This window comes from Eimeria acervulina, genomic scaffold (assembly GCF_000499425.1).
Source record: "Eimeria acervulina Houghton genomic scaffold, Eah_scaff2, whole genome shotgun sequence".
In the NCBI taxonomy this organism is placed as follows: Eukaryota; Apicomplexa; class Conoidasida; order Eucoccidiorida; family Eimeriidae; genus Eimeria; species Eimeria acervulina.
Window position 1 is genome coordinate 10,784 of NW_013550064.1, and position 137,328 is coordinate 148,111.

The 137,328-nt window shown below is 50.3% G+C and overlaps 23 protein-coding genes across 23 annotated transcripts; 10 read left to right on the forward strand and 13 right to left on the reverse strand.

The window, feature by feature from the left end:
• Positions 1-6,429: 6,429 nt before the first annotated feature.
• EAH_00000450 (phosphoserine phosphatase, putative) lies at positions 6,430-12,384 on the forward strand (the record flags this gene model as incomplete). The annotated part of the gene is made up of 13 exons (XM_013396689.1): positions 6,430-6,656; positions 6,869-6,953; positions 7,230-7,352; positions 7,557-8,053; positions 8,254-8,273; positions 8,480-8,552; positions 8,738-9,057; positions 9,697-9,770; positions 10,184-10,235; positions 10,647-10,752; positions 11,175-11,254; positions 11,628-12,100; positions 12,346-12,384. 13 exons carry the CDS (start codon positions 6,430-6,432, stop codon positions 12,382-12,384), a joined length of 2,169 nt encoding a protein of 722 aa, XP_013252143.1.
• Positions 12,385-13,790: 1,406 nt separating this feature from the next.
• Positions 13,791-20,613, reverse strand: EAH_00000460 (hypothetical protein, conserved; the record flags this gene model as incomplete). The annotated part of the gene is made up of 8 exons (XM_013396690.1): positions 13,791-15,008; positions 15,257-15,342; positions 15,581-15,725; positions 16,069-16,149; positions 16,431-16,556; positions 16,731-16,793; positions 16,969-18,019; positions 18,578-20,613. The coding sequence occupies 8 exons, from the start codon at positions 20,611-20,613 to the stop codon at positions 13,791-13,793; spliced, it is 4,806 nt and encodes a 1,601-aa protein (XP_013252144.1).
• Positions 20,614-20,838: 225 nt separating this feature from the next.
• Positions 20,839-21,441, reverse strand: EAH_00000470 (hypothetical protein; the record flags this gene model as incomplete). The annotated part of the gene is made up of 1 exon (XM_013396691.1): positions 20,839-21,441. The coding sequence occupies one exon, from the start codon at positions 21,439-21,441 to the stop codon at positions 20,839-20,841; it is 603 nt and encodes a 200-aa protein (XP_013252145.1).
• A 685-nt stretch (positions 21,442-22,126) lies between these two features.
• EAH_00000480 (hypothetical protein, conserved) lies at positions 22,127-23,755 on the forward strand (the record flags this gene model as incomplete). The annotated part of the gene is made up of 1 exon (XM_013396692.1): positions 22,127-23,755. The coding sequence occupies one exon, from the start codon at positions 22,127-22,129 to the stop codon at positions 23,753-23,755; it is 1,629 nt and encodes a 542-aa protein (XP_013252146.1).
• An 855-nt stretch (positions 23,756-24,610) lies between these two features.
• On the reverse strand, positions 24,611-27,694 carry EAH_00000490 (ARF1-directed GTPase-activating protein, putative; the record flags this gene model as incomplete). Its single annotated transcript, XM_013396693.1, has 7 exons — positions 24,611-24,663; positions 25,089-25,146; positions 25,386-25,633; positions 26,030-26,621; positions 26,950-27,070; positions 27,410-27,425; positions 27,619-27,694. 7 exons carry the CDS (start codon positions 27,692-27,694, stop codon positions 24,611-24,613), a joined length of 1,164 nt encoding a protein of 387 aa, XP_013252147.1.
• Positions 27,695-28,910: 1,216 nt separating this feature from the next.
• On the reverse strand, positions 28,911-37,150 carry EAH_00000500 (copper-transporting ATPase 1, putative; the record flags this gene model as incomplete). Its single annotated transcript, XM_013396694.1, has 11 exons — positions 28,911-29,391; positions 29,600-30,210; positions 30,670-30,743; positions 30,889-31,873; positions 32,252-32,917; positions 33,136-33,270; positions 34,074-34,689; positions 34,796-34,842; positions 35,095-35,379; positions 35,519-35,607; positions 36,349-37,150. 11 exons carry the CDS (start codon positions 37,148-37,150, stop codon positions 28,911-28,913), a joined length of 4,791 nt encoding a protein of 1,596 aa, XP_013252148.1.
• Positions 37,151-40,326: 3,176 nt separating this feature from the next.
• On the forward strand, positions 40,327-44,505 carry EAH_00000510 (hypothetical protein, conserved; the record flags this gene model as incomplete). The annotated part of the gene is made up of 9 exons (XM_013396695.1): positions 40,327-40,734; positions 41,023-42,403; positions 42,539-42,633; positions 42,832-43,032; positions 43,217-43,370; positions 43,495-43,539; positions 43,654-43,796; positions 43,980-44,208; positions 44,354-44,505. 9 exons carry the CDS (start codon positions 40,327-40,329, stop codon positions 44,503-44,505), a joined length of 2,808 nt encoding a protein of 935 aa, XP_013252149.1.
• Positions 44,506-46,484: 1,979 nt separating this feature from the next.
• Positions 46,485-50,004, forward strand: EAH_00000520 (RNA helicase, putative; the record flags this gene model as incomplete). Its single annotated transcript, XM_013396696.1, has 8 exons — positions 46,485-47,355; positions 47,647-47,763; positions 48,178-48,233; positions 48,511-48,620; positions 48,725-48,894; positions 49,019-49,118; positions 49,292-49,369; positions 49,875-50,004. 8 exons carry the CDS (start codon positions 46,485-46,487, stop codon positions 50,002-50,004), a joined length of 1,632 nt encoding a protein of 543 aa, XP_013252150.1.
• Positions 50,005-51,829: 1,825 nt separating this feature from the next.
• On the reverse strand, positions 51,830-54,573 carry EAH_00000530 (protein phosphatase methylesterase 1, putative; the record flags this gene model as incomplete). The annotated part of the gene is made up of 9 exons (XM_013396697.1): positions 51,830-51,931; positions 52,116-52,163; positions 52,291-52,400; positions 52,497-52,540; positions 52,667-52,877; positions 53,088-53,173; positions 53,283-53,775; positions 53,993-54,084; positions 54,179-54,573. 9 exons carry the CDS (start codon positions 54,571-54,573, stop codon positions 51,830-51,832), a joined length of 1,581 nt encoding a protein of 526 aa, XP_013252151.1.
• A 1,830-nt stretch (positions 54,574-56,403) lies between these two features.
• On the reverse strand, positions 56,404-62,993 carry EAH_00000540 (hypothetical protein; the record flags this gene model as incomplete). Its single annotated transcript, XM_013396698.1, has 14 exons — positions 56,404-56,476; positions 56,640-57,007; positions 57,167-57,290; positions 57,415-57,530; positions 57,925-58,089; positions 58,493-58,733; positions 59,629-59,771; positions 60,039-60,333; positions 60,587-60,798; positions 61,112-61,315; positions 61,468-61,644; positions 61,786-62,049; positions 62,348-62,500; positions 62,643-62,993. 14 exons carry the CDS (start codon positions 62,991-62,993, stop codon positions 56,404-56,406), a joined length of 2,886 nt encoding a protein of 961 aa, XP_013252152.1.
• A 545-nt stretch (positions 62,994-63,538) lies between these two features.
• EAH_00000550 (hypothetical protein) lies at positions 63,539-69,725 on the reverse strand (the record flags this gene model as incomplete). The annotated part of the gene is made up of 14 exons (XM_013396699.1): positions 63,539-63,730; positions 63,962-64,129; positions 64,310-64,681; positions 64,914-65,084; positions 65,350-65,674; positions 65,805-66,023; positions 66,184-66,476; positions 66,861-67,027; positions 67,162-67,372; positions 67,777-68,149; positions 68,433-68,596; positions 68,791-68,988; positions 69,124-69,308; positions 69,410-69,725. 14 exons carry the CDS (start codon positions 69,723-69,725, stop codon positions 63,539-63,541), a joined length of 3,354 nt encoding a protein of 1,117 aa, XP_013252153.1.
• Positions 69,726-69,975: 250 nt separating this feature from the next.
• Positions 69,976-72,154, reverse strand: EAH_00000560 (hypothetical protein; the record flags this gene model as incomplete). The annotated part of the gene is made up of 6 exons (XM_013396700.1): positions 69,976-70,280; positions 70,420-70,780; positions 70,909-71,169; positions 71,251-71,526; positions 71,680-71,910; positions 72,017-72,154. The coding sequence occupies 6 exons, from the start codon at positions 72,152-72,154 to the stop codon at positions 69,976-69,978; spliced, it is 1,572 nt and encodes a 523-aa protein (XP_013252154.1).
• An 893-nt stretch (positions 72,155-73,047) lies between these two features.
• Positions 73,048-76,089, reverse strand: EAH_00000570 (hypothetical protein, conserved; the record flags this gene model as incomplete). Its single annotated transcript, XM_013396701.1, has 7 exons — positions 73,048-73,155; positions 73,424-73,578; positions 73,858-74,032; positions 74,195-74,403; positions 74,539-74,927; positions 75,334-75,637; positions 75,930-76,089. The coding sequence occupies 7 exons, from the start codon at positions 76,087-76,089 to the stop codon at positions 73,048-73,050; spliced, it is 1,500 nt and encodes a 499-aa protein (XP_013252155.1).
• An 8,485-nt stretch (positions 76,090-84,574) lies between these two features.
• On the forward strand, positions 84,575-88,183 carry EAH_00000580 (hypothetical protein, conserved; the record flags this gene model as incomplete). Its single annotated transcript, XM_013396702.1, has 6 exons — positions 84,575-85,220; positions 85,829-85,881; positions 85,972-86,143; positions 86,857-87,196; positions 87,326-87,401; positions 87,839-88,183. The coding sequence occupies 6 exons, from the start codon at positions 84,575-84,577 to the stop codon at positions 88,181-88,183; spliced, it is 1,632 nt and encodes a 543-aa protein (XP_013252156.1).
• A 1,343-nt stretch (positions 88,184-89,526) lies between these two features.
• On the forward strand, positions 89,527-90,285 carry EAH_00000590 (hypothetical protein, conserved; the record flags this gene model as incomplete). Its single annotated transcript, XM_013396703.1, has 2 exons — positions 89,527-89,587; positions 89,798-90,285. The coding sequence occupies 2 exons, from the start codon at positions 89,527-89,529 to the stop codon at positions 90,283-90,285; spliced, it is 549 nt and encodes a 182-aa protein (XP_013252157.1).
• Positions 90,286-91,286: 1,001 nt separating this feature from the next.
• EAH_00000600 (hypothetical protein, conserved) lies at positions 91,287-93,393 on the reverse strand (the record flags this gene model as incomplete). Its single annotated transcript, XM_013396704.1, has 6 exons — positions 91,287-91,333; positions 91,698-91,756; positions 91,989-92,060; positions 92,536-92,657; positions 92,754-92,825; positions 93,007-93,393. The coding sequence occupies 6 exons, from the start codon at positions 93,391-93,393 to the stop codon at positions 91,287-91,289; spliced, it is 759 nt and encodes a 252-aa protein (XP_013252158.1).
• Positions 93,394-94,170: 777 nt separating this feature from the next.
• On the forward strand, positions 94,171-94,984 carry EAH_00000610 (hypothetical protein, conserved; the record flags this gene model as incomplete). Its single annotated transcript, XM_013396705.1, has 3 exons — positions 94,171-94,275; positions 94,375-94,602; positions 94,826-94,984. 3 exons carry the CDS (start codon positions 94,171-94,173, stop codon positions 94,982-94,984), a joined length of 492 nt encoding a protein of 163 aa, XP_013252159.1.
• A 1,048-nt stretch (positions 94,985-96,032) lies between these two features.
• EAH_00000620 (GTP-binding conserved hypothetical domain-containing protein, putative) lies at positions 96,033-98,776 on the reverse strand (the record flags this gene model as incomplete). The annotated part of the gene is made up of 6 exons (XM_013396706.1): positions 96,033-96,602; positions 96,743-97,185; positions 97,338-97,455; positions 97,849-97,921; positions 98,054-98,426; positions 98,761-98,776. The coding sequence occupies 6 exons, from the start codon at positions 98,774-98,776 to the stop codon at positions 96,033-96,035; spliced, it is 1,593 nt and encodes a 530-aa protein (XP_013252160.1).
• A 1,550-nt stretch (positions 98,777-100,326) lies between these two features.
• On the reverse strand, positions 100,327-101,010 carry EAH_00000630 (hypothetical protein, conserved; the record flags this gene model as incomplete). Its single annotated transcript, XM_013396707.1, has 2 exons — positions 100,327-100,842; positions 100,969-101,010. The coding sequence occupies 2 exons, from the start codon at positions 101,008-101,010 to the stop codon at positions 100,327-100,329; spliced, it is 558 nt and encodes a 185-aa protein (XP_013252161.1).
• Positions 101,011-104,618: 3,608 nt separating this feature from the next.
• On the forward strand, positions 104,619-107,135 carry EAH_00000640 (Tyrosine kinase-like (TKL) protein, putative; the record flags this gene model as incomplete). Its single annotated transcript, XM_013396708.1, has 3 exons — positions 104,619-106,388; positions 106,612-106,831; positions 106,930-107,135. 3 exons carry the CDS (start codon positions 104,619-104,621, stop codon positions 107,133-107,135), a joined length of 2,196 nt encoding a protein of 731 aa, XP_013252162.1.
• Positions 107,136-108,375: 1,240 nt separating this feature from the next.
• On the reverse strand, positions 108,376-109,622 carry EAH_00000650 (actin, putative; the record flags this gene model as incomplete). Its single annotated transcript, XM_013396709.1, has 2 exons — positions 108,376-108,819; positions 108,936-109,622. 2 exons carry the CDS (start codon positions 109,620-109,622, stop codon positions 108,376-108,378), a joined length of 1,131 nt encoding a protein of 376 aa, XP_013252163.1.
• A 6,520-nt stretch (positions 109,623-116,142) lies between these two features.
• On the forward strand, positions 116,143-122,022 carry EAH_00000660 (hypothetical protein, conserved; the record flags this gene model as incomplete). Its single annotated transcript, XM_013396710.1, has 7 exons — positions 116,143-117,072; positions 117,239-118,324; positions 118,688-119,111; positions 119,705-119,811; positions 120,191-120,583; positions 120,709-120,792; positions 121,804-122,022. The coding sequence occupies 7 exons, from the start codon at positions 116,143-116,145 to the stop codon at positions 122,020-122,022; spliced, it is 3,243 nt and encodes a 1,080-aa protein (XP_013252164.1).
• Positions 122,023-125,547: 3,525 nt separating this feature from the next.
• EAH_00000670 (hypothetical protein, conserved) lies at positions 125,548-130,374 on the forward strand (the record flags this gene model as incomplete). The annotated part of the gene is made up of 5 exons (XM_013396711.1): positions 125,548-127,585; positions 127,674-128,594; positions 128,754-128,986; positions 129,240-129,474; positions 129,728-130,374. The coding sequence occupies 5 exons, from the start codon at positions 125,548-125,550 to the stop codon at positions 130,372-130,374; spliced, it is 4,074 nt and encodes a 1,357-aa protein (XP_013252165.1).
• Between the last annotated feature and the right edge of the window lie 6,954 nt (positions 130,375-137,328).

Below are 137,328 nucleotides of genomic sequence, written 5' to 3' on the forward strand. Positions count from 1 at the left end.
TGGTATTTTTTGCTGTCACACAGCGCATGCAACAAAATTAAACTAATAAATAAATGAAAATAAACAAATAAATATATAAATATATAAATATATAAACAAATAAATTAATGTAAATAAAGAAATGAGCAATTAAATAAACAATTATATAATTAAATAAACAATTAAATAAACAACTAATTAAACAAACAATTAAATAAACGACTAACTAAATAAACAAGGAGTCAAATAAACAAACAATTAAATAAACGAACAATTAAATAAGCAAACAAATAAATAAACAACTAATTAAATAAACAAACAATTAAATAAACAACTAATTAAATAAACAAACAATTAAACAAACAAACCTGATTGCGAAGTTCAAAGAGTCTGCACAACTTAGCGAGATATCGCTCCCAGTAACTGCAGTCTGCAGCACCCCCTGCCATTGTTCCTGAAGAAAGAAAATATAATATTAATTTGTTTATTTGTTTAATTCAAACAAATAAGAAATAAATAAATATATAATGCATTTAAACAAATACACACATAGACGGGGTAGCATATCTGCGCTTGCATGCAAATTAAAAACAAAAAAAAAACATTAAATAACAACAGCAAAACAAAACAAATACAAAAAAAGAGAATATATATATATATATATATATATATATTCATGTATATGTATATAATATATATATAATATATATCAATACCCAGAGAGAACAGACTAAGACAAAAAAAGAAACAAATAAATAAATGAGCAAGCAAATAAACCCACATAGAATTAATAAATTACTAAATTAATTAACAAACAAATTACTGAATTTGATTAGTAAACAGATTAAGCAGTTAATAAACAACTTATTGAGTTGATTAATAAACAAACTCATCAATTAATTAATAAACTAATTAATTAATTAATTAATTAATTAACTAGTGCATGCAACACACCTAAGATGACGTCTGATATCTCCAGCACTTTCCTCACAGTCTGGCTGCTGATGATCGTCCCCATTGAAGCTCTGCTGTCCACTGCTATTATTATTCCCCCCTAAACAACAACAATAAACAATAATAATTGTAATAAGGTAATAATACGAATAATACGGATAATAATAATAGTAATTATAATAAATATAATAGTAATAAAATAATAAGATAATTATAATAATGACGATAATAATAATAAAAGGAACAATAATAATAACATGATAATAAAAATAAGATAATAATAGGAAAGGCATAATAAGAATTTAAAATGTTCAAGCTGTCTTCAAAATATTTCCTTGTCTTCTTCAGTGCAACAAAGTTGAGGCGAGATGGAGATCCAACACGTAATAAGAATAAAAAAGAATTAAGATAAACAAAGAGAAATAAACAAAAAAGAGACGGACATTAGCATATATCCTGCAAACATATTGCAGCATAAGAGATATCATACAGCAGAGAGACGTCAAGCAGCAGCATCCATTATCCTGTATAAAAAAGCACTTCTTAATTGTTCATATAATGCAAACCTACTTTGTATATAAACCCTAAAGTTGTCGTTCCCTTCTTCATTGCAAGCGCAGTGCTGCCGCGATTGGGAGGAGCCGGCGGCCCCATATGCAGAGAGAAAGGAGAAGGAAGAGTTTTATGGTTGCATGCAAACAGTTGAGACGCAAAGCGAGCCGGCTGCATGCACAGTAGACAGTGCATACATGCATAGATACATAGATACATACATACATACATGCATGCATACATACATTCATACATGCGTATTCATCTATGCAGACATGCAGAAGATACTGCGAAGAGAAGAAATGTATAGGAAACAGTGTGTATACAAACAAGCACACTGAACGAAGTCACTGTCTGTGCCTCTCACGTGCGGAATCGGAGCGAGCGCGAAGCTTCCGGGTGTCAATTCAAAATTAATTTCTTCTTGCATTTCTTTTTCTGCAAAATTTGCAGTGCTTGCGGTGTCCCAGCAGCTTAAATCCGCGACGTACGCCATTTTCAGAGGAGATAGGAGAAATTAGATGTGAAAATGCAAGAAAAGGTAAGGAGAATAAACTCTAAAAAAGAGGAAACCGCAGGAAAGATGAACTGAGGTGTACGTACACCTCAGAAAGAAAAGAGAGTTGCAAGTTGTACAACCCGTGCTGATCTTCCCAGCAGCGGAAAGAAGGGTAATTTGAAGAACTGACAGCCCCTTGTTATTTGAATTCTTCGAAAATAACTCCTTTAATGCAAAAGGAAACAAACCATAGAAAATAATACCAAGTTTCCTCCTCTGTTTGAAACACCGAAGAGGGAGGGGGGGCAGCGGTGCTGATTTATACAGCGGAAAGCAGCTTCACATGAAGCTCTTGAGGTATTTCAGACATTTCTAAATTGAATTTCAACAGTTATACACCAGAAAATGGAAGATTTCCCGCTTTTTTCGGTCTTTTTCCCTGCATGCAAGGCGGTAAGCAGAAGCTGCAGCCAACTCCTGCGCTGCAGCCCAGAGCTTACAGATTGCAGCCGACCAGTTGTATGAGTTTTCCTCTCTATATTTATTTTTAGTTTCTTGAATGTGTTTCCTTTAACATGCTTTATTATTACTTATTTCCTTCCATCCATGAATACAATATTCAACTCCGGCCTCGTTGTTCGGGTGTATCTCCAGCAGTGTTGGTCAGCTGCAGCTTTGCAGTCGTTTGCTGATCTTCTATTTATTTTTTTGTTTTCCTGCTGTATACTGCATGCAACACACTCTTCCATCCGTTTTACTTTAGCTAACTCCCTTCGCTTCTATCCAGGCTATCTGAAACCCCTAGCAACTACACTCTGTAGAACGAACAAACATAGAAAGAAGAAATACCAGCAAATATGACTGCTCTTGTGAGACAACAAACTCTGTTGAGTGCTCCTTTAACAATAAACCCTAAACCCTAAAAGATAAACCCCCGCGAGAAGGAGCATCCCTTTCTCCCGGGTTTTTGCAATCACTTTTGTTTGTTTTTGTTTTTCTTGTCTTTTTTGCCTTTGATTGTTTTTGTTTTTGCTTGTATTTCTCCTTCATTTGGGTGTTTCTGAGTTGCTTAGTTTGTTTGTTTATTTTCCACTTTGTGTATTTGTTTGTTTGCTTGTTTGTCTGTCTCTTCATTTATTTATTTATCTATTTGCGTATTTATTTAATTATGTTTATTTATTTGTTTGTTTGCTCTGTTTGTTTGTCTCTTTATATCCGGTTTGGGTTATCTGTTCAGGTTTTTTGTTTGTTTGTTTTTTGTTTGCTTTGCCTTCTTCTTTTTTTTGCTTAGTTCATTCTTCTTTTATGCTGTCTGGTGGCTGTATATTTATTGTCTTTGTTTCTCTTTGTTTTATTTACTTCTTTCCCTTTGTTTGTATCTTTATATAATGCATATTTTTAATGTTTTGTTTGTGTTTGTTTAAGTTGTTTTGTCTTTGTTTCTTCTCGCTTCGATTTGTTTGTTTTATATATTTTTTTAATTTATTTTACTTTGTTTTTGTTTGTCTGCCGCAGAAGAAATATATTCTTCACGCTGAGGCTCCTTTCTTTTCTTTTTCTTTTTCTTCTTTTCTTAAGTACGTATTTTCTGTCTGTCTTTTTTCTACTGCATATTGACTTTTCTGCTTTTGTTTGTTTTCTTCTTTCAATGTTATTTTATATATAATCGCTGACTCATTTTCTTCTTTCTTGCCACTTCTCCTTCTCTCTCTCTGTTCTTTCTCTTTAAATCCAGCTAGCAAGCTAGCTAGCTAGCTAGTTTGCTAGCTAGCTAGCTAGCTAGCTGGGTAACCAGCTGGTTAGCTGCCTGGCTAGCTGGGTGGCTAGCTGGCTAGCCATGCTTTACAACTAGGGAACTAGCTAGCTATCTGCATGTTGTGCGGCTTGACAGCTAGCTGTGTAGCAGCGCGGTCTAGCTAGCTAGCACGCTAGCTGCTTATTGAGTTAGCTAGCTAGCTAGATAGCTAGCTAACGCAATATGCAGCTAGCTAGCTAGCTGCGATTTGGTTTATCTGACTACGTATCTAGGAGATTATCAGTTCTTTTATTTATTGCTTTATTTCTTAATCTTTTCAATTTACCTTCTCTTTATCTGCATGCAGCTTCTTCTCTCTCTCCAACTGTACAGCCATAGACTTCCGCTTAACCCGCTTTGCTGATAAAATTATCCTCGCCGCCGTTCTTCTACTGCCAGAGGTCAGCTTCTCCCCCACTGCTGCATCGCTAGCTAGCTAGCTAGCTAGCTCGCTTTCTACATGGATAGCTAGCTATTTACGTGGTTTTTTAGCTAGCTAGCTATCTACATGCCTAGCTAGCTAGCTAGCTGCATGGCCAGCTAACTAGCCATCTACGCTGCTAGCTAGCTTGCTATGTACGTCGCTAGCTAGCTAGCTATCTACTTGGCTAGCTATCTAACTAGCCAGGTAGCTGGCCTGGCTGGCAAGCTAGTAGCCTACGTAGCTAGCTAGCTAGCTAGTTAGTTAGCTAGCAACAGGCCTTGCCAGCCAGCTACAGATCCCATCAGCTAGCCGCAAACCTAGCTAGCTAGCTAGCACTACAGGCGCACCTGCTCAGCTAGCTATACAGACGTACCTAGCCGCCCAGCTAGCCAGCTAGCTGCCTTTGTGTAGGACCTCCAGGTTGCTGTTTGAGTTGCATGCAAACAGCAACATCTACACCTCCCTCTTGAAGTAGTTTGCTGCTGTTTCCTTCTTCTTTTCTGCTGCTGCTGCAGAACACCCTGGGGTCGCTGCAGCAGCTGCTGCAGCAGAAGCCTGACTGGCAAGTGCTTCTCAGCGCCTGCCCCGACGAAACCAGCAGCAGCAGCAACAGCAGCAGCAGCAGCACCATTATCAACAGCAGCAGCTTTTTAGACGACGATGAGGGCTTTATTCTCTCCGTTTTGCTGCCTGGCAGTTTGCTGCACTCTTCTCTGCTGCAGCAAATACTCCACCTCCTTGATATGCACAAATGCTGCGTACAGAGGTCCGTCGCAGCAGCAACAGCAGCAGCGGCAGTAACAGCAGCAACAGCAGCAACAGCTGCTGCTGCTGCTGCTGTGTTTGCTGCTTCTAATCGGTCTCTGCTGGGGCTCCTGCCGCAGCTTGTTTGAGGTTGCAGCTGCTCTTCAGTAGCTGTGTCTGTTGCTGCTGCTGCTCCCATAGATTGTCTCTGCTGCTGCTGCTGCTGCTGCTGGCGTTGCTGCTGGTACATGGTGTTTGCTGCGGCGTGCCCTTTGCAGCAGCTTAAAATTCACATTCGACGTCTGTGTCTCCTACTGATGCTGCTGCTGCTGCTGCTGTTGCTGCTGCTGCTGTTATTGCTGCTGCTGCTGCTGCTGCTGCAGCGTAGAGACAGAGCTGCAGTTTCCTCTGCTTGAGGGCAGCCGCAGCCCCCGTTTGCTGCTGAATATAATTTTTGCTGCCTCTTCTGCTGCTCCCCCTCCGAGGTGTGTAATCTTTTTAATGCATTTCTTTTTTTATTTTGTTTGTTTTTTATCTTTTAAAGGGCTGTGGTTGGCTGTGTTTGCATGCGGGCTCGCTTATCTCCTTTATTTATTTTTTAATTTGCTTGCTTGCTTGTTTATTTATTTGTTCGTCTGTTTGCTAGTTTATTTATTTATTTATTTATTTATATTTATTTATTTATTTATTTAATTGTTTATTTATTTGTTATTTTTCTGTCTTTGTTTGGTCGTTTCTGTGTTTGTCGATTGTTCATTTGTTTTGTTTGTTTGCTAATTTATTTGTTAATTAATTAATTAATTAATTAATTAATTAATTAATTAATTAATTAATTAATTTATTTATTTATTTATTTGTACATTTGTTTATTCCTCTGCTTGTTTGTTTATTTGTTTCTTTCTTCAAGAATTATTTATTTATTATTTTACCACTAATTAATTAATTAATTTATTTATTATTTATTTATTTATTTATTATTTATTAATTTATTTATATTTTTGTTGTTTGTTTGCTGCAGATCAAAGCTGCCTCAGGGCCTTCTGCGGTCTTTAAAATTTTCTCTGTCTCCTCGCTATCTTTTCAGTCTCCGCATGCATTCATTTGTGCGTCTTATTATTTTTATGTTATTTTATGTTATGTTATTTTATTTTATTTGCTTTGATTTTTTTTGTTTTGTTTTGTTTGCCTTTGTTGTTTTATTGTCTTATTTTATTTAATTTATCATTTACACTCAGTCTCTCTCTTCCTCTTTTTATTTATTATTTTATTATTTTGTTTGTCTTTATATTTTTATTTACTTAATTATTTTATTATTCGACTTGGGTGTGAGATTGTTTGAAGGATACAAACAGCAAACTCAAGACGTCGTTGCTGCTGCACTTGCTGCAACCTGCAGCAGCAGCAGCAGGAGAAGAAGAAGAGAAGACAGAATCTGCAGCACCTGCAGCAGCAGCAGCAACGGTGAGACGTTCTCCTAGAATCATGAGCAAACTAGGTGCTATCAGCAGCAGCAGCAGCAACAGCAACAGCAGTAGCAGCAGCAGCAGCACCAACAGCAGCAACACCAATAGCAGCAGCAGCAACAGCAGCAGCAGCAGCAGCAGCAGTAGCAGTTGCGGTTGCATGCGTTTGCATGTACAGGACGGCGAGCCTAAAGAAAATTTCTGCGCGCCCCTCGCCTTCCTCCTCTACTGCCTGCAGCGCCAGGGGTATGCAGCAGCAGCAGCAGCAACAGCAGCAACAGCAGCAGCAGCAGCAGCAGCAGCAACAAGTTCGAACAGAAGCATTTGAGAAAATAAACAAATGGAGGTGCACCCTGTGGAAGAGCCTGCTGGGAGACAGTCTCCTCATGGTGCTGCTGCCGTTGCTGCTGCTGCTGTTTCTGCTGCTTCTGCTGCTGCTGCTGCTGCTTGTGCTGCAGCTATCGGGTGTCTCTCCAGACAGAGACAGCGGTGACGGCAGCAGCAGCAAGCGAAGCAGGCGAATGCATTGCCGTAGTTTCCCCTGTGAGACAACTGCCACATCGTTGTTGTTGTTGCTGCTGCTGCTTCTGCTGCTGCTGCTGCTGCTTCTGCTGCTGCTCCTTCTAGCGTTGCTTCTCCGTCTGCTGCTGTTGTTGCTGTTGTTGCTAGTACTGAAGCAGCAGTACAGACCGCACGCAAAACAGTTAGGGTGCACCGAAGACCCGCTGCTGCTGCTGCTGCTACTGCTGCTGCTGCTGCTGCTGCTGCTGTCCCTACGGCTGCTGCTGCTGATGCTGTTGCTGATGCTGCTGCTGTTAGGTGCTGCCGGAGTTGCAGTGCGCTTTGTACGCTGTCTCCCCTCCTCTGGATGAAGCTGACGCTCTGCTGCCTCTCTTGGGTTTGTCTCAACGACTTGCTGCTGCTGCTGCTGCGGCTGCGGCTGTCCGTGCTGCTGTCAAGGCTGCTGGCGCTTCTGCTGCTCTGCTGCTGCTGTTGCTGCTTGTCAATCCCTTCTGATTAACAGCTGCATTATAAAATATGCAGCAGCAGCAGCTCCTGCTGCTACTACCGCTGCTGATGCTGGTGATGATGCTGCAGCTGAGGGTTTGCTGCTGCTTTGCACACGCAGGGCTTCGGCGTTGGCAGGTCAGGGGTTTTGCTTCCGCTTGCCCGTTTCATTCTTTTAAGAAACGAAATGCAGATAGAAGTGCTGAAGGAAGCAGCAGCAGCAGCAGCAGCAGCAGCAGCAGCAGCGACGAAGAAGCAGCAGCAAGCTGCACGCGCAGAACCGCTTTGAAGGAGACATTTATGTCTGTGCCTCTTGCTGTTGCCTGCTGCAGCAGCAGCAACGGAAGCAGTGAGAGCAGCAGCAACGGCAGCAGCAACAGCAGCAGCAACGGTAGGAGCCACAGAAACGGCAGCAACAGAAATGGCAGCACCAGCACCAACGGCAGCAGCAGCAGCAGCAACAGCAGCAGCAGCAACGGCAGCAGCAGCAACGGCAGCAGCAGCAACGGCAACAGCAGCAACAGCAGCAGCAGCAACGGCAGCAGCAGCAACGGCAGCAGCAGCAACGGCAGTAGCGACGGAAGCAACAACAGCCTTGAAGGAGATAAAAGCAGCATGATAAACCCTTTCCACTTGTACGGATTTCTGCTTTCAAATTAGGGTTTAGGGTTTGGGGTTAAAAAGGGTTTAGGGTTTAGGGTTTGGGGTTAACAAAGGTCTAGGGTTTAGGGTTTACGGTTTCGGTGAACGGTTTGGGGTTTAAAAGGGTTTAGGGTTTGGAGTTTATGAGGGTTTAGGGTTTAGGGGTAGATTGATGTGGTGGTTTGTGAATTAGGGTCCTGAAGTCTGCAGCAGGTGAGAATTTGGCTGAGGGTTTAGGGTTTAGGGTTTAGGATGTAGGGTTTAGGGTTTACGGTTTTGAGCCGAGAAGGAAAGGCTTACAGCCAGTAGGGCCTCGTCGTTAGGGTTTAGGGTTTGAGGAGTTAGGGTTTAGGGCCCATTCGTCAGGGTTTGTGGTTTAGGGTTTAGGGTTTAGGGTTTAGGGTTTAGGGTTTCTTCAGGCGACTGCTATGCAAGCTTAAAAGCAGAGGCCTTCCGGGCGCGCTTTTGTGCTGCCTTTCGTCTTGCTGGCAGGTGACCCTAAACCCTAAACCCTAAACCCTAAACCCTAAGCCCTAAACCCTAACCAGTTAGCGCTATGCATCTAGACATGGAGAGTGGTTGACGACAGGCAGCTGACGGAGGGTTTTAGGGTTTGGCTTCAAGGGTTTAGGGTTTAGGGTTTAGGGTTTAGGGTTTGCTTCTGGGCTCCCCTTCAGGAGACCCACAGCCTCACAGATGGAAGGAGCTGCAGCAGCACCAGCAGCTGCTGCTGCAGCAGCACCAGCACCAGCAGAACTACGAGCAGCAGCACCGGCAACAGGAGAAGCAGCAGCCGCAGCAGAAGCTGCTGCAGCAGCAGAGAGAGCCGCAGATGATGAAGCTGTCGGAGGAATAGATGCCAGCAGCAGCAGCCGCAGCAGCAGACGCAGCAGGAGAAGCACTTTCGAGCTCTTGCTGGTGCAGCAGCCTCGGCTGACGCTGCAGTTTCTTGCTGCAGCTGCTGCAGCAGCAGAAGCAGCAGGGGGTTTATTTTGCGGTCCGACCCCCCCCACTATGAGGCTGCTGCTGCTGTTGCTGCTGCTACTATTGTGGCTGCTGTTGCTATTGCTGCTGCTGCTATTGTTGTTGCCGCTGGCATTGGTGCCGCTATTGCTGCTGCTGCTGCTGCTGTTGCTGTTGCTGCCGCTGCTGTTGCTGCTGCTGATATTGCTGCCACTGCTGTTGCTGCTGTAGCTCCTGTTGGTATTGCTGCTGCTTCCATGGGTGGCGTTGGTGCTGATACTACTATTGCTGCTGCTGCTGCAATTAGTGTTGCTGCAGCTATAGATGCTGCTACTTCTATGGCTGCTGCTGCTGCTGCTGCCGCCGCTGCAGATATGCTGCTACGATTGTTGCTGTTGCTGCTGCTGCTGCTGCTGCTGCTGCTGCAGAGGGGCAGCGTGTGTCTCCTTTAGGGGAATTTGTTGCAATGCGATTATATCTGCTGCTGCCGAGCGAATCTTCTGCTGCAGCACGCAGCACGCTGCAGCGGGTAGCAGCAGGTGAGACGTACGCTGCTACTGCTGGCTTTGCTGCTGCTGCAGGTGCCTCTGTTGCTGCTGCTGCGTCTATTGCTGCTGCTGCTGCTGTAGGTGATGTCTGTGCTGCTTGCTGCTGCTGCTGCTGCTGCTGTCAGAGGCTGGAGGAGATTTTATGCTGCGCCCGCGGAGCTTGGCGCCTTTGTGTCTTCAGTTGGTTTGTTTCGACATGGTACTGCTGCTGTTGCTGCTGCTGCTGCTGCTGCTGTTGCTGCTGCTGTTGCTGTTGGTAGTGCTGCTGCTGCTGCTGTCACTGCTGCTGCTGCTGTTGCTCCTGCTGTTCCTGTTGGTGCTGCTGTTGCTTCTTCAATTGGTTTGCTTCGATACGGTACTGCTGCTGTCGCTGCTGTTGCTGATGCTGTTGCTGCTGCTGTTACCGCTGCTGTTGCTGTTGCTGGCGCTGTTGCCGTTGCTGTTGCTGTTGGTGTTGCTTTTGCTGCTGGTGCTGCTGTTTCTGAAGCAGAAAAGCAGCAGTTGTAGCAGCAACAAGAGCAGCAGCAAGAGCAGCAGAAAGAGCAGCAGCAAGAGCAGCAGCAGCAACAAATCATTGTGCTACTGCTGCTGCTGCTGCTGCTGCTATTTCAGGACTCGACTTTAATAGAAGAAGAGGTTATTGATGAACTCGCCGCTCAGATAGGTGGGCGTCTTCAAACCCTAAACCCTAAACCCTAGGCTGTAAACCCTAAACCCTAGGCTCTAAACCTCAAGCCCTGACCCTGTCAATATAAACCCTAACCCCTAAATCTAAACCCTACACTCTAAACCCTAGAGTCTAAACCCTAAACCCTCAGCACTTTCTTGCGCCGTTGCTCCCTTGCAGCGTAGCTTTGAGGGTGTAGTACTAAGGGTATAGGGTTTAGGGTTTAGGGTTTAGGGTTTAGGGCTAAGGGTTTAGGGTGTAGGGTTCAGGATTTGGGTTTTAGTGTTGAGCTTTAAAGGCTTAGGGAAGATGTCTAAGTGTTTAGGGTTTAGGGTGTAGGCTGTATGGGCTAGGCTTTAGGGTTTAGGGCTTAGGGTTTAGGGTTTAGGGTTTAGGGTTTGTTGGCAGGCAAAGAAGAAGAAGTATCTGCAATTACGCTGGCAGCAATGCGAGGAAGCATACCTTTTGCTGAGAGTCTCGCCCTGCGTCTTAAACTCTTAAAGGGTTTAGACAGGTCACCCTTGCTGCTGCTGCTGCTGCTGCTGCTGCTGCTGCTGCTGCTGCTGCGACAGATGATGCTGCTGCTAGTGCAGCGAGAGATACTGCCGCAGTTGCAGTTGCAATTGTTGTTGCTGCTGCTGCTGCATTTACTGCTGCTGCACCTGTCGTTCTAGCTGCAACAGCGGTTGCGGTTGCTGTGCTTTCTGCTGCTGCTACTGTTGCTACAACTGTTTCTGCTGCTCATGCTGCTTCTCTTGCTGCCATTGCTGCTCCTGCTGCTGCTGCTGCTGCTGCTACTGTTCTTTCTGAATCTTACTGCTGCTGTTGCTACTGCTGCTGCTTCTCTTGCTGCCATTGCTGCTCCTATTGCTGCTCCTACTGCTGCTCCTATTGCTGGTTCTGCTGCTGCTATTGCTGCTGCTGCTGCTGCTGCAGGTCTTGCTTAGCAGAAGTCTTTAAGCGTTTGCATTTAAGCGAAGGGGCGACGGCGTTGTCGCGTCTGCTGAATTTTCGGGGTTTGTTCATGGCAGTGTTGAGCGGAGGGTTTGATGAGTTATCTAAAAGGATTAAAAATATACTTTGCATGCAGTTTGCTGCAGCAAATAAACTTCTCTTCGAGCAAAACGGTAAACACCATACCCTGCTACTGCTGCTGCTGTTGCTGCTGCTGCTGCTGCAGCTGCTGCTGCTCCAGAAACAGCAAAAGCAACAGTGGAAAGAGCAGGGGAAGCAGCAGCAGCAGCAGCAGTTGAAGCAGTAGCAACAGCAGCAACAACCGCAGCGACAGTAGCAGCAGCAGCAGCAGCCCTAGTAGAAACTGCAGCAGCAACAGCGGTGGTATGCAGTAGCAGCAGCAGCAGCAGCCCACACTTTGCTGCATGCGTTCAGGCAGACTAACGGGAGCAGCAGCAGAACCGATTATGACCCCACAACTGAAGGCCTCCACTCTTAAACAGCTTGCCCAGCAGCAGCAGCAGCAGGTGGTGCAGCAGCAGCAGCAGCAGCAACAGCGACATGACCAGCAGCAGCAGGAAGAACAAGAGCAGCAGCAGCAACAAGAACAACAGCAGCAGCAACAGCAGCAGCAGCGAATGGCAGCTACTCCCTGTACTACCGCGGCGGCCTTGAGGTCTTCCTTTGCAGCAGCAGAAGCAGCAGCAGCAGCTGCTGCTGCTGCTGCAGCAGCAGCAGGTTTAAATGCAGCAGCTGTCGGAGACGGCAGCAACGATATTCCAATGCTGCGAGCAGCAGCAACAGGAATTGCGTTTTGTGCGAAAGACAAAGTGAAGGCTGAGGTGCCTGTACACCTCAACCACAGGGATCTCTTTCTTATCGCTTACTTCCTAGGGATCAACTACCCTGTACTTCTGCTGCTACTGCTGCTGCTGTTGCTGCTGCTGCTGCTCCTGCTCCTGCTGCTCTGTTGCTGCTGTTGTTGCTCTGTTGCTGCTGCTGTTGCTCTGTTGTTGCTGCTGCTGCCTTTGTGCCTTGCGGATAGTCGTACTGTTCTTGCTGGTGTTGCTGCTAGTTGTGCTGCTGCTGCTCTTCGTCTTGCTGCTGCTACGCTGAGGGGTTGCACCGACAAGTGCTGCTGCTACGCATGCAGGAAAGGAAAGGTATGAATGAGGCCTTACACTCTGCCTAAGGCCCTGCAGGAGCTGCAGCAGTGACAGCAGCAGCAGCAGTTGCAGCAGCTCCAGCACCTGCAGTTATAGCAGCAGCTGGAGTTACAGCAGCAGGAGTAGTAGCAGCAGCAGCAGCAGGAGTTGTAGCAGCCGCATTTGCAACAGCAGGAGTTGTTGCAGCAGCCTCATTTGCAGCAGCTGCTGCAGCTGCTGCAGCTGCTGCACAAGTTTTTTTGTGTCTTCCTCCCGTATAATATAACCGCAGCAAACAAACCTAAACAAACGACTGGCTGCTAACTCGCATGCTGCTATCACTGTCTCCGCTGCTGCTGTCTCTGCTGCTGCTTGTGTCTGCCTATGTCTTTGCTGCCGCAGCAGCCAAAGCAACTGCAGTTGCTGCGTGTGGGGTGCTGCAGCAAGGGCTTTTGCAGCTGCTGCTTTTGTTGCTGTGCTTTCTGCTGCTACTGCTGCTGTTTCTGCTGCTGCTGCTGCTGCTGCTGCTCCTGCTTGAGACTGGCTGCTAAGCTGTATGCTCCTATGCCATAGATGCATACGGTAAAGGGTTTAGGGTTTGGGGTTTCAGTGTCTGCTGCTGCTGTGTGCTGCTGCTGCTTGTGTCTGCCTGTGTCTCTGCTGCTCATCAGCAGCAGCAGCAGCAGCAGCAGCAGGTATACCACTGCAGCGCCACGCATGAAGAGACAAACAGCGAAAACAAACAAACCCTAAACGGCTGCGGGCTTGCAATTGCTGCAGCAGCATCTGCTGCATCTCTGTTCGTATATAAGCATCAAGCACCAGCAAAAGCTGCTGTTGCTGCTGCTTCTGCTGCTGCCGCTGCTGCTGCTGCTAAGCCTGCTGCTGCAGCAAAGCCTACTGCTGCTGCTGCTATAGTAGTTCTGCTGCTCCTGCAGCAAATGCTCCTGCTGTTGAAACTGCTGCTGGTACTGCTACTGCTGCTGCTGCTGCTCTCTCATTGCAGCAGCTCTCCCTCTCGCCTGCTCAGGGGCAGTGCTGCTCACACTGCTGCTGCTGCTGCTGCTGCCATTCCTGCTGCAGACAGAGGCTGCTTCTGCAGCAGCAGCAGCGGTTGCTGTTCTTGTTGCTGCTGCTGCTGCTGAGTGCCAGCAGCTACGGAGCTGTGGCTAAGAATGGTGTCAATACTTCATAGGCTATTATTAGCAACTCATTACCTTTGCTGCTGCTGTTGCAGCAAACGCTGCAGCAACTGCTGCAGCAAGTCCTCTAACAGAACGGCAGCAAAGGCAGCTGCTGCTGTTGCTGCAGCAACTGCTGCAGCAACTCTTGCAGCTGCCTCGACACCACCGAGAATCCAACAGCTGCTGCTGCTGCTGCACCAGCAGCAGCTGCTACTGCAGCAGCTGCTGCTGATGCTTCAAACCGTACTAGGGACCCGCCCCTAGCAGAGTCATCTATCTTCACTAATCACAAGCCCCTGCTGCTGCTGGTGCTGCAATTCATGCTGCTGCAGCTGCTGCTGCTGCTGCTGCCGACCCTCCTGCTGCTTCAGTTCGTCGAGGTGTGCAACTGCAGCCTGCTGCAGCAGCTGCTGTTGCTGTTGCAGCAGCAGATGCTGCTGCTGCTGCTGCTGCTGTTCCAGACTCAGCTGCGCCTGCTGCGGTTTCCCGTTGAAGGCCACGCCGCCAATCGATGCAGCCTCCTGCTGCTGCTGCTGCTGCTTCTCCTGATGCTGCTGCAGCATGCTTGCTGCTGTAGCGCTAAAATGAAGCTGCTGCGACTCTGTTGTGGCGGCAGCAGCAGCAGCTGCTGCTGCTGCTGCTGCTGCTTCCGGTTCTGTTGCAGCGGCTGGTTGCGGAGAGAGCTGGTGTAACGCATGTGCTGGTGCATGCAGCTGCTGCTGCGCTGCAGCATCACCCCAAAGCATGTCGCTGCTTTGGTTGTAGTTAATGCTGCTGCTGTTGCTCTTCCTGCTGCTCTCTTCCGGCGTGAGGTGCTGCTGCTGCTTCTGCTGCTGCTGAACTGCAGCTTTGATTGTCGCCTTCTTTGTCGCAGCGCCACGGGTAGCGCCAGCAGGAGCAGCAGCAGTAGCAGCAGCAGCAGCAGCAGCAAGAGCGTCGGCTAGCTCTCTGGCACGGAGCTGCAGCTCAGTAAAGTCCCGTTCAATTGCCTGCTGCTGCTGCTGCTCATTTCGCATTTGCTGCTGCAGTGTTGCTGTCTGGGCCTCCACTTCTTGTGGGGTGAGATGCAGCTGCTGCTGCAGCGTCGACAGCTGCCGCTGCGTCAGGAGCATTCTTCTCTCTACGTTCTCTCGCTGCTGCTGCAGCAGCAGCAGCTGCTGCTGGTAATTCTCCAGTCGCAGCCTCTGGCCCTCAAGTGCTGCTGCAGCTGTGCTGCTGTCTACTGCTGCTAGCTGCAGATCACCGCTGCCCAGTTGCTGCTGCTGTTGCTGCTGCTGCTGCTGCTGCTGCTGGCGCGTTCTGCTGCGGCTGCTGCCGTCGGTTCTCTTTTCTGACCTTCTTGAACGAGAAGCACTTGCTGCAGCAGGAGAATGCTGCTGCTTCTGCTGCTGCTGCTGCTGCTGCTGCAGTTGCTGCTGCTGCGTCTCGTCCTCTTCAGGCAGCTGCTGCTGCAGCGCCTCCTGCTGCTCCGCTTCCGCCTCCGAGACCTGCATCAGCAGCAGCAGCGAAACAGGAAACGCAGCAGCAAACACCCATTGTAAGCACGAGATGCAGCACCAGCTTCTGCAGCAGCGGTAGCAGAGCAGCAGATCGCTGCTTCATTGCCTCAACACGAACTGGCTGTCTAGCTAGCTAGCTGTCTGGCTAGCTAGCTAGCTTAGCTGCTGCTGCAGAGGCTTGCCTTCCGCTCCAGTCTTGCTCGCCAGCGCTCCTCCCGGGTGGCTGCAGTGTTGACGGGTTTGCTGCTGCTGCTGCTGCTGCTGCTTTCGATTTCTCCCTCAATCACCTCCAAGTAGTTCACAGGCTTCCGCTCACGACGCCCTGCAGCAGCAGCAACAGAAACAGCAGCAGCATAGTATCAGCAGCGAATGCAGCAGCAGCGGCTGCAATGGCAGCGCATATACGCGCCAGCAAGACCTACAGAAAGTAAGTTCACTGCAGCAGCAGCAACAGAAGCAGCAGCAGCAGTAAGAGATATAGCTACAACAGCAGCAACAGCCGCAGCACCAACAGCAGCAGGAGCAACAGCAGCAGCAACAACAACAGCAGCGCGACGGACCTGTAGTGACTCCCCACTGGGCTGTCTCCAGTTGTCTCTCAACAGCCTTTCGTCTCCTCTCTTCTCTACTGCGTTGCCGCTGCTGCTGCAGCAGCTGTTGGTACTGCTGCAGCAGCTGCTCCGACAAGTCTGCCATACCCTCCTCCTGAGGGAGCAGCAGCAGCAGCAGAAGCAGCAAAAACAGAAACAGCAGCAACAAACTGTAGCAGCAGCAACAACAGATACCAGCAGCAACAGCAGCAGCAAGCCAGCAACAGCAGCAGCCTGCTGCTGCAGCTTCTACAGCAGCCTGAGCAACAAACGCGTCAGCAGCATCTGCAACAACAGAGCTGCCAAAATTCACAGCAGCAGTATCAGCAGCAGCAGCTGCTACAGCAACAATAATTACAGGAGCAGCAGCAGCTACAGCAACAGCAGCAGCTACAGCAGCAGCAGCTACAGCAACAGCAGCGGCTACAGCAGCAGCAGCAGCAGCAGCAGCAGCTCACAGCCTCTAGGCTAGTGGCAATGGTCTCCAGAGAGGGGAGATCTTCGCTAAGGAGTTCAAAGCGCCGCCGCACCCGATCCTCCTACAAACACAAACAACCATCAAACACCCACAGCTAGCTAACTAGCTAGCTAGCTAGCTAGCTAGATGGCTAGCTAGCTAGCTAGCTAGCTAGATGGCTAGCTAGCCTGCTAGCTAGCTAGCTACTAGAAAGAGCAGGCCAAGCAGAAACAACACTTACAGAAACAGAAACAAACGCAGCAGCAGCTGCAGGAGAACATGCGCGCCCAGGAGCAAATGCAGCAGCAGCAAATGCAACAGCAGCAGCAGCTACAGCAACAGCAGCAACAGCAGCAGCATTACCCTGTATAGTTTGAAGGCCGTTGGGTCTCCCTGTTGCGTCAGCAGCCAATAGAGATGACCCGCAGCATCTTCCCCAACCAGCTGCTCGCTGTCAAAGGAAGTATCTGCTGGAGCGTCTCCTAAGTGCTGCAGCAGTAGCAGCAGCAGCAGCAGCAGCACAAACAGCAGCAGCAGAGCAATGAGATTCAGCACGCGAGGCACCGGCGGGCTAGCTAGCCAGCAGATTACTACCTTCGTAGCTAGCTAGCTAGCTATATAGCTAGCTAGCTAGCCAGACAGCTGCCTGTGGAGTCGCCTTACTCGCGCAACTTGCGGACTCTCCGATAAAACGAGAGATATCATCGCCCGCAGCAAACGAAGACGCTGCAGCAGCATCAGCACAAACAGCAGCAGCAGCGCTTACGAGTTGTACTAGACCCATGAAGACAGCTGCAGCTGCAGCGGCACCGAGCTCAACAAACCGCAGAAATAGCAGCAGTAGCAGCAGCACTAGCAGAAGCAGCAGCACTAGCATCAGCAGCAGCAGCAGCAGCTTTACCTGGAGGGGTTTAAGATGAGCCCAGTCTGTGGCTGCGTCCGAGAGGGATGAGAAGGGTTTAAGTGGCAGCAGCAAATCTGCTTCTCCTCTGTCTTGCAGCAGACGCCTGACTGCTCTTGCTGCTTTAAACGGAGGCCCTGCCTTGCGCCCTAGCAGCACCAGCAGCCGCTGCAGCAAACGCTGCATCGGGTCTGCTGCTGCTGCTGCTGCTGCTGATCCTGCTGCTCCGCCAGCAGAATAATCTTCCTCGCCGCCGATCTCCTCCCACTCCCAAAACGCAGCAGTACCGCATGCCTCAGCTGCAGCAGCAGCAGCAGCAGCTGCTGCTGCTGCTGCTGCGGCCGTGGAGGGGGCGTTGCCGCTGCTGCTGCAGGCAGGCAAGGAGCTTGCTGCAGCAGCAGCTGCTGCAGTGTGCGACAGGTCCGCACAAAACTGAAGAAAGCCTTGGCTACGGCGAATCGTACCCGAACCAGAACCAGCCCCTTGCTGCTGCTGCTGCTGCTGCTGCTGCTGCTGCTGTGAGTCGAGCGCCGTCTGGGTCTCTTCTTCCTGGTGCTGCTGCTGCGAATCAAATGTTGCAGTTGGAGTCTGAGGGTTGCTTTGATCAGGGGTTCCTGGGGGGTCTTGTGCTGCATCCTGCTGCTGTTGCTGCTGTTGCTGCTGCTGCTGCTGCTGGCGCTGCTGCTGCGCCCTCTTTTTCGGGCGCCTGCCTCCCTGCTGGCCTGCAGCAGCACGTTGCTGCTGCTGCTGCTGCTGCTGCTGATAGATTCGTCTTGCAGTGTTTGGTGGGTTGGGCTCTGGGGGTGTTGTAAAGGCTTGCGCAGCAGCAGCAGCAGCATCAGCTAGGATCTGTTGCTGCTGCTGCTCGTCGGCAGCAAGATCAGCATCAATCTGCTGCAGCACCGGGAGAAAGTCAAAAGAAAATGAAGCTAAAGACAGCAAATGTGCGCACAGCAGCACATCAGCAGGAGGAGACACTGCAGCAAGAGACTGCAGCAAACCCTCAAACCTCCATGAAATATTCACCACCGTGCTGCAGCGGTTTAAAAACCTGCAGCAGCAGCAACAGCAACAGCAGCAGCAGCAGCAAGTGCCATGACGCAACCTCCCCCCAGCAGCAAAACAAACAATACGAAGAAAAACAAACAGCAAGCACAAAGCAAACAAACAAATAAATAAGTAAACAAACAAGCATCAAACATAAACGAACAAAGAGATAAAGATAACGCAGCAAACAAAAACACCAGGAGAAAAGAAGAAGCACTTGCATGCAAATAAACAAACAAAACAAAAATAAGTACATCCGGGGTAAATGAATAAATAATAAATGTTCAATAAAAAACAAATAAATCTATTAATTATATTGTTATTAATTAATTAACTATATTATACTGTTATTAATTAAGTATATTATATTATATTGTTATTAATTAATTTACTATATTATACTGTTATTAATTAAGTATATTATATTATATTGTTATTAATTAATTAACTATATTATATTGTTATTAATTAATTAATTGATTATATTATATTGTTGTTAATTAATTATATCACACTGTTATTAATTAATTAATTAATATTAATTAATTGTTTTATGCATTACCTTATTAAATAAACGAAGTGAGGAGACTCAAGAACTTCTCTCTCGACTTCCTGCTGCTGCAGCTCAAAGCCGCGTAAAAACAAACATAAATCATCGCCCCACAGCTGCTGCTGCTGCTGCTCCTCCTCCTGGTCCTCTTCCTCATCCTGCTGCTGCTGCTGCTGCTGCCGCTGCTGCGGTTGCTGCTGCTGTTGCTGCTGCTGCTGCCGCGGTTGCTGCGGTGGTTGCTGCTGCGCTTGCTGCTGCTGCTGCGCTTGCTGCTCCTGCTGCTGGGGTTGTTGTTGCTCCTGCTGCTGCGGTTGCTGTTGCTGCTGCTGCTGCGGCTGCTTGTCGTCTGCCTGCCGCAGCTCTTCAGGAACTTCTCCGCCCTGTTGTTGCTGCTGTTGTTCCTGTTGCTGCTGCTGATCTGCTACATCATTTTCTGTCTTGGTGTCTGGGGTCTGCTGCACTTGTTGCTCGCCCGTCCCGCTGCTGTTGCTGCTGCTGTTGCTGCTGCTGCTGCTGCTGGGGTCATCGGCCTCATTTTTTGTGGTCTTATCATCTGTTGCTGATGTTTGCTGCTGCTTGTCGTTTTCTTCCTTTTCCTGTTTCTCCTTCTGCTGCTGGTCTTGGAGCTTCTGTTGCTGCTGCTGTCTGTGCTGCTGCAGCAGCAGCAGTAGCGCCTCTACATCGTAGTGACCGTGCTGCAGCATACCTGGCAGCAGCAGCAGCTTCTTGAGTGCTGTTATAAGCGTTGGATCCTTCCTGAGCATCTCTTCTATCTTTTTTTGCTGCTGCATCAGAGAGACTTGCTGCTGCTGCTGCTGCTTCTTTTTCTTCTGCTGCTCCTTCTTTCGCTGCTGCTGCTGCGGCAGCAACAGCAGCGTCACCAGCGGTCGCAGCTCCCGAGTTGCTGCAGCAGCATGCCGCAGCGCAGCAGCAGATAGATCTGTAGGGGGCCCTCCAAAGGGCCCTCCAGCAGCAGCGCCTGTAAAGCCTTGAGAGTAAAGCAGCAGCTCAAGCACCTCTTCATAGACAAATAAGAAGAAGCGCCGCAGCCACAAGCTAACAGAAAGCTGCTGCAAATCGTACAAACCCTTTAGCCGCTGCCCTGCTGCTGCTGCTGCTGCTGCTGCTGCAGGAGACGGGGGCAGCAAATGCAAAAGGGAACATGCCAGCTGCAGCACATCCTGCTGCTGCTCCTGTTGATGCTGCGGCTGCTGCACTTGTTGATGCTGCTGGTCGTCTTCCTTCTTGAGTGCATCTGCTGCTGCTGCATCAGCAGGAACAGCAGCAGCAGCAGCGGGAGCAGGAGACGCAGCCGCACCAGCAGCAGGAGAATTAGCAGCAGCAGCGGCAAGTCTGTCTCGTAGTTGCTGCAGCGCAGCAATGGCGCTGCTGCAGAAAGCCTCAAACAATGCCTCTAGCCTTCGGTCAGCTGCGTCCCTGTGCTGCTGCTGCTGCCACAGACACCGCAGTTTGCTGCTGCTCTCTTCTCTTAGGTCGCCTGCTGTTGGCGGCCAAGGCTGCAGCTGCAGCAGCTCCTCTGCACTGTCTTCATCCTGCTGCTCCTCGTGCTGGCTGCTGCTTCTGCTGCTACTGCTGCTCACGCTCTTGCTGCGCTCCGCCCTGCGTGAATCAGCACGGGCCTTGGCTGCTGCTGCTGAGCTGCTGCTGCTGCTGCTACTGCTGCTGCTGCTGCTTGATGATGCAACCCTGCGCCTCTTTTTGGTGCTCAGGTGTGTCAGCCGCTTTCTCTTCTTCTTTGCCGACACATTGGCGCCGCTGCTGCTGCTGCTGCTGCTGCTGCTGCTGTTGCTGCTGCTGCTGCTGCTGCTGCTGCTGCGGCCGCTGCTGCCATTCGACGAGGCTTCAGCTTTTGTTTGACTGCTTTTGTGGGTTTCTTGTTGTGCTGCTGTTTCTGCAGGAGTCTCTTTGCGGGAGTTGTTGCTGTTCTTCTTTTTGCTGCTGCTGCTGCTGCTGTTGCTGCTGCTGCTAGCGTCATTGGTGCCGCTGCTGCCCTTAGATGAGGGCCGCTGCGGGGTTTCCCTCTGCATGGATTTACGCTGAACCATTCCTTCACTGCTGCTGCAGTTGCTGTCGCCGCCGACTGTCTAGCAGCGGCTGCTGCTGCCGCTGCTGCTGCTATTGCTACTGCTGCTGCTGCTGCTGCTGCAGCTTCTGCTGGTGTGGGGTCCCTCAATGACTGCCAAGGGAAAAAACAAAATGCGCAGCAACATAAAACTGGAGGAGAAGAGGATCCCCCCTTGCTGTTGCGGTTGCTACTGCTGCTTGCTGCTGCTGTTGCTGCTGCTAGTGCTGCTGCTGCGGGAAATACTGCAGGCGAACCACAGTAAGACCCACACCAAAGCCAAAATTGGTGCTGCTTCTGTTGCTGCTAGTGCTGCTGCTGCTGCTGCAGCTGCAGCTGAAGATGCTCTCGAGTCCGAGGAAGTGACAATAGGGCTGAAGGCAGCTGCTGCTGCAGTTTGCTGCTCCTGCTTGTTTTGTTGCCCCTGCTGCTGCTCCGCTGTAGGCAGCAGCAGGGGTTTCCAGCTATTGCTGCTGCTTGGTCTCTGGTTTTCTTCTGCAGCAGCTGCAGCACTTGCTGGTGCTTCTCCTTCGTCCGCGCACAGCGCCCTGCTGCTGCTGCTGCTGCTGCTGCTGCTACTGCTACTGCTGCTGCTGCAGACAGGCGCAGAAAGAGGCAGAAGACTCACTAGAAAGAGCAACGGATGCAAACGGCCAACAACAACAGCTGCTGCTGCTACATCTCCCTGGGGGTCGGTGGGGCTGGCTCTGCTGCGAGTGCTGCTGCTGCTGCTGCTGCTGCGGCTGCGGCTGCTGCTGCAGACGCTGCTGCCGCCGCCGCTGCAGCAGCGCATTGCCTCTACAAAGTGACAGGTGGTAATAAAGGTGAAATTAACTTGAGAAGCATTAGATAACACTCAACTGTGCTTCACTTGCTGCAGCTGTTGCTGCTGCTTCAGTGATTGCTCCTTGCTGCTGCTGCTGCCGCTGCTGTTGCTGCCTACATTGCTAGCGTCGGCAGGGCGCAAGACGCAGCAGGCAGGCTTTCTGCTGCAGCAATTTCGAATATGAGTCCCGGGAGTCTCTGCGTATTTTAGTGTTCTGGCGCTTAACAACCAAAGCAGCAGCGGCAGCAGGAGCAGCAGCAGCAGCTGCTGCTGCTGCTGCAGCCACAGCTGCAGCAAACACTCCTACCATTCCTCCCTTGAAGGCAACGCATGCCTGTCTGATGTGTGTGGCGGGCTGTCTTGCCGCTAGGTGTGGAGCAGCATCGCTCAGCGCTCTGCAGCAGCAGCAGCAGCAGCCGCTGCAGCAGCCGCTGCTGCTGCTGCTGCTGCTACTCTTGAGTTGGCAGCCGACAACAGCCGCTGCTGCTGTCACAACGGCAGCAAGGGGCACAGGAGGTGCTGCTCATGAATCAGCAGCTGCATCAGCAGCAGCAACAAGGCCGCTGCAGCAGCAGAGGACGCTGCTGCTGGCGCTCCAGTCAGCAGCACGCGAGGCAACTTGCAGCAGCAGCAGCAGCAGCAGCAGCACGAAATGGATGGCGGCAGCAGCACAGGCTGCAGCAGCAGCATTAGCAGCGGCTACGACTCGTCCAGTGATACGGATGAGGGTGATTTCAGCAGCAGGGGCTTGGCAACTGCAGCAGCAGCAGCAGCTTTCCCTCAGCAGCAGCAGTTAGCGCAACAGGAGGATTTACAGCAGCGAAATTTGGAACATCACCAGCAGCAGAATCTGGAGAGGCAGCCGCAGCAACAGCAGCAGCAGCAACAGCAGCCTAGGCAAGGTTTCTGGGCCGGTCTTGTGAGTAGCGGCAGCCTTCCTTTTAGCTTATCAACTGCTGCTGTTTCTGCTGCTGCACGCTCTGCACCACCGCCCGCAACAGCAGCAGCAGAAGCAGTTCCTGGAGCAGGTGCAGCAGCAACAGCAGCACCCGCAGCAGCGCCTGCAGCAGGAGCAGCATCACCCGCAGCAGCAGCAGCAACAGCAGAGGCAGCAAGCCGAGCATCCAGAACAGCAGCAAAGACTGTCCCCACCTCCACGGTTGAGATGCTCTCAACTTTGCTGCGGCGATCGCAGCTGCTGCAGCAAAAGCAGCAGCAGCTGAAGAAGCTGCAGCAGCAGCGTTTAGAATTAGAGAAGCAGCTGGAGTTACAGCTGAGCGCTGCTGCTGCCTCACGCGCCAGCTGCAGGACCCCGACAGCAGCAGCAGCAGCTGCTGCTGCCACGCAGTACATTACTGTCCAAGCCGACAAAACAGCAGCAGCAGCAACAGCAGCAGCTGCTGCTGCTGTTGCTGCTGCTGCTGCTGCTTCGCCCGAGCGAGAAGGCTGTGAGGGCGACGAGAAGAGGAATCAGACAATCAGCAGCAGCAGCAGCACTAGCAGCAGCAGCAGCACTATCAGCTGCAGCAGCCCTACCAACAGCAGCGGCCATGCCATCACCAGCAGCAGCAGCAGCAGCAGCAGCAGCAGTAAGGTGGGGAGTATGAACGAGAACGGGGCGCCCTGCAGCGTGGAGTTGTTGCTGCTGGATGGTTTGAGTTGTGTATGCAGCATGTGGCGGCAGCAGCTGCAGCATCTGAGCAAGAAGGTGCAGAGTTTGCTGCTGCGGTACCGCAGCAGCAAAGGCCGTCTGGTGGGTGCAGCAGCAGAGCTGCAGCAGCAGCAGCAGGGAGTATATTGTTTGCGTGTGCGGAAGCTGCAGGAGGTGGCGCGTCTGCTGCCCATAGAAAACACAGCAGCAGGGCGTACAATTCTTTCGCTTTCTTTACCTCCTGTCTCTTCTTTAATGGAGGAGCTTCAAGAGAAATCCTTTAAAGCCGAAGTGCTGCGCTCCATCTCTGCTGCTGCGGGGTTTGCTGCGCTGCTGCTGCTGCTCATCTCGCGGCTAACAGCAACTCCGCTGCTGCACCGCGTCGTTGCAAGGGGTGCGCGTTCAACTGTATGTACACCTCAAGGAGAACTGCCCCTGTATATACGCGAAGGAGACCCGCAGGCGGCGCTGCAGCAGCTGCAGCAGGGGCTGCTGTTGCTGCTGCATGCCATAGACGGTGTTGCTGCAGAAAGGGAGCACCCCCTCAAACATTTCCCAGACAAGGATGTCTTGCAGAGGCTGGAGGCGCTCCTCTACAACGAACTATGGGGATTTCAAGCTGCCCTCTGATATCTCGCTAGCTAGCTAGCTGGATAGCTAGCCAACGAGCTAGCTAGCTAGCTAGCTAGCCACCTGTCGCCCCACAGCCCAGCTGCCCACCAGAACAGCTATTCAGCTAGCCTCCGGCACAACTAGAAAGAGCAGAATGTGTGTCGCTAGCTAGCTAGCGAGCTTATATAGCCCAGCCAGCTAGCCAGCCAGCTAGCTAGCTAACCAGCTAGCCAGATTTCCAGCTAGCTAGCCAGACAGCCGGCTAGCTAACCAACCAGCCAGCTAGCCAGCCCTAGCGCGTGTATAGCCGGATGTTTTGTTTTTTTTAAGCGGAAGAACCCTCAGGTTGCAGAGGGGTAGGGAAACCTTCACAGTGCAGAACGCCACCCCCAACGCGTCAACCCAATTTCAATATTACCTTCTCTTGAAACTCTAATGAGGCTCTCTAATGCGAGCAAATTTCCTATATACATGCAGGCGGAGTTGTATGGATATGCTTTATATATATATATATATATATAATATCTGCGCATATGTGTACGTATTATAAAATAAATATATTTCCGAAAAAATATAGATTTTATATGCATGTTTGCATCCAGTTGAAGCGCATGCGGAGTATCGCAGCATTTGTTGAGGTGTACGTTGAGTTTTCCGGAGTGTTCGTGAAAATATAAATTCCCCTCGTTAGCACTGAAAGCGCAGTGGGCAGCCAATAGGCAGCTGGCTAGTTGGTGGCTAGCTACAGCTAGCTGGCGGCTTGGAGCAGCTAGCCAGCGGCTAGCCACTGGACGCTCCTCAGGGGTAGGGCCTAGGGTTTAGAGCAAGGGATTTGTGTTTGAGCTTTCCAGAGAAGAAGACAAATGCCATACACTACAAGAACTTATCAGCACCCGCATCAGCTGATCCCTCGCCGTTCGGCGCATCTGCACATACACCCAGAAGAAGCAGCAGTAGCTACCTAAGAAGCAGCAGCAGCACGAACGGCAGCAACGCCAGCAGAAGCAACAGTAGTACCAGCAGCAGCCGCAACAGCAGCAACAGTAACGACGCCAGAATGCGCTGACACCTGCGTTGTTGAATGCTGCAGCAGCAGCAGAAGCAACAGCAACAGCAGTGGAAGAAGCGACAGCCACAGTAGCAGCAGCAGAAAAGGCAGCAGCCACAGAAGCAGCTTAACTAATTTGATTCGTGTGCGTCTTGCTGCATGCAACGCGATGGGCATGCGATGTGTATGCCATACCACATTAGAACAGCACAATTAATTAAATATATTTCTGCATATTTATAACGTATTCATCTTTATATATTTGTATGTAGCTGTATCTACAACAGTACTTGATATGCTCACCGCATGCAGGAGGCGGAACCTCTGCTGGCTGCAGCCAACCAGCAGCAACAGCCGTTAACTGAAAACATTGCAGAAGCAACAGCAGCAGCAGCAGGAGCAACAGCATCAACAGCAGCAGCAGATGTAATGCACTTCTTTACAACGAAGCGTAGCAACGTGCTGTTCCAGCGGCCTCGCCATCAGCAGCAGCAGCTTGCGCAACAGCACCAACAGGAGAAGCACGGACTGCGTCGCCAGCAGCAGCAGCAGCAACAACAGCAGCAGCACCAACAGCAAGAGCAGCGCAAAGCATCTCACTGAGCTGAGGCTCTCTCTGGCCTTGTCAAGTACGCTACCCCCTTCTGCTGCGCCGGGGCTGTTGCTGTTGCTGCTGCCGCTACGAACAACTTGAGTAACATTTGAGATGGAGCGGCGCGTCAGCTCGCGCACAGACTGCAGCACTCCGCTGCTGCCGCGCTGTGGGTCTTCTTGCTGCTGCTGCTGCTGCTGCTCTGCAGAGGGAGAGGAAGAAGGGCTGCTGCTGCTGCTGTTCGCGTCGCCGCCCGCTGCAAACAGAAGAAAGAGAAAACGCCCAGACGCGATGCGCACCGGCAACCACACAGCAGCACGCACAGCACCAGCAGCAGCAGCAACAACAACAACAGCAGTAACAGCAACAACAATGGCCAAAGGCGGCCGCACTGAAAGTTGTGGAGATTTTCCTCGATTGCTGCGCAATCCACTCGCTGCCCTGCAGGTCAAGCGCAAGCACAATCACAAGCTCCAATCTAAATATGCATATATATAATATGCATATATATAATTCATATAAATTTGTGTATGTATGCAGTAGCAGTAATACGAGGAGCAGCAGCAGCAGTAGTTGCACCAGAAGCAGCAGCAGTTGCAGCACTAGCAGCAGTTGCAGCACTAGCAGCGCCATCTGGCACAGCAGAGTCTACGCGGAAGCGCCCGCTCATTGCCAAACATGCCAGCAAACTGCTTTCTCTTCTGATGCTGCTGTTGCTGCTGCTGCTGCTGTTGCTGTTGCTGCTGTTGTTGCTGCTGCTGGTGCTGAGGGTTACGTACAGTCTGGAATCCGCCTTTAGCCTTTTCAATAATGCCGGATTCCCCTGCAGCTTCAATGGTTTTCGTAGTGTATTCTTTTGCGCCTGATACGAAGGAAGAGACACTCTGGAGAGCCGTATCTATAGCTGCTCCCCCTGTGCTGCTGACTGTTGCAGCAGCAGCTGCTGCTGCAGCAGAAGCAGCGGCTGCCTGCTGCTGCAGGGAAGCAATGAAGCCGTCCTCCTCCCTGGCGGCATCCTGCTGCTGCTGCTGCTGATCTAGAGGACGAGACCCCAGAGAACGGATAGAAGACAGGGAGGAGTAAGGAGGAGAAGCAGCTGCTGCTGCATCGGGTTCTGCTGCTGCTTCGCGGTCCAATGGCGGCGGCGCAGGAACAGACGGCTCTGCAGCGGAGCGCAGCAGAGCCCTGTAATAAGCCGCTGCCTTCGTTGCATATCGCTCTTTAAGAGGCATATCCCAAACTCCCTGCAACAAAAAAGGAGTGTCTTCCGTTCCATATTAGCAGCAACAGCAGCAGCAGCGGAAACGGCAACAGAAGCAGCAACAGAAGCAGCAGCACAGCAGAGCGAGCACGACCCGCAAACGAAACAGCAGCAAAACAATAGCGGAGCCGAAAGGAGCAGACATTGAACTGGAGGCAAAGGGGAGACGGGAGAGTCTTAAACACGCAAAGCACCGGAAACAACAATGATAGTGACTCGGGAGGCAGCAGCAGCAGGTAGAGCAGTGCAGCAAGCTGTACAGTATCCAGTGTGCAGCAAAGAAGGTACTGTGAGGATCTGAGGAGCCGTACATATTCAATAAAGAAGTTCTTGCATTTAGCATTGCCGCCGCACTCCATCAGCTTTAGCTGCTGCGGCTGCCACGCGTCCATTGTGCTACTCCGCACAAAACTCAAATGAACGCCCAGGCCTCTGCAACAGCCGCAAAAGTAGTACAAGCAACAGCAGCAGTGCATGCAGCAGCAGCAGCAGCAATACAAGCAGAAACAGCAGCAATACAACAAACGCAACAGGAGGAACCGCCGCTCCCCTCAGAGCAACCCTCCCATATATATTGCAAGTAGAGGCCTGTGCGGCCCTAGTTGTGTGTAGCATTCGGGTGTCTGCCTTTGTGTTAAGCCTATTGTGTCAATCAAAAGTCAAAAACGAGATAGTAAGCTACATATAGAAGTGAAACGAGCACGTGCTACTCGCCTGTGCAGGCCGGAACAGTGGAGGCAGACGAAAGCGCCATAGGAAAGTGCGCACCACTGGGGCTCTGGTGAATCTGCAGCAGAGGAAATACAGCAAAAACAGCGGAAAGAAGTCAAAAGTCTACTTTCCTAAGGAACCGTTAGTTCGACGTCGGCAGCGGCGGCAGCCGCTAGAGCGAGAAAAAGAGTAAAGAAAAAGGGAAACATAGCTACAGTAGATAACAGAGCCGCGCAGAGAAATATATTCAAACAAAGTCAACGACTCACCGCACTCCAGGCAGCGCCTATTACTCGGATCCTCTTCTTTCAAACGCTGAAACACGGCGGCAGTGTCGGGGTCCATTGTGGGCAGAACAGGGGCTCTTTATGAACAAAAAGTAGTTTTCTCCTTTATTAAGTACAGCTTAATCAATTTAAAGTACTTTATTTCAGAGGAAATATCCGCGCTGCCTTCGCATTCGGAGTTACCAGGCAGCCAGTGCTCGGGAACCACTCGAAATGCAAAAACGCCGCCGTGCGCGATCTCTGCTTCTAGGAGCAGCCAGAGTCCTCAAACAGCGGCTAAATATATGAAAATGAAGCACTAAGGGCGAAAATGCTGCAAACAAGGATGCAATGCACGCCTCAGTGTGTTTGCATGCAGCAGAGCAGTCCGTCGTCGCTGCTGGCTCGGCAGGTGAGCAGTGAACCGTTCTACGACTCCTCCAAGGGGTAACAAAATAGAGAACTTCTATTTCAGAACAAACAAAGAGCAAACAAGAAAGCACAAGCAAGCTGCATGTGCCTTTGTTGCTTAGAAGAAAATCTGTGCAGATCAGCTAAGGTTACACTCTGATGCAGAGCGTGACTGGATTCGTGTGCCGCCGCGTGGGAGAGCCTATGGGCGTTAAGGAACTGCGGCGAAGACGAAGCATAGTGGAAGCAGCACTATATTTGAGGCCGGTTCAGCAACAACGCGCTCGGAACGCCAGTACCTGTTGCGCAGCCAAAGCACGTTCCTCATCTCTCTCCTACGTATTCACTAGGACACCTGTGCCCTAAGCGCTAGTTACGCCCCTGGAACGGAAAGCTCGCATTTATCTACTGACTATTGTTTGCAGTTTCTGCGTTTTGTGAGCAAAACACGAAAACTGGCGCAACCCGTTTAGGGGTGTTCAGCCCCTAGACGGCCGAGGCGAGAAGAGGAAGGTTCGAGCTTGAGGGGAGGCTCAGCGAATTCTGTCTTTACCGAGTGTAACTGCAAGAGATCCGCTTAGCTTCCTAATGAGGAGCAAGCAGAACGCATCGGAGGGCGCCACTATAGCGGAGAGACCTTAGAACGACAAACTAGAAAGCATTCGCAAGCCGTTGTTATGTTCCCCTGCAATATTTGGCTTTGTAAGGAGCACAGAAACACTATCTAAAAAGTAGTGCAGTAGAGGATTTGTTAGTTTTGCTTGGACGGATGCAGTTATTGCAAGTTGAGCACTTTCAAACTTAGGCATTTTGCTCAGTAAAGACCGGTTGAGAGGTGCCAAGGATGGGCACGTGTTAATAATGCGTTTGCCGCTGCCTATATTTTAATTTTCAAAGTCCGAGAACTCGAAGAAGGTCCCGTCTGGTTTTCTCAAGGGCAGATCAAGAGGTCTGATGCAGTGCGACTGAGCTGTTTCTTGCTGGCAGCAGCTCGCCGCAGCAAGAGTATCAGCAGAAGAAAGCGATAGGAGGTCTTCTCCGAAGGCGTGAGCAAAAGGAGGACAGGTTTCTTCTTCATCTTGCAGCTGCAGTGAGGTGGCGCTTTGAGGGGACTTTTCTGCGTGTTCTTCTCTTTCTTTTTCAGTCTCTGTCTCAGTAGTAGCTGCCTTGGCAAGCTCGCGTGCCATATCCTCCGCAGTTGTCTCCTTGAATCGAGTCAGGCGCTGTGCATTCAGCAGCACCAGCAAGCAGCTGCAGGCCATGGCTGCCGCTGCTGCAGCAGGATGTAGAGACACCGTAGGGTACGCCACTCCAGCAGCAAGCGGCACCGAAACCAGGTTAAAAACACAGGCCCACAGAAGATTCCTGTAAAGAAGGACACAAGCACAAGGGGCGTCTTCTGCTGCATGCAGCAACGGCAGCAAAGGAGAGTCCTTTGCTGAAGTTTGCTTCAATTCCCATACCCCAAACGCCGTAAGGTTGCCTAACTTGGTGGCTGCACTATGAGGGAGTCCTTTTACAGCTCACGAAGCAGCCCTCCAGCACTAAACCCTAAACCCTGAAGCCTTCTTACCACCAAATGATGTTGCGTGTCTGCCGCGCTATGCGGAAAAGATCAACGAGCTCCGTCCAGCTGCGTCCCCCTACCGCCACTGCAGCAGCTGCCAGCGGCAGCGCATTGCCCACTCCAAAGGCCACCCCTAAGGCAGCCTCGGCTAAAGCGGGAGAATCATTCAACCCGTCCCCCACCATGCAGCAGACTGGTGGTTCCTCCCTCTCCCTCCTAAGCAGCGCAGTCGTGCTGCTGCTGTTGCCGCTGGTGACGGTAGGGCTGGTGGCAATCTGTGGGGTGTCTGTCTTCGCTAGAGAACGGAGAAAGCGCACTTTGTCCTCTGGTGTCTGCTGAGACACGACGCACTCCTCGGGGATGTTGAGCGCAGCCCCCACGCGGGAGGCTGTCCTTGGGTTGTCGCCAGTGCACATGAAGATAGAGAAACCGAGGCATTTACGCAGGTACTGTACTGCAAGTTTTGTCTCCTCTTTAATTTCATCCTGGAGAGCCACCGACCCCAACCACACCCATCCCGTCCCCAAAGAAACCCCGCAACTCTCGCCATCAGCAGCCACATACGCATGCAAGTGGACCACTGGTCCGCAGTGAAGCTCGTGCCAAGTGGTCCACTCCTGGCGCACACAACACAGTGCAGCAGTCCTTGCACGCATGCTTCCGATAACAGACTTGCTAAAGAGGGTGTTACGCTGTCTGTGTCTCTCTGTGCTGTGAGTCGCTTCTCCTCATTGAAGATAGACACAGGCGTAAAGCCGCTACGAAATAAGAACACAAATAAACCTTCCAACCAAGAAGGAACCAGAGCCAAGCGGCAAGCATTGTCCACACAGGCAATAGGATAGAGAGAGGGCGTAAAACACGAGACGCCTTTCAAATGTCTGTAGGTATATGTATATATATATATATATATATATAGGCAGGAGCGCGCATACTCCAACACGCATTCAGAAAGTGTGTATGCATTTACATTTATGCATAAGCGTTGCAAGAATGTTGTGGCATATGTACTGCCTAAGCAATTGATTTGAAGCATATGCAGCTGCCGGAAGCTGTAGCTCGTTGCTCGGGTGTACCTGCAGCTGTAGTGTTTCTTCTGCCCCAAGTTTTTCTTTTTGTGGAGAGGTATCATCGTTGTTGTTTCGTTTCTCTGCAGCACGTGCGCAACAAAGACAGACACCAAAAGGCAGCCTCTGCCTGGTGGAGGCCTCGACTGGACACTCCTCTCCCTTTGCCTGCACTCCAGGCGGATTCAGGCAGCAGCAAGAAAAAACAAAAATTTAAACACAACACACCGTCTTCTGGTGAAGTTGCAGAGACGCGCAGACGCAGGCGGAGGTTATCTCTTGTTTGGATATACCCCTCAATACCCCGAGACAGCAGCTGAGGCTGTTCACAAGACTGAGGCGGCGGCAGGCACCGCACAGCAGCAGTTGCTGCCCAGACACCCAAACCCTCGCGGCTCTCAGAGGCATTCACAACAGCCCGCTGCTGATGCAGCCGCCGCCACCTGTCGTACGCTTGCACCAGGGCCTCCCCTACCGAGTGGCTGCTTCCCTGCTCCAGAGAGCTCAAAGCCCAAAGGAAGCAGCCCGTTGCAGCAGACGCCACAGACTCCCCTCGCAAGTCCTCAGCTTCGTACACACCCGCACTGCTGCTGCTGTTGCTGCTGTTGTTGTGCCAGGTGGAACACTTGGGAGAGCTCTCACGCTCCAAATTCGCATGCGCAGACCCGTTGCTGCTGCAGGAGGTGCTGCTGCTGCAGGGGATGGTGCTACTGCTGGAGGTGCTGCTGCAGCAGCTGCTACTGCTGTTTTCTTCTGGCGCCTCCCAAAGTGCATCGAGTCTGCAAAAGGCAAGGGGAGCACCACAGTTCCTCTCAAGACTGCCGCTACTGCCTTGAGGTTGCCTTCTGCAGCAAGGAGGGGGGGAGAATCTGTCTTCTCCAGCTGCAACGGTGTCGGCTGAAGGAGGAGCGGCGACTTCAAGACTGATGATGGACTCGGAGGCCACAGAGCCGCTGATGCTGTCGGAAGGTGATGGTAAGCTTTCGCTGGTCCTTGTGTTGCTGCTGCGGGGAGTGCTTGTGCTGCTGCTGCTTCTGCAGCACACGGCTCTCTTGATATCGTTAGTGGCCCCACTGGCGCTACTCGCGCTCCCGCAGGTGTCGCTGTTTGTCTTGCAATGGGGTACGAAAGCCTTGAGGGCGTTGGTGCTCCTCTCCATTGCCGGCAGCAGAAGCTGCTCCAGATGTTTAATGTGCAACACGCATGCAGCCGCCTGCTCGCAGACGCATAAGCAACAAGGCGAGGTGACAGTAAGGCGATGAGGGTTCATCTGCAATGTTTAGGGGAGCCCTCAAGGTAGCTGCAGCCTCGGCCGCAGCGGGGCCACAGCAGCGGTGACTACGACTTGGCTTGGTAGCTAGCTCGCTTGGTGGCTAGCTGGTGCGGCAGGTAGCTGGCTTGGTAGATAGGTAGATTTGCAGTCATCTAGCTGCCTGCTAGCTGGATAGAAAGTGCGCTAGTTGCTGGCTAGCTATGCTGGTACTCAGTTAGTTGTTGGCTAGCTAGATTGCTTGTCAGCTGGTTGCTGGCTAGCCGTAGCTAGCCAGTCCAGTTGGCCGCCCCTGCCGCGGGCCTTGCCAGTCGCACTCACTCGCAGGTCGCCGGTGGTGAGGGTTCCTGTCTTATCAACGACGAGACAGTTCACGTTTGCTGCGGCTTCGAGGGCTTTTCCGGTTTTAAAGAAGACTCCTCGTGCTGCTGCTGCCGCAGTGGCGGCCGCCACAGCAGCAGGAGCAGCGAGCCCGATAGCGCACGGGCAGGCAGCACAGCAGACGGCCACACCGAAACGCAAAGCAAACAACAGGCTGTCCCAAGTCAACACCCAATTGGAGAGGCGGCATGCAGCAGCAGCTGCAGCTGCTGCGTGCGAAGAGACAGGAGGGGCCTCTACAGGTGAGGAGGTGGGGGCGGAGCGCAGTGGACCAGCTGCTGTTAAGAAATTCCCGTGGGATTCGAAATGCTGCTGCTGCTGCAGCTGTTGCTGCAACTGCTGCTGCACCTGGCTGCCTGATAAGCCCTCCCTGAGTTCCAGTTCCAGCAAGCGCTGCCGTATCTGCTGCAGGGGAGACAGCGGAAGCGTGTCTGCTGTAGCGAAGACTCTCACGGCCCAAACAATTGCTGCTGTAGCAGTGATGCACAACACGATAGGGATGAAGTAAGCAGCAAACTTCTCGGCAGCCTTCTGCAGCGGCTGTTGCTGCTGCTGCCCCGTCTGCACTAGTCGCAGCAACGTCTGCAGTACGGAAGCATCGCCGACCTGCATCCACGGCAGCACCAGAAGAAGCAGCAGCAACAGAAGGTATTTTCCTGCGTGCTCCCTCTTTGAGTCTCGTCCTAAGGTCATTTGGAAACTCCGCATGAACCTCTGAGGGCCCTGTTGAGATGGAGGGGCCCCTCATTTGCCGTACTGCTGCTGTGTTTGTTAAGGCCTTGGGTTAAAGTGGTTTGTTTCGCGGATTTGAACTGAAGACGAACCACCTGCACTTGAATGAAGGCATCTGCATGCGAGGCGTTCCTGCTGCCCCCAATGACTCGCTGTCCTGCCAGCTTGCAGATCCCTCGTCCCTCTCCTGAAACTAGGCGTTCGTCAACGTGGAGTACCTGGGGAGCCTGCATGCAGCAGCTGATAGAGAAACACCTTTGTGCCTCCCTCCTGTTGTCTGTCTTCGTGTATACATGAGCCTACTCTGTCTCTGTCTCCCACTCTGTCTTCGTTTATGCACTTCTCTCCTCTGTCTGTCTGTCTCTGGCTGTCTGTCTTCGTGAAGATAAGTGTCTCTACGGTCTCTCTGTCTCTTGTCGTCTGTCTTCGTGTTGTCACGCATCTCCTCTGTCTATCTGTGTCCTGCTATCTCTCCCTTTGTGCATATGTCTCCCATGATGGAGAGAAAAACAACAAGCAGAATCCTGAAGATTCAAACTGTCAGTACAGAGAAAAACCAACAAAAAAACTTGAGACGCACGAAGGGCAGGCAGGATCTATAAGGGCCAAATGAAAAATACGCAGTATTTATAAGAGGCAAACGAACAGTAAGTGACAGGCAAGCGGGTTTGATGAGGGACACAAAAGGCTAGCGCGAGAGGCAGAAGACAAGCAAAAGACACACCCCACAAATACATCGCAACGGAAACTGTGACTGTACAGTGCAAGCGAAGGGCAAACACGGTGCCACAGGAGACAAAAAGCAGCAGCACACGTGCAGGTGCTGCCTTTTAGCTGGGCTTTAAGCTGTCTTCATATTCATTGAAAGCAACGGAGGGCAGCGCGACTGCAAGCCTTCAGCACCTACTGGCATTTAAACCAGCTTAGGGTCTAGGGTTTACGGTCTTCGGTCTATGGCTTCCCGATTTCTGCCTTAAAGTTTCTGCCTTAGGGTCTTTAGTTTAGGGTTTAGGGTTTGGAGGTGTATTACCAGTAGAATTCCGTCAGCTGGCAACACTTCCTGGGGCGGGACCCTCACCACGTCCCCCGCTTGCAGCAACTCTGCGCTGATGATGACTTCATCCGCAGTCTTCCTCGCTGCGTCTTCTGCTTTTGATGCTTCTGCTATTTTCTTTCGTTGTAAGAGATCTGCCCTTTTGCTGCAGCAGGAGGAGGGCTTCCGGCCGTCTGCGGTCTCGTCTCCTTCGTCTCCAAGACTGCAAGAAGCGGGTTGAGTGAGCGGGTTGTAAGCATTTAAATATCTTCCTGCCTGCATTCCACAGGCAGCTGCCACCTTCTGCCACCACCGCAAAGGTGGGGGGGGAGGGCTCAGAACATCGTCCGACGAGTCGGCGGCAAAAAGGGTTGCTAGTTCCAGCAAGCCACTGGGCCCCGAGCAGTGGTTGTTGTTCCTGTTGTTATTGCTGTTGTTCTTGTTCGTGTTCTTGTTCTTGTTGCTATTGTTGTTGCAGCTGGTGCTTCTGCCCCCCTCTTCCTCTCTTTTTGCACAAGAAGACTGCGGAGAAGACTGTTGCAGGCAACGCGCAACTGCAGCGTCTGGAGAGCGCAGCACCAAATGCACCGTGCGGGCCTGCAGGCGGTGGAGGCTGCACAGTCAAGAAACAGCAGAGCCGGTGCATAAACGCCTTGCAATAAATGCAAGTAACAACTTCTCATTTCATCAGTTCCCACCAAATCACGCAATACACCTACCTGTGGAGCTGCTCCAGAATCCGCTCCTTTGCTCGCAGCTGCAGCAACTGCAGCGTAAATACCGCACGAGTGCATACGCATGCATGCACATGCGTGGATAACCCCGAACCGATTCGAAATACCTCCAGGTAGAATGAACAAACATGCTGGCAAGCTTCCTCTGCATCAGAAAGTACGTCGTTTAGGTTTTCTTCACAACACGCGAGACTGAAGGGAGCTACCACTTGAAGTGCGTTGCTCCTGCATAACCAGATGCCCTCCAGAAACATGGAGGGGCTGCTTCGCTTCACGGAGCCTACCTTGCCGAGGAGGACGACGCAGATAAGCATTACACAGGTATCTAAGAAAACCTGAGGCTCTGCCCTCTCAAAGAGTTCATAAAATTGGCTTGTTTTGTGGCTGGCGGGGCCATGGGCTCCAGCGCTTGCTGCTGCTGCTGCTGCAACGTCCACTGCAGACAGCAGGGGCCGGCACCACACGCTCGTTGCTGCTGACTGCATGCACGAGAGGGCGGAGTAGAAAAAGGCCAAGTTGCTCCCGAGAGACACGAGGAATTCCATGCTGAACTGTCGATGCCGCAGGCCCTGCAGCGAGCAGCCCGCACCTTTTGCGCCCGCATGTTCTGCCTGCTGCAGTGGGTAGCTGCAAACCTCCACAAGTGTTTGTATATGCGTGCTTGCACCTCCAAGGGAGGAAAAGTAGTTGAACTACAGGAATCTTTACCTTCAAAGCCGCTCTGTGGAAGCTGCGACCCCCGTAGAACTGGACAGGGGTCGCCAGCAGCAGCAGCAGGAGGGTCGACAAGCGCATCCCTGGGAAGCATTCGCGTCTTTAGCAGCAGCAGAGAGAAGCAAAGACAGTAAGCAGTTTGTATTCTAGCGCATGCGCATGTGCAAACAGCAACCCCAACGATGGAACAGCACGGTGGCCACTGCGTTGTTTGCCCTGGAAGCAGCTTCTTTCTCTCTGTCTGTGTCTGTGTCTGTGTCCGTGTCTGTATATGTGTCTGTGTCTGTGTCTCTGTCTGTGTCTGTGTCTGTGTCTCTGTCTCTCTCTCTCTCTCTCTCTCTCTCTCTCTCTCTCTCTCTCTCTCTCTTTCTCTCTCTCTGTCTGTCTGTCTCCCTCTCTCTCTCTCCCCCATATGTGTGCGTTTGTGTGTGTGTGTGTGTGTGTGTGTGTGTGTGTGTGTGTGTGTGTGTGCCGGCGTGTCTGTGTATGTGCGTGTTCGCAGCTTGTCGAGTAGCTGAAGTCCTTCTTCAGAAAAAATAGTTCATTGATATGGAACGAAATCCATTTGTGGGAAATCGCTAGTGTCGCCCGTATCTGCATGCTTTTCAAACTGCGCACAGTTCAAGTTGGCTGGGCAGAGACCTGTAATCAGAGCTTACACAAGAGGAGGCGGGAGATGGTGACTCCTGGCCATTACAGAGAGGCACACAACAGCGAGGGCCGGCAAAAGGGAGAGCAACAGCGATCTGAGGATATCCCTTCGGTTCCCTAGAACAGCTTCCTTCTGCAGCACAAAGAAACTGAAGCAGAGCCACTTCCATCACCGCACGGATGCATGACTGCTGTCATCGTTTCTTCGAGAACGTCTGCAGTTTGCAAGTCGAACGAGAGGGAATACCGAGCGGCGGTGGGCATTCTCGCCTGCTTCTCAAGGGGGTCTTCAGAGAGGATGAACGGACTAAAGCCTTGAGCAACTAACATAAGGAGCAGCTCGCGAGCCCCCACCACTTGGGGTTTATAAGTCAGCATCAGCTGCTTTGCACAATGCGCTTCGACACCTCTGAACGAGGTGACTGCACAGCCCAGCACTCCCTTGATGGTTCTCAATGTGCTACAGGCGGACTCGGCAGATAGACCTTGACGATCTGCTATTGCAAGGCGGAGAGTGGCTTTTGACATGGCCCAAAGCTCACTGAAATCCTGTGCTTGCTTCGCTGGCTCTTGGCACTGTGGGAGCCGCAGCTCCGCCTTCTCCTCTTGGCATGCATCTGCTTGCGGTCCCTTAGAGAGTTGCCTTTTCAAAGTCTCCCTCCGCTCATCGTTGGGAGTGGTAGGCTCTGCAGTGCGTGCTGTGGTTTCCTCGCTGCTTTCATCTGACGGGTTGGCGTTGCTAGCCACGAATATCTGTAGGACTTGTGATTGGAAACCCAGGTTCTCGACTGCCTGGCAGAGTTCAGCGGGGGTGATCATCTCGCTATTGTAGGCAACGCGTGCAGTTTCCCTTAAAAGGTCCACTTGGACTTGGAAGACTCCGGGGCATTTGATCAAACTGCCTTGAACTGCTCCCGTGCAAGCAGCACAGGTCATGCCGCCCACCAGCAACTCGCATACAGCCACAGGGGGCATTCTCGTACTTACCGGCTGGGGAAAACAAACAGAATTTAACCGTTCACGCCTTGGGGGCACGTACAGGCAAAAGGAATGGTGTTCTAAACGAGCGATTTGCGAGCACCTCAAGATGGCAGCGCAGTCCAGAAAAACGCCGGATTCGCCGAAATCGTCTAATTAAATACATAGATCAACTTCAGAAATTTTTATTTCAGCTGAAGGGTAACAGATTATTGAAGAATAGGCTTCGAACATGACCGACGGTGAGTGACCCAGGCATGTTGGGGAGCACGTGGCGAAGGAGCGCCCCCGTGGGCCTATTGCCTTTCCTACCCCCCCGTGTAATAAATTTTATTACATTATAAAAACTAAAATGCGCATTTTCGCTTACTTCCTGGAGAGAGAAGCAGTGCATGCGGTGTTCCTGGTACCTAGCTAACTGGGAGGCGTGGGGGGACCGACCACTCGTCGAAGCCGCTGCAGCCTAACCAGTCCTACGGACCGTGGTTTTGCAGGTAATGAAGCACTCAGAATCTTATTATATTGGTTTCCGGGAATGCGAGATGATAAACAGATGCTATCTACCCACGTATGCGAGCGCTTTGTCCTGCCAGTTACACTCTGCCAGAGGGGCCAGCGGGAGTCCGCGCAATGCGAATGAATGCCAAATTGGGAGAAGAGCTTAATTTTATAAATCTTTCGGCTCTTTTTTGCAGTGCCGGCAAAACTCTGCGAAGGGGAACAGATAGATGGAAAGGCCGCATCCACAATTGGGATTACTCTGCTTGCGGCAACCTTGGACAATACCCAGTCGGATGCCCCCAAAAGATTCAGTGGGAAAAGGAAACCTCAAAGCACTGAGACGGTCAAAAACAAATTATTCCACGGTTTCAAAGTACACGTAAGAGCTAGTGCAACACTCCACTTTTCGACAAGAGCAATGGATGGATGTACTTCACTACCGCAAATATGGATGTGCCTTGCCCATTACTGACTACAGCGCAGCTTCCTGAAGCACGCAGTAAAGGATGTTGCCGCCCACTACCCCATCCATCCATGGAAGAAGGTTAATGGCATCAGCCTTTGCTATCGCTCCCACGAAGCTCAATCTTCTTTGTTATGGGAAGCCCTTGTTCTAGAACCATGTCCACAGTGAATAAGTAATTCCAAGTATTAATTTTGATTTAGAAAACAAATTGAAAAGGTGTAAGAAGAACAAGATTGAAAAACCTGCACTCTATGGCGCTCAGTCAAATCAAACGCAGTCAGGTGGAAACTGGGTCAGAGCAGAAATAAAGCGCGTGCCGTGCACCTCATTTTTCCCTGTAACACTGTACGAACTATCTTTAATATAATAATAATACTTAATGATACCTGCACTTAAGAACCACGCGTATATAACGGTCAAGGTCATGGTAAGTTTGGAGATGCAAGCGAGGCTAACACTGGTGAATAGGTGGCAAAAATGAAGAACTACACGGGATGCGGCTCAAATGAGTTACGTGAGGTAAAACGAACAATGGACGAGAAGTAATTTTAGACAGATTTCATTTAATTTTGCTTGTTCGGCACGTAGACGCAAGCTGAATTCTCCCAGAACTGCGTTGGGGCCTCCCGTTAGAACATTGGGAGGACTAAGCTGTTGAAAATTTACCCCCTTAAGGAATTCGTTTGTTTACATAATTATATGGTTGCGAACGCAGCTGTTGCCAAACATAATCTAAAATTTACTGACTAGGCTCCGGTCCAGTGCGTTTTGACGCGCACAGTCCTGCAATTTTGAAGGGAGTGTTTGCATGCTCGAGCAGCGAACCCCCACCCCGAGTATGTCTATTAACAAACTAAGGCATACCTCATGTTCCCCTCGTGTACGAATGCGCCCAAGGATGCTCGCCAGATATGGTGGATGCGAAACAGAGGGAAGGCCCGCCCGTACGTTCTGTGGCGAGAAGATGGGTGGTGAAAGACAGAAAAGTTAAAATAGTTGAGTTTAGCTTAATATAAATCTAAGGAAGGGCAGAGTAAAGTGGCTAGAACTGCTTGAGAAACTGTACCAGCAATTGAATCTATTTCCTTCCGACTCTTTCCACGTGTCTGTTCGGCAGTTCCAGCAGCAGGAACAAGTGCGTACTCCTTTCGAAAAGGAAATAAGGAACCAGAACTAGATAAGCTGCTTTCCGCCTCAATGCTGACTGGATTGCGTGCTTAGTTGGCGGATAAGTCTGCAACTCGTTGGCGCGTTGCGTCGTGTACACTATCAACGTCAGCCTGCCGGTTTGCTCTAGCGTTTTCCTTCGAAGGGTATTAAAATGTAGTGAAGCGGATTCTTCTGCGTCCAAGAAGGAAAATTGGGCAGGCGCTAGTATTCATTAACATCAATAGAGCAAGGCCAGGGCCATACCAGTGGAGCGATCACGCAGTTGACACAAGACGGGGTCTGTAACGAAGTCCTGCAAGGGCGAAGCTTTCTCTAAGATGAATTCAGTGTTTTTTGGCTTTTTAAATAATATGTGAACATTGTTTAAACGGTAGAAGATCGCAACGTGAACATCTGCAGCAACTCGTAGCTTCTTAGATCCAAGACCTGCAACCACCGGTCCTGCGGCCCTGTTCGGCCCGTACCCATGAGTCGTTCCGCGTTTTGTGACGATGGGGTGTTCAACTGCTGAAGGGAATCCTGCACGAAGATAACAACTGCATGTCTTTCGCCCTTTACTTCGGGATGGGAAAGCTGGGGCAGGCATGATCTGCCGGTAGCCAGTGGGACTTGCTCCCTGTCCTGTTCACTGCTGGACTAACCGAGTCCGGCTCTAAAACGTCTGTTGGTCAATTCCTCCGTCTTCTGCTCTTGTTTGCATTCTACGGAATATTCCAGTCCTTGAGTTAGTCGTGCTCGTGTTGCTTCAGCTCGCCGCCACTCTCATTGTGACTGCCCTGGGCTCCTCTCGGCCGTTTTGGGTTTGCAGCGAGGTTTCCTGTAACTTACAAGCGCACGTTCCTTTTTGCCGCATTCCAGCCTTTGCACTGGTCACGGAGTATTCCTACTGAAACGAAGCCTACGAACCATGGGCTAGGCTTCCTCTGTTGCCCTTTCGATGGCCGTTCTCTCATACCGTCGAAAGGATTTCGTGTTCGTTTTCACGCCCTCAACAAGACAGCGATGGAATTTTGGACTTCAATCTGCATATACGAATATGCCGAGTAGAGATTCAAGGCCGCTCCTGTGGCGGGGAGCTGTGCAGTGCGCCTTTTTCTTTTTCTTAACATTGGTTGTCTTCCAGGCAACGGAGCCCTCAGCTACTGTATTGGGATACATAGATACACCAAAATCGCATCAGCTGCCCGATGCGCATCTTCTTCAAGGGAGGCTTGCAGATGGCTCGCTTCGCTTACCTACCACAGTTGCTGCGCAGTTCCAGTCGCAACAATCTGCTCCTCCTTCTGGAACCCTTCAAGGCAGAATCGGTTCAGCAAGCGCTGCAGGCACGAATCCTACTGTGCTGCAATCTGCTGAGCAGGAGAAGCAAACTTCAACAGAAGATGTGGAGACCGTCTGCTTCTCGCGAAATCTTTATGGAATCTTAGACCCGAAAACGGGAGTGGTGAGCCATACGCAGTTTCACTTCAAGTAACTTAGGGCATTCACTATTTGATGGGGCATTATTCACAGGCAGGTAGTTCATTGCCAACTTGCCAGTGCCAGCGGTAGCTCGTTGGGCATTACTTGTCTTTCTTTCTCGTAGGGCCAACTTTTGCTGCTGTGCTGGATACAATGCGTTTTATTTGAACACTTTTGGCCACTAAGTGTGACTGACGGAAGACAATGTCGGTGACGTGCGTTCTTAAGATGGAGAGCCTTTTGTGTTTTCCGGTGGCTGTATGCTCTGCAGTTCATAGATCAGGGGCGAACGGCTGAGGAGGTTTTGGCAGAGATGAAGGCGAAGAGCTCTGGAGCTGAACGTGAAGCAGCTATGGATGCTTTTGCATCAATGGTAGAAGACGGAGAATTCAACTCTTCGCTGATTGCCAAGCTCTTCCCCACCTCGGCCTTGGTGTTTCTGGTTATTGCTGCTCTCATCTTCTTGCTCTTACTCTTCTTTATGGGACCTTTGATTTGCTGTAGGTGTTGCCGTTTATGCTGCTGCTGTGTTCGCCGGAGGGCCCACAGCAAGACCGGCCGAATTCCATGTTACTTAATGTTCGGCCTGACATTGGCGGCATTCGCTGTAGCAATGGCAATCGCAGCATATCGAGTTGACAGGAAAGCCCTGGATGAAGCAACTGCAGTGGTCTGTGCAGGAGGGCGGTCTGTAGATGCTGTCTTGTACGGAACACGCACTGAAATGGAAGGAACAGTAGAGGGAAGGGGCGTGAGCTTTGCGGGTATTAAAAATCTACTGGCCGGCTCCCGCAAGTTGGCAGACGCTGCAGATGGAAGTAATCCAAACAACTTTGTTGACCAAGTGAAGGAGGAGATATTGGAGGCTGTAAACTTAGATCGTGAGAAGAACTATTTCAAGAATGCAAAGGCTGCTACATCGGGAAACCTAAAAGTAGCCCACGATATTACAGACAAGGCGTCTCACACCAACATCTTTGTGATTGAGAATTCTGTGTCCCTTACTCAAGCGTTGGACTTAATTGAAAGGCAGCTAGGCGCCATCAATATCACTCAACCGATGCTTGACATTTTCCGTGATATTTCCCTTCCTCCAATAGATCTCAGCGGATTTGATGCTGCCGACGAGGTGATGGATATGCTGTCAAACACGGTGGATCACGTTGGCAGTGCTTCACTTTCAGCTGAGCAAGTGGTAGATACTTTAGATTTCGCTCTTTTTTTCGTCAGCGCGATCTCGGGGGCGCTGGCGATTATGACTGTGCTTTTCCTTATCTGGCAGTTACTCAGGCCGAATAAATGCGCCAGAAGAACTTTGGGAGTTCTGGCAATCCTGATGGCCATCCTTTCAGTGATCGTTTGTATCACTGTGGCGGTGGTATCTCTTCTACACAAAATTGCAATTCCCGTTTGCGACTATGCCGCTGTACGCTTTATGGATGTAAACAGCGATCACCCACTTGCAAAAATGTATGGGAAAGATAGTGCAGTATTCCAAGCTTTCAGCGTCTGTTTTTCGGAAACAGGCAGCGGAGACTTCCTGGAGGCAGAGGACGGCACGAGTCGAATCGATGGTGCTTTGGAAGCAATAGACGACGCAACAAAGTCTATATGCGACCAAATTCCTTCCCCACCCTCGGTTGATTTCCTCGGTACGGTTGCGCCTTTCCTTCGTTTGCCGAAGGGACACTGCGGTTTGGGGCATTTATGGGATAATGCGTCGCAACGCCCCAGGGGAGTGATACACAGTGATTTTCGTTCTGCCTTTTTCCGTCTGCGGCGTTCAGATATGCAGGATTTTGACAATGATGCAAGATTGCAAAGTTGGGCCGTAGTTCTGAAAGACCCCTTGAGTTTTCAAACGTTCCCAAAAGTGCAATACGTACGCCTTCGCGTTCTTTTCATACACAGAAACAGTACAGCTCAGGGAATCACGTGGTTCTGGAGTGACCAGAGACATGCTTGTGTTAGTGTAAATTCGGCCCAAGCATGCCTGCAGGCGACTGCCATATTAGAAGCGTAGTTAGTAGGGATGATTTTCTTCTCTCTGCAGTTTAGGTGGAACTGCTTGTGCGTACAGAGCGGTATTCAACAGGTGGATTCTCATGTGCCGGTACGCCAAAGAACCATGACAGTCTATGGTATGAAAACTGTCAAGGAGTTGGTCCAGCCATGGAAAGTTGTCATTAGCGACGTGGCCAGTCCTGGAGACCTGATGGTCACGAGCAAAGCGCCATCACAAGAAAGCCTTGACCAGTGGTTCCAACAATGCCTGCAGAACGTACGACGGGTATTTGCGCTCCATCAAAAGTAGACGACCCAATAAAAAAGCCCAAATCCCTTTACTTAAAATAATAGAAACACTTTAGCGAAAGCAGACACGCCGGTAACTCCTTTTTCATGTGCCACAGAAAGTGACAAACTGTCTAGAAATAAAGAACGCGGTCTTGGCTTTAAAAATGAAGATTGCGCTGATGGTATCTAAAGCGACATGCTACCGGAGTGATTCTGGCTCCGAAGGGAGGCCTTGTTCGGTTACAGAGCTGATGGGAGGTTCTGGTGGATCGCCCGTGCCGCAGAATGCTCTTGACAGATCAGTTAGCGATGTTGTTGACGCAGGTTAGGTGGAAAGGTTCTTCCCTTTGTGTCATAGGACGACCACTCGACATTGCAGCGTTGGGACTGAACAAATCGATCGTTTGCTCCTGCATTGCTGAGCGATTGTGCTGTGTGTTGACTTCAGTGAAGCAGTTGAAAGCGAAGGTCGAAGGCAGCCGCGATGTAGCGTGTGAGTATCTGCTGTCTTCCTCTGTCCCTTTCTACCTCTACGCCTTCGCTATTGTTCAAGGGGCTAGCTTTCTGTAAAGATTCGCTTGACTGCAAACTCTGTGCTGCGAAACAGGCAATCTTGCACAGAATAAGATCTCTTATATCAAGGACCAAGTTCTGAAGCTCAAAGAGGGTAGCAACTGTAAATTTGCGCGGGATCGGGTTATCCGACTAACAAGCCACCTCTGTTACGGTGCCATCGATGGCTTGGGTACTGTAGGTTCAATGTTCTCTTATGCACTCCAGTAGACCATCTTGGCTCTCCACTTGCCAAACAAACTCCAGCTGTAGGCGTCCGGTAGCTGATACCATTGCAGCTGCCTACGGTACTACTTTAGTTAGATTAGCCCTAAGCCGAACTGAACTCATATACGAAATCTGTATTGACTGTGTCCTCAGGGCTTCTCTTTGTACTTTCTATTGGCCATTGCGATGTTATTGTTCTCGCTGCTCTTGCTCATCCTTATTATTGAAGACCGCGACAACGATCGCTATCGAGACACGCAATATACAGCTGCAGCAGGGGACGCAGCTGAACCTGCTGACGGAGCACCTGACGCTGTTGTTGTCGCTTCACCAGAGGAGGGGAAGGGAGTGGAAAACAGCAGCAGCCTACCATCTCCCGATGGTAAGTCAACCGGGTGCTCCAGCGTGCCCAAGACGTGTGTTGCAGCGCATTTTTGAACTCGCCCTCCCACTTTCGGTGCGCAGTCTGTGGCGAAACCTGTTGGCGAAGGTGCCTATGGCGCGCCACGTTATGTTTCACCCTGCAGGAAACGGCGGTATCCAGGGGAAAGCTCCAGAGATACCACAGGAAGATGCATCAGTTGACGGTGTAGATATAAAGCCTTCATCGCATAGCGATGGTGGGCTTCGAGTGGCGGCATCTCATGGAATTGCTCCCCGTATGGCCTCGATTCCTTGAGGAATATGACGGTGGGTCTACAATCTCTTGCAGACAACTAGAAACTGCAACGAAGTGTTTGACCAACTGCGCACTAGAAAATACAGAGACGGAAGACCGTAGGCGAGTCTTGGCTGAAGTGGAATGAAAATTCAAATGTTTGGTCCATCAATGCATTTCTTGCATCCTAGACAGCGCAACATATCAATGATTTAGCATATTTCTGTCATCGCTGGATATTCAGTGCACCACGCCTCCTTAGGCAACCTTGGTGCTGCCCCCACCTTCATTTTACTTGTGCCTGGTGGATTGTGGGGCTTCGTTGTGAATGCATACAATGACTTTTCTGTAGTTTTTAATCTAGCATGAGCCTGTGGCTGTTGCATCACGTGAACCTAGAGTGCCTTTCTCGCAAATTCTGGTCCTAGCCGATTTACTGGCTGTTGCCATTGGGGTTATGCAGACGCAGGGGCTTGAATGGCCATTACGTTGTTTTGAGAGTGTGTCAGCATTATTGCTTGCACTGTTGAAGAGCCTTGAGCTACACGGTCTCCTCGACTGAAAGCTCATTTGTGTTGTACACTTTCTTCACCAGCTATTATGTTTAAATGGAGCTAGTCATTGACAGGTAGTCCTACGGAATGGTAAAATGCCCAGTGCAAACTTCGAGAGAATAGTTACAGACCCGCCTGGCTTTGTCTGGAAGTACGGCCTAAAGTAGCACGCTTTAGTGAGCTGACCCTCTGCAGGGTCTACTTGATACAGATGCATCACTCTTCACACCATACAGAGAGTTGTTTCACGTAGCCTCAATAGTCATCTTGTCAACGCAGTAGCCTCTGCTGCTCTTCAACAATGGAATCCCAATTTTGAAGAATGGGCAGCACGAGGAGGTGTTGGACTACGTGATAATTGCCAGCAGTAACATGCGAGACGAGTAAGACTTTTCACCTTAACGTCTTTTTCCGCCAGCGTAAATATGTCGTCACTTGCTGCTAGAACCGATAGGTAGAACCGAGCATGGTACGGAAGGCCAGCCAGCAGTTATTAGCCGTTGCTTCCAGCCCTGTCGAATGATAGAGACGGATGGGTGTGCAAAGCATATTTAATTTCCAGAGTAGCTTCAATGATATAAATATAAAGGGACTGAACAACTGCATGGCAGGTTGAGGATCTACTGTTCACCCGAACACAAACCTTAGCGCCGCCTACGTTTCGTAGAATTCCCACGAATGCAGCTGAATCGAAGGTGTCCTTCGTAGCCATCGGCGCACATTTCACAAACAATGCGTTAAAACATTATCGGCATCAATGCAAAAACTACACCGCTTCTTACTGGTCACGTGGGGGCCCTCTTGGGGGCCCCCACGCCGAGCCCGCCATGACTGAATTGCAAGGTCTCGACTGTGCATAGCGGGGAAACCCCATTCCGTGCACCTTTCCCTAATGCTGTCTTTGTAATGAGGCAGCATAATTGGGTTTTGAACTCTTCGTACAAAGGCTGGTCTTGAAGTCGTGGGTGTAGCGCCTGGCAACTTCAGTAGCGCCTGTATCGATTTGAAGAGGTTCCGCCCTACACTATCGCCCGCCAACACGAAACTCAATGGAGGAGTATCTACTTGCTTGAAAATACTGTTGTCGCAGGTTTGGAAGGCAGTCGGCAGCCAACTCCACCATCATATTACTTGTACTGTCCCCATTTCACTGCTTTCCCCTGGAGGAAATTTGAGTAGATGGCGCTCGTGTAAGCAGCATAGCCTTTGAATTGCTTATCGATCGATGATGATAGCTGGAACCACCCCGTACAACGAAAATGCAGATGAAAAGCGATGGGGCTCGCTACCGGCTGGAAAAAATAATTGCTGCTTGTAATGCGGTTCCCGGCTAATGAGGGCATGAATTTCTATTAGGAGTTGCCTGCGTTCTGTCGATATGGTATTTTTGGAGCCATGCAGCACCTTTTGCGACAGTTTCAACGGGCCGTCTTCCATAGGCGCCCCATGTCCTGCGAGGGCTGCCTGCATCCTTTCCCACAGTACCCAATACCGTGCAGCTGGTGGTGGTTCGCAGGTTCCCCTCCGATTTCAGAAGCTGTAGGGAGGGTTTCCTCCACAACCCAGTGTGTCCTTGGAAGCTGCCAACCTGCAGCGCTCTCAACCTGTGCAAGCTTAGCTTCTTCGGTATTTGTTAAAAGTGGTGGAAGATGTTCGATTACTGGCCTCTCAGCTGCTAAAGTGTCTGCTCTCCCCATATCCCCGGACTTGCAAGACGGGCTGCAGCGCTTGGGTATTCGGAGACTTGCGGAGGTCCAGCGAATATGTCTCCTGCGTGCATTGGGGGGGACAAGTCTCGTTGTTGCTGCAAATCCAGGGTCTGGGAAGACGCTGGCCTACCTCCTTCCTGTCCTGCAGCGCTTCGTGGCTGAAGACGGGCGGCAGACGTTGGATATCTCAGACGGGTCGCCCCCATCTCCTTTTGCTCTTATTCTAGTTCCTTCTCGTGAGCTAGCAAGGCAAGTGGCGAAAGTTGCAATGGCCTTGCTGCCTCACGCGCCCGTGCTGCTGTTAGACCCTGCATCTTCCTTACGGCACCATCAACAACTGCTGAGCCATTTGCCCGTCAAGATTGTCGTATCCACTCCTGATAGGGTCCGGTCACTAATGTGGAGAAGGCGTGTGCAAGCTGCTGGAAGGGCGGAACACGGTGAACCTCTCCATCTCAGCTTGAAAAACCTTCATGTCTTAGTAATCGATGAGGCAGACTGTATGTTGCGTCGGGACTACCACTCTAAGGTGCAGTTCATTTATCGGACTGCCATAGGCTGCAACTCTGGCGAGGAGAAAGCTGGAACTGGAGAAGGCCTCCGGGAATGTAGGAAGTCTCTCCAGCTTCTCTGCTTCAGCGCCGTATTGCCCCCAGACTTACTCGAAACCGTCGAGGTAGATTTTCCACACGCCGAAGTTCTAAACCTACTGAACGGTGCTAAGCATGGGGTACTTGGAGGGATTGATGGAAAGCGCCAAGCTCCAGCCGGGACGCTCCAAAACAAAAACGGTTCTCCAGGTTTGTGCAACTCGAAGGGTTGCATGCTTGTTCGGCGCGCCATCGTGCGTGTATGTCCTAATTATGATTGCGTATTCCTTGTGTCTCCCATGTGGACAGGCAGTGCAGTCGTAGGAGCTGGTGTAAGGCACCACATTTGCTACATACCCTCGTGGAGTGGCTCAAATGCTTCACAAGATACTATCTGCGACGGATCTAAGGCACTGGCAAAAAATGGTGGGCGACGGAGCGGCCAGATAGCGGAAGAAGTGCATATAGAGAAGGAGCGGAAGATGCTGGCCTTAGCCGAATCTTTAAGGGCATTCATTCCTCGTTGCATGCATGGCAGCCGCCGTTCCAACACATGCAATATGCACACCGGGAGCTTGGAGAATGAAGCGCGCCTCCCTGTAAATCGTGATGCGCCACACGAAAATGCATCTCAAAACACTCTAGAAAAGCATTCGGTCGGTACTGAAGGCGAAGAGCCGAACTCCGCAGCCAGTGTTCAGCCTCCAGCTGAAGGGAAATTTTCTAGGGAGGCAGAAAGCCATTCGGAAGAAGGGCCCCCACAGTGCATTGTCTTTGCCGACTCTCAAGAAGAGGTAAGGCCTCTCAGCTGGTTGACATGTTTCAGCGTTCTTTGCTTAGGTGAGTATCTGACATGCGCCTCTTGCTATCGAAGATCGGCATCTGTGATGCTTTGGGTAGGTGCGCTACATAAAGGCTCATCCGTTGCTAGACTCCTGGCGCATTGCTTCAGTTCATTCGCGCATGGACTCGCAGGATCGAGAGCGTTCAATACAAAGTTTTTTGGAAGGAGATGTAAGTCTTCTACGAGGCGGGGGGCCACTCGACCTTGTGTATGGAAGCTTCATTCCCACGTTGTCATGTGGTGGGACCTCAATCTCGAGTGCTTGTTGTTATTTTGTAGAGGATCCAGGGGAAGCAAAATGCGTGTCCATCGATATTGCGGCTTTTCAGGCATCCGTGCTTGTCAGCACCGATATAGCCGCTAGAGGATTCGACATCCCGTCTGTCATCCTTGTTGTCCATATGCACCCACCAAGTACTCCCGAAAACTACACGCACAGGTAGGAGACACAGGGAGCACCAGTCACAAGTGACACGGCTATATTCTTGCGTATTGAGGTGTTTCCCTAAGAGAGATTTTTTTCTGGTTTTCCTTGTGCTGCAGAGCAGGCCGCGCAGGGAGGGGCAGCACTCCAGGGGCATCAGTTGTGCTCTGTAGCAACCAGGAGTTGCATAAACTTCGGGATATCGCGCGTTTAGGGCATGTAAACTTTGAGCGTCGAGCACTTCCAGAAGCTGCCGACTGTCAGGAGCTCATGCTAAGGCAATTGACAGGTATGCCGGTAGCAGGGGCACGGTGCATTGGCTAGCGATACAAAGCTCATGCGATTTGTGCCTAATTTCTTATTTTGTGGCTTGGGTTTCTCCAGCGGATATGTTGAATGTCCCCTACTCACAGTATGCCCCGCTTTTAGACGTGGCGCAGCGCCTCCAGGAAAAGATGGGGGCTCAGGCGCTTGCGACGGTCTTGCTCAAACTGGGAGGGGCCGCTGCACATAGTACGCAGGGTTTGCCAAGCTCCGTGTCCCGATCAGTCCTCTCCGGAAGACAAGGTTTTGTGCCTCTTCTTCTGTACGACCCAACTCACGCGGTAAGCAGCGCAGGTCTAGAAATGCCCTAGTAATGGCCCTCCCTCCTCCATTGTTTTCATTTTGTGTGTGCACGCCATGAGCGAACGCAGCGCCTTCACGGTCTACTGGCTGCACGCCGACTTCTTCAAGGCATGTTGCCCGGAGGCGCAACTCCAGAGGTCAGCCAGAATAGCGCGTAGCACTCCACGTTTTCACTAACAAGCAGCGAAATTTTTTGCGCAGGAGCAAGATAACTCTCACTCATCCGTGCGCCAGCTCGTGACTTAATGCAGGCGGTGGGAAGGATTGTTAAGAGTGTCAATGGTTTCGTAGCCGACGTCTCCACGACTTACGCAGATCATATCTTGCAGAAAGGGAAGTGCAAAGAAATACATTCCAGCGAATCGTTGAGCAGAGAATGCTATACGTCCGCTAGTGACAATGGTTTTAAAGAATCGTGGGTTCCAATATTTCACTTGGATCAACTTCCTCGCCTTCTCAGTGGTGGGACTGCGAGGCGCAGACGCGGACGCCTGCCTTGGACGCGGATGAAGTAAGGGCATTTATTCACTGTTCATCAGGGGTGCGAAGTATAACTCTGCAGGCATTACATCGTTATCGCCAAATTCCTCACATGGTACGCTTGTTTGTGTGTGCTGGGCTGTTCGTTCACACGCTGTTCAGATTGTCTCTTGCACAGTCGAGGAAAGAGACGCGTCGGCAAGCTGTGCAGAAAGATCGAGTATTCAAGAGCGATTCTTTGCATATTCAAGCTCTCAAAAATATGAATCTTGGCAGCGCAAAGCGTCCCTGAGCGTTTGAGTATCCTTGGCGGCTCCACTGCTTCGTTGAATACGGGCAGCAAATGCAGAGCAAGCCAGTTTCAGTGGGCTTCGAGCTCCTATGCGATCAGTAGCCAAGGTGTAGGCATATGGGAATTAAGACTGGCGTAGAATCTTGTGAACAGATACATCCATGCCAATGTATGCAGTCACCGGGCGAGCGCAGATTGGTGCGGATTGCACGGATTTCAGCAACGTATGGGGGGGGATCAAGAACTCATTGCATCCCTGACAAAACACAAAACCATGTCTATGCCACCAGCAACCGGGCACTGCATATGATGAGTAGAGTGGTGGCATCTCAGGACGGGCGTCACGAGAAAACTTCCAGCTCGCAAATGAAATGGGCTCGAGGGCCATGATGGGTGTTGCAGCGTCTGTGGTAGTCGGCGCGTGAAAGGGAGACTCATCTTTTTGAAGAGCCATTTTACTATGTTTCCGGCGTTATTGCAACTCGCCACTGTGAAGATCATGAATGAAGTGCTCATGGCTGCTTTTCGGCCGTGTTCCAAACAGCTTCTAGTGGCATCACGTCATATGGCTTGTTGCATCCACCGCATTCGAAAACCTCTGTGAAGTGACGCCAAAATGCAGGCGTTCTCACTGACGCGCAGCCATACTGTGGAGCAGCTGCCCAATGTTATACTGCAAAGCGCTGGCAAGGAGATAAGCGCAATGATTATCTCCTGCACTAGTGTTTCTTTTGACCTTTCGATAACTCTCCCTCCAGCACCAATTAGTGGTATGGATTCCTGAGCTACACTGACACTTTCCCCGGGCCGTTGACTGTAACAATTCCGTGCGCAGATGGCTGCCTCTCTCCAAATTTGCTAGTCCCAGCGTGCTCGCTGTAGGTGGGTGAAGGTGGCGAGACGCTGCCTCCGGGTTCATTGCTTATCTAGGCTGATACTTACGCAGCAGTTGGCAGCTCTAGAACGCACTACGTGGGGACGTGTGGAGATTGCATTCACATGTAGCAGTTCCCTCCAGTACGCAATTTGCAGGCGCCGTCCTGAGAAAGAAGATCCCTGTTCCTCAAGTGCTTGCTACAACACAACATAAGAAGTCTTCTCTCTGCCGGCCATGCCATACTCGCATCGTGTAAGATATATTTTTACGGCTCAAATTGTATAGAAACCCTATTCCACATTGCTATAAAGGCATGCTAACTAAAATGACACTGCGTCATCTCCCTCCAAAGTGCAACCAACTACCTACCTCTACCTCCACCCACAATGCCACTGTGGCCATGAACGCATTGTGTTCATGGCCGAACTACTCTAACGACACAAGTCAGTCAGCAAGTGCAAACCTCCTGACTGAGGTGTGTTAAACAATCACGTTGAGAGCTGCCCGAGTATCGACTAGTGCATAAGCCGTTGCCTAGTACATACATACTCAGCCTTCAAGAACATTATAAAGTTGCTTTGGTAGGGGCTGTTGGCCACATCACCACACCCTAAAGTGCCTCTGGGAAGAAAAGAGGTGCATATTGTCCTGAAGAGCAGCGCCTTCCTGCCGAAAGGCTCTCAAAAACTACTGGGGATCCTTTTGGCCATATTCAGCGGCTGTATTGCCTCAACAATAAACGCCGCAACAAAACACGAGCGAAGATCAGAATGTCTGAATGAAATTTATGATATCGGACGTCTGTGCTAGATTTTTGAGAGCTGCTTGCAGGACGTGAAAATCCCCGTCGTTGTCCTGCGATGGAAGTATCAGTACTTACCCAACAAGGCTGTGAAGACCGGCAAATTACGTAAGCGTGACGGTACCTGCAGGTGGCCATAATGATTTTCAACCCCGCACCAGTCCCGCGCGCTGGCTCGGAGGTAGGTGGAGACGATAACGGGTGATGAACGTCTGGACAACCCGGCAGAGCTCGGCAGGCTGGTCCTCCTGCGGAAATGCGAGGCAAACAATACCATGCCAGAATTCGGCTCATGATCGCACAGCCTTGCCAACACACCTCTCTGTAAAGCAAAATGGTTGCACTTTATACCGTTGTTCCCGTTATACTGCTACACAGCTCTAGCAGGTACAGCTTCACGGGGCAAAACCCAAACATTCTCAAGGGGCTCACCTCAATAACATGGCCTGAGCCGCTGACAATCTGCACCTGAAACTTCCCCTGCGCAAAAAGGCGAACACACACTACAACCATATAACGTCTGCTTCCAACGCAAGTTTGGCAGAAGGCGCGATTGACAAAGTGCTTGTTGCAGGCAATGCAACCATTAGAGGGAATGCTGGGTTACCTGCATATGGGCTATCATCAACTCTTTGTCCAAGCGGTCGCTGCTAGAGCATATCAAAATTTTGACACAGCGGCTCGACAGAAACGCCTGCGACATCCCCCTAAACCATCCTGGAGAATCACACGAAAAATGGAGGCAGTTGTTACCGGATGAAACTCCAGTCACTAGATATTCGCAAAGGCGGCGAGCAAGGGGTTTAAACGCACCTTCCCAATATGGCTCAGTGGCCATCACGTCAACGCGCCATGTCCTACAGAGCCAAGTTACCACACTGACATGGCAGTTTTGCTTCCATCTGAAGCGTATACCACAAAGCCTTGCGCGTCAACCAAATACGGCAGAAAGTAGCAACAACGCATATCATCAGCACTCTCACCACACTTCTTCGTCAGGTGGTCCTTTCTCGGCGCCCTTATGGCTTGCGGGAAGTGCCCCCCGGGTGGTCTTCACCAGCTGGGAAGGAATCGAGATTGCAGCGCTGCTCTTGTTGCACAGCAGCCCAGCAAAAATGCTCCAATTCACGGCCTCTTTACAGCTCGTGAATAGGCTGGGGAATCGACTGACGAAAGCGGCCATCTGTGGCAAGGCTGCCAAAGCAGTCCCTGTAAAAACAGCATACCCCTGGATACTCAGCTAAAGTACACTGCACAAGCTTAAAAGTCGATGAAGAGCAGGAACTGTCCACACATAGCTGCACGCCTGCGTTGATTAAGGTTGCTGTGAAGATGCCAAAAAGTGTAGCAGCCGGAAGCTTGGCACTTTAACAGGGGCGTGATCTTCCGGGCAGCCTTACATACCTTCAACCACATCCAACACCATTAAACCATGAAGCTGCGGAACACGCCCTGATGCCGCCATCCTCGTGGCAATTGCTCCACCCATGCTGCATTAGCGAACCCTCGCAAACAAGACCGGCGCAAAAATGCATCGACGGTCCTCTAGGGTAGTCAACGAGCCTGCCAGAACACAGGGTTGCAGGGTGAGGCACGAACCTGTGGCCCACTAGAATTACAGATGGGAGTGAATCTGGGTCTCGCTGTGATCTGGAGTCTGCATCCGCTGCTCCATCCGTCCCGACGCTTTCCTTAGCTGGTTCGCCCTGTCGGGTACCGCCTGACGGCAGTTCTTCTTCCACCACACGGTTGAAAATGTACTGCACGATTGCAATACCGTCTTCCGTTAAGACTTCTGCTGACAAAGTCTTACTGTCGGCGCACGTGGTCGCACCGTGGCCTCTTGCATCATAAGCAAATACGCGCAGTGGCAATGAGCCCTCCCGTAATAGACGCTGAACGACAGTAGCCACAAGATCAATGGCGTAGTCCCCATCCAGCAAGAGGCGAGAGAGGTTTACATAAATGAGAAACAGCTCCCAGGCATTTATCTGCTCACCGTGAAGCATGCCCAGCTCAACGACGTATGGCCGGCTCCGTGAAGTAGGAAAAGAAGCGGCCCAGAGGATCCACTCGAATACACACGAAATGTCTACATACAAACATAAGACGTAACGCATCCCACATCAGACAATCGTTTGCACGGATGCAGCCAGAGCACGCCAGAATGAGATGAATACTGAGATGCACTAGCTCGAAGATGTGCGCCTCTCAAGTCTCCCGGTTGCTTGTGGATGAATAGCCTCGCGTGCGTGCCATCTAATTTCAAGCCGCCTCTCAGTACTCTTCATGCGGGCCAAAAAGCTTACTAAGGGGAAGGCTTACGTCACTGCTATCTGAAGGTCTAACATCCTCGCATTTCTCGAAGAATTCATCCCATGTGGGCAATGGTCCGCACGACCTGCGAACGAACCAACAAGGAAAAGTGTGCATACGAAAAGCCCAAACAAAGGCAGTCTCATAAGTTTCTCCAGACACTGGCGGTGAGAACCCACGCATTGCAGCTTGAGCGCCTGCTACTGCTGCCACTGTGTGGCGCCTGGAGATCTTGGTTTCGACCAGTGCGGTGTCGTGCAGATGAAGCTGGACGAGGCTGCCGCGAATTTTCCCTATGGCCGTCGGCTGCATCCCTCTCTGAATCCAGGTTAATGCGGCATGCAATTCCTTCCTCTCTGAGCCCTGCATCGGCTTGTTGTCGTTCCTCCTTCACTGTTCTCATGGAACAACCAGCTGATTTGCGGCGAGATTGATGTGGGCTGACTGATGGACTACCAACTCGGTCTGGATAGTTGCTGCTCCGGCCCCGAGTAATGGGGGGTAGTTCCTTGATATCTGGAGGCATTCGGGCAGGCTGCCTCGAGGAAATGGAGAACAACTCCGACGCGTCCATTGTCCGAACGCGGACAGCGCGCGGTTTTCTAGCGAGGTTCGCTTTGAAACAAATCCGAGCCAAAAAACTCCGCCGATGGTTTGTGAATCTACACCCAATCCGCAAAACAATTCAAAAGATTATCTGTGGCATGGCTGGCTGTGGAAAGCCTCATGTGCGTGACTGTTAGACAAGTAGGACTTGTCGGCCTGAGCGTGAATCGAATGCTTTACGATTCTCCCACGCTGAATATTCTGTGGAGATGCGTCCAGGAAGCAATGCGCAGACTCGCGTCTTAAATGCAGTGTGGGTGTGCACCGATCTCTAGCCACAGCGTTTTGATTAGAGCCTGTCCTCGATAGGGAAAGCCACTCTGTACGCAAAAATGCCCTGTGAGTCGGCTCCTTTAGCGCTTCTTTTGGAAAAAAACAGGACACTAGGGAAGCCACGAAGTGCGTGACATCCAGTTACAGGAGTCTGATGGCCGAATTGACAATACAAAATATCAGATCGTTAGCGAGTGAGTCCAGAAGAACTTAAAGAACTTTAGTGAAAGTTTCACTACAAATCAATGCCGAAGAAGAAGTGTGAACTCTACGCGGTTGTTAAGGCGCTGCACAGCAGCGGCACATGCAAGCACCGGCCGCCACGATCGGAACTGTAAAGGGCACCCACCTGATTACAGTTAACGTTTCTAGTACTCAATTGTATTTGCGGTTGTAAAGATTTTACGGATAAGTGCCACTGCTATGAGTAGCAGAAGCTTGGGAAACTGCACCGTTACATTGCTGAACTGACGCGCCTTCTCGTGCGACACCAACAGCCCTTGCCATACTGTGTGGTGATCTACCGGTGAAGGCGTAGAGCATGAAGTGAGTTATACATGCAGAGCATATGGGGCTGAAAATTGAAAATTAAGTGCCAGAAACGTGGGAGAATGAGACATTTTCCACAGCGTGGAGGCTTGCTTCACGCATTAGCCAAATGCAGGGAGTTTCGCAAAAACTATGCATTCTCCAACGTGTAGATTTCCTCTTACATTGGGCGGAACTCCGTTGCCAGCATTTCCAGGCCGTTTCCAGGCGTGAGAAAAAGCCGCTCTTAGCATAAAACCAGCAATGTAGGAATGAATATTGAGTGAGCTGCTGCAGCTCTCTGGTCACTGCGTTTGCCTTGCATACAGCTGCCAGCTGTAATGTTTCCCTATTCTTAAGTGAGTGGGCAGGCGAAACAGGTCACCACCCCTCCACTCCACCTCGTCCTTTAGTTGTTCCCCACTAGATCTGCTTCGCTATTTGCAAAGACAGATGTGTTTGCTGACTACAGCACGTTAAACCTCCACTGCAATTATAATGTTGAAAATATATTGTATCTTGGGGACTAAATCTGTAGTTCGATAAATATTTTGTCGCATCACGAAACGTGACACGCCTACGCAGCATCTCATGTGTTGTCATCTGGTGGGCAAGCTTTGGACTTTTTTGAAGCGCGACAGTCTCTTCCACGCTTCCACGTACAGCCCGCTTACTAGTCCCCAGGGAGGGCTTTGTTGTAACGCAAGAATGGACCTATGTTTTGCGTTTTGGGCTTGTGTATTGGACGGCTCAGCACCCGACAGGTAGACGTGGTAATGAGAGGGCTTACAACGCCTCAGGTAGAGGCAGTAGAGATGCTGATCTACCGCATCTAGCCAACGACCATGGACGCATCAAAAAAGCAGAGCCCGAGACGAAAGGAATTTAGACGTTGCTGTAAAAATGGTACTAAAGCATGTTGCTGTGGGCTTCCTACTCTGAGTAAAGCGGTTCTATAAACTTTTTTTCTGCAAACGTAGAGGAGTGGTTTCCTTATTCATGCATCAGTCGCCATTGTGAGCGCCACTCCCGCAAGAATCCAACGACGCTCCGAATCGTCGCCACTCATTCTGATCCAACAACAGCGTAAGGTGCCCATAGCCCCGCACAGCAACAGGCAATGCTCACCCAAGCAGCTGACTCTCATTCATGGCTAAAGGAAAGCACGCTTGACGGGCCTGCTGTGCCACTATATGCGAGGAGGCCTCCTACCAGTCAGACGACGCTGCTCACCTCAGATTTGCAGTGGTCACATATGTGGGCCCCCTTGCTGATGTGAGATAAACAGGGCAGCTGTACATTGCAGTGTTGTCGATTTCAGCAGTTGGTATGGCTTCCACTAAGAATACTGGCATCGGATACTGCAAGACTTTTGGCTGCGCTTGTGTCAGATTGCCTTCAACATCTCCCTTGCCCTCTTCCCAAGCTGCACCTTCTAAGAAAAGCCCATGGATGAGCACCCCAGTTTCCGGGGAAGACAGAGGCTGCTGCTGGCTTGCTCCTCCCTGCGCTCCTGCTACTGCAGCTCCATACCTTATGTTTGTCACTGTCCACCGCAAGCACATGCGGTCCAGAGCAAGAGATTCTGCTCGGGCACGCACCTAGTACCACAGGAGAAATGCACACGCCCAACAAACAGTATGTTACCGTTGGCAGACGACATTGGTCCTTGCAGGCGTGTTTCTATCAAGTTTCCTGAATGGTCGGGCTATTTTCATTTTGCATTTGTCACGTGTCTGCAACTTACTGGTGAGACCCACCTGCATGACAGCCGTTAGGAAGGACATCGGGTTAAAGAGACCGGAAATCCACAATGGGCAGGGAAGAGTAAAGTCTGTGCTCCACTCCTCCAATTGCTTCACTCGATGCAGCAAGTCGTTTACCCTAAGCTCGTAACCCCAAGTTTAGTGAGTGGATTTTCATGCAACCTCGTCTTCAACGCAGCAGTAAGCACAGGGAGCCTTAGGGAAGCGTAACTGTTGGACGTCTCCAATTTGACCGAACTCACCAAGGCCCTAGCTGCTTGCGCGATTCATAAGCGTAAGGCTTCCAAGCTTCAGGGACCCTGCTCATGTTAAGAGAAGCTTCCAGTTGCTCCATTGCGTCTGTCACGTTTAATGCACCCTGCCAACACACACGGTAAGGAATGTTCCTGCTCACTAGATACCTTGTAAGCTGTACACCCTCTTCCTTTTTATTGCTGTCAAAGCTTGTGATGATCAGCGCCAAGTGTGTGTGCTTGGCATTGCCAACATAAAGGGAACATGCCGCAGCATGGGTGCATCAGCGACCTCCAGGCCCTTCTTGAGTTGTTCCAGAGTTCGCCGTGCTTCGGCCAAAAGAACATTCATTCGCTCCACCTCCTGATTGAGCGCAGCACTTACCATTACAATCATGTGAGCCACCGGAAAATACATGAGAGCTGTTTGTAGAGTATTCCCTTTTTTCGTCAAACAGATGGTGCATAAATGTCAGAGATGTTCCCACGTTGCAGCTTTCTGAACTAACGGTAGCTCACTTGCAGACACACGACAGTTGCAGGATGAAATTCCCTAACTTTCGATCGGATGGCAGCTACATCAAATGGAATGGGCACTGTCCCCAGCAAAGAATCTACCATAGTCAACACAGTATCCTCCTTCCGACCTGTAGAACTTCCACTTCCAGCAACTCCAGAGACCTCCTGAGGGCAGATAACACGGGACTTTGGTTAGCATTTAGAGACAGATGTTGGCGTGAGAATGTCGAGTTCCGCGTTTCCTCCGTAGTAGGCAGGCCTTTATCCCAGTAACTACGGATGGAGCACCCTTGCTGCCAAACCGTTCTCTAGCCATACTTGTAGAGTAGTGAAGAGTTCGTCGCTTTGCGAGCTTAGGCAACCCAATTCAGCATTTGGATGCAGCCCAAAAACCTTCACAACAGCCACAAGTGCCCACAGTCATTACAAGTGATGCGCCCCCTTTTACAACAAGCAGCATATTATCTGCTTTGAGATGGATTGGTGGGGTGGCGGTGCAAAACCCAGCGGATATAGGACTCGCTTCTGCACAGGTGACAACTCATCGCGTTACGCAGATGCACCACACCTGAGGGTTCTCTGGCGGCGTCTTCTCCTCGACAAACTTTTGGTATGCAGCGAATTCAGTCTTGGCTGGGTCAGGCGTTCTGAAAGAAGGCCCGAGCTGAAAACTTTGGAGCACTTCAGGCAGAATCAAGTTTGCCAGGTAGGTGTTATTCAAACGCCGATCAAACCCATCCGTTATATGGCCTCCGTACATGATCTCTCCCAAAATGTACCGAATATCTTCGAAGGGAATTGTAGCGTACCTGAACAGCCACCAGCATGCACCAGGGATAGATGGTGCCTGATTTGCTCGGGGCAGTATATCTTGTGCCGGGCAATTAGAGCTGCGTCGTGATATGTGAACTCGCACTTATCCAAGTAGTTCTTTATGACGTTTCCGCATATTGTCAAATCGCCCTCGTTAAATGAGTAAGACCGGCTCCAACCCAGGAAACCAAACTTTTTGCGGCCAATAATAAGCGCGTGGAAGTAGCACAAGGAGAACAGAAGGGCCTTAAATTCCCGAGGGCGTGAACAGGAATCAACAACCTCCTGCAGCATCAGTCACATTTACTTGCTGTGGTATGCTTGGCCAGGTTGTGGAGGTCATGATCTTGGCATGCGCTTCGAAGAACGCAGCTGTGCTCCAGGTAAGACCGGCAGGTGCGATGCAGTCTTTTCTGCAATAGTCAGCCATGTTTTGCTCTCCAATAAAATCCCTAGCAGCGCTTTATTGCTTATTAGCCAATTGCCTATGTACTAACTTGAGAGAAGCAGTTGAGGGCTCTCCGGAGATTTGCTTTGAGATCTTGAGGAGCTTCGTCTGCTACCTTGATGCTCCGTTGTAGCAATGCCTCCGGAATTATTTGCATGTCTCGAAGAGGTGGGGGCTCAGAAGTCACGACGCACCTAAACTCGCGATGCGCAGTCGCGCTAACTTCTTCCAGAGTTCTCTGAAGGCGCTGAAGGTATTGCAGGTGAAAGGAAAATTCTGCCTTTTGAATGATCGACAGTGGCCACTGCGTATTGGCAAAATATAGTCGTGGCAACTTGAAAAAACAAAACAACTGTCGGTGCCCACATGCGACGTAACTTGGTTGTCAGGAATCGTCTACAACCAGATGCAACGACCTTATGTTTGCGCAGGAAATCAAATACTTGCTTGCCTTGAGCCACTCCTGCATGAGGTGCACGTTTTGCAGGACAACCCAACCACCCGACTGTGCTGCTTCCTGGACAGCGGCGAGCGCACGCTCTTCTTGGCCCTGGCCCATGGAGATATTAACAAATTTGCCATTGTCCTGATGAACACAGACCAGGGAAGAAAATCATCCCCCATGCAACAATTTTACGCCAGTCCTGCCGTACAGTATGGATTCGTTATCTCTACTTCACTGGCGCCTTGGAATGCGCCGAAATGCGGAGCACAGCATGATTAGACGCAGCTGCACTCCAACAGGCACAGTGAGTGGTAAACCGCATTTGGACGTTGCACGGTAGAGTTGTGCGCAATATATCCCCACATAGCGGAGGTTTAGCCCTCTAGTGAGCAACTGTGAACAACTAACAGCTGTGCATCCTTTGGATCTTGCGGTTATTTCTAGTACGGGTGTGGGGTCAACACCAGGAAACAGGACAATGAACAACGGAGTGAATTTGTCTGCCTCTTTTTCGATCTCTTGCAAGTCTGTGGTAGGAGGCTCCACAAAAAAGTGCCCCAGTTGCCCAGAGACAAACTGCTGCAGTGCAGAAATCATCCTATCTGGCCTAAGGTATCGCAAAAGAAGGAGCTTTTCAAATTCGCTGATTCCTTTGAATAGCCGTGGCAGATCAGCGTTTTCTGGAGTATCCTCAGCCATCCACCTGCGCAGCATACTCACACAGCATAGAGGTTACCCCTTACTGGCTGCAAATACGTGGTGAGCGAGCAGTGACGTTGACATTCAACGAACAGGCCTATGGAGGGAAACCATGAGCATCTGGGACCTGTTGCAGAGGAGCTGTAGTGGGTGAGACAGTGTTGAGCTGCTGCTTCCACACTGTCAGAGGTGACAAATCGACTCTTCCCTCCGTGTTGGCAGCTAGCGCGGCGTGCAACAAGCTAGGCGATGCTCACCTAGCCCATCCGAGAGAGTCTTGATCGAAGTTTTGTAACAAGGATATTTGGTTATTTTTGAATGACTTCAGTTGCTCCAAGGATCGACAGCAGGCCCACTGCGAACTGGAAAGCCATCCACGAGCAGCCTCTGGCATAGGAGGCGCCGTTGGGTCAGGGCGAACCTGAGACAGCAGACGAACCTCTTCCTCTGTGACCGAATTTTGCTCCTCCTGAAAAAGAAGCAAACGCACTTTGGGTTGTGCTATTGGCGGAGTTTTCTTCGGCGTACGCGGGTAAGGCATATCGTAAACCATCATTCAAGAAGACTAGAAGTGGAATGCTGCCCCGGGCCTGAGAGAATGGTTGCGCAAATTCAAGTGGGAGGCTTCAATGAGTATGCTAGCAACTTGCCATGATACGCAATGTAAGGAAAACAGCAACGGTTAGCTTGTGCTTGTCAAACAATCCCCTGTTGCACGATAAAAAGGTAAACTTCGTTATGACGTCCTTGAGCAGAGCTACACGCGACGCATCAGGGCTAACGTCCTTCTCGTCTTCTTCCTCAGCCTCTTCAGTTTTTCCATATTCGTCTGCAGCGCTTCGATCGGGAGATTCCAGCAGTTGATCTGCAGGCTGTACCTCTCCCTTGGGCCCTTCGGTTTCTTCGCCGTGTGCTTTGCCAGCGTCTGATGAGCTGGACTGACCATCCGACGGTGCATCTTGGCCTTCTGTCTCCCGAGTCGTAGTCTTTAAAATAAACTCAAACTCAAACAGATCCAGACTCCAGAATTCAAGACCATGAAAAAAGCAGCACTCTTTGTTCAACGGGGTGCTGTTCCCGCAAGGATACGTGGGACTGTTATCTCTGCACGCAGCTATGGATAAAATCTATGGCATACTTTTTCGTGATTCTCTTCTGTTGAATCATCTGTAGCAGCAGGGTCAGCACGGTCACAGGTTTGTTCTGCCGCAGGGTGGTTGGCACTCAGTTTGCTGTCGTCTGGTCCTGCTTCTGCGAGTACCGCTCCGTCCTTTGCGTCGGACTCGTCTTCGTCCTCCCCTCCCGTCTGGGGTTTCTGAAGATAGCACGAGTGCGCAACGATTATCTGTGATTCTAGTTATGTTACAGCCCGTAATGTGTCCTTCCACCAGTACTGTAAGCGATTCTTGGCGAGTACTTGCTGGCCAAGCAATTCTCGACCGAAGTTGCTCCGCACCTCTGAAATGGAGTCGATTGCCCTGTTTATCACTGCCACGAACGACTCCATAGAAAACAAGTAAAAACTGTGGATTTTGAAAAGCTGAGCTAACAAAAAGAATAGCCTGGCTCCTCGGCGCGCTACAGGCCTATACATTTCGGAAATCGCATTCAGTTTCTCTTCAGTTATTTTTGCGAGGGCAACCTTCTCAGAAACTTCTGTGGTGACTCGCTTCGTTTTCTCTAGGTTTTGAATTAGCTCAATGTTTTCCAAAACGTCCCCCTAAAGCACAGTAATGGACGTACACACGTTCGGCTCCCTAGATTTTCATATGTTTCCTGCACTGCTCTACCCACCGAAAGAATAATTCGCAGGAAGTAAGGGCCGGTGAGAATACGATACAAATGTAGTTATTGACACCTAGCGTACTTGCTACGCCATGAGAGCTCTAAGGAAGCACGCAAATGTCAACGAAGAGGTACTGTCCTTCCCACACCCCATTACCTATGCTGCTAAGATAATCAGGGTAAAATTGCATTGGCTGGGCAGATGTAAAGCTGCGGTAGGAACGGCCTCTTACTTCGGCAGATGATATATCCCTCAAAAGAGTATTTTCGAGCTCCGCGAGGAGAATAGTAAATTCATTTTGCTGCTGCACAAGGTGAATCCTCCTTTGGAAGAGCCTCGGCTGTTCCTTCTGCATCGTCAAGTCCAGAAGCTGGTCTTCCAGACCCTTCATGAGCAAACGCATGTGCAGCAGTCATATATATTGAGCAGAGCTTTCACTCCTTCTCCTTCCGTCGGAGCTGCAGTACCTCAGAGACCTGGTGCTCCGCAGTCTTCTGCAACTGGAGAGGGATTGGCAAACACCTTACTTTCTCAGTAACTGTAAAATTTATAAGCGTGCATTCAGCCTGAAGTTCAGGAGGATAGTGTGGATTAGACAGCCGTGTCTGCAGAATGAGCCTGAAATTGGCATTGTAAGAAACTTCCTTGTCCCCCAGTTTGAGATATTGAGACCGGCCTCTCCGGATGGTTTGGCGTCCTACAACAGGAGCCAGAACGGGGTCGACGGATGTCTCCAAGTTTTCAATCAGCACGCTGGTGCCTTGCTGAATTGCCATTTCTATCAAAGCTACCATTCGAGGAGTACTAAGGCGCAGCACCTGCAGTTGCACTTCATACACTGACAAAGTTGCTTTGGACACCTCCTTCACAGCGTTCATAATCTGCCTGCAACTTCACTGGGATACGTCTCCTCAGAAACAGCCTTCTCTGCTCATGTGGTAAAGGACACCCTCGCTGGTGCCTCCCTAATGTTGCATGCTTTGCAGGGCAGCTTGCTATTTTTGACACGCCTGCACCTTTTTCTACAACTGAAGGGGAACTCTGCCATGACTACAATGAAAAGATAGAGGGGAAAAACTACGTGCCTGGAGGCGGTTTCCCCTTTCTTTTTCTACTATCCATTTTCTCCCTTGCAGTTGAGGATCTATCATTAGGGGCCACCGCTCCGTCGAAGAGGCAATTGCGCCATTTTCTATGGACGTTGCATCAGATGGTAGCCCTTGGTTGTTCCAGCTGAGCGACAGTGCCACCCATTCGCTTCTGCCAGTTGGGATGTGCGCTAACCTCCCGGGTATTGCAATTGCTGGGGGGAGACTAGCAAACTTTTGTGCCTCCTTGGGAATTACCAAGGATCGTGCCTTATCTCGATAATTGGGCTTTGCAATTGAATGTGAGTAGCCACAAAACATTTGCGGCGGGGCACTCACAGAGCCATTTCAGCTTCATCTGTAAGCTGGGCAAGCACATCTGCCGGCTGGCGCAAGGGCACTCCACGATCGAATAAGAACGGCACCGCTTTTTCGTACATCAGCCAATCACGGTACTTCTTGCTAAAGACTCCAGCATATGCTACGAATGACGACGATAACAGCACATCGCCCACGGAAACCCGTCGCTGCGCACAATCATTCACAGCCAAAAAGGCGATTTCCAAGTTTCCATAGCCTCTAAATGTTTTTCCCTAAGGGTCATAGCCTCTAAATGTTTTTCCCTAAGGGTCATAGCCTCCATACACAATGTATGAATTCTCTCTTTCACAGAACCTGCAAGAAGCACATAGCGGTCGGGTACACTGTAACCTGATGCGAAAGCCGAGCTCGATGGCAAAAGTGACCCGTGGACTGACTTGTTCTTTTAGGTCGTCAATCGTCTGTCCCCAGCGAGCGCCTTCTGATCCCAAAGACCGCATCAGCCTCTGTGCGAGGTCCAATTTCCTCTGGCACTTCTCAGCCTCGGCTTCCACCGCATTTTTCTCGGCAATGGCAGAGTCGAATTCGGCAACAAGTTGACCTAGCTGAAGTAAAACAAGCCCATTCTTGGCCCCTCTCAGTTTCAAAAATCGTGCACTGCACACTGTTTGACGAGTTCTTCAAACGCAGTCTCTATGGTACTTTTCATTATAAATCCGAAAGCAACTGATTTCTGAGCGGTCACCCAGTGAGAGCCAAGCAAACGAGAGGCAGTGGATCATTACCTTTTCTTCAAGCTCCGCAACTAGTTTCTGCACCTCGACGAGCTTCTTGTTTGCGTCCTCGAGCTGTTGAGTGGCTTCGGCCAACGCTCGCCGTTTGGGCTCGACAGATACAACCACAGTATAGTATTGGTAAATGTTGACTACCCACTCTGCAAGGCCTGCCGCAGCTGTACTCTTCTTCTGAATAGCCTCGCGATTAAAATGTGGAAGAGCAAGCAACGGCTCCACGGCTTTGAAGTTCTGTTCGGGAACGCGCCCATCGTCAATGACACTCTTAAACTCCTTGAGCGTCTGCAAGAACTTTTCTGGATTGTTCATCATCTTCTGTGCACCCTTCCAGCTCTTGTCCTTCAGCTTCCCCTGCTTGTCTACCTGCATTCAGACTATCTCCGCACCTACACCCTTTTTCGGAGTCTAGAGGCAAGCTATGTGCACCTGCTGTTCAGCACGATAAATTTTTGAAAATTGTAAACGGAAGCATAGCTGTCGCCACAAATGATGCCGAAACGGTGCCATTTTCACTCAAGTGCTTGGAAATAAAACTTGGCAGCTCTTTTCTTATCGCCAAAGACGCATGTGGCAACTGGGTTTTCATTGGCCATACCTCAATGATTGGATCAACGGTTGCAAGCAAGTGCATGACGGCAGCGGTAATATCTTCAACGCCTGGCGGAGGCTTGTTGAGAGCTTTTGCCTCCTGAAAGTCCTTCTTGTTGAGTGTATTCAGCGCGGCTTCTGCCTGCTCCACGAGGGGGATGGCTTTTTCCAAATCAGCCTCGCAAGATGCCTAAAGAGCCATTTTAAACCTATATAATCCTGTCTTTGCAGTTCACGCTACACAAACGTTTCCATGTTCTCATTCAATGCTTGCAGTGGGCTTCCAAAACAGTCATTCAAGAGCAACCTCATCATGTGAGGAGCAGTCAAACACTGAAAAGCAAGCAGAGCCCTGATGTCGTTATCGAAGTCAGCGCCTCAGCTAAAGTATTGACTGCACGTAAGGCTACTTGCTACTTGCCTTGTACGAATGGCTGGCTCACCCGCTGTTCAGAAACGGACTTCTGTATTTCTGCGCACTTGAGGGCCTCAACATTGGCGTTTTCAGACTCAGCAGTGACCTTCGCCTTCTCTTCTCCCACCTTCTGCGCGAATTCCTCAGCGGCTGCCTTCTTCTCTTCAACTGCAACAGTTTTCTCCCTTAGGTCGTCCTCTAGTGCCGATACCTTTTCCTGAGTATCTAGAAGCTTCGAAAGGCCACTGCTCAATCGTTCGCTGTGCTCTTCTATAGAAGATATGCGTTTCAGTAGCATGGTTCGATAGAGCTTCATGGCCTCAATGAACGTCTTTGGTGTCACGTAAGCAAATCTGCGACCAATTGTAAGCACGCTCGTGTCTCTGCCGACTTGTCAAATTATTGCACCTTAGCTGATCCTTTTCAGACAGTGGCTTCCTGTAGTGGAACCACTGAGACTGAGCTGGCACTGTTTGTGATTACCTGCGTTCTAGTTCTAGGTATGTTTGTGCCGCATCGCTGACGGCATAAAACATGTAAGGCAGAAAATCCACAACTGAAGCACGAATGGAATCTGCATCCCCTGTCGGCAAGTCCGCGCAAAATTTGCTTGCCACCGAGTGTAACGCCTCATAAGGCCACGGCTGGAACCAATCTATAACAGTTGAGTTGACGAGGGCGGGGAACTTGCGAGCCCGAGTTCTGAGCCAAGAAGAAAAGCATTCGCATGGGTGTAGCCTTCGCGACCAATACACCCTTGCTCTGATGACCACTGCCGGAAGGTAATGGGGCGCTCGGTGAGCGCAGGTTTGAAAGTTGAATGTTGCCAGTTGCTTTGAACCAGGTGATTTCCCATCCTCACCTCAGGCCATCACCGACTGGAGACAAGCACAAAACAGCATGCAGGTTTCGCCTAATTTTGTCAATGAAGAAGGCCCAGCAACCTTCTCGCGAATCCGAAACTCCAGCAGCCTTCGCTAGTGGCCGAATGGAGTTCATCAGTTGCTCTTTGTCGTCTCCTTCGTATAAATCAGCAATATCCCCGGACGCTAGTAAGTCATTCACATAAACCAGAAATCTTTCATTTGCAATTTGTGCATCACTTAGCAAAAACACCACTCCCTCATCTTTTAGAGCTGCCCTGGAGTACATGCTCTGAGAAAAACAGGAAGCTCCAAACCACAACTACTTCCAATCTATATTCTAGACGGCCAGACGCATTAACATTCTTGGAAAACGCTACCATCACCAATATTGCCTACTAAGCAAAGGCATGAACAATGCATTGGGATGCTGACGATGCGCCGTTTACTTCGACATGCACGTCCATAGAAAACTTTAAAAAGTGCAAGAAAGTAATGCTCTGTCTGAGAGCTTGCTCGCCAGCGAGGGGTCATCGGGTCGCCCTACTCTAATATCATTTTTGAGATCCCGGATATCATATGTGGACGATATGCACAACTGATGAGTAGCAAAGCCACTAATGAATGACGATAGCCTGGTCAATGACTGTTTCCCCGATCCTCCGACTCCAACAACCAGAGCATGGCCAGCTCGATTGTTGATGACCCTACAGATTTTGCAGACATGCAGCATAGCGTCGTCGAACAACACCAGGTCCATTGCAGGGTTCAACTCATTGTAGTCATTCAGAGCTCCTCGAAGAATCGTTGCAAGTTCGTCCATTGAACCAACCCGGTCGTAGGCTGGGGCGCAAAACATAAAACCGATTAGTGTTCAAAATTCTCTAGCGCATCCAGCGCAACAATAGAGTGCTTATTTCTGTTTAAGGGTATGGGTCAATGCTTGGAGTCTCTAGTCAATGCTGCATGCGTTTGACCTCCCATCCCGTCTTTCCCAAAGCGAGCAAAAATGATCGCCTCCGGATTCTTCGCTTGTATGACCTTCCCGATGTTGAACTTCCCAAAGTTTCTTTTTGCACACTCAGCTGCAATTGCTCTGTATTTTTTCCCGTCTTCTGGAGTGACAAGGCGGTCACAAAACGTTCTCTCACACTCATGGAGCCAAAGAAGTACCAGCTTTTCTGGATCCTGCAAAGGCCGCCAATTCCACATATGCGCTGACAACACACTTCTGCGCAATGCTGTGAAAAAAAACCTCCCTCACTGTAAACTTGGGACTGTAATGAGTGTGCCCAGTTGTAAAAGCACGACCGGTGAGTCAAAGTGAGGCGTTTTGCTCTACAGCCAAGGAAACCCATCACCTGCATGTTTTGAGGAGGCATGGACAAAATTCCTTGAAAGACATTCGTCAGGTGCCGCATGTTGAACTCGTAGTGGAAGTTGACGGCGGTTTTCCGAAATGCTTGCACCACCTGAGCGTCAGTTGCTGAAGCAATAACCCTAGTTGCTGGGCAACAGGCCATGATGTGTACAAATTGGAAGCAAGTGGCCCACCACTCTCTAAATGCAGATACAAACGGTAAAAATCTCACCTCCGTATATATCCCCATGGTGGCTTTGATCACTGGCATTACTTGCTCCTTAACAGCCTTCCGGAAGTTTCCCACTTCGAAAAAGCCGTTCATGATCGAAGCGTAGATTGTGAAGAGGGACGTCAATTCAGGCATTGGTACGTTTAGTACCCAGAAGTGGCGGCTCAGGCGGGGGTTCACCACAAATGATCCTGCTGTAGGATTCATAGCGGCCAGGACTTGCGTGTTACTGATATCTTTCATTTGCATCTTGCTCCTGTCGAGCCAATGCTGATAGTCCATATGTTGCCTCAGCAGTGCTATAGCGCTTTGGGTGTTATAGGGGTCAAGCTGAGGCATGTTCAAGTCGTCGAGAAAGTAGACCAGGTGTACCCTGGGAAGCATGCAAGCATTCATTAAATGTCGGAAATACAATTAGTCTCGTGGAATGAACAGTCTCAACAGTATCTGAACGTCGAGTCCAATCAAAGCAAAACTTCAAAACTTACTTTCCCGGGGGGCCATATTGCCTGCCGGCCTTTTTTTCAAGGGGCTGCTCGAGAAGTGTTTGCAAGAGCGTGGAATCTGTGTAAAAGTTAAAGTTGATGGAAAAGGAAGAAAAGGTCTCGGAATCCAGAGCCGCCAGAGCTGTTTTACACAACTGGGTTTTGCCGCACCCCGCAGAACCAATGCACATAACCGGGGCATGAATCTTCAAGATAGTCTTGCAGAAGTGGAGCATTGAGACTGTTTCGGCCGTTGGAACTGATATGCTGTCAATGGCTTCCGTTCCTGTGAACTGCAAAGTGGGGACCTGTGATTCCCAGCTCTCAAATTTTGCCTGAATAAAACATCATTCTCTTGACTGCCCAGACCCTCTATGGCCTGCTCTAGTGATTATGATAATTTTGTATAGGATGCTACCAGCCAATTACCATAGCGGCGGAAACGGTTTGCACTGTGGTGAGCTCAAAGCTGTGGCCTTCTACTGCTAGCAATGAATGCGCAGCTTGAGCACTGTGATTGGCAACTCACGGTGTCAACGAAGTATTCAAAGATTGATCCCTTGCTCGGGAATTTGATGACCTTCCACTCTGATCTCCACCAGTTATTGAATTGCCTTCTATAATCGATTCCATCCTTCTCCTGTAGGCTACCGCCTGCAGCCCAGACAAGGCAAAAGACGAAAGCGAACTCAGGCGCCTGTGGCTCTTCTGGATAAAGCCCTTCAAGCTGAGAGCAGTCACAACCACATTTGTGCGCATACCAAGATGTTTCTTTGAAGCCCCCCGGCTAGTTTTCGGCTGCCTTCCGCAATTAACACTACCTGTCTCGTGGCATTGTAGGCCCCAGCTCCCAAACGCTCACCATGTTGCAGAGGGCAGCTATAATCTGCAGACTGTAAACTTGTACGCTAAGTTTGCATTGCCTTTCAACAAATTCAAGCGTAGCAGGGCAGTATTTATCAAATAGTTTAGCAACGTCTGCCTTGGTTGCCTCCGACCATCCTTGACGCTGCAACCAGCTCTGCACATAGCTCCTCCATTGCTCCCCTACACAGACAAACCAATTTTTATTCATAATGCGTACTGCATGTGCATATTCAAGCCTTCGGAGGTTGATAAGCTTGAGTCGGCCCCCAAGGTACAGTTACTAATGCTTAAGAGTAGCTCAGATGCACCTGACGAGTCACTGACGAAAATGATCCCTGCTCTGGAAACAGTAGCTGGCGAGGCGAAATTCAGATCTCGTATTTCAAAGATCATCCGCATATGAGGCTTCAGCGGAATACGTTCATTAGAAGCCAGAGTGAGGATTCGATTGTCGTCCATCACAGAGTTCATGGACTCGATCCAGTTGGCATCCAAATCGCCGTCCAACACTATCCACTTCGGCAGCGTATCAGGAATTTGCCCTAGTGAACGCATTGTTTTTGATAATATGCCGTCTTGCCACTCCCGAGTTGACATTTTTACATACCTGAAAGGGTGGGGGCAGCGCCTTCCTCCCAGCTTCATGCATATTCCCGGATATCAATCATGCTTGCATATTACCTGCAGCTTCAGTGCTTAATCTGGGCACTTATCAAGTTCCGCTCCTTTAAATGTGCAAAACGCAAGTTGGGCTCATGTGGTTCGAGCACAAACCCACACAGGATTCGTGCCCTACGTTATGGAAACTTTCGGCTGCATCAGGGGAAGGACATGTTGGCAGTTCTGCTTACCCATAAAGCTCATCTGTGTTCACAGACTTGGGATTGATGTCCACAATAGTTGTTTTGCTTCCAAGAGCATCTTGAGTCTTTGCGAGCACTTTCCAAACTGTGCTCTTCCCGGACGCTGGCCGCCCCATGACGAAGACACACATGCGAATGGCTAGAAGGTCTCTCATTTGCAGGGCTTTCAGCGCCAGGCCGTCGTTGACGGTCAACCCCATCTCGTTGCAGACTTTTACAACAGCCTCCGAGAAAACTGCGTCAGTCTGTGGAGGTGGCTCAACTCCAGGGAATAAGTCGCTCAAAAGTCCTGAAAGCGCCGCCATTGCAGGAACGATCCTGGTATTGCAGTGTGCATCACTGGCATAGCAGTGCATCCCCCTACTACCCTTGCTGGTGGAACCTAAATAAGTAGAATTTTCAAAGGATGAAAAGGTTCCTCGCTGTACCCTGGAAAATTTTTGCGTCATCCGCTACAATTTTGGCCAGGTTGGAATCTCTCAGTGCCTTCATGAGGATTGCCTGCTCAGATAGTTCAGGCATTTGTCTCTTGAAAGTCCCGGCTACAACCAATACGGATTTGATCGCTCGCAACCCCCAGTCATAGTGTGCTGCTCTTGATAGCAAGTCTTTACACAGGGCATACAGCCGAGTGAATTTTCTGGCTAGCTCCTTTGCCTCTACGAAGCCCTCAGCCATGAGCATGTTTTCGCAAATCAGCTCCAAATCGGGGACGACCACTGTGATTGGCCTGAACAAGGCTTTCAGCCCTTCAGGAAGTTCAGACCGACCCAAGTACCCGGGATTCATCTGGCGCATGGACGTTCCACAGAACAAGTACCCCGTGCTTTCTTTGTAAGGAGCAAACTGCAGAAGGCTGCTGTTGTACTAACAGGGTTTCTGAAGCCGGGTTTCTGAAGACTAGACTGCCTACTTACGGTGATAAACACTCCGCAGGTGCGGTCTAAAACCGTTTCATCTCCCTGGATAAAAAATTTTTCTGCATTTGCCTTGACAGCATCAACCACCGACTTAAACTGAACTGAGCACACGCTAAGGACTGCCGGCACGAGACGGTTGAATTCGTCAAAGCAACCCCAGGAACCAGAAGCAGCAAGCCCCTGAAGCCCGCATGCAGAACAAATGAGGCTTTCGGAATGGTGAAATTCGGATCTTTCATTAGCGCCAGCTGGCCCAATCTAACGAAAAAAGCAAATCCCTACCATCACTGTCCAGCCTTTGGTAAGCGTCACTGTTCCTTGCCACTTGCACGAACTCACCTTAAAAATATTTGCCATGGATTGGTAGTCCATTTGGTCCGAGCAGTTGAAAACATAGCACGCCTTGCCAAGAGCTGAAGCAAGGTCTTTCGTTGTCTCCGTTTTACCTGTCCCTGCTGGACCTGCTGGTGCGCATCCCATGGAGAGATGGAGCGCCTGGGTTGCAGTCACGTAAATTCTATCAGTCAAAGGAGTGACTACAAGACGAGGCCCGTTACCGAGGTACTCATACCCGTAGGCAAATGCTGCATCTGTAATCCGAATGGAAACCTCTTCCTGCGCGAGCGCTCAACTGAACGAACGAAGGAGACGACTTGCCTTTATTTGATTGGTACCACTGTGCATAGTGGAAGCTCTGTAAAATGATTAAAAGTTGGGGGAAAAGTGCATCACTGCTCAGAACAGCAGAAGCAGATAACCTGCACTAACCGTTTCTGCATCCCAGAAGTACTTAAGCTGGGACTGCCACTGGAAGCAGTCAACGGAGTTGGCGCGTTCATCCAGAAGACGCTGGATGATGTCTCGTCCGTGCGTGTCAATTGTGATTATGCACATTATCTTTTGTCTGAGTGCTGGAGTTAGAGAGCCTTGGACAAGCTTAATTGTTGATTTGAGCTCTTCTACATGCTTCTCCATGCACTCTTCCATTGCCGTAGGAGTCTAAATGAAAATACACAGTACAGCCAATGTCACCGTGCATGCGTGTGCGTGTGGAAGAAAATTAGTTGCACAATCTGCGTTCCGCTTTTGGGGATGTTTGACCTACCCCTTGCATTTTCGAAAATGCTTCTTCAACCTGCACAACCCACGAAGCCATGTTGACCAAAAGCGTAGCCTGAGCAGCTGGGTCAGCCTTTATCCAGTCGTCCTTTGATTCTGCTGTCCATCGACCAGTGAATGACATCTTGATGTAATGCCGGACTGTTTTTCGCATCACTGTTATGCAATCTTGGAGGTAGGACTCGACCTGCAATGCACGCCTTCAGCTCTATCGCTTCGATTATGAAGGGGCGGAAGCCGTTAAAATGAACTGGGCGAGTTTAACTTTAGATTTGAAGCGCAACTGACTTTTCCGACAAAGGCCATTTCTTCAGGAAGTACTAGTTGCTCGGTGCCGACACATGAGGTGATTCCCGTAGCAACAGGTCTACTTTGGTCTTTGTCAGTTGGCAAGGCAGCCCTCCAATCGAACTGTTGTATAGCTTGGAAGATTTTCGGCATGTGCACCATGACCGCTGGAGGGTCATTACCGTGAGAAAGAATGTCCAGCAGGTCAACGGATGATACAAAAAAGAATCGCGGGAAAGTTTTGCGCTTGGAATCCATAAATTCATTGAGTGCTTTTTCGCACAAAGAAAGCTGTTTCTGGAGCTCATCAATCTGAGTTGCTATGTCAGGCAGGACGCAAAAGTCCTTGATTTTTAAATGGGTTTCTCCTTTCCTTAAAACCTCCTTCATGTTCTCGTCGATAGTCACAAAACGTTCGGCTTCGTGTGGGAGCTCCCGTTTCACTTCTTCTGAACAGAGAAAGAGATTTTCTAGAAAGGTCCAAGACCGTTGAACGTCTCGCATCATCTGCGTAACATCCCCTATTGTGGCGAGAAGCTTCTGCCACTTTGTCACTTCAGTCTCAAACGTTGCGAAAAACCTGAGCTCCACACATTCATATGGCGTGCCGCAATCGCCGGATATACCATGAATGAGCGTCAGTTGCACTTTCCTTCAGCTGCAGTTGCCTTTGAGACCGCACATGTGGGAAGTCTACCAACGCATTGAGTCCAAAGATTTTTGCATAGACTAAAGCCCTCCGACATACTTGGAAACCATCATGTTTTGAACCAGCATCTGTTGTTCTTCTAGTAGCTCGCTGCTTTCCTCCGACAGCGATAACAAATTAACCTCAGGCTGCCTCGCGGGGGTCAGCACGAACAGGGCAGCGTCCCACGTTGTTGTAAGGAGAACCAGATTTTTTTCGATTGCTTCTTCTTGCTTTGCCTGTAACGCGCATGGATATATTGCGGTGCTGGTGATGAGCCCGTAGAGTACTCGTACTTGGCACCACCGTGGCTCTACAGGCCAACTAGCAGAATTGGCTCCAAGCTCTGCGGTGGCAAAGGTTGAAGCCCCCCTCACGTAGTTGTAGTAGAAATCACGCGGTATTTGGTCGCCCTACCTTGTCAGTAATCTCTTCAACAGCTCCTTGAAGCGCCAACAGATTAAGATCCTCGATTTGATGGAGCTTGGTTTGATCAGATATTTCAAGGGACTTTTGGGCAAGGCTGAGTAGCTCATTCCAGTGACGCTCCCGCATGTAGGGCCCACGGAGCTCTGTAATTAGTGGTGCAATTTGCACCCATGTTCTCAGCATGGCCAGCAATCCTTGATATGCGTCGCTCTTCTTGTCCATCTGCACAGAGGGTCACCCGCTATGCATCAAGGTCCATTGGTAGTCCTTTGTCAAAGTGCTGTGTGGCTGCCCGTTCCCTGACATGCATTGGAACTTGAATGGCTACGTATTAGGGATTCTCTGCAGATAGCTCGGCCTGACCTTTATATCTCTTTGCAAGCGTTTCTGCATCGCTTTTACAGCGATTTCAATTTGCACACCATCGACGTCATGCCACAGAAGATCCCGGAATTCTTCCACCTGGTGCAGCATCGACTCTGCAACATCCCAGAATTGCGTCACGTTCCGCAGCTCGTCTTCCATTGTAACAAGAATCTGGCGCGATGTACTTAGAAGCCCCGGAAAGTCAAAAGAGGCCGCTGGTACTTGTAATGCCTGAAGCACTTTCACATGGCTGAAGTTTTGGAAAAGCTAGTCAAGGATTCAGCAATAGAGCGCGTGTTCGTGGTGCAAAGACATAGTTTCAATCTGGGCCTCAATACTGTAGCTTTTGAGCCAACATGACCCACTTTTCTTCTTAATGGAACTCGTCCTTACCTCCATGGTGCGGAGCAATTCGCTGGTACGCTCTGAGGTCTCCTTTATTCTTGCCCTTGCTTCCGTTGGAGAAGTGCTGAAGGAGTAGAAGCACTCTGCCACCAGCGCCTGTTGGAGGGTATTAACTGCAGTGTCTAGCTCTTCTATTGCCCTTCGTGTCCTCGTTGCCTCTGCCTCGAACGCATCGGCCATTTCGTGACAGCGTTTCTCTGCAGAGGCCCTGTGTACATTCACAGAGAAATGTTGTGTATGATTGCGCACTAGCAACTAGGTTACTACTATATTTGCCTATAACAGAATGTGGATAGCTATACTAATACGCTGAAATGAACTTCGTAAGATACCGCTTGATGGATCTTTGACGCACTCGAGCGCTGCTCGCTTTTCTCCTATTTTTTTAAGTGCCCTATTGCTCGAATCGACGTTGGCTCCTAACTCCTGCAGCTTCTGCAAGGCAACCTGCAAGACTTCTATGTGCAGTTCGTGTTCAGTCCTCAGCGTCTCTACATTCTTGATGTGCTGTCGGACGTCTAGCAGGCTGCGACGGTCGTCATGCTTTACTTTCGCCTGAATGATTTCACGCTCACTCTGCAGGTGTAGAATAATTTGATCTTTTGTATGGCAGTCCTTCATTTCATGCCATCTGGGGATGCTCAAAGAGTGCACTGCGCGTTTTTTTACGACGTTCAAGATATTTTGAACCGCGTCGCACAACTTGCCTGCAGTCCCGCTTCTGTACGAAGGCAGAATTTCTCCAGCATATTCATTGTGTTTGCAATAAAGGTAGTAACTGTAGGTCCAGCAAAGTCATTTGCTCTTGGTCGTGGCTTTTCAACGAATGTGGCAGTGAAAGGCGAACCCCGGATTTCTTGAGGAGAAGTGCCGTCTTGCGCATCCAGTAGAACTGACACAGAGATTCTCGCTGGACGAGGAGCCGTGTATGTAGCCAAATACGTGCCATTCCCGTAGTCTTTCATGGATACTGGCAGGTACACGGGCGGCTCCACAGGTTTGGCCTCAACCTCCTCCACTTCGTCCCCCTCCCGTGGCGACTGTGACTGCTGGAACCGCATCAAATCAAACTTTACAGACTCAAAAGTTCCATTATTCGCTTCAGCCAAGCTCCGTTCTGTACGCACTGGGCATTTATTGCTGAAGTTAGAGTAGTGAGCAAGTGAGTACGCGATGCGGTGCGGCTTTCCTCGGGGAGTATAAAGGCCTTCACCAAAAACGTATCCCCTCCCGTTGTTCTCTTTCCATTTTGCGCGTTCCTTGCCTCAATAAAAAATGAAGTAGGCACGCCAGGTGCTCCATCCGAAAGCAAGCCAGGCCCCACAGCCAGACAGCATGACGCGCAAGAGTTCGCATAGAACTGAAATGAACAGAGAGAAGAAGTCAGGTCTTTGGCTCCAATTTTGACGCGAACGTCGCATGTCCTTGGGCCTGCACGCATATGACGAAATATGCTCAGTTCGGCTGAGTGTGAGCCTTGTCCAGCTCTATCGCGGGTCTGCTCTTCCGGCACCCTGAGGTAATCTACCTACTAGCGCATAAACAAAAGTGCTATTAACTCTGAACTATTTAGCCAAAACGTTTTTATTAGGAGCTGCCTTTTCGCCGCAAACTTGCCAAAAAACACTTCTTTGGAGTGTTTCGCTGTGGTTGTGAACAGTTGACCGGAACGAATGTTCGTAGGACATGGCGTTGTGGCGCTCAATGCTCTTTGGCAACTCACCCAGGGCAACCTTGACATTTGGTGTTACAGCATGAATTTCCGTTGAGGAAACAAAAGTGCCGGGGACGTCGGCGAAGAAATCTCCGACAGAGAATCGAACACTAATTGACCCTGTAGTAAATCCGGCACCTTTAAGGGTGATTGGTGTGCCTCCCGTCATTGGACCACACGGTGGGAACAGGTCCAGGACAGCATATGGAGGGCCGACGACAGAGGAGACGCAACATGTCCAGAGATCCCCAAGCCATTTTCCGCTCCTGAGAAGCATCGCATGGCTGCCTCATTACTACAGCCTAGGTGGAAACGGAAAAGAGGCACTATGGACAAGGAAGCGCTAACGGTGTGATGTAACCCACCAGCCGCCAAAAACAACCAAAGTCGAGTCCTCGGCAAAATAGGCCATCGTCGCACCCTCTCGAGGCACGGGAAGGTCTGCCGTCGCTGCTGGTGCCTGTGGCGAGGCGTTCGCAATGCTCCCTTGCCCCCTGCGTTTAAGTGGGCCAGGCCTTTCCACGGTCTCTCGTTGTTCGGCTACCGCTGCAGCAGCAGAGATTGTCGTGATGAAATCCCAGTGGCATTCTTCAGCAAGCGTTAGAACGCCAATATCCGAGCAAAGCTGTGTCTGAAACCTCCTGGGATTTTCAGACGCTTCACTTGACGCCCCTCCAAAAACGAAAAATTTTGTACTCGGTCTAGCGTGGACAAGCAACCCACACATGTTCCAGCGCGCACCACCACCGGGCCAAGGCGCGTCTACCTCACACCTGAAGTTGCAAACAGACGCTAGCATCCTGTATGCTTTTCGACTCAAATCGGTGGAGAGACTTCCTGGTTATCAATTCTCAAAAGAAAACGCAAGAAGAGCGTCTTGCACATTAACAGCTAGTGACACACGCTTCCACTATGTGCCAATCTGGATAATTGTGGCTAAGCATCCGCAGGTTTTTGTCTCAGACTCTTCAGGATATTGGTGTGTTTAATCAGAAGAAGGTAGTAGGTACACTACATCAAGTGCTGCCAAACCAATCGCGGTTTTCCAAGTCGTAGGCAAATAGGTCGTTGTAGTTCCCTTCATTGCTCCAACCTAGAAACAAAAGCACTTCCCAGGGCTAGTCTAGCCCTTCTTCAATTGCACCTCCTCGGTGCACATGTGGTTGCACACCTTTTCACTGGCTCATTTGTCGGGCTTATGATGGTTTGGAGTCTTACCGCCGAAGACAAACATCATGTTCCCTTTCACGACTGCGGAGTGTCCTTGCCTGCAAACGCACAAGGGCTCCGTCCAAACGTCCGCTATCCGCTTCCACCAGCCCCAAATAACAAATCAATTTACATTGCGTGAAGCTGGTAATGGCCCCAGCCACTCAAGCAGCCCCACCGAGGGGCAGGCGATGTGCCTGTAAACGTGTGTTGCTTCCAGGCCCAACTCTCGCAGTCCAAGGACCAAACATCAGCTAGCGCAGTTCTTTCGTATTTGAGTCCGCCACATCCTCCAAATACGACAACCTGTAGTCCAGTAGTTGATGCAACTTCATTATCGTGAAAATCGGCCTCTCCTTGTGAAAAAGAGGACTCCCACAGGCATGCAGAGTGGCCGCAACGTGCAACTGGTATTCCTTGACCTGCGCAGTTGGTGAAACCATTAGGAATATCTTACTTCCAGGAAAAGGTAATACAGCAAGATATGAAGGCTTGCCCCCATTAAGTGATTTATAGGGTAAGTAGCTACGCAAGAACACCGTCTGGCGCTGTGTCTTCACGTTGATAATTAGCCTTTAAATTACTTAGAGACAACATTTTTGCGTAGCTTATTCGGATGGTTTGGATTTACCACACGGTTTGCTGTCGACCTGCTCAAGAAGGAGAAGTTGCTGCAGCGCTACCTGAAACCCTGAGCGCTCGACCTGGACCAGTGAAGCACATCAATATGCGACAGTTCCTTGGTATGCAGCTAAATAAGCTGAAACTGGATTTGCTATAGGAGCTTTCGGGAGAAAGCTCCGCCTTAACAAATACAGTCAAAGAACCCAGCCATTACTTAACGTGCTTTTGATATGGCTTCGCTGTATAAGTCCTAAGGGAGAAAAAGTGTTGTCTTCGAGCATCGTTCACCTTATCGAGCGTATCAGCGATAGCCGCCACAGCGGTATCGCTGCAGGGGCATCAGCGCGTCAAACACATAAATGAGAAACGGCTCCGAGTTCCGCATGATGGTTGCATTTGCATACGTTCTACAAGGCTTACGCTGTTCTTTGGGAATTCCACCCCCTGCGAGAGGCGCACAGTAAAAAGGAAAATTGTGCGGATAAGCATGTCCATGCCTGTTTCCCAAGAGTTCCCAAAGGGAGCGGAGGTAGCCCGACTCATCCGGCTTGTTCTTAGTGCACTACGTGCGTACATCCCCAATCGCACTACACCACCACCTTTCGAGCGGCTCGTTGGTAAAAGCGTAGTTTTCGCCTCTTTATTGGTGGTAATGCTGGCGAAAAGGCCAGGAGAGGAATATTTTGAACTGAGATAGATGAGGGACTCAACTAGCATGTGCCAATGGGTGCCTACGTCTGAATTGCAGCATCTTCACTGTCCTGAGGAAACAAGGAACAATTGCGGATGTATTTGTGTACCTTCCAACGAGTTCTTTGGACTTGTGCTAGCCTGCAAAGCACGAGCTTCTATCTGGAGGTGGATGGAAGGCGAATTGGGGATGTGAATGAAATATGAGATCAGGCTTGCCTCTCTTTTTTCAGTGGCGTCTGCACCCGTCCTAGAAAATGCAACTTTCGAAAACCTTTGGTTTCCTGCAGATAGTGGTGAACGGCGAGCATGACTGCGTATGACCTATTCTTCTTTCCCGATGCGGCAATTTGCACCTTGGACAGGTACTGCTATCCGCTTTACACGTAGCTTAGCATTCCCCTTAAGCTCTGTCAGTATACAGAACGCTCACTCATATCCAATATCCAGGCTTCATTGGAGCAGACAAAAGGCCGATGGCTCAGGCATCCACCCCAAATTAAAATCCGAGAACCGCCGATAGAAGTTGCAGAGTGGAAACAACGGCCGGGTGGTTTCGCATTATCTGTCGGTTGTAGCTTGCACCAAGAGGCTCTAGCTGCAAGCGTGCAAGACATAGATTGAAAACAGCATACTGTGGGTGCGTGCACTTCACAACATGCGTTTTTGTTCTCTAAAAACATATGGCGTTACCCATGTGAGCCAGCGTGTGTTTCCGAAAGCTCTTCGTTGGAGACTGAATGTGATCCGGAACGTTGGCTTTTAGGGTTGTGTACAGGAGCTGACGGGGATTTGGGGCTTCGGAGGAAAGGGTCAAAATATAAGCATCATCTTTTGGCGCGGAGCTTGCATCGTCAACTTCCCCAGGCCCAATCCCTCCGTAAACAACGAACGACCCGTTGCATGCTGTAAGTGAATGCCCCCACCGGGGACTGGGTGCTCCTTCTGCAGTTAAGCGGTGCCATGCGCACCCGCGCGGCTGCGCACAAATTAGTACAAGCAGCATGCGTGACTTCAACGGGGGTGTCCAGCAGAATAATAACCTTGGCACATCCATAATATTCACGAAAAAATGATGTACCCCAGTGAAATGCAGCCATATCGGGAACCGTAGAGCAATGATTCCTGTACAAATTCCGCTGAGAAGGCGCTCAGCGCACAGATCTACTGCCATAACGAGTATGGAGAGAGTTGGAAAGCGGCCTAGCTTGGCAAGAAGAGTTATGCCCAGATGACTAGAGGGTACTCCGGTTACGCCGGTTCTTTTGCGTAGCTAACGTTCAGGCCTTCTACTTGTGATGATAAATTTTCCCACCATTTCTGCAAGACGTGCAATGGATGACAGGTAGGTCAGGTCCGCAGGCTTCCCGTCTCACTTCACTGATGGTAGACTCTAGGCTCTATTTTACGTGTGAAGTTGTCCCGAGTGTTGCCGGCGGCTTCCAGGCATTGTTCAGGCGGGGCAGCCTAAGTCACACAACTAGACCTGCGGTGGTGACCCGGGGTCACCAAGAGTTCCGTTTTGGGTTTCTGCCTGGCGCTAGAGGGAAACGGGGGCTTAGTTACCAGAATAGTCTTATATGTAATGAGTGCGACATACGCTACTTATTTTGGTGCAGTAGTAAATCTACCTCTAGCAGATCGAGCTGTAGTCAGCCCCGAACAGCGAGAGGTAGGCCCTCAGCAGGCCTTAGCAGCCACATGGTTTACAGCAACAGAAATGCTAAAAATTTTGTAGATGCAAAATACAATGCTACGCCTTGTTGCCGGCGTAATCCGCCTTTGGGAAGATATGGGGCTAGCGTCTGCCTGAACTTCAAGCCCAAGGCACTGGGATTATGGAGCCCTGCTCTCGCTCAGGGAGAGAAAAATAAACTGCATCTAACAACGTTTGTTCAAGTTTCTTCCGCATGCAAAGAATATACACATATCATGTTTCAACAAGTCGCAGTGGAGTCACAAGCAGATATATCTGCCACCAGAACAGCCAAGGGTACACATGTGTCTCCATAGTTGAGCCAGATTCAATGGCGAATTTGGCTGTTGCTTTGTCCATATATCCGGCGATAAGCTATCAAAATGACGTTTTCACGACGGCATCTCTTCCTTGCAAGGTTTTTTTGGCGCGCAGCCTTGCTCACGCTAGGCTCAGAGTCTATTTTTTCTGAACAAGTGTATGCTCCACTGGAAGGAGGAACTCCTTCCTGCCCTCAGCATCAGGTGGCGTCGGGTAGAACAGGTACACCAATGCTCTCTGAATTATTGCTTACACGCTTTTGGAGGATGCAAGCAAACGTGCTGGTTGTATGTAATGGAACAAAATAACTGATGCCCAACGGCTTGTGTTGCCATGAGGGGAAGGAAGGCTTGGGCCCATCTGAGTAACGACTACTCCAGGAGAACCGACGAATGATGGGCTGCATATGCCCTACCATTATGTCCACGCATACAACCCCAAATTACTCATTCTCAATCTCAACCATGATGCCGAAGTTGCTTTCACGACTCTGTATGCATCGACCCTTATGCGAGCCACTCAAGCAGTACATCGCATGCTGCTGTTTGTGCTCACCGGAAAGCCGAGCTCAGAAAGGTGCAGCGCACTGGCACTAGCGATGTATTGTACGAACGTGGGTTTGTATCCCTGCAGTCCTGTTAATAAGCTTATGCATGTAAGCTTGAATGTGCGTGTGTGTGTGTGTGTGTGTGTGTGTGTGTGTGTGTGTGTGTGTGTGTGTGAGCTAGTAGCATCGTTTCCAGTAGTGCGTCACCCCACTCGATCCCCTCGCCTTGTTCAACCTCCCATAGAATCCCGCCCCCTCTATACGTACTGCTGGTGCAGCAGAACACACACACGAATACCTGCACTTGCATGAGCCCGTCCTGGATGTGTGCTAAGGTTCTAGTGTGGAATGACATAGGCACATGCACGTGTGTCGTATTGCATGCCCCGTGCTTAGAAGCGGGTGGGTTGTAACTGTTAAGTCTTGCATCGACACTGCACCAAGACATTGTTGACACGCATCAGCAGACGCCAGAACAGGCAAGCCATGTACATGGGTTTGCCCATGTGCTGCCTTTCCTGAAGAAAATAGTCACTGCGCTGACACTGACGAGCATCCAGGGATAAAAAGGTACACCAGGTTTAGGGGAGGAAACAAATCCACTTAATGGAGATACCAGGGAGCAACGACCACTGGATCCCGGAGGCTCAATGCCTCTACAGCCTCGTAGCATTGCCACATTGTCACATTGTGGAAAGAGGATTCCTCCTGAGGGTCACCACTCTTTGGCAGGAACCCTCCCAGAGTGCATACACGCCAAGAAATCGTAATGGCGAGCGGTGCGACCAACAGTGGTTGCCCAGGAGAAATATGAACGAAACGTGCCGTGCAGAGAAATGGGATACTGCAGCATGCAGTTGAAGTGATAGCTTGCACGTGCCTGTGCTGAATGAGGAAAACATGCTTGTCCGCTGGGAAGTGAGGATTGTGAATAGCGACACCAAGATCTGCCTTCGAAATTTTGTACAATCCGAGCACCCAAGTACTTTACTGTAACAACAGCGCTTTTTCTGAATACTTCTCGTTATCAGCTTAGGTGGGATATAGCCAACTGAAGTGGGCAGAAGGCTGCGCGCTGTGCACTGCGCTCACGACAGTGGCGATTACCTGTAGCGTCCTTACCAAAAGATTTCGCTCTGGCGTAGTTACTCTGCCTGCGAACTCCTGCGTTTCGAGTGCATGCACTTGTTTTCGCTGGCCTTCTCCGTAGACGATTCGACAGCATTCATGTACGATGCGACCTCAAGCGCCTCCCTGTTGCTCCTGGTGTTTGCACAGGCAGAATGCAGCCCACAACAGTCAGACCAATATCGTCAACAAAATGTTCATTCCAAGAGCGAAAGCGCTCGAATAGACCCAAGCGCTTAAAGATCTGACGGTGCAAATATTTCATCCTTTGACTCAGCCTCATGGGTTAGTAGTATGCACATAAAAGGTAATGCATAGTCTGGAGCAGGCTTCAACTGTGCAATTCCGTGCAAGGTACGTCGCTCCATATACCTTGCCCTAGTGGTTCTTTTCAAACTAGCTAGTGAAACTTAAGGAATAATAGACTTAAAATAGTTGTGGGGTTTATCTCATCTCTGATATTCGCATTGATGTGGAAACTTTTACATCATGTTAAGTGACAATCATGGCAATGCAGATAGCTCTTGGAAGTGTTATGTTCTTCTTCGACCCGCTATATGATACAGAGAGCCAGTTAGCATCGCGTGTACAGTCCTTCTTTGCCGGCATCCTTAACCGGGAGTGCGGAATTCGGCATGTTGCCGAGTGAGAATATATCAATGTGCAAGTTGCTCACAGTCTAATAGCATAGGATATGGTCTACTATGAGGTGATGTAGCTGCCTTTCCTCTAGAGTACTGTGTACCTATGCTGACAGCTGGGATCAACTGCTCAAAAGACCAGCTCCTAGTTTTTGGGGTCGTCTCCCTCATGCCTGCCTCCAGTTTCAATCCTTCGAAAAAAAGGGGGTCTTTGCTGCATTACAGATCCATTGCAACCTGGCATTCGGAGCTTAAGGCGTTTAACTGTTGGACTGCTTCTCTCCAGTTCGCCAATCTGATCCTTGCACTCATTAGCGTTCTCTGGCAGTAGTCGCATTTGTTTTAATGCATGTTTTTGCCTTTGTATGGCGAGCACTGCAGCTTGATGCTGCAGCTACTCGCGATAAATTTATGTATTTCTCGCCTTTTAGCAACGCCACCAGTTGCTCCTTAAGAGGGCACTTCTCTACCACTACCCCGTCAGCGCAGCCTTTGTTCGTGGAGGCCAGCGCCTACCTTCTTCAGGTCTCGTATTTCTTTGTTGATGTGCGAAAACCTTAATTCAGAAGGGCAATCTGCTGCATTTGGGATTATCAGCCGCATAAATTCTGAAAGGGTCCCTAAGCTTAGTTGTGCCTAGCGTGGATCATCCTTGATGGCCAAGCAAAGCCCCACTGTCCTTCTCTACGTAAGCGTTCATCTCGTATCTCGTTAGCCGAAGCAAATGATGCTTTGGATGGCTTTAACGAGTCCTTTTGTCGTGCCTGTTCGGACGCTGAGCTCACTCGGCACAATACGGCGGGATATTGAACTAAGCTGAAACTGTTCCAGGCGAGTATGTGTAAAGGCATATCTAACTGGCTCTTAATTGCCTTTCTGATACCTCTACAGGAGAAAAAGTCTCTCCAGTCACCATTACTCAGCATTTCCCACTTTACACTGAATCCTGGGCGACTCCCCGGCAAGCGTGAGGCGCCGTAGCTGACCATCAGGATTTAATGTGGTCTACTGCCTAGTGTTTAAACAAATCTGTGGACGTTTCTAGCAAAATTCATTCTTTTACCTCCGCTCCTGAATAAACAGCGTAATCGATCCGTCACTCTCTCTCTCAGTGCTCGTGCTTTCATGTCGCCTCGCTCTTCCCGTCGCCCCAATCAATAGTTTACTTTCCAGATAAACACTAAAATATTATTCGATGTTACGTAAATCACCTGGTTTAATTACTTCATCAGTTCTCTCCGGCCGTTCAGGCAGGAACACTCAACACACGCAAGGAGCGATACGGCGCGACAGGCTCCGGAGATCTTACCCCTTGCTGAAGGACGCCGCAGGCGGTATGTACACTCTTGTTTGTGGTCGCATTTTGCCTGTATGTTAAGGAGTTGATTCGCAATATTCGTTTTGGGGAGAATACGCCCTCGTTTTTTACGCAAGAAGGTCGCCATTTGCCATGTGCATGCAGACGCAAGCCCTGGTCTTGCAAGGAACGGGGAAATTGAAGTTCATTCACTCGCAACAGAAGCCCCGCAGCATTGAATGACATCGGCTTCAATTTCTTCGCTTTCCGTACAGGGGTTCACTGTTTACGTTTCTGGGTTGCCAGGCGCTTCGCCCTGAGACATCCTGGACGGGACCCCAGGCGTGTGTGGAAAGTCTGGCAATTGTTTTCTGTTACAGACGAAGTATTAGTACGATAGAAGGGTAGGTGCGCGGGTTTGGCCTTTAACTTCAGGTCAAGGCATCCACCAGGAGACGCAGGACCATGCTCATCAAGTGAACTTGTGTGAGGACATCAAAAATGGGGCTAGCGGACTTCCCCTACCTAGTGCAACGGCGGATTCGTGCCGTTATCGAATGTTACAGGTCTACTAGCCTTTACTACAGGAATATAGGCTTCTTTGGTGTCGGCATTTTGTGGGGGAGTGTTTGGGGGTCATACAAAAGGAAGGCGAAGGATGCAACAAACGCAGACTGTTCGGCGGTTCACCTGACGTTCTATGACATCCCAACTGCACTGTCGCTGCAGCAGCAAGATTCTCAGCCTTCATGTGGGGAGCGCACTGACCGTCATTTGCCCCCTCAAAGGAAACGTGCATTTGAAAACCTTTGGGAAGAAGCAGCAAGGCTACTTCAGAGACAGCCTGGGTACACCTATACTCAGATGTTCCGCAGATTAATGCCGGATGAAGGGGTCGAAGATGCCAGTCTGGGTCATGTGGCAGATGCAGAACTGGAGCGTAATAGTAGTGGCCGTAAGGGCGTTGGTGCGGGTATTGAAACACCAACTGATTCTGAAGCCAACCAAGAGCAGCGAGTGGTGGATTATGTTGAATTGCGGGTGTGGGAAAATGAAGAGTCGCATAAAAATGCAGACATGGCGCAAGCGGCCCTTATAAAGAAAATACGTGAGCTGGGTGTTAAAATGGATACGGGGCTTTACAGACGTGTGTTTGACGACGCGTTTGTGCGCCTTATTCAGTGATTAGTGCGTCTTAGATTGCCTCATATAGGTGATAAATGGCATATATATATAATATATATATATATATATATGCTTTATAAATTTTTTATGTCGAACCCATCAACCTGACGCTCCACTTTTGGTTGAACGCGAACAAGGTTGCCACAGTCGAGTTCCTTCAAACCTCCTACTGGTTTCTACTTCTACAACTGCACAGTAGATCTGCAGAAATAAGAACCCTTTTATTTTCTCTAGGGGGGAATCAACACTAAATATTCTTAGGATGGCCCGTGGGGTGGTAACGCACAGTTCATCCTCCACAGCGGTAGTCTTGGCTCGAACGTGTCTATCTATTGGCACACTAAAGATAGGTTTCTCTGTGCTGCCGAAGTACTGGGCACGATTTTGGCAGTTGCCTCAAGTTTTGAACTTATTGAGCTTCCAAATGCACAATATGAAGCGAAGGGTGTAGCTGACGGGGGAAAAGGCTCGTCGACTTCAGAACATAGCAACTCAACTAGCACATGTAGAATTTATGCATGCATTGTAAGCGCAAAGCACGCTGTCTCTGCGTTCGAGCCCGCCGTGTAGCCTACGCAGTGAAGGGCGGCATCGGTCGAGTCACTGCCGGATGTTCGACTGCGGTGACGAGTGTGCGTCCTCGCTGTGGAAGAAGCATTGACATTTTCCAGTGGCAAGTTGTAGGATATTTATGCATAAACTTGTTGCGATAGGAGCATCAAACTTCCAAACAGCAACCTTTAGGGGATTTGCCTATGGCGGCTGGTGGGTCTGCAGTATCAGCGCAGGGTAGCCGTTGGACCACTACCGTAGTTGACGAAGGCTCCAGTGGCCGCATGGTCTCATCCAATATGGGTAGAGTCTTCACATGGATGAAGTATGGAAGTAAATGCCGTTTTCTAATTACAGCCGTTTGTGTTTTTCTTCTGGCTTTAGACGAGTGGGGAATGCGGGCTTCCTCAACCCCCCCACCGCCGACAGCCCTGGACACCGAAGGAGCCGAAGCCTCTGTGGCTGCGATCAAAATATCGCCTTGCAGTTTTTTCTCTGAGCTAATCTCTTAAAAATTTCGGGGGACCTTGAGAAGTTTCACCGTTCAGGTTTAACTTGCGGTGCTGCCGAGGCTGAAGAATGACATGTGAGTGGTCTCGCGAGCTCGACAATACCAGTGGATTTGAAACCGCTAGATTTTTTTTCAGCTTATGCTTTGAATACCCTAATCTCCAATTTGGATCACGCAGGCTTCTAAATATCTCGACGCTTTACGCTTCTGAGGCGCCAGCACGCCTGTTGGCGTGGCTCACCAGCCGCCCCCTTCCACTACACTACGGCGCGCCGAGAGGGAATCAGAGGCATTTCCTGGATATTTTCGAGCGTTTGGGGGGCCAGAAGTCCCCGCACGGGGAGGGCTACTGGCTTTGACATTGTGTCTCTGCATCTCGTTGGGCGGGCTATCTTCGACTCACAGTGTTCCCCAGAAGAGCCCTGCGTGGCTGCCTCCTTGACGAAGTTGTAAAAAATGAAGAGGCAGCATAGAAGTGTTTCGTTTTTTCAGCTGTCACTGCTGGCTTGGATCTTCCTTGTTATTGCCGCCTCAGTTTCAGCTTCTGCGCATGCAGATCGAAGGGCATTCCGCACACCAACTAGGACTAAACAAGAGCCTATACTGGCTCCTGATCAACCTACTTCCTTCACAGGAGAATTTGACGCAGGTATAAACGCGTCTCCACCTGCTGTTGACACACTTGCGAGTGAATTTGGTTTCGTGGAAATCTTCAAGAAACTATTTGGAGGGACAGGCGAGGAGCAGGAGGAAGCGCCCACCACCTCCGAGCAGCGTCGGAGTGCCTGGCAGGAAGAAGAAAGGCATGCTGAGTTCGCATTTTGCTCTGACGTGGGATTTAGAGGCCTTCATCCAGAGGAAGGTGGTGAAGAAGCGTGAGCGTCTTTGTATTGTTTGATCACAAACGGTCGTTGCGGGAGCAGCCCCCAGAAAAGTCCACAGCTAGGCCAGCAAACGTATGCGGTTGGACGTTTCTTACTCTTGTGTATGGATGCGTTGTTGAGTGTCCTTTCTATTACAGCGCATGTTGGAGTCGATGTGGCCGTGTTTGCGAAGGAGCCATGTTTCTTGCTGAGGACGGTAAGCCCTGAATACAGCTTCATTCCTTCCTCTATGGGTCTGTAATTAGGAGTCAGCTGCGGTTCGAGGCTTAGAACAGCCATATTCATTCGTGATGGGGACTACTTAATTGTGTCCTAGACAATATACGTCTTTTCACACAACAGCATTGGGATGGTCATCGCACTTTTGATTATGGGTGTCGATCAATGATGCAGCACTGCCGGAGTGGAGGCTTGTTCCCGTTGCGACAAGGACAAAGCCATGCAAAACTCCTGCTAAAAAATCTGCAGTTCAGGTAAGGAATCGATACTTTAGGGAGGCATACAGTCTATTGTATCTTGACGTTAGATTAGGTTCTCCCATCCACCTATGACTATGCTTAATGGGGGGAATACCAATTACTTGTGCGTGTTAATGTGTACTGTTTTGGGCGTTTTCTGATGCCTTTCCTGCAGATTTTGTGCAAGGCTATCAAGAAACCAACACATTACGACATCACTAGTGCTGTAAAGCAGGAGACAACGTTTGACGTTGAGGCGCAACAGCAGGAACAAATGCAGCAGCTGTCAAGGCAGCAAATGCTCCTACCCCACCAAACACCTTCGGCGCCTGCTTTTGCAGCAGCTCCCCCTGGTTACCTTCCGGGGGAGGCACAAGTAGCGCCTCAGACTTTTGCAGCTGCAGCGTATGGTCGAGAACGAAGCGCCTTCCCGCAGTGGGCTCTTTACCTCATCCTTATTGGGATTGCTCTGACATGTGCGCTTCTCTTATGCTGCTGCCTATGCTTCTGCCGGCGCTAATCATTTAACGTGCATGCGGACGAGAAAGGCCTTCACGAGGGTAAGTGTCTTTCTTGCTAGCGCAGGCCAAACACCCAGCTATCCAGCTCAGGTTTATCCGTCGGACTCCACGCCATTGAGGCTCTGTGAGTGCAGTCAATTGTATTTTTAACGGCCTGGCGTAATGTGATAACGCATTAATCGTATGATTCTCTTGACAGAGAAGTCAGAGGCCGCTGCATAATTGTTTGTCACATTTGAAACGGCTCCACTTTTTAAGTCGGCGAGGTGTTTTGGGTTTTGGCCATCTGCAGAGGTTTGGGCATTGGCTCCATTCAGAGGTGCATTTTAGCGCAGATCCTTTATAAACGCAGCCACTCCCAGAAATACTGCCCCCACACGAAGTGCTTCTCTAAATAACTGGCCGCTTTTCAATTGCCCCGAAGGCATCCAAAAGCACTGTTGAGATTGGTCTGCTAGTCACTTCGTTACTTCGTAGTATTTATTGCATTACCAGGCAGCTTAGGTTTGAAAGTTTCGGTGTTCACACCAGTTGAAATTGTTTCGTGCTACACTCAAGCACTCAAGCGGTAAAAGATGGGCGACCGATACACTGAAAAGCTTTATAGAGTGAATACGCTTCAAGGCGCGGAACTTTTTAATCACTTTTCTGCGTTTTTGTCAATGGAGCCCTGTGGGGCCGGCATGGCCACCACCGCTGGTTGCCCAGATTTTGAACGCGCTACAGGTTGCTTACACAAGCACTAGTCAAGGCCCTTCCCATTTCTGCAAAAAACTTATGCAGCTTAAATTAAAGTTTTTGAACGGTCTCTGAACTATCTCGAGGGTGGAAATTGCCCACAGTAATGCATGGTGCAAGTGGACCGCGGCCTCCTCGAGCTGCGGTCCACTAGCGCCCACGCGGTCTGCGCCCGAAAATAGGGGCTAATCTGTCTGTTAAAAACAATCACCTCCACATAAGAAGGCATATTTGGTCGGAAACCGTTGTATTTTATTGAGTTTCAGCTTATTTATCGAGCCCTAGCGTGTCGCGGAGTGATGCACCCGCCCGAATTGGCGACTGTCTCACTGGGTTGCAGGGAGGTAGCTGTCTTGACTTGCACGAGCCTGTTCCAGATAACCAGATTCCGCTCTCCAGAGTTAAGATATAAGCTTACCTATGCAAGAACTACTCTACCGCGCCTCCCCGGAAACCTGGCCTTCGGAGACCCACCAGGCCAGCAGTGCGGCTCGCTGACTCGCTGCCCGCGACTCAAGTGTTGCCAGATATTTCCACACCAATCCAAAGATAATCTTGCTTCTACTTAGCTAGATCTGCTGCTCTGGCGGAATCATATGGCATGATGGACAATCCGGAAGGGCAGTCTACCGAGTTAAAGGCCAGCCAGGATCCAGGAAAGGAGAGTCAGCCTTTGCTTCCTAGGAAGGCAAAAACCTCAACTACCTATAAGCAATTTTGCTGTTGTTCACTCGGAACATCTGTGACCATCTGGGCGGTCTTTCTTCTGGCATTTTCCACTTACGTCCTCTTTGACCCCAATGTTTCTGGTGCAGCATACACAGCTGGTGGGGTCGTAGGGATCATCACTGCAAGCCTACTACTCTCTGCTATAGGAAAGAGAAACGCTTTCCCCGCTTTTGTCGCAGTGTATACTCAAATCGCCTTGAACATCATTTGGGCTCTGCAGCTGGGCCTCACCATTTACCTTTACTGGCGAGTCCAGCAACATGCTAATGACAGATCAGCCTACACAATTGCTACAGCTGGCTGGCGGCAGCATGAAGACTTGGGACGACTGCCTGCAGCTCGCTTCTTTATTGTTGACCTACCACTGAGCTTCGTTCTGTGCGCTCGCATCGCCTTGCTGGGTACTCTTCTGCTCGTGTCTCATGCCAACCTACGGGTCCTATGGAGCTTTTACCGTGTTCTGCAAGCTGGAGGTACAACCTTCGAATATAAAACTGCAGAAGAAATCGAGGAGCAGACTCTGCAAGCTCAGCTTCCTGGCCTGCCCTCCGCCACACCGACGCCGCGGCCTTGGGGCGTTTCGGGTCAAGGGTCTTCCCGCTCCAGAGAGTTCGCTTCGACTTGGCAGGCATGAAATGTACAAAGGACTCTTCATGAAGGCTTTAGGATATTTTGCCCCAATAGGTACAAGCAAACGTGTTCATATTTGCACGGGGGAAGTAAATTCTTTTTCAGGTTTCAAATTATGTATCTATTGCAGCACTTGACAATACGCTGCCTCTATGCTGGAGAACCCCCAGCACCTCTCAAAGGTGCAACAAGTTCTCCCTTTAACTGAGCTGCATCTTTCGAATTGACTGTGCAGCTATGCCGGGATTTTACTGAACTGATGAGGCATAATCCGGCACTGACCAATACTAGGTTGTCTTTTTTGCAGTAGTCTGGTAGGAACCGCCCTCATAAGTCTATAGACCTCGAGGGCTGGAGCCTCCCAGGCTCCACGCGCAAACCCTATACCCGAGAACCTCATTCATGCAACGGGATATCGCTTATTCCAGCATGCTTACTTGCAAATGAAGAATCTATCTCTTGCTATTTTCTGCCGCCTGCTCCTTACATCGGACGGCGAGTTGCTGCGAGTCTCTAGACGGCATAGCAAAGCTGTTCAATGCTGGCATACCCGCATGCGTGCCTTCACAACATCCTCAGCCTTCATAAGCAAAGCCTCACGCGGAAAACAGCCATGGATTCAGAGTTGTCCATCGCCCGCACTCCCCGGGTTCATGCTCGTCCTTGCTGGGTATCGCTGGTTTGCCTCCCTTCGACAGACTTTGCAGGGGGCCACGCCGGCCAACGGAATGCCCCCAATGCCAATGCCTCTTGCGGCAGTTTCAAAGCAAAGCTCCTCTAAAAGCGCAGTTAAGAAAGCATCAAAAGAGGCGCGTATTTGTAGATAGCGCCAGAGTACCTCCGCCATCACCTTGAGTAATTCCCCGCCTACACGTTGTGCTGTGGCGCCTGCGTCACACTGTCCCCTACTGGGCATTGAGCTATAATCCAGCGCACCTAATACATTATGGAGGCAAAATGCCTGAAGGGAGCTTACCGCCCTCAACGAGTACGTGGTGAGTGCAATTAGCTCCGGGCAATCGCGCCTCTCTTCCTTAGCGTCAAAAACAGTCCTGAATGCAAATACAGATAGGAAAACAGCCTACTGCTCAGCTCAAACACCTCGATGTTCCAAAGCTGATAGGAAAAGAAGGAGGGGCTTCACGCATGGTAATTGAACGCCGCATACACCCAAAGTCGATAGGCCAACTGCCCTGCGGGAAAAGCATTCTCATCCTCAAATGCCTCGTCCAGAGAAACGCAAAATCCCAAAGAAGTGAACTGTTGTTCCCGAAGAACAGCTGGGATTCTGAACTCGCTCACCTGAAGAAGTGGATCAACAGACGCATTAAGTCAAGAAGCCTTTCAATTACGAAAAGCAAGGCATTGGGCACTAGGAAGATGGGTTGCACCATGCGCGAGCGGGCCTAGGCTAACCTATCGCGCAGTCACTACTGATCACTACAAGCGGGCACGGATCTAGCAAAAATGAGAATCTAAGCGCAAGCGACCCCTCACACAACCCCAGTGCACTATTCGACAGTACGCCTGAAAGTCGCTATGTGAAATATCATCATTCGAAGGCACATCCTGCGTGTGACTTGCCCCCTCTTGAATGAGGATGTTTGTCAGAAAGTCCCAGAGGGCATCCCACAACTTAATCTTGAGTGTTTCCAAACTCTGCATTTGCAACATCGTCCCCATCAGCGTCAGCGTGTCAATAGCTACCCCGCAATGCCTTCCTGAGCTGTTGCTTGATAAGCATCGGTGATTATCAAGATGAGGAAGTGCGCTGGGGACCTGAAAAAGTGGTTGCAACGAATGCAAATTTCTCTACTCACAGCTTTCTGAAGAGCGCAGTGAAGGGGCCATATGTGCAGAAGCAAAAAGTAGATGCGACTGTTGAAATCCGCCTGGCCTATTCCAAAGTCTGCAGCAAACAGCTCATCAGCACTACTTTATTTGCTACTGCCGCATACAATGCGGACAGCGGATTCATCGTATTATGCAGTGAGACAAGATCGTGGCCTGCGACGGCAAAAGCTCACACTGCGCAGTTAACACTGTGTCTTCATAACAGGGAATCACTGTGCGGAAAAGCTGCCGGCCGCCCTCTTCCAGCCCCCTTGGAGATAATACATAACTGCGGAAGCCACTGACAACAACTAGCTGCATTTCCTCCGAACAAATTCTTCGGCAAGTTCGGCTGTAATGCATCAACAAGGGACAGTGAGGACGCATAGAAGGCAATGACGCAGGGGCGTCACTGCTTTACCTCCAGAAATAACGTAGCCGCTGCAACAACGAAGGTTGCATGGCTTTTCCTTGTCCCTCTGGAGTAACCAAGCACTCGGCCACCTCCTCCGCTGTCACGGAACTCCAGGACGAGGCGATTATCTGGGCGCCACCAGGGAACAAACAGTTTAGAATGCACGCAACTGCTTCAGCATGGAATCCAGATGGGGGAAATCACTGTAAAGCGGCACGCCTTACCCGCTCGTGACATAATTTTAGCCGCGTTTCCTCCTCCGGCGACAAACAGAAGTCTATAAAGCGATCTTTGGTCTGCAAGAGTACACGCAGTAGACCCCATGTGCTCGTTCGAACAAGCCATCTTTAAAAAGTAACTGTCTATCTTCAGTGTTAACAATTACTCGCACTGCACTAAGTTGGCACGCAGCAGGGCGCCGAAAGTCCGCACCGAATTGAATGAGCAGCCACAGGTCTGTTCAGACTCGAAACGCACCGTGCGCCAGATGAACTTCCGGTCGCCGCCGTTAGATTCCCGTGGCTTCACATAAGGACCGCTAGTGGGTATCTCTGACTCTACTCTAGGTGCCTTTTTGTTGCACGTGCTGTGGTACCTCAAAGTGCGGCCACAATGCTCACTGGAACCACCTATGCAGAGCGCCGGTTTGAGATTGGCACCCAAGACGGGCGGAGTTGATCCAAGACAAGCAGTGAGGTCCTTGTCTGTTGGAGCAGGGGATACTGAATAACACTTGGTGGTGCTGAAAGCATATGTAGAAGCCCTACTGCATTCGGTTCGATTTCTCCCCACATGGCCTCCACATCGAGGTGAGAGGAGCAGAACTCTCGTTTTGCAGGCACACAGACTAAGCCCCTTCCACATTCTGAGTGAAACTGCTGCAAAAGAAGTACATGGCTTCATAGAGAAAATGCTCCAGCAGCTGGCCCTCAGAAGGGAGCATCGGCAGGGTATAGGGTGGATGGAAGTCGGAACTAGCCTCTATATATCCCAGTGACCCGCGAAACACAAGTCATAAAAACAGTAGTGAACCGCATTAGCAAAGATGCCATGCGAGACTGTGTGGATGAGGTGAGCCTCGTAAACTGTGCAGCTTCAACTACCGCGGCTTCATCTGCTGGGCAGTTCGATACATTAGCAGCGTCTAGGATGTTTACAGTCACAAAGAATCAGAAGTTCCAACGAAATGATTCCGCGCTAAATAGGAAGAAATCATTAAATGATGCTTAGCTTGGTTTCGCAGTGAATATGCCGAATGTATACCTGGGATCGCATGCGCATACGCAGCCCCGGGAGAAGACATAGCTCTGTCGGTATTTCCTACACTGCAGATATTACTTGTATTTTCTATTAGAGCACATTTAATTGTATTCATCATGGCATTGGAAGTGGAAGAAACCGATGGCCAAGTAGAAGGGAGCTCACGGGGTCGATCCAGATCTAATCGCGGTCGACCGACTTCCTTAACCACGTGCTTTGGGGAGGTTTTTTCCTTTCGACAAGCTGTTTGTTGAACTGAAAGGCTGCTGTTCTTTACGCTGGAGCAAGCATTTCTGAACCATTCCGCTACGGACAGCGCCTAAATCGTCTTTGGTCGGCGACGGGATAACTACACGGGGATTCAGAATTTCATAAACAGAGATGCAGCCACCTCTTGGAGGCCCTCCCCAGCTACAGGCTCCCCCTGCTCGGGATCCTGTAACCAAACTGCAAATCCTTTTAGGGAACTTGCTGAAGCACTTCACGGTCAGCCGCCATCCCGCCGTTCGTAGTACTGCCCTCACGACCAGGAGCCGATTCATTTTCGCTCATTCGTTCTGTGTGTTGTGCTTTACTGAGCATCAGGATGTGGTTGTGCATCTTTCTGAAGTTGCCCCGCCACGCTCCGTCTCTGGCAAGGTGGACGTGGACGGACCCCCCGAAATCGCAGAAGCATCCAGCTCAGCTGTTAGAACTACAATGACTGAGGAACAGCTAAATGAGTTTATTGTCAGCTGCGCTAAGGGGGTTGGCAACCTTGTGCATGTCATTGAAGAAGAAACAGAGAAGATTCCAGAGGGCATTCAGTCGCAAGTACGGCACGTTCATCCCCCCGTCGCACTGCATGGGTCTTGCTTGCATGCACGAGTCCATAGTACACAAGACTAGTTCTGGCATGGCTGTATAACTTTCAGACAAAATTGAACCTTGCCCTGCACAAAAAGATACCCTACTTACAGGCTATGTAAGTACGCCAATGCGGCGGATGACGGCCCATCAAATGGTGAAATGAGCATTTTTGTCTTATTTGGCGCAGGAAGAAGTCGAGAGCGAATTGCGGTACTTGGAGAGAGAGAACGAAGTGGCCGCAGCGGAATTGAAGGAGCTCGTGGCAGCCGTGCGCCACGTGCGGGAAGCAATTAGAGAAGCGTACAGGGATGCTGCCACAAATGGCACTCGCATTACTATAGACTAGAACGTGTGGGGGGCGCTGGAAAGTGGATCTCCGTGTGATATTGACAACTTCGAAAGCATATTCTATGAATGCAATACACACTGCTCTGCAACACTATGTATGCACGCACACGGTGCGAGCTTAACGGTGATCCACATGCACTTTTCAAACGTAGACACTCCTTCAACCTTTTTTTTTGTAACTCTCCGGTCCAGTTACATCGGAAAAAAGCAGTTTTCCCACTCGCCCGTAACTGCTTCTCTTGTGGGTTTCTGCAGTTGCCTACTGTTCTAACTTGCGGATGTCGCAGCTGATCCTTTTGAGCACAAGACCCAGAGAAGAACTGTTGCTCAATGAAAGTGGACAGTACTGCTACACAGTGCAAGAGAACCTGGTCCTACCATCCTTCCAGCCATCCTGGCGCCAGTGTTTGCTGTTGCTGCTGTCCTAATCCTACGAAATTTGTGATGCTGACAGAGGAGTTATCGTCTCCTTGGCCGCCTGCCTGCTTGCACTCATTGCAAGTGTTAGTGGGAAGGGAGGTCGGCTGCCCTTGTTCTTCTTCAGAAAGACGAAGCCCGAGCGCACTCTCTTCACTCGTACGCAAGGTCTCTGGACGACTTTGCGTATCTAATACAAACGACAATCTGTCTCCATGGCGCCGCATCGTCCAGCACCGCGCTACTGTTTTCTCTGTGCCATTTGTTTGTACGCGCGCGTGACTTTGCGTGTTATTTTCTCCGACGTCCGCTGATGAGCCTAGAGAAACTCTCTTAGATTTCGCCTGTTGTAAATGCTCACTTAAGCAGGCAGGCCGCTCAGTAGCGGACATGTTATTCTCTCCTCCTGCATACCGTTCCCGAATTGTCATCGTCGTCGTCGACTGCCCATTTAAAAGATACCGCATAGGGGGGAGCTCGAGTGTATGCCTTCCCAAATAACCCTGGGTAAAGTCGCTGAGTAAACGCTGCGCAGCCGCTCCCTCGTTGGAGTGATGCCTTTTTTCTGCCAGCTTAGGGAACAACACAAGCAGCGGCCATATACAAAAGCGCGAGTATGTATAGCTACCTCACTCTTCTGGTCCATCCAGCGCACCCCTTAACGCACCTCGCATACAGTTGCAGGGGAACATGTAACATTTCGGATAACGCATTGTCCATCCAACTTTCCAACCCGACCTCTCCCCCCCTCCGCTCACCGTCAGCAGCAGTTGCACTCCCATATTCATATCCTCTTTGAAGGCGCACTGGTCCATCTTGTAGCGGCTCATCACTCTGTCTAAGTCGCTCGCTGCTGGCAACAGTTTTCTGATGCGAAAAAAGGCGTTTCCCAAAGCCACTGCGGCTTCTTCAATCGTGAAGAGGCAACTATGAGGCAGCATGTGAAATGCCCCGAGTAGGGCCAGCTCGTCAGGAGATGGGTGCGGATGGGTGAAATCAAAGAATATCCCCAATTCCAGCTGTCCCTGCCGAGCACCTGTGCCAAGACGTTGCTGCAGTTGCTGCTGTAATGAAAGACTCAGCCGCCGTTTACTTTTACCTTTGCCGGGATGCACGGGAATGAACCCGGGGGTGTCTATTACATCGAAAAGCCGCGACATATCGCCCATTCGAGCCCAGGTAACTGGTTGTCTGTGCAGCTGCAAAGCACACGCAACTCGCATGCTACCCGTGAGTTGGTATTCGTTTCTCCTCCAGTTTGACACTCCTTGCAAAGGAAGTATTGGGTTGCTCTAAACAGAGACAATGGTGAGCAAGAAACTGCGTGTAAGTGGCTCACGTTGACAGACTGCGTGGTGCCGGGCCATCGGTAACTGCGTGCCACTTTCCTCCCCGCAAGACAGTTGGCAATTTTGCTCTTCCCTACATTTGGGACTCCAACAATAAGAATTCGAAGCGGCTTCTTTTTCTGGAGCGAAGCCTTTGTGAGTACTTCCCCCGCGCGTGTTCCTTCGTCGGTTGCTCCTTTGCGCGAGGCAACGAGCTGTGCGACTTGGACAGATGGCAAGGATGATTCCACTCTGCCTTCTGCAGCGGCTACTGCTGCTTGTTTACAAAGAGAACGAAATGCATCCAGTTCTTTCCTGTAGCGGCGGTGCCTCTTGACCAGACTACGCAGAAGCCGCTGCACTCGAACAACGGCTGCGGGCTCCCGAGCGTCAATAAAGAGGTATTGTAGCCGAGGAACCAATGGACATGCCTCGGACAATGCACGCAACAGTCCTGTTAGGAGGCGCCAGACGCAATATGGTCAACAAGTACAATGCGCTATGCATGTTAGGAGGAATGGGCAATATACAACGGAGTGTCGCATACGATGCTGCAGCTCGGTGCGGAGTGCGGAAACAGATCCCGTGCACCATTGCTGCAGTTACCTGATGCTCCCACTTGTTTGCGAGCTCTTGTGAGCTCTGCGTGAAGCTCCAATGCCGCTGCCTCTCGACTCTCACGCCGGAAGTACCGCTGCCAATGGCGAGTCGCCAATGGGCTAGCCTGCAAAAATAGAGAGTTTCGAAACGCATAAGACAGCTCCCCACGGTTCTATTTCGTTGTGTATAGCTGGAAAACACGACGTGAGTCTCTAGTGGTTGCCGCTTAGTGACCGCTTCCAATCCAGCGCAGATGGTCTCCCAGCGCAACAAACTAGAAATAGCAACGAACTAGACCACTGAGGAAAGTACAGCAACACGAGAACAAACATTTTGGGAGGCAGTCAAGTAGTAAAATACCAGCAGCTAGGCGCAGAGTCAGAGAAAAAAAAAACACTACAACAGAAGAGCAAGCACGTACCTGGTCCGCATGCGTTAAAATAACGGCCCTGGGTTTTGGAAGTTGCAAGACGCGCAGGTTGCATCTGGATAGCAGCGGCAATCGAGCATCCCTAACCTCAACAATGGCATCGCATCGTGAAGCTGCTTGCACCAGGGGAACCAGCGACCTCCTGGCGAAAGAAGGGAACCTGATGCGATGAGTAGCACAACATCTGAGTAAAGCCAGGACAATGCTCGCGCTGCAGAAGGCTTAATTCACTGTATACAGAGTCCAAGAGCAGCTATGGATTCAAATGCATGGGAAAGATGTAAGGCCGTACCAATGTGTCCGCCACCGCCTCACGGGTACTTCATCAACGAGAGGATCTTTCAGTCGCATTGCACGAAGGGCAAGTGCCTCCTCTGCACAATCATGTTTCCCCATTGCTGTTTCTATTGTTTCCTTTGCTGGTGGCAGCAACCCGCGCATTCTGTTCTTTCGGCTGGAACAAAGGAAGCGGATGTTGCGCCTGCGGATACGAAGCAGGCGCTTGGTACGCACTCCATTTCCAGTGAACACGCTGTTGATCGGCGAGGGGTCAAGCTTCCGCACAGTCTCAGCATGTCGTGTCCCAGATGAAAGATATGCGTGCAGAATTGTCCCCCCATTAGGCTCTTGAGTCCAAAGACGGTCCTGTGCTGCTCCTTCATCTACTGTCCACCCTATAGGCGAGGTTCTGAAGCAAGTCAATTTGTAATATGGTTGTGCAGAGATGCAGGGAGCCTTGGAAGCTGCTGGCTGTCCTGACGGAGCTTGCACGCTCTGGAGGAGCAGAGCAAAGAGATGAGGCCTACCTAGTAATTGCATACTACGAAGCCACCTGGCAGGCAGGTTGGATGAGCGGGACAAGCCTTCAGCCCACGTGACAAGAATGAAGCCCCCCGCAGAAGGAAATACTAGAAGAGACAGAAACAGCGATAGGGACTGCAGATGACGCTGCTGCAGCTGTCAAGGCAGAGCCTGCACGACCATTGAAGCTGGACTTACGGCGGCAGGGCGTCATCATGGATCGCGTGAGGCTGAAGCAGGCACATAATAATGGGGCAAAAGTAGAACTTCCTCTCAGAAAGTAGAGATAATCCCCAGGGAAGGGATCCAACAATTTTGGTACGTGTTGTTCGGAGCCCTTGTATGAACGACCGTGGGAGTGTGCTACCAGCAGTACGTCGTGAAGTTAAGCGAATACCGCTGGCAACGGGCTTGTTGTTTCATTGCAAAGCGGATGAAATGATGGCGAAAGTAAAATATACTTTGCGTCCTTGCACGGTTTCGCATGAATTAGGTGAGCCTTAACAGCTTGGGGCTCGGGACCCGCCCCAAACTACTTTGCTAATGCGGTGCACACATCTTAATCCCTGATATCCAATTTGTGTAGCTTTGGAGTTTATTTTCTCTCGTAATGTCATGAGGAAACCAAAGGGGCAGAGGTGCAGGACATGACTGCGACTGTCCCCGATTGTCAAACTGCAGCTATTGGTTGTACAAAGGCATACCTCATCGCGCAGAGGGAGGAGCGACAAACTGGCGGTGAGTCGGTTATTTTCGGCCAGGTTCTGTATGCCTCTGTGAGCAGTCGGCGGCTCCTGCGTTTCAATAACTGGTTTACCTCCGCCTGCAACAACGTGCATTGAACACTCTTCAGCGTTCTCAACTCTCAACAGGGATTACAAACGCATGAATTCAGGCGTCGAGGGGATAAGAACCGTAGCTTTTGCAATGAGTTCAACACGCTGACTACGTTTCTCGAGTCAGTACGCTTGTTTGCCAATGCCAATGCAATTCGCCAAAGCTGCACATACTTCACCTCACTGACTACGCTTCTCCAGCCAGTGTGCCTGCATGCCAGTACCGTCGGCACTGAACTGAAGACAGCGGCATAGTTCCGATAGAGGGGGACTCTAGAACAGACGTGAGCTCTCCGTTGGCGCCGAAGCTGATGAACCCGGCGAAGCATACCCAGGCATGGCCTACTCCTTGCATGCGAGGGTTTAGCCTTCCCTTAATTCCCCCATGAAGGTAATGTGCAACAGGGCATGAAGTACTGCCGGTGGGTTTGTCTAAGGTGCCAAGCCCGGGGTGTACCTCAGCGAGCGATTCAATGTTCGCCCCGTTGTAAGGAATTAGCACATCTTGCACCATGTGCAGAACGTGGCAGAGCTGTTAATTAATCGATGCATCATTCGCGGTGAAGAACAGCTGTGGTGCAGTAGTTCAGACGTTGGAAGGCACCGCATCCGTGTCCTCCCTGGCTCGAACTCTATTAAATCGACTACACACGGCCTTTCGAAGGTAACTGTAACGCAGCACTTTATCATCCTTTCCTCTCCAGTCTCTACAAAAGCGTGGTCAATGATGCCCTCATGCTGCCCTAAATGAAGTGTCGAGTTAACTGTTGGCATACCCCTTTCGCACCGGTGACAGGAGGTGGTGCACACTTGTCACCTGGGCCTCTGTGGAATTGCACGTGGTAGGAATAATGCTGGATAACTTTATCTTTTAGGCATGTTGGATAAAGATACACGCATTTAAAAAACTCGCCAACTCGTGCAGTCCTCAACCACCAGTCTGTCTAGCTGATGAGGTAAAATCTGAGCTCGCGCTGTTCATAGAACTGCCACAGAATTCATGAAACACGGGTTCGGCACTCGAAGGATGACTGCCGTGGTACAAGTCCACGCTGGTGGCAGTGAAGCTGCCAGCTGAAGAGCGAGGCGTGTCAGCTGTGGGGATAAGCATGCGGCGTATGGCTGATGCATCTTCCAGATCGCTGAGGTCCCAGGACGCCAATTCGCTGTGTTCAGAGTCACGCGTCAGCGAAGTCTGTGTATCGGGGTGAGATGGAGAAATGACAAATTCTGCATCGGTCTCATAGAAGCCATGTGGGTCCGCAGTCGGTTCAGAAGCGAAACGCACTTTCCTCCTTGCGCCTTCTGAGGCAAGATTTGATGACACTGCAGAAGGCAACGCGGCCTGCTGAGTGGCGTTGCGAGCCTTCTCCTTGTTTTGCACTGCCTCGGACCTCTGCAGTTCCACCCACCAAGCAGGTTGCGCCTCCTCTATGGGCGGCTCCTGAAAGACAAGCAAAAATGTACCAGGGATTTTGCGCGGTGCAGGCACTTCGTTGGCAGTACTAAGACGCCTTAGTTGGACCTCTTCTGTACGTTTCAGTGGATTTTGAAGGGAAAATTGCCTCACCGCACACACTCCCAGCCATCTGACTATCGTTAATGGGTCCATTTATGCGAACAACTCAGCTAGAGCCTGTGGTGCTAAATGGGAAGCCTCGTCCCTGGGAGAAGTCAGGGGAAATCAGGCTGAAATGTCAACCTTTAAAACTTTGAGAGCATTAGTGGATATTTCTTGTGTCGTAGTGCGTGTGCAATCTACTATCAAACCGAGCATTGCCGGCCAGCTTCCGAAGTAAGACCACAGAACATGCAGCAAGAACAAGGTGCCATCCGTCGGGTGCACTGCAACTTCAGCAAGGGAAGAAAATACCGCTTTCCACGCCGTGGGGCCTAGGTTCGGCTTCAATTCAGTTTGAGCTTGCAGAGCACTAGCTCCCGACCCCTTCGCTACCAGCCGGATAATATTTTAAGAAGGGATCCCAATAATCTCCATACGTCTCCCTTGAGATACTCCGAACTCCTCTATTTATCATAAGGACGCAAAAAAAACGAGAAAGCAGGGACACGATGATGTGGGAGCTCAGTCGTGCCCACTAGCCTGCTGTAGTCTGCTTTGTGGGTGCAATACTGTCCGCCAGAGCGCCACACACCCTCAAAACAATTTTTAGTGCTGAAATATGAGTGTTTTTGTGCCATTCAGGTAAAAGGATGAAAAACAACACGGCGAGGTGTCGTGAACGGCAGTCGGGGCGAACGGAGAAGCGCCTTTCGTCTGCTCAAAGCATTTCACAGCCTGTGTGCTTCGAAAATTAGAGAAAACATGAAGTAAACCCATTTCAAAAAGGCGTGGAAGGCTTCTAGTACAGCAGCCCAGGGAAGAAGGAGAGCCGCGTGCAGCAGCGCTCCTGTTGTTGAAAGTCGTGGGGCCCTCGGTCGCTGTACGCTGGTCCTTAAAATACTGAAAGTCGCCATCAAAACCTAACTTTATATTGCCAGATTAGTCAACAAGAATGCATAACAGCTCATGCAAGTGGAACTCTGCCCACCATGGGGACAGTCTCCCTGCATTACCCAGTGGACTGCCGCCAACTACATACTACTAGCATTTGGCATTGCCCTCTGAAATGGGGGAATCGCTACGGAACAATTGCAAGCTCATTTTTGGAATATCAGTATGAACTAGAGAGGAACCTATCTGAAGTGTTTTACTGGACGGACCGGGCTACATTCAGAACATCAAAATCATGCAAGGCGAATGGATACCGTACATGAAGTGGGAGGCAGCCGCTACACATTCATCACCTACCTCGAATTGTTTCTTGTCTGGAACTGCAGCTCTTTAATGGAACAATGATTTTTCCGAGGGTCTGTCCAGTTTCCAGCTTCGCTGCAAGAGGTTGGCGGAAGATGACGAGAGGGCGCCTTCCTCGGGCAGATCACTGTGGATGCAGGGTAGGAGAGGTTTGCTCTTTTCCTTGCGCCTATCTCACAAGCAAGCCTTTCGGCTCTTCATATCCCAATGAGCCCCCCCATTGAGTCCCTGCATAGGAACCCTAAAAGTGTTGTAGCAGAGACATTGGTACTGTACCATTCAAAACGCCCTAAAGCTAGCGTCGGATGGTTGTGTGTGCTGCAAGCACTCTCATATAGCACAGGAAATTATTTTATGTAATCAATCGATGACGAGGGCTTTGACAAAGAGACCCATGGAGCCATTCCTCCTACTCACGCGTGTTCGCAGGAGGCAAAGAAAACATGGTGGCGAAGAGAGTTGCATCGAAGGTAAAGCACTCCCCTTGTGGCTACATGTTCGCCTCACAACATATCAGCTCTATTTAACAAATGCTGCTTAGGTACACATGCAGACTATAGAACATTTGCCAAAGTTGAAAATACGTGCACAACCGCCGTCATTGAGAACGCCTCAAGCTAGCATTTCAGTCGCCTCTCTTAAGCCCCTGAGGGCTGGTCTTCCATAGAAAGGTATCCTCATCAAAGTTGTAATAAGTATCGTTCTGGACTCTTGCCTGCTCCCGTAGTTTTTGCTTCGCCAAGTATTGTATGGGCAAGAGATTGGCTAAATGCTGAATTGCCGGGCTCCTGGATGGACCGGACCAGCCCTCAGGGGTCTAAGAGAGGCGATCGCAGTGCTAGCTTGAGGCGTTCTCAATGACGACGGTTGTGCACGTATTTTCATCTTGAGTACCGAATGTTCTATAGTCTGCAAGTGTATCTCCTATGCTCGGCTGAGGTCTTGAGAGGATTTTGCAAGCAGCAAAATGATGGCTAAGCATCTATCTGTGCTGTTGCTTAATCAGCTGTCTTCGAGCAAGTTTTGGTACATCGCATAGTAGAACATTCTGCATCCCCTAAGGTCGCATCAAAATAGGGTTTTTCTTTTCTTCTGGGGGCGCGAGGAAGGGGAACGGTGCATTATGGTACAGCAGCTGTCAAACAGCGGCAGATGCGGCACTCCCTACAGAAAAGCAGGCATAGCAACTTGGTTTCTACCTGTGAAACCTCTTGTCGGCGGATAACATAAATGTTTCAGTTTGCAATCCAGTGCGAAGTTGGAGAAGTTGTAGCTGCCTGAACGTGCAATGAGTGCGTTAGGATGTCACTTTTTCATCCTATCCCTGCAGGCGTAGAATGGTTTTGCTCGGATTAAGCAGACTCTACATAATTTCACAATATCGTTGCATCTAATATGGCCTGATAGATTGTGCCTGCTCTGTCCAGCGAATCCGAGGGCTCAAAGAAGCTCGAACGGGAGCAGCCAAGTGTCCAGGCCGATACTTATTACAGCTTTGATGAGGATGCCCTTTTTTGGGAGAACGCCTTTACAATTTGAGCAAGCAGCCTGTTCCTATTTGGTTGGAAATTTCACCAACAGCGTGCGGCACAGTCTACGGATCCCAGGGCACCTACACCCGGGTGGCTGGGCCCTACAGAAATCTACTGTGTTGCATGAATCCGCCCCTAATATTTGTGATTTTATGCTAATTTTTGTGATTGGACCTCTGTGTGGTGCCGCTGTGTGGTCATGCAGCGAACCGGAGTCTCGATTGTGGCGAGTGGTCGCTAGCTCGGAGAGCTCGTGTCTCTGCAGATGTGCAATGAGAATTTCCATCCGTTATCGGAAATGTACTAAATATTTCATCAACTATAAGGTATTTTGTGCCATACATTGGCTGAGTTGGTAGAATAGCAGAGCTTTCTTCGAGCTCGTGGCGACCTGTGATTCCCGCTCGGCAGCGGTCACATGAAGACAGCTGATGGAACATCTGCTCGCCATGCACAACGACCTATGTACAATGGTGGCGTTTTGAATTCTTGGCGATTAGCTTAAAAGACTTTCAGCCAGAAACAACAGATGCGGCCCACCTGGATCTCAGGCGTCACTGCGTTTGCCGCATTTCCTCGCACCGAAGAGGGCAGATCGTCACGGTGCTCTTCTGGCACGGCTCCACCGGAAAATTTCGGTTTTTTCACCTTCTACCAGTAGTAACTCAGTTGGTATTTACACAGGCCAGTGAAAACCCCATAACTCAGGCTGCAAGCCCCTCGTTCGCCTTGTATTCGACGTTTATTCTCTCGGCAGCGGCAGCAACAGCACCTGCAACAGTGAATCTTCTTCCCCTCTTCATGTTTCACCATCGACCGCAGAGAACGTTTTGACTCATTCCCTTTTACTTCATTGCAGTGGTCTCAACAATGATGATCAGGCCGACGATGGTTGCCACGCAGAATCGGTGCATAGATTCGCCAGTCTGGGGGCGCACCTATTCGCCTGCAGACTTTCCGAAACCTGATCAGAGCAAGGCAGCCTCAGGAGGCCTACAGACAGGTGCTGACGGCAGTGTGCAGCTCAGAGCCAGTAATTCAATGCCATGTGGCTTCCCGTGGTACGGGTTTAAGCAAGAGCCGCCGCCTCACTGCCCGCCGCAACACGCGAACTCAGACGTCCTACCACAAGCATACATCCTTCAGGAGAGAGCTACACGAATGTGGAGGAGCCAGGGGAGTGTCTCTTCTCGAACTGGAGAAACTCCCTGTGCGTACGATGGGTACACCTCCCGATCAAGCGTTGTTTCATACGTTCCCCCCAAAGACGTTAGGAGGGCTTGTCGTGCCCATATTCTCAAGCAGACGTCCCTACCAGAAAGACCAATCATTTCTCAGAATTATAATCTCAGCGGCATATCAGTGGTTCCAGAAGCAACGGGGCCTGATAAGGTTGCTGGTCCTCCGGTCCGACGCGTTGAGCCACCGGTGTTATTCAGCTCCTTTTTCGACAGAATGCAACTTGATCACATAGTTGCGGCTAAGGACAAGATATTGAAGAAGGTCAAGAATCGGGATGTCGAAGGAGCTGCCAGTTTGGAAGCCTCATCCGACCCCAGCATATCTGACGACGTGCGTAGCATGCGAGACCCAGCGATGCAGTTCATGGGAGCAGTGGACCTTCGCAGTCTGTACAACAGATACCAGAAAAGTGAGGAAATCCGAGCATCGATGAGTGATAGAGAAACTTCGGCATCTCAAGTCACAGCGGAACCGTCCCCTCCCGCATCTGACTCAGAGATTGAGACTCATGTGCCAAGGGAGAAAGTTTTCCGGACTGAAGCCGCCGCCCGGCTTGCTGCCTCACCAGCGCCAGGTAAGATATCTTCGCATGCTGTTACTACTGCTGGGATGCGTGTTGTGAGCGCGTGGCCAAAGCCTGCTGAACAGCATCACTTGTCCAGACGCCAGATGTTGCAGAGGTCAGGAACCCAGCCACGGCAGTCAAGGTCCTCAAGTCGTCGTGTTTGCCGAATCACCTATCGACGTCGGGACGACGCAAAAAGCCCACCTCCTGACCTTCCCCGTCACGCGCTGAACCAAGTTGCAGTGGAAGGAACGTATACACACATGATTCCCGTTTCTGGAAACGGGAATATGAAGGGGCTGGTATCATGTACTCCGTATTCCTGGGTAGCCAAGGGTCGCCATCCAGAGCAAACGTCCGCTCGCGTCGTTGAGTCCATGGGCTACCGCTACTTTGTGTTCAATCTTCCGGAGAATGAGATGATTCGCAGCGTTGATTTCACTTTGAAATCGTGCATCAGCCAAGGCAGCTTTGGCACAGTATACAAGGCCGTCTGGAAGGGTGAAGTTGTGGCTGTAAAACAAGCCCACGGCAAAATGACGTTGGAAGCCATGAGATCAGTTGCGAGGGAAATAAACTCCTACCGCATGATTCAACACCCTTTTATTGTCCGTTATTACGGTGTCTGTATTGATCAGAACTTTGTGGGGTTAGTGACAGAGTATCTAGATGGGGGGAATATTTTCGACATTTTGTATGAGAACAAAGCAAACATTCCTGCGGATATTCGACTCAGAATGTGCAGGCAGCTTATAGAGGCGGTTCACTTCCTACATACGGAGAAACGCCTAGTCCACAGAGATCTTAAGACAGCTAATCTTGTTGTTGACAGCGAGGTAAGTATGAATTACTTTTGAGACATATCTCCTGCATCTCCGTATGTTGACTGCTAGCGAATATGGATTGGCCACTCGTACCTCATTGAGCTGCCATTTTAAGGGTTTTTCCTTTGACGTGGCCACTTAGTCCCTCACAGGTTAGCAACCGTGCTCGCCTCGTGGACTAAATTATCTTCCCTCTCGGTGGAAAACATCTGTGGTGCTCAATCTATTTGTGCAGTACAATATTCGGCTATGCGACTTCGGCAAGACAAGGTCATTAGAGCAACACGGGAAGCTCAAGCTGGAAGACAACGGAGGGTCACCCCGTTACATGGCTCCTGAATGCTTCGTGGAAGGAAATTACGTGGATGAGAAACTCGATCTTTGGGGACTGGCGTGCTGCCTTATTGAAATACTTGGGGGTCCGATTCCGTTTGAGGACATCCACTCCAACGAAGGTACGTTTTTTCCGTCGCAATCCAAATGAACAGTTGCACATGCCACAGGGAAGTTTGGGTAGAAACTGCTGCAAAAGCTGACTGATGCGCATGCTCAGGAGTCATACACGCGCTTTTGTACAACCGCCGGAAGCCGACCGTTCCAGCTTGGTTTCATCCAGTTGTACGCTCCACACTGGACAGCTGCTTTGCATGGAACCCATGGGAACGTCCTGATACTCTATATATTAAAGATGTGTTCTCCAAGTTGACACCTGGGGAACTCAACAAGTATGGCATGAATCTGAAGAGAGCATTTTGTTGAAAATACCAATATGAGCGCACCAGCGCGCGCTCGAATTTAATAACTCCCCCCATCTGGCTAGCTGAGCTGGCCCAATTCCAACTGTCAAAAGACATTTTTGATTTGCACTACAAGCTTTAGTACTTTAAAAGTGCGCTTGCTGCGATTCATCCCTCCCTAGAATTCAAGTACCCCACATCCTTAGCACCCTTCCAACGAAACCCCCCACCTCCAAACAGTAATGATAGGCATCCTTAGCATCACTCAAACGAAACCCCCCACCTCCAAATCCACCGGAACCCCTTCTGCCCCTAATATGCAGTTCTTCGACTATTCTGCTACGTGAAAGGGAGGTAAAAACTCGGCGTGCGATTACTAAAGCGGCATTGCAGCCCCCACCCCCCACTTCGTCGTCTGTAGAGGCGATACTGGTATATATGCAGTTGAATCCCGCACTGATCCATGGTGATGCTGGATGACTCTTCTATACAGGTACCTAGGCCACCGACGCACCCTCCCCAGCCTTATTCTACTGCTTAGTGCATCGAAAAGCACCAGTCCTGAGACCGGTCGCCAATACATAGTCGTCTGTACAGCGACGCACAACTATCTGCCAACAGTGCCACTGTGCTGCCTAGAAGCTAACCCGCATAATACTCTGGCCTCAGAGCAAATATCTGCGCACGCTTCCTACTCTCGTTCCCCCGCACGTTGTGATACATTCCTAGTCTGCTACAGGTGCACTGCTCCCTAAGCCTTGCACACAGCGCCTCCTAAGTCTATGTAGTTTCAACAACTGCGATGCGCATGCTCTCAAGTAGAGTTGGAAGGAACACGGGAAGCCAGCAGACTGAGCTTTGAGGGCCCCAACGTTGCCGTAAATGCACGGAGCGTCTCCCTAGCCCCTCGCTGCGTTTCGTGAAGCGCAACAATGCACGAACCAGCCTGCAAGGCTGCCAATAGAGGGGCTGCCACAGCTATTGCCACCCCCATCTTCCCACCATGCGGACAGCTAAGCTTGTAGCCAGAACCCCATCTCGCGAGGTCTTCATGGGTACAGGCGCTCTTAGCGCCTGCCTACAAAAGTCTCAACCCCGGACTTTCCTTCTGTAAGCTACTACTCAGTATGTCGCGCTCTGTCGAGCCCAGTTGGGGGGGCCCAACGCCAGGCAGCACACAAGAATGCGTTCATGTTGTGGCAATGTGGAATGGGTTGGCCGTGAAGAAGCTACGCAAGCTATCACCCGATATGTTACTGCGTCTAGAAGCACTTGCGGTGTACAATGCTCGGCCCAGATTCGTCGTACTCCTCCTTCGTGATCCACATCTGCTGGAAGGTGGAAAGGGAAGAAAGGATGGACCCTCCAATCCAGACGGAGTACTTACGTTCGGGCGGTGCGACCACCTTGATCTTCATCGTGGAAGGGGCCAAGGAGGTAAGCTCCTTTGTCAGACGTTCGCCAATCCCTTCGTACATGGTGGTACCGCCGGACAGCACAACGTTGCCATATAAATCTTTCCTGATGTCCACGTCGCACTTCATGATGGAGTCGAAGGTGGTGCGGTGAACACCAGAGGCCTCCTTGCCCAAAAAGGAAGGCTGGAACAGAGCCTCGGGGCAGCGGAAGCGCTCATTACCGACCGTAATAATGTTGCCATCAGGCAGCTCGTATGACTTCTCGATGTCACTCGAGTCCTCGGCATTCTGCAAAGGACACCAACGCACAACCAGCCAAATACAAAATAAACCGCCACTTCAAAAGTGCACGAGGGCAGTGGTCGAATGCCGTCATCAGCTGCCAGCTGCTCTGCACAACGCACCTTCATCTCCTCGTCGAAGTCGAGCGCAATATAGCACAACTTTTCCTTGATGTCGCGCACAATTTCCTTCTCTGCTGTGGTGGTGAAACCATACCCACGCTCATGAAGGATAGTCATCATGTACTCCGTCAAGTCACGACCGGCAAGGTCCAACCGCATCATCGCATGCGGCAGCGCATAACCCTCATAAATAGGGACAGTATGCGATACACCGTCGCCAGAATCAAGAACGATACCTGTTGTTCGACCCGAGGAGTACAGAGAGAGCACGGCCTGGATGGCGACATACATAGCGGGAACGTTGAAAGTCTCGAACATGATCTGAGTCATGCGCTCACGATTCGCCTTCGGATTGAGAGGTGCCTCAGTAAGGAGAACAGGGTGCTCCTCAGGTGCGACACGCAGCTCATTGTAGAAAGTGTGGTGCCATATCTTCTCCATATCATCCCAGTTGGTAACAATGCCGTGCTCGATGGGGTACTTCAGAGACAGAATGCCTCTCTTGCTTTGAGCCTCATCACCCACATAGCAGTCCTTCTCCTCCATACCAACCATAATACCAGGGTTCTTGGGGCGGCCAACTATTGAAGGGAACACTGCGCGAGGCGCATCATCACCTGCAACTCCGGCCTTCACATTTCCGGATCCGTTGTCCACGACGAGAGCTTGGACTTCCTCGTCCGCCATTTTCGCTCAAAAGGAAATTTTAAGAAGAGTTGTGGCTAAAGCACCCAAGCACACGTAGACAAAAACCTGCGCGGTTCCACAAAGCGCGCACACAGCAATACCGAATGGCGAGTCAAGAATGATGACCAACTCAACCTCCACTGCACTGACATATCGAAAGTACAACCAAAGCAAATATATTAAAAATATTCTACCCACGCAATATCCTTCGTTTTATTACCCACTGCTCACCAACCACGGGAAGCGCACACCAAGCGGAAGTGTCAGACCAGCATCCATGCAAACTGTGCGTGAGTGCAAGGAAGTGCAATTCTCTACTTACCTGCAGCACTAGTGCCCAGGGGAACGCAGATGTGCAAATGATGATGAGCAAAACCGTAGTAAAATGAAGCCACTTTCGTTGCGAAAGATGCAGATAGTTGATGGGGGAAGGTGTGCCTGCAGAACCGCCGCTAGGCGGGCCAGAGGGGCTGGTGTGCTGCTGCCAGCTGAGCACGCCGTACTGCCTGCTGCAGCTCGCTTGATGGCCATGACAGCTTTCACCGATTTAGTGGCTATTACTTAAGTGGATAATTATTTATACTTTTCGGCATGATTACTCCGTTTTTTAAACTCTTGTCCCTGGACCGATGAGCAAATGTTTGGCTCGCCTGGCGAATGAGACCGTAGATGGTGAGTTGCGAGCATTGGCGGCGGGAAGCCATGCTTTTCTACAGGGATGCGTGAGCTGAGTGGGTATAAATAGGAATTTATTTTATTTTCTGAAAGGCGCTCATAAAGAAAGCGGGTTTGGATGCTTCTGAAGCCCGCGTTTAGCGGTCTGCTGCACACTTCATGGCTATGTGTGTGGTGGTGCTGCTGGGCTTCCAGTGAAACCCCTTGCGGGGTTAACGCACACTGCAGCGAATTGGAGACTGAACGCTTCCTGCTACATTGGAAGAACATTATGGTTTACATGCTGATTGTGTGGCCTATACACTAGGAGGAAAGCAGGGTCGTCGATGATGCGGCGCAGTAGATAGCAAGATTCCTCGTCCGTAGCCATGGATTGTCATGAGCCGCATCAGACCCAAACGGTTTTTTAGAGAGAGTTCCCAAAAAGAATCTGATACCTTTTCCGTGCTCCAAGCCTCCTGTGCGCTGGAGCTGGTGAGGAAAGGAGGCGGCCCGCCAGGAGTTGCAGGACAGTCTGCTGCAACTCTTGCTGCAAGGCAGCCCCCACATGGAAGCACACCGAAGCCCACTTTTGTTCGTGCACTAACACTGCAAACAACTGTTTCACTTAGTTTGCCTTCACCGCATGGGTAGTGTCCAACGATAGTGCATGAACGCTTGGTTTGCCCTTGTAGGCAACCTACCACGGAAGCAGAAGTACAACTATTGTCTACTGCATTGGAACAGAAAGCAGTAGTGTGGTTGGTTATGCTTTCATGTGAATCGGCCTTGCAGCATTAGTTGCCTCAAGATGCGTCGCAACCCGTAGCCGCTGCGCTCAGAAGGTCTGTACAATAGGTTTGTTGGTTGAAGCCAGTTGATCGATTGCAGCGACGATCCTCACATAAGATTGCGGGCTCTAGTGATGGCGCGCAAGTAGAAGTGCTTGCAACAATTTCACGCAGATTATGCCCCGCCTCACGCCGCGCAGTGTACTCCGTCGTCGGCTTGGGTGCCAAACTAGAAAGGGGTGCATAGAAGAAAAGGAGGAAATCAAGGGAACAGCCGGAGCCTCAAGCGCAGAAAAGAATGACAAATGAACAAGGCGACCGGCATTTGCCGTTGCTGTATTTGCTCCTGCTGGCTCGCATCTCACTCCGCTGCCCGCCCGTTCCGGGGAGTTGGCACTAGTCAACCAAGGCAATGTGCTTCTTGTTCCTCAGCTAAGAATTGCATTTTATTGCATGCATCCCAGCCTAGTCACAAGTATGAAGTGGACCGCTGCACTCTGAGCGCAACATAAATGCACGTGCGAGCAAGGGTTTCGCTCAGCCCCCATAGTCCAAAAAAAGTGAAAGCATCGTCTTCCTTAGCTACGGGGCCGGGCTAGCAGCACGTGGGATTGGCGTACATCATACGCCAGAGAGAAAATAAAAACAGCGCGGGAGATCACATGGAGATGAGTAGGAGTTCCTTTGTAGGTGTGCCAGAGCCAATGCCTACACATACAGTCTCACTTTAGCTGCCCTGTGCATGTCCAGGCTGTACTCTCCTCCGCTGTCTAGGATGGCCCTTAGGTGCTCCTGAGGAATTTCTTCGCAGAAGCGATCCTCAAAAATCCACTGGTTATCGGTGTCATTCCATTCTAACGTAATCTTCACATGATTTGGGGCCTCTGCACGTCGTTACACATGTACCAGGCATGGCGTAGCAGGAGAGTATTTGTTGAGTTTGTCGAGTCCTCTGGTTAATGCGAGAGCGACCCCCCAATCGCTATCTCACTAGCTTGTCTGGGGAAGAAGGAGGATTCGTCGAATTTAGAAAGCGCAGCTCCTGGAGACGATGTAGTGTAGCTGGTGAGACTAGAGGCGGCATCTATCTAACGATGCTGTTTATCATTATTGAATAGTTCGTTTCTGTGGACGGCGCTGCGAGCAAGGGCGGTTAAAGTGGTAGTATTCCCTGCGATCAGTCGATTTCTTAGCGTCCGCGGAAGTGTACAGGGGAAAAGGGCACCCCCGAGTGGCCTATGGATTCGCCGAAACATTTTTTAACATCTGAATATGAATAAGAAGCCAAGCATTTTCATGACGAACGGATACTTTGGTGCTTCTGCGAACTCCTGCTCCTCATGCAACAGTCGCAGATGACGCCGCAGGCGCTGAAAGCGCTCCTGGGCATTTTGGCTTAATACAAGCCCACTGCTCATTGAGATAAGTCTCCAGACCCCATTGATTATTACCACACAATCGTCAATTGCCTGCCGCTGCAGTTCCGTAGGTGCATTCATGAGCCCAGAAGGCAAACAGGTGTAGCCTACGTTGCGGATGAAGGTATGGAACGCAGATTCGGGCCCTGCTTCATGGCTCAAAAACCGCGTCAGCGGAGCTAAATAATCTGCAGACTGCAAACCCTTGCAGAAGTGGCTCCAGTTTGCTGATCCGGGGCATCTCAAAGCTTTGCTTTAGAGTGGTTTTGTTGGGGGAAATGAACGCTGGTCAGACGCGTTGCCTTGATCTCCCTTTCTTTCTCATCCCCGGAACCGGACCGTGTTAAAAACTCTAGTTCACGATTAGGGGCTGCCATTGTTCAGCAGTTCATCTGCTTACCTCCACATACCTCCTTAAGATACGGAGCTGGTCACAATCCTTGGGGCTGCGCAGGGAACGAATTCAATGCGGTGCATTGGGCGTACAGTGGGGGGCAGGCCCCACAGAATCGGCAGAGAAGGAACCAGTTTTCATGAATTGTTTCCGTGTGTGTGTGAGGGAGCAGGTCCTTTTCCGACATCATTACTCGATAGGAGAAAAGGCTGAATTCTTTATCCAGGTCGGAAGAGGTCTATATGAGGGCACTTTCTTTTCCTCCGCAAGGCGCCTTTGCGCCTATTAGATTTGGCACATTTGCGCCTAATCTGTGATATATGCAGGGCTAAGCAGGTGTGGGTGTGGGTTTCGGAGCTACCGCCTCGTCCTGTACCCCCTGCGCTGCTACTGGGTGTGCTGGCACACCCTCGACACAAGATAAGTACCCCCGAGGGCTGCAAAAAAATCAACATAATTCAAATATTAGTTCTTGAAAAGGCAGCGTACCTCCTTTTTAGTCTGTAGGCATCCAGGGGCAGCAACGTAAGGATCCAGGGATGGAATGATGAGGACGCTGAAATACTTGAAATATGCAAAGGGCAAGGCAGCTCCAGGGAGATCCAATTCCCCCCTTTTGATGCTTGAAATAACGCTGCAAACCTTTGTTAAGCACTTACATGGCCCTCAGTAGCTACCTTGCGCGCAAGTAGAAATACGTGTTCCTGCTACACCAGCACCTCTAACACCCCTGGAAGATCGAATCAGCAGCTTCTCAGCACGTTGCTCAAATCGCCTTGCCCCTCTAGAGCAATGTTAACCTGATCCCACGTCTAAATACCCTTCAGTGTGGTATTGATGTCACTCTTCCATCACTGCCTCTCCACAAATGACCTCATTACAGTAACGAAAGAAAAATAAATTTGTCTACTAGTATTACAACATATTTTGCCTTTTGCCTTGATGCAGCTTTTACGAGAAATTCAAGAGGACGCAGATCCTATAGTAGCTCGCAAGGTGCGAGTTAACGCATAGCCCCTCACGAAGCAAACCTCTGAGCCCTGGACACTGTTTTCGTCCTAGTATATGGCGAAGCCATTTATTGCGTTCGCAAAATCTGGCATGTTTCGCCCCGTGCCAAACTTGAGCCGTTGTTCCTTTTCCTAAACGGGCACATTTCTGACATTCTTCAACAGCCAGATTCCGCACAGCCAATGAAAGATGGTTACAGCAATGCTTTGCTGTCCCTAGCCATCAAGAGTAGGTCATCTTGCGATCTGGAACGGTCTATCACAAGTAAGAGAGTTGTAATAACGGAGCGGCACAACCCATATGCTACCCACCGGGAGCTCTGGGGGAAGCGCATTGCTCAGGGCATTGCAGGTTCTTATTTTTCAGACTGGAAGGCCGCAGCTTCTATTCCGCTCATAATCCACAAGACCTCTCGTGGTTTACCTACGTAGGTGGCGATTCCTAAAGCAGGTGCAGAAATGAACAAACACTTGATGCCCGTCCACTTTAGTGCACACACAAGTTGTGCCTCTTCTCTATTGAACGACAGTGGCAGAAACCCTCCGCGCGAGCATGTTTTCGGGAGCATCTCTCAATTGGGATTTATTGCTAGTTGCATAGCTGGACCGAACAATTCTCATGAAGCAGCTTGCTTCGCTTATATTAACAATCATTTACCTCCCAGTCTCGCCAATCACTCAAGTTTGCCTCAGTCATTTACACTACAATTCCACAAATGGGCGTCATTTTGATATTCTTTGCTCACATAATCCGGGAATGTATACATACGCTTCAGGTTTGTGCGCCCCTTTTCTAAGCACTGTATTCTACCTGCACATTATTTTCACACTGAATATGGGTGCATGCTTGCTGTAGCGTATAAAGCATGACTGTTGCTGTCCCCTCCGACGTTGGGCAACCACTCTAAGAAGTGCAAAGAAAACCTAGTGTAGTGCGGCCAGATGGTACGTATGATCTTGGGGATGTTGGGCCCCTTGCACACCAGCTGATCTTCGCGTTTTTAAATAGGACGAAAGTACTAAAGGGTTTTGCGGAGCTGCTCTCCGTGTCAGCGAGGTAAAAAAAGTAGACTGCATCTGGGCATGCCTTATCTGGACAAAACGAATGCTGCCACTCCCGTCCTCGCCCGACCAGGGATGGCTTTATTGGCCACTACAGTTTTGGGCAGTTTACTTTTGCTCTCCTGGTAATATGTTGTGCCAACTGAAAAGAACATAAGCTATCATAGCCAGCTACCCTCCTGCGCGTAGGAAAAAGTGTTGTAACCTTTTTAAAAAGGACATTTATGGCACGAACGTTCCTTTTGAGCTTCCTGTTATCCGTGGAAATTGGTGACCCGCCACGCCGACGAGGTAGCCTGTCAATCGTAGACCTAATTAGATTTTTCAAGTTAAGAATAAAATATTTAATGGATATGCCTTACTAGCACAGTTTGTTTTCCACTGTGGGGCTGGCCTCCTCTTTGTGCTCTCCTTTAGTGCATAGCTGCTGACTGCTGTGTTTGTGCACAACTTTGGTGGATCCCCATCATTTTTAATGGTTCTCCTTCTAACTGATGTTTATTACATAGAATGTTTAATTAATGCGTTTTTTGGGCTAAACTGCAAGCTCATTTAACGTGGTAAGACCTGAGTAGGCCCCGGCTCTGTTGACAGATCTTACGGAACCACGGCCATGTGGGCCCCTCTAGCCAGCTCATTGGTTAACCCTAGCCTTTGTTAAGGCCTGCACGTATTCGCTGTCAAACTTATTCCCCAATCCGCATTTATCCCTTTGGGTGTAGTGCGTGCGTCGGGAGATTTCTGAGGCACTTGGGCAAGGGTGGCTGAATGGGCCCATGGCTGTGGCCTGGCCCTGTGCAGTCTTATCATTATCGCTTCCCTCGTAGCAATGGGAACGGCGTTAGTCAGCATACAGAACTTCTGCCAGTAGGATTAAGAATATCATTCTCCCCAAAGGGTGTGCGTGAATCTATCCTTAAGGCACCAACGTGTCCTGCGCCTTTTTAATTGCCCGCCATTTCCCAAGTCCCTTTGAACGTTCCGAAGAGAGTAGGTGAAAACATGGCGTATAGTCCATCTTGCAGGGATGCATATAAAGGCGGGCTTTGCCGTTTTTTGGCCTCGTCTCGTTTTGGAGCGACGTCCGCAAGTGTCGAGGCTGATGCAACACAGAGTGTTCCTAGATACGCTCTTCCTGAGGATACGCTTAAGCCAACTAGAAGCCTAGTCTCATCTTTTGTTGCCTGTGACATGCCACTTATCCCGTTCAGCAGCCCTGAGCACTCTCCAGCAGCCAGTACGATTCTATCACCTCCGGTGACCAGCCAGCATTCAACAGATAATATCTTATCTTCGGCTTCCGCCCCATGGTTCCAGAACCCAGCAGTTCCTTCAAGATATTGTGAAGGGCAGACACAAAAATACGGCTCCGAACATGACTCCAACTGCAAATCATCAATATTGCCGCCTTCTTCGTACGCGAAGAGCAGCTCGTATCCAGGGCAGAAACTTGTGCTACCCGCCCTAGCTGAGGCCTCTGCAGAAGAGTGCACCAGCGACTCATCTGTCTCCACAGCTGGAGAAGCTACAGACTGTGCCCCTAGCAGATGGCTCGAAAATATGTCCACTGAAAGTTCTCAAGACATCACTATCGAGAAAGAGTTATTTTCCCCCACAAAGTATCACAAAGTGGCAACCAAACGAATGGCATTGATGCAGATTGAGGAGTGTCCAACGAAAGCCAGCGCACGCTCTTTATTTTGGCCTCTGCGGAACTCCAATACCACGCAAGCCGCCTCACCTTCATGGACCTCTTCCTGTGAAAAGACGATTCCTGGCGGATTGCATAGCCAGTGGAATGTTATGGACCTATCTAGAGAACAAGTGGATTGCAATTCACTTGCAAAGTCGCCATCACTCTGTGAAAGCATTGAAACATTTGCCGCTAGTGCTAGACTGGCAAAGGGAGGAATAGGAATTCGCAGTGGGAGTGCTCTGCCATCTATGGAGTATCTAGACGATGCTGACGATGGACGGGCGTGGCTGGATCATCTAGAAAAGCTTCGTGGCGGTGCCCCGAAGGAAGAGTATAAAAGGGAGAGGTCGCGGGTAGTCGATGCGCTCATTCGAAGAGCAGCTACATACCCGAAAGTTTCCGGAATATACTTTGACAAACATCAGGTAAGCATTCACGCTTTTGAACCCGTGGGTACAAAAGCCGTTGGCAACAGTTGCCTGAAAAATGTCTGCTACTGATTTACCAGCATACGCGTCGTTAAATACTTCCGCAGGTTTTCAGGACGGCGGTACGTACTGCCGTATCATTGTCGATTATATTTCTTCGCAGCTCCGTTGGTCGGTTGGTTGGGCCCACAATGGCCGAAGAGCAGCAAAGTACTTTCCAGTTAAACTTTTCGGGATGCGTGAGGGATACGACATGGCTGTGAGCTTTAAATCCACTAAAACTGTACCTCTGGAGCCGTCAACACCACTTCTGACGAATTCAATACAAGCAGCAGACGGACCAGCCAGCACTGCAATGCGCAGTGAGAACGGGTCCACCAGGTCAATAATGGCAGGCGGTCCAGCAACTCGCGTGGAAAAGTCTTTGGTTTCTTTCACAGCCGATGCTCCGGTCGCTTTGTCTCTTCAGCCACAGCCAGAAATTGCAGGGGCCACAAGTCTGTGCAGCCGCACGTGGCAAGAAAAGTTTCGACTTTTCTCACCGTGCTATTCAGAGATACCCCTGGCTGCATCATGTCTCATGCTGACGCCGGACAGCCAGGCATCGTCGGATGGAAAAATTGCAGAAATTTCAGCCACCACAACTACTAGAACAGGCGTTCAAATTCCCAGCGGTAGACCTGAAAGAGTGATACCACCATCGCAACCAATTTCCTGCACTGCTGGCAGTGACAAGGAGGAAAATACTGGCCGAATGCCAGATGCTCACGCTTCAGCTCCCAGCTCTCCTGGCCGTACTGCTGACACCACGGTGCATAGTTTACCTTGTTTGCGGCCACCTCACTCACAGTGGCCGTTCACCTCAGTGTCTGAGATAGACCAACTTAAACTTTCGGCTCACTTCACTGCTACCGGTGGGAAAATGGGACCACAGTCAGTAGTGGAAGGCCGGTTTTTGACTTCAGACGTCTGCTGCATGGATAGCACACAGGAATCCATGCCACAAGTGGCGGGAGTGCTCATGACAGCTCCACCGTTTGCTCCTCAGCATCCACATGATTCAGGTCAAACCAGGGACGGTGAAAAGCCACTTTGCTGTCGAAACCCCCTGGAATTGTGCGGTGTTAACAATAGTACGGAGGCAAGTGTCTCAGTCGTATCAGCAGCTTCCACGGTTGGCAACCCAGAGAGCACAGCTGCAACAAGCGACTGCAGCCCTCAAACCTCGTCATCAGCCGCTTACGGACAGGTCCGAGGGGCATATAATTCCGCAGCACGCTTTCCCTTGGCACCTCATCCAAACCAAGTGGGTTCACGCACAACAGCATGGTAAATCTGCTCTCGGCAACAAATATAGAAATCAAGTCGGTGCACTTTTCATTTAATTTTGCTGGTGGATCTTGGCCGTAACAACAAAGCTTGTGTGCGTAAAATGATGCGTTGCCCAGGCAACAGTGAGATCGCGTGCAGCTTTCCCTTCGTTTGTTTCCTTCTCCTCCTAACCAGCTCGTAGCCAGGTGTCCTTAGCATTCATGGCCTCAAACTACTCGACAATATCATGCCTGCCTCGTTCTTGAGTATATGGCACGTCGACGTATTTGCCTATCTTCAGGGTGGAACAGCGGGCTGGCCTAGTTGGCAGTCGCACGAACTTAATGAGCTAGGTGGGCTCAATGGGGAAGGGCCCTCTCAAGATGATGCCCCAGCTGTTGACCTTCCAGCAGCAATGAAAATGCTTCGACCCCCTTGCAATTCTATCCACGGTGTTAGTCCCTGTCACAGGGCACAGGTGCCAAGCCAACCGGTTATGAACGACCGAAAGGATGTGCTTCCATACCATCAGAATGTGTTGACCGGAAACTTTCAAGAGAGGGAGCTTCTCTTAGGAACAACTGTCAGATACGAGCGCCTACGGATGCACCACATTCAGCAGATCCACCACACGCCAGGTATCCATTTTGACAAGCACTCCCTCAGGTGGAAGGCAACGTGGTATGACATATCGGGGCACAGAAAGGCCAAGTACTTCCCCATAGGTGAGCTCCAAAAAGAGCCTCAGTACCCTCAGCCACCCTTCTCAGTAACCAAAATTCCTTGCAGCATTGAAGCTGAGCCTGCTTTTGTTGAAACTGAGGCAAACAACCGAAAACTCCTACTACAAGGCTACTAACATCAGATGTGCCTCCGCGTTACTTCAGCACGATACGGCTTTGATCGTGCGAGACTGCTGGCAATACATACGCGCCTGACAAACCACATACCGAGGGGATCCAGGTATAAGGAAAAGACCATCTCAGAAAGCCTGACGCTCCCAGTGGTTCCTCAGAAAGGGTCTGACATTCCATTCGGACAGAGTTCATCGTGCATCCCAGCTGCTGACTCATTCCCAGAAAGCAATACTGCTGTCGATTTGCCCTTGGGAAAGCAAGCCAATACACAGCACGACAGAATTGTACCCCGCAGCGCACTCGCATTGCCCAACTGTGAGCCTTCAAGAAACAGGGAATGCACGCAGGGGTTCATTGTTGAAAGCACTTGGGCGCAATTGCCTTTAGAAGATATAGTTTGTGTACATCTCGAAAGAGTGTCGAAAATGTCATGGTACTGGCTGCCATTTATTCCACTGCAGCAATTGGAACGATGCCAGACTCATCAGCCGACCGGCAGCTCAGTGTGCTCCAATCACTGACAGACAGTGGATATGACGAAGAAAGGGACAAGCGTCTGTCAAAGGCGGTAAGGACCAGAAACCTCCAATGATGACCCAGGACTAAATAGCAGTTCCTTTGATTTTGTTATGGAGCCCTGCTCTTGCAAAACGGGCAATGTACGAGCTAAGCAAGCAGCACACTGTTGTGGAGCACTTATTTCAGCCTTCACGAGTGCTCATACGTCACGCTTCCAGACTTACGCGTGTACCTGGTATCTGGTTCGACAAGAAGCAACTGCGATGGGCCTGCACATTTACAGATGCCCAGGTAGTGCGTACTATTATATGTATGCCGTTGACGAACTGGTAAATTCTAATGGCAGAACAGCATGCTGACCGGAGCTCACGTGGTGCTTTCGGTGGCAGGGGTTGGCGAAGCATGCTGTGCTACTGCTTTCTGCGCAGTCCGGAAAACGTCGAGCAGAGTATTTCCCAATTCGCCACTTTGGATTTCTGGGAGCTCGCCTATTAGCTGTGAACGCTCGTAGAAAAATGGAAAAATTCTGTTCACAGGCCAGCGTCGGCGACGACGCAAATGAAAAATTCAAAAAGAAAACCCTTAGCCAGCATGATTTATCAGGTGTTGGTGAAGGCGCCACGGAGGAGGTGGACAGCTTTGAAAGCCACACAGCTAAAGAAGCCTGTGTACAGGATCTGTGGAACAAATATGTAGTTGAGACACTACATCGCAAAGACGTTCCAAAGAGTCGCCATTTTTCCACAACCGGGGATACCTTTTTCAGTCTTGCGGGTGGCCTTCGAGCAGCCGAGGAACAAATAGGTGGCGAAGCCAGCTGGGTACGCTCACCCCTTAAAGCGGTGGTAACGTTTCCATGCATCAGTAGGCTTTGCCTATTTGTGTAGCAGCAGGCATTGACAAAACTGATTCCAACCCAACGCGCCCACCACCGTGTTTTGTTCAGGTGGACACAAATTGTAAGACAGCAGATGCCAGCCCCCATGCAGATGAAGCGGAGAGCAAGCCTCTATCCAGCCAAGACGAAAAGGTACGCATTCTATTAAAAGTTAGTGTTCTGCTATTGACTAAATACAGTTGTCAACTGCAAAAAATTGAATACATAAGACTTGGCTGAATGTGTGCCGAAACGAAGCAGCCCAGTTACACAATTCTCTCAGTATTTTTTCGTTTGGATTGTTCCGGAGAAATTCCAGTTTCGTTCGGGCCGCATTGGTATTGTTGCGTGCAGCACAGAGGCGGTCTGCTGAAAACACATCCCGAAACTATTCTTTCTCTCGGGAGGGAGGCTATCCGCTTCCTGCTATGCGACTTGCGGACACACTGTCTTAACGGTCTTGCTTCAAGGTTGTCGCCAAGAGAATCTATTTTCCACATGACCGTGCTACACCAGCATGCACTGTGGGTTGATAAAGCCGAACACTGTCAAAGCCTTGAGCAGTACTTGACTATCTTTGCCAGCTGCATCAAGCACATGAAGTTGCCTAGCCACCTTTGCCAAGCGGAACAGAGACGGCTACTAACAAGTATTGCCTCTCTCGCAATACCTCCTTGCACACATTAGTAATTTACCATACTAAAAGAATTGATGCTCTTTTTCCGCTCTGAAGGATGTGTATTGAACAAAATGCCGATAAAGGCAGGCCACGGAATCCAGGTTAGATCGCAAGGCTTTCCAATTACTTGCGGATAATTGCACTCCCTGCGACAAGACAACAGTACAAACTATGCAGCAACAATATACTTTGGGTGCATCTTCTCTTGCATTTACCCAATCGCAGCTCTTTCCCACCCAAAAGCGAAACATCTGCACTTTTGACTCTACTCCCAGCTCGTCGGTCTCGAATTAAACTCCCATTATCACTGCAATAGAGGCAAATATAGTGCCACCGAAGTTCTGCATGCTGCCCTAGGCCTGCTGCAAGCATGGATTTGTGGTCATTCAAATGGAAAGCCGCAACATATCTAGGGTGGCAAACCGAAGTGAAGTGCCCTGAGAACTACAGTCTTCCAGACTTCTATACATTTTGGCGTATATTAGGGGTCCAAGAGCGACTCGCCAGTAGGACCTGCCTGGTCTTGCCAAGAAAGCGTTACTCACTTTACTTCTAGGCTTGTGGTTTGGATTGTAGTTGGGTCTTGCAACATAGCCCAGCGTAGTGGCCTAGCTTGCGATAAAATACGCCCGGCGGACCCGGCAGGGGACATGCGCTCTAATACATTCTTCTGCCGCTATGCCTCACTCCAAACAAGCGAATGAGTGAGAAAGCTCCGGACGCTCGCCACGGCTTTCCTTATGAGCGCGTCTCTTCAGGCAGGTCATGAATGCCCCCCCGAAGGGCTCGTTGCCCGTTTCTGGTTTTCCAGTCAGGCCAGGCGTGGGGGAGCCGCCATCCGCCTTCCGCAGATATTCCCTCCACTACGTTCTTCATCACAAATCCAGCATTATCTAAGAGGGTGTGGGGCATCACAGCATGATCATTATTTGCCTTCTTACTATTCCAAAGGCAGACATAAGGTTTCACCGGCTTGGTGAACGAAATGTTTTGCCCTTTCGCCTTTAGCTCTTTAAGAAACCGTGCTCACGATGGGCTGACGAGAGATTGTTCACTTTGGCTGGCTGCAAAACGCGACGCAGCTGGAACGAAATCGAAATTCCACAAAACTCGCTTACAAATAGGGGTTGTTACTCCGTCTCCCATCTATACGGAGAATCTGATGTCAGCTCAGGGATTCAAGTTTGGTACTCGGCAAATTGAAACTCACCTAGTCTCAGCCGTAAACAACAGTTTCCGTTGACGCTGCTATAATTATCCAAACAGTAGTAGAAGAGGAGTGAAAAATGAATATACCCCTACAGTCGCTGCGTCATTCCAACCTGACAAGAGAGAAGGAAGGCGGCAGAGGTCGCCCGACCTCTGCGTATTAGAACGGACAGTGGAAAGCTAAGAGCCCCTGCTTAGCCTGTTCAATCCATTGACACCTTATTGTACAGTCGTGCGCATTGAATAATCAGAGCTGTTGGACTCTCCGCAGTCCAAGTCATGTCGTCGAGGTTTGGTTGCTTCAATCCGCCTAACCAGCGCAATTAAAATAAGCTGCAGGGGGCAGCCCTGTTGAAGCACCTAGAAGGCACCCCACTGTTTGGCAGCCCACTGCCTCAAAGAGCAATTGCATAAACAAGCCAAGTAACTGGTATCCACTTCCAGGTATCATTCGCTATGCTCATGTTCGTTTAGCCTGCCATGGCAGCCTCTGAGCTATATCTCTCACTACGAGCGAGGACACGATAATCCACCAGTTACAGTGGATTTTGTTTTACATAGCGCATTTTAAGCTAGCCAACAGCTTGGGCCCCGCTTCTACAGACCATGCACGCATTCATCCCAGGAGGATTTGCTTCCGCGTGACTCCAAAGTTTGGTGGTCATCTATCCGTCAGCGATCCATACAAATCCCTCAACTATGACAGAACACGGTACTATACCACCTAGTTCTGCAGACACAGGACAATACTGCATTATCATTCATCGGCGCGTTGTCTAACACATGGATCTCCACTTTCTTAAAAGTCATGCATTTGCCAATGCGTACGCGCAGCCTCTTGTACAGCGTATTGTTTAGTAAGAACTACCATCAGCTCCCACTGCACTGCTGCGGAGATAAATGGGCTTTTTGCATTGCACCCTTGCATCAGATGTACTAGTGACCACTGGCATGCTCGCTGGCCAGAGCCGGCTGTACCACGTTATTCATCCCAACACTGTTAACATCTGCACCAGAGACCCTTGGGCTGCTCCATGGGTATAGCAAAGATTATTTGAGTCCACGTGGGTCAAAACGTCGGCTATTCTAGACCCTACTCACAATCCAAGACAGTACGTGAAGCAGTCTGCAGCCGTCGCACCTCCGCGACCACTAGACAGGTAGAAATTTGCCCACCCATCCCCAGTCGACCAACCAAATTATCTATTTCTATTTGCGCGTGAGTTAAGATAAATTCATCTGGAGATATACATTGGCATGTGCTGAGGCAAGCGGAAGCCTCCCTTGGAAAGATGCCAAATCGTCGACATGGTCTCAACACACGAGCGGCCAAGAAGCAGTTGACACAATGTTTAAGCGCACAATCCGTGTAAATGTGACGCAAGTTGCAAGTCCGCTTTCTTTTGTGGACTAACCTTCCAGCTTGGTGCTGAGCACACTGGGACACCAAAGCTCGTTGGGGCTGAGCCGCAGCCCCGTCGAGAAAGCACACGCGAGAAACACAGGCACTGACATCTACAAAAAAAGCTGCAGCAAGCACAGATGGCCGCAGATGGTTGTTAGTTTTTGGTACTGGAAGAACCTCAACTACTTTACGGCGCAAGTCTGTTTCGTCGAAACACAGTTTGCAGGGCGTGGTTAGACTAGCCAGCCAACCCTGCAGTGAACGGGGATTCAAAATTCACGCATTTCGTAGAGCCTCACTGAGCTCACTTTCTCGTAGCCGTCTCTTTACTTCTCAAAGTGAAATGTAAACTGATGATATGCGGCGTAGTAAACCCTTGTTGCTGTGTAGGTGCAGTATAGGCTCTTGAGATAGGCTGGTCTGTGTACACTTTTCGCATGATTCAAAATCCGCATTATTCACTTTTCATTAAATCAAAGAATAAGGCCAAGGCGAAAATCAGGATCTTCAGCTGAATACCATTCGTGGCGTCGGACTCCCTCTCTGGGGTGAGCTTCCCTGCCCTACGTTGTCCCACGGAAGACGGGAAAGCAAGACTAACGGCGCCTGCTGCGTCCATCACGGCAACTCCAAGCAGTCTGTAGACGTGTCGGCACTAAATATTATCTGTGCAGAGAGTTACAGCAGTGCTATATATCGGAGGTTCCTTTGGGCTGCTTAGACCTTGCGGAATGCCGTGTTTTGCCTCCTCCAGCCCAATAGTCCATTATTCACCACTTGAACTTTGTCTCACAGTTATCCCATCTAGCCTGGCAGTATAACCATTTGTCAACATTTGTGGCAGGCATTCGGAGCAGGCCACAGTATTCCCTTGCACTTAGTTCCATTCAGTGCTTCTGTATAGCACTACATACCGAGCAAGCCAATCTGCAAAACGGTGGTCCTCGTCGTTGCACCCCTCAAGTCACCAAACAGTGCCCGGTGGAACTGCTAGCTGTGAATCTAGGCATCACCAAATAAGAGAGTTCACCTGAGGCCGTACTTCACTTCTCTCGTTCTTGCCTCAGCTTCCAGCCGAGAAGCCCTCCGTATTCGAACTCACCAGGTGTTTTGTGAACCTGACCACCATGTAGATAGTTCTTCCAAGAATAACAGTTTACTGCAAGCCCTATAACCTTTTATTTATCGCTGACGCCACTCCTTAGCAACGCTGGAGATCTGTGCTGCCCGAACTCGCTCTACCTTCATTCGGCTAAGTGGAAGAGCCTGTCGCTTTCTTTGCTCGTTCCTCTGCGGCTTACATACAAAGAGAGATGTTTTTCCAGACTCTTCCTTCGGCTTGTAACGTCGCCGAGAGGAACGTTAGTAACCTTTTTCCCTTCGTCGACTAGCATCGGTGGCTTTGGATGGTGAGTAAGGGTCAGCCTGACAGACGACTCCTTTAAGTACAGAGCCAGCTCATGGCTTGAGGCTGGCCGAGATGGGGCAACAAGAATTTTCAGCCTAAAAAGTCCTATACTTTCCTCGGCACTTCCTGCTAATTCTTCGAACTGCGACTCTGTATCGTTGTGCGTATGCAGCCGGAACGAATCATTTGCTGTCCATTGTTTTTTCTATGTGGGGCTCTACCACCTCTCCTCCTCACTGGAGGCACTCAGTTGAGGGCCCCACAACAATAGACTGCGAGGAATCACACTTTATAGGTTCCTCGGACGACTCGCTACTTCTTCAAGGCCCCATTCGGTTGGGATCTGGGGAAGAAGACGTACTCCAAACGGAGAAGGCAGAGAGTGATGCCGAAGAGGAATATACTGAAGGAACTGTAATACCTGTTCCAGCTGAAACAACGACTGACGGCAACAACAATTGTGACACGGGCAGCAGCACGAATTGCTTTCCGCTTGTGAGAATTGTCAAGCCTAAGCGGGAACTGGCTCTCCCGCTCGGTGCGCAGAATGAGGGACTGTTGGTGTGCCAAGACTCCAGCTCGACTGCCGACGGGCTTTCTGAAAGCTCCCGCCTGGTAGACGACAATGCAACGCTTCCTCAGAAGCTAAAAATCTCCTCCACTGCCGCCAACGGAGGACCCCAATGCCCTCCACCGGTTACTGCTACTGAGACTTCCCCTTCCTGTAGCTCTTCCCCAAACATCTTGTCTACAACACCAGTCCTACCGTATGCAGCTCCTGTGGGCACCTCTGGGAGTATGGGTGTGGGAACTTCAGGGGGCCGCTCCTGGGCATGCAGCGCACCAAGGCTACCGGTGGTCTCTACTGGAGGAGAAACTCGGATGCCTTCTATAGGAAGTGTCGGATGCTTTTTTTCCTCAGTTTTTCTCGGAACGAATAGTCATACCCCTCTCCTCCCAGGCAGTGCAGCTGTTGCTTCATCTGCCCTTCCGGGAGCTGTGGGTCACCGCTTTTCAGGCCTCGGAGGCAGCTCACTTATTCCTTCTGCTTTTTCTTCGGGAGGAAATACTAGTGGCCTCAGTGCGTTGCCTCAGCATTCCAAACAACAGCAGCAGCAAGCAGTGTGCCTGAGGCCTCATTTAGTACCTACAGTGGGCGCACGACCGAGTGGAAACATGGCTGTAATTCTCACAGCCCTGCGTAGGCACCTTCGGTCACTAATCCGCATTATGTATAATAAGCAACATGGAAGGACGCAAGCTAGCAATTCTGCTGTGCAAGAAGAATCTAACCTTCAAAAGGAGCAAGATCCTTTATTGTATGGCCGTGAAACGGGTGGCGGATCCGGCGTTTCAGTAAGCCTCAATGAGGAACATACCACTGCTTCATGCTCTCTAAAGGGGCTCATCAACGGGAGCCAAGCTGAATACGCACAGTGCTCCCCCCCTGTGGAAATGCCAGAACTTCCATCAACCTTGAAGTATAAGGCTCAGGACGGATCGTTAATGGCAGCCTCCGAAGAAGGTAATAAAGTAAGGTCGCCAGCAGTTAACCCTCAACTGCGCCATCCATCCCCGCAGGACGGAGGGACGGAGTCTCAGGACGACTCATCTGAGGCCAGTGCTCTCTCAGGCATAGCGAACAGAGTTACAGCAACGATGCAACTTGTTGGCAGCTCGAGAGACTCAACGTTGTCACCTTTGGGCAGTGTTGATGGAGCTTCAGAGAGTTGGGAAGGGCAACGATATTTCCACGAGGAGCACCTGGATGCCTGCTCCTTGAGTGAACTCAGTGAATACCTCCAGATTTTTTCTTCTTTCTTGTCTCTATCCCTTTCTGAGGTCTCTAGACAGGAGCCAGCCACTGTGCAGCACGTCAGGCTTCAGCTGTTGCTGCTCCGGAACAGTCATCAGCAACGACCAAACCGATATCGTCAAGTAAAACAAATCACCCACCGTTCTCCTCCACTCGTACAGTCGTCCGCTGTTGGAGGACCTGATGCGGACGACGATGTAACTTCCTTGAACAGCTGTGCGGAAACAGCGACCTCATCAGCGGACGCTTGCCTGCACAACACGACATCTGAAGCCTCCCGCCCGTCGATGCCGTTTAGCAGTACTAACTTATCCTTTCTTTCATCATTTTCCTCATCGCCCAGTTTGCAGGTCGATGTTGACGCCCCATCTATAGCCACTGCCAACATCTCTGGGGAGAAGGCACCAAGTAGCGATGCTGGTCCCACAGGTAAGAACGACTCAAAACCTTGGATACCGTTTTTGGTTTAACCATGAATGCCGAAATTGAGACATCTCTGTGTATTTTTTTCCCACAGGAGAATGTGAAATGGGCCCCGAGTCAACGGGAGTAAGAAACGCAGAATTTCCCTCGTCTTCAGTGGACGCATTCACCGTGGACGGACCTCCAAACACCAGCACCAACGGAGCTACCATAGGTACACCTGCCGCAGTGGCATACTGTCCAGTCCCGTCCCCAGTCCCTACTACATTTGTTGCTGCAGCAACAAACGACCCTCCTGGCGGTGCATCAGGGCTTCCTCCGTGCAAGGACAAGCTGCCGCTGCCGTGGAGTTCTGATTGTGGTGGCACAGCAGGGGCAGTAGCACCACCAGCTGGAGGGTTTAGATGGTCCCACCTGTCGGGAACCGCCATTGGCATAAGACTGCAAAGTCTGATTGGAGGAACGTCACTGGGTCTGGGTAATACCCTTTCCTTGTCTGGAAGTTCCGGGGGAGGAGCGATTCAACATAGTACAGACACGCCTAGTGGGGCATCCCTTGCTGCAAACGGCAGCTGCGGGGTAGGCGCACTTTTGGATGGAGGAGCAGCTAGTCTAGCACTTTCTCCTGGGCCGCTAGAGTGGATTCGGGACGGTACAACTAGTGCGGCAAGCAACCAACCGATGGGAGTTCCCGTATCCCCTTATGTATTTTTTAGTAACGGGCATTGCCAGAACCCTGACAATGCCTTACCATACATGAAGACGGCGCATAGTATTCGAGGCTCCTCTAGCGGATGCCCCACAAGCCCAGCAGAGTTAGGGCTAGTCATATCGGCAGATGGGCTTGGCCAGGGAAGGGTGCAAAGAGGCAATGTGCAGGTGACCTTCTCCCCGCAGATGGGAGCCTGGGTGGTTTGCTGTGCACGAGGTTTGCTACAGCAAAGCAGAGCGTTTTCCGTAGCAGCGTTAGGCTTTGAGGGGGCGAAAAAGACTGCTCAACAATATGCAACGCACTGTACGTTAACCTCGCAGTCTTGCAGTCAAGTCGTCCTAAATGGCTTTACCTAACTAAACTCGCCCATCTATTTTAAGGGGCAACTTCTCGGAGGCATGCAAAATATCACTGTTGTGGTCCACAAATTGTCTCACAATTTTGCTTATGCTTTTACCACAGGCCGCCGGCAGTGCTCCTCCAAGCGTGCATCTGACCGGGGCGGCAAAGGGAAGGGCGGTGAGGCAAAAGAAGACGCCACAAGAGGTGGATCGCGAGGTTCTAAGGATGCCAGCAAAAAACCAGGCAGCGCTGTTACACCAATTCCCCAAGTTACTATAGGGCTTGCTGGGCCTCCAGGAGGAGCTTTCAATTTGGCAAAAAGCACCAACCAGGAGTTTATTCTTCCCAAGAGCGTAAGCAAATTCGTTGCTGATCCTTGTAATGCAAGCTGTTTGTGGCGTGCTTCTTGGATAAATCCTGCAATTATCCCACAGCTGTTCCTATGAAAATTACTTTTGTCCCCTGGTTCTGCGATGCGATGCTTGTCCTTGTGTAGCTCCAGTCTTCTTTCTCCGTTTCGTAGAGTTGTGCTTCATTCGGTGCATGCGTACTTTGCAACGTTCGGCGAAAAAACCGGTAGTTCCTTCTTTGACTCTATTTCTGTAGGACTTTTCAGCTAGCCGTGTCGCGCGCCTAAGCCGCAGAGCGATGGAACTACCATACGTCCACGGTGTTCGTTTTGAGGCTGCAAATTTTGCCTGGGTAGCTCAAATGCGAGGAGAGGCCCGGAGATTCCTAGTTAAGAAACACGGGTTCGTAAAAAGCAGGCTGTGCGCTATCGAGAAGATTGAGATGTGGAGAGCAGCGCTGTCTCCAGAGGCGCTTGCAAGTGAACTCAAAGGTACAAGCACAGAAACTTATTCAAGCTGTTTCTTGCATGCCTATCTCAACCTCACTGTACAAATAAGCCTCTCCTCTGTTGTTCTCCTGCCCGCATATGCCTTAGCTTTCCGTCCTCCGTGTTCCGTTTTTCGTGCACTCCTTGTGTGAGAAATGTGCTTGCGAACTTCTCGGCATCCAAAATGAAGTGGACAGTATTGCCAGCTTCAAATGATCAATGTTACAAAGTTTGCGTCTTTTCACTTATTGTCCAGCTGAACAGGACGTTTTGGCCATGGTTCCAAACATGTGCCCTGAGGAGGCCGACCCCGAGGCAATGCAGGCTGTAGAGGAGTCTCTGCGGCTGAAGTTCCAACGAGGAACCATAATGTCATGTCGGTCCAATAGCGGTTCTTCTATAGGGTTCAAAAGACAACGAAATCTTTGTATAGACACTGAGCGAGATGCATCCAGGACCAACCGTTCTCATGATACTTTTCCCGAGCATCTCCTGCTACACCAGCAGCATGTGATGGCAGCGCAACACTTGATTTCACAACCTAGCACTCATCCGGACGGACACCGGCACCAATTCCAGTTTCCGCAACCCCATTTCTTGCACATCACCCAGCAGCAGCTCGTTGAGAACTCCCAGCAACAGCTGGCGGCGCAGGAGCATCTGCTACGACCCATGGCGTCACCAGCGTCAAATGCAGATCCCACATCAGCTGCTGATGCGGTGGAACAGCCACAACAACACCAAATGGTTCCGTTGCTCCAGGGATTGCGTACGAGAGGGCAACAGCAGCACCCCCTACTGTCGCATCAATTTTCCTCAGTACTCCCTACGCTGCCGGAGATGCGCCTCCAGAACCACACAATAGGCGCAAATAGTCAACCAGCCAGAACAGCTCCTGAATAAATATAGTGTGCATCCGGCCGAGCCCTCTCTATGTCGGATTGAGTCATGGACAAAACTACATGACTAATCTGATTTTCCTGTGCATGAGCTTTAAGGGAGACGCAAGACTTTTTTTTGGAAGAAGCTTTCGCAGTGCAAACTTGTAGCCTGTTGAAGAAAGAAAACAAACACAATACTTCTAGTAGTGGGAGGTGTGCAAATTAACGGAGGTAAATACTCTGAAGGTGCATAAGCCCAGTGGCCGAAAACGCAATACAATGATTTTCTCATATTATCAACCTTCTGCTCACCTAATAAATGCGAAGCCAATCATTTATGCAGCTTCAATGTGGAGTTCAATCAATGTGCAGCCTTTATTCTCTTAATCCAGTTTCTGCTCGGGCTAACAAGTGGTACATTGCATTGTTATCCGTGGAGGACATCTACACACTGGAAATGCATGACGCAGAGCTTCTGAGAATCCGATAACTAGAGTTTTCCGGTCAATTAGGCGGCCAACGCAATACGTCTTCACAGACAAGTACAAAAAGCTTCCATCATAAGCGCGCCTCAAAGTGAAAGCTAAATTCGGTTTGGGGCCCAGGGTATGTGAGAGTCTGGGCCTCACTGCCATTAAGGAACCGAACCCAGTAGGCCTTCTAGGCCTTCTGCAGCCCTTCCTAAGCGACTTGGGCCTCTACAGACAACGCATTGTTACAAGTGATTTCGTTGGTGACTTCACGTGGGTTCCCGCGTCTTCTCAGACGATGGGATGGCAAAGGACTGGAACAAAGGTGAGCCGAACTGGCGGCAAGAAGAAATCTTACTGGTGAACGGCCAAACAAACCTTCTGTACGGCTTTCGCCTGCACTCAAATCGATTATAAAAAGCCTGCCAAACCTTAGCAAGGACTTATTGAAGCCTAACTGATTTCTCCACTTCCTTCTTGTCCTCAGGTGTCATGGGCAGAGCACCTCAAGCGTCTGGTTGAACAAGGGAATACCTCACGCTGCAGTGCTCCTTGTTGTAACTATTGTTGCCCGACTCATACGTGCAACACCGGCGAGCTTCCCTCTGTCAGTGCTAACACTCTGAGCAGTTGCTAAACACATGGTTCGCCCTTACTTCGCCTCCCGCATGGGAATTGAAGTACACGTACTGACACGGTGAAGAGCATGGTACAGGAACCAATCCAACGAGCATGGCTGCACGCATGGCAATTAAGGTCTTGTTTCTACTGACAATTCACCACAGGCATCACTAATGCGTCCGCTGACGCACTCTGCACTCTCCCCACACCCAGCGAGTCAAACACTACCCTCTTCGTTCGCACTGAATTGTCATCCTGTTACCTGTTAGATATTGAGGAGGCTACGACTTTTGCGAAGCTTAACGACGGGAGACGGGCATCATAATAGACGGTGTTCTTGGATGGGGGTAGACGAGGCCTGGACTATATGTGTTGCATCTCCTAGGCATCCTACGTCTACAGTTTCTGTGCAAGGGAGGAGCTCATGCTTGAGCTACCCATGGCAGTGTCAATATAACAGTAGGTGTGGTGGGCGGGCCCTTTGATTCGAGAGGCTGGAAACTCAGCGAAGCATTATGCCCTCACCTGTCCACCGTGTTGGCAGTCGGGCTGGAGCGACGCTGTCGAACTCAGGCAGGGTTTCCAAGATCTACAAGGATTTGGACAGTCGCCCTTCTGTATGCCGGTTCAACACGTGTAAGGCACTCTGACACCATCTAAACTGACGTGGATAGCCTCAGCCAATATACCCAGTTCATTCCATGTTGTAATTTACTCATAGTAAACAGTAATCAAATTGTTGATTCGTCACGGAAACCCCATATTTCCCTCCAAACCCTTCCTGGCACCGATGGCCGCTTCATGATAGCCTGCTGGCAAAAATTATTTTTGCGGCTCAGCATGGATCACCGAACAATTCGGACGTTAACAGTGAAACGGCAAGGACAAAAAACACTCTTGTTCAGTATTGGCGATTCTGTAATTAATGGAATTTGCTCAACCTTGTTCTCCCCCCCTTCGCCCCAAAACACCTGAGAAAGCGCAACAAACGCTTCGCCTGCAAAGACGGCACTAACCCTTTCCGGATATGCGAACTGTGACTGGGATGGGTGGCTGGAAACCCATAACAGAAATTCCTTGTTTCTAAAGCATTAGTGAGATGGTTGACATGCCGGAGCAGTAAATAACACGCCTGATACGGGGACTTATGGGAAAGTCAGGAGTGATGTCAACTTCAGTCTCTGGTCATGCATGGGAGAGCCTATGCTTGGAAGCTGAGCTGTTGTCGGCGCCGCCAACAGCAGCGGTTAAGTGGGTGTCAGCACGCAGTCCTGGACGCTGCTTAGATGAAAAGAGGAAGAAGAATAGCTAAAGCTATGCTACGTGAGGCATATTCACAAGAATCGCATTGTTTATTTTAGAGGAAAGTTCACGAAAAAACATGGGATATCCGGTGTGCATAGGTGGCGCTAAAACCATCAACGACCAACTCCCACGTGAAGGAAGACAATACTAGAGGCGTGCTAGTTGCCCTGTCATTGTCATATACTCCTGCAGAGATATGTTGGTGAAAAACTATAGCCCGAGCAGGACGCCGAGTAGGCGATCACGTCAACGATCCCACCTAACCGTCTGCGGGTGTTACTGCTGCCTAGAGGCTGACATTCTTCACTGGTCGCAACTGCCTAGTGCCATAGGCACTGTTGGCAAGCGCGCTTGCTCTAGGCAGTTGAGAAAAACGATATAGCGCAACCGAATTCGCCTAGCAGCGTCGCATTATTACGCCCATCTTTGAGTGAGTGGGAAGCCCTGGGGAGTGGTCATAGTGACGCGACGGTGGGGCGGCCGTTTAGTCAACGCGGGTAATGCTAAGTTATGTAGGCGCGTAAACTGTATTTGGGCAGGGCCATGGGAGCGAATAGCCAGTGTTTGGAACACTCGACTTTTACGCGGCTATGAAAGGAGTGTAAAGCTTCCGTGCGCGCCGGTGACCTGGAGTTGCTCGTGCACTCAAAGGTCGAGTGCACAGGGTAGATTCAGGAGCAGGATCCCTGACGAAACAGGCTCCGCACATGCGTAAAGGAATGCTTGCGCCTTTCTGAAACTAATCGCAGGAGGTGTCGGCTGAAATGCATGCCATCCTACGCACGGTGTAACCATGCCGCTGGGACCAGGTAGGCACCCACCACCTACTGGGCCTCACTCTGATGTGGCCCAGCAAGGCAGAATGTCGCAAATAGAGCCGACAGTGCTATCTGTTTTATACGTTTGCTTGCCTTCTCCTTTTTGCATTTACTCTGGACTACGCACACTCCAGGACTTTTGCCCCACCCAGTTCTTTCCTATTGCGATTAGCATATGGTAGAGCCTCCTTGTGCCTGCACTCGTTTTGCCTTGTTAGGCGCTCTGAGTATTGCTTCAAGGACTTGCCTGTTTAGAAGCCTCCCCAATGCCCAGCTTCTGCTAGCCATGAAGCCCATTGGCGAATTACTGCTTTGCCGTGGGGGTTGAAGGAAGTTTGCAGCAACCCACACCCGCGTGCCGCCTACTTCCAATGCTTTCCCTGCTTCTATCATGCTAGGCACGTTGGGTGTTTTGAGGATTGCTGGATCTTTCAGACATCCCCTGGGATGCTGCTGCAGTGAGGAGTTCTTGGGGTAGCACCAGCTGCCGCTAAAGCCAGGTCCACTAGTGGCAGTTGCCATTCGTTGCTTGAAAGCCAGTGTGGACTTTTCGACAGCGCCTAAGACATCAACTGCGGGACCTCCTCATACAAATCCTCAACATTTTGGTAAATCCTTTCTGGCGCATGCTCCAGTCTTTACACTGGAGTAGTGGTAGCCATTTACAAGAAAAAGCGCCCTGCAAGTATGCATAGAAACTGGATGAGATATGCATTTCCTATGGCTCCTTCGTATTGCGTTAACGCCGAAGTCTTCGCACCTTGTAAATTAGTACAGATACATACTTATCGAGGTAGGTGAGCTTGAGCTAAGTTCAGTTTGCATTCGTACTGCCAGTAGGTGGTATTTTTCGATTTTCAAGTGTGAGAAATGTGCGTCAATATGTTAGCAGGGGCGGTCGGCGTCCGCAGGACCTCACAGGCCTATACACTGTTTAAACAATAAATAACTTCTTTAGTACAATTTTAAAAATTATAACTAATATTCATTAAAATTTTACGTATTAATTTATTTGAATTAGAATGAAAATTATTTATATAAATATGCTCTCCACCTTCAGCAACTTCCTTCTCACGAGTTCTTTCTTCATTGGCAGCCTGATGCGGGACCTGGGGACAAGTAGCTAGGATGCCAGCGAGCAGTTTGTGAATGATCCTGTTCTTCCGTTGCTTCAGAATAAATGAGCTTGTAAAGAGATGACTACAGTGCCAGTGGATTCCCAAAACAGGACTCTTGTCTCGTCATCTTTCCCTGACTGTCTGGCGCACATTTTCAGGACATACTGCTAGTTATTTTGGCCTGGCGAGCAATCCTTGTCTCCTCGCCGCAACTTGCAACTACCCAAGCTCTGCAGGCTAGACCTGCGTAATTCGTTGGCAAAGCGGACGACCCAGAAACCCTAAGGTTGTATAGAGACCATCCAAGAGCTGCCCTTCCGCCCAATCCGTAGCAGTAACGGAAGTCTGCCATCGTATCACAGCACGGCTGTTAGCTACACGAGATTCAAAATATGAGATTAGCGCGAGAACAGTTGCTCTTTCATCCTCCCCCCAAAAGTGCTCAGACAGGAAGGCACAATTGCTGAGGGTTTGCGGAGAGGACCCGACCTCACATAATTTGCACCGAACGTGGCAGCAAGCCGTCTCTTGTCAGGCAACACCGCATGGAGGCACAGTTAAGTCAGCCTTGCTGAATGGTCAACGCTACAGCCATTTTCTAAGCACATATATTGCCCTGAGTAGCCAGTATTCAACTGAACAGAAGCACCTATCAACTTCGTACAGACCACCCTACCCGAACATGCAGCGCACAACCGCAGGGCTCGAAGCCGTACTTGTAGATAGAACTCACTAAACTTGACATATCGTAGAGCCTCCTACGCTTGCAAGCAGTACTTCCTGAAGCTCCAAACAGACGTGCAATTTATGAACAGCACGCTTTCTAGCCACATTTCGGTGGCAATTTTTGCAAACTCTCCCACAGTCGAAGCAAAGGGTACAATAAAAGAAAGCCGTACAGAGTAATTGCACGAGTGGCACCGACTAATTTGCCGCATCAGAGCTTTCGCCTCGCCTGGTAAATGCTTGCGCAGGAACCATGCCGGTACTATCAGGCGCGAATTTCCCAGTTAAGCTTCCCTTCATTCCTAGAGGAGCGCGTACATTTTCAGGACTTGTTTTCGAACAGTTGACATGCAGAAGCGGCTTGAAATCATACAATGCGGTCAGCGAGCACTGCCCATAAAAACCACCAGCAAGTATTCCGTGTCGTGGATCAATGCACAACGAGTAGAGCTTTGCTTTTGCGTGTCCACCACTTCCGCACAGGAATGTTACAAATATACTAGCAGGTGGTTCTTCTGCTACTCCATCAGCAATTGCGAAATGCGAGAAAGCACTGGAGTGCCAACGAACCGAGACCATTTGCCTCAAGCACCGCAATCTGTTCAGAGTAGCGGCAGCAAACAGAAAACCTCCAAAACTAACAACTAGCACTGGTGCAACTAAAAAACTTAAAGTACCCCCCATTGATAGCTGTGTTTCACGATAAGTGACATTGTTGCGAAGAACGAAGAACTGTTGGCCGTGTCGCCTGAAAATAGGCATATGCGGGAATGCACGTGAGGCGTCAAAAAGGCGATTAATCCCCAAGCTCAGAGGAGCGAGTGCTTGAGAGTTAATGCCGGAGTTTCCCCTGAAAAGTACATTGCCGTAGTTCAGTTGGATCGTTTTTTTACGTGGCAGTGCCCTTGCAATCACCAGGTAGGGCTGCACCTGCTATTGGCAGGTGTGTACGCTGTATAGACTGTAGGCATGCAGCCTGATGGTGTGAACACCAGTTCCACGAGTCATTCTGTCAGCTATGTTGCTAACTGGTGGGGACCACTGACATGTACCTAGTCCATAAATAGATTTAAGGTTCATTTTGCTCCTCTGTGTGAGCCGCTCGCTATGCATGCCCCTCAAGGTGCCACATTGCGCTGGACTGTAGACGGCGGCTGCCATCAATACTTCGATGGTTGCATATCGCCAGGTGGGGAAAACCTCATCCTTCCCCGTGGTGCGCCTGTACAAACGAATTTGCCTTCCAACTCATCTGCAACGCACGAGTGCAAGAAAGTTTGACCTAGTGGGTTTAACGACGCTTGCAGTCTTGGCTGCGCTAGGTAACTCCGCTATTTATATCTAACGCGCCGGTGTTTTCGTGGACCAGGATTTTGGCGTCCCCTCAAAATTTATCCATGCAGCAAAATGAGCATTGGAAAACGGGAAACGGGACACTGGCAATTCATTTCACATGGGGTGAAGCGCACGTGTGTAGGCTGCGCCCGCATTACCGTCAGAAACATTGCACTCACAGAGGCCAAAAGCTCCCCCATTCGGACAAAGCACACTTGTTCACCCCCTAGGCCTAGAGACAATGCGCTCACACCCCTGGAACCGGCCCACAACGGCCGAAAGCTATGTCTGCGGGTGTTACCCAATCTGCCCTGGATCATATATCTACGGCAGGGGTGATTAGTCATGTTTTTAATTTTGGTGCATGCTGGACTGTAGGCATACAGGGCAGAGCAGGCAGATGGCGGCCTAAAGATACAAATGTTGGAACTCCGCGAAAAACTGCTGCCGTCTGCCGGATCCACGCGACTCTCCGGGAGAACTAGCAAAAGGATTCCCCCTTGAAATTGAAGCCACTGCAGGGACTTGATTCCTGTGCCCTAATTTAGTGGTGGCCTCTGTAGCTGAGAGCAAACCCAGGGAA